Raw genomic sequence first — 143,233 nt, forward strand, 5'->3', positions numbered from 1 at the left:
TAGGGCGGCTATGGTCTGGCCCCCAGGACCCTGCCATTGTGGAAATGTGAGTGGGGACAGTGTCTGAACGGCTTGAGTTGGAACAGAAAACTTTGGATGACCAAAACTATGAGCTTCAAATAGCTGGGCCCTGGGAAACATAGCTTGTTCTTTTAAGGAGGTCAAAGAGAAGCCAAAAAGTGGAAAAAAACCAGAAAACCAATGTTTGGTGGAGAGAATGTCAAATTGGAGGCTATTGTTACTATAGACATCAGCAAAACTGACATACCGTTTTTCCAAGCGCTCATGTATCAGTCTGTTTGACTCTCTGTCTTGTCAAGTTGAGCCGTCTCTGTCCACTGCATGCACCTAGCACCCGGTGGTCATACCCACCACTCATCATTTGTCACTCCATCCTGCCAGAGCCTAATCTCACCAACAGAGGTGACAACTGAGGTACTCGTGGCATGCCACCACACAGCGTTTACCAGCTGAGTGTCTGAGTTATGCTGAGGATGATGATCCTGTGGTATCAGTGGCCTCTGTTTCTCCAGACGCCTTCCTCACCTCTCTGCTTAAGTGGAGTGCCAAATAAAGACCTGACTGTGAAGAGCACTAGCAACATTCTTTCATGAGATACTGACAGTTTTTCAGACTTTATATCATGTATGAATTGAAATAGGCCACAGAAGGGTTGCTCCTACTAATTATGTTCATTATTGATTGATTTTTTGCATATTTTTCTATGCTTTAGTCTAGTTTAAATATCAGACATAATAAAATATGCTCATCACAATTTCCCAAAGCCCAAGGCGGCATCTTTAAATTGGTTGTTTTGTCCAACTAACAGTCAACCCAATGATATTCCATGAAATGGAAAAAAGCAGTATTTTTGCTTAATAAATAACACAAACAATTAATTTATAACACAAATGATTCTTTTGATTAACTAGGTGTTTGATTTTGCAAGGATTCGATTTATTTAATCACTGAGTTTTCTAAAAGCAAAGATTATATTACTTCTAATTCAGTTTTTCCTGGACCAAATGTGAGCAGCGTAGGTCTGGTGGTGACTGTTCTCGTCGCTGTCCTTGCAGCTACTGTGCTTTTAGAAATGCACAGACTTGGGTTGGCAGAGATTTGCAATGTCTGGCTGCAGGACTACCTGCACACTAATATTTCCTTGTTATCCCGAATATGACAATATTGCAAACAATATCAAAGCACGTAAACAGAATATTCCATTTGGATATTCTGAATCAGGCCTTATTACAAATATATAGCATTTTCTGATGAAGACGTGGAATTTGCCTATATTATTTGGGTTTTTGAAGCATTCTTTAGACATGTGTACACCGCATTCAGAATATGCATCACAATTGGGGTTTTTACCTCAGTTTGCGACACATGGCCTCTTGCCTGTTTACAGTTAGCTCTGCGCGTTGTAAACAAACCAACTAACCAACAGTTTGCAAGGCTGAGGTAGAGATGCATGCCCAAATGAAAAGCCCACATTTCTGGTTGGAATGAGAAACACAGCTACTTTTAAGAGTTTTTGAAAGACTTCGATATCAACAGTTGTTTTGGATATGTGCAAATATCGCAGCACCGACCTTTTCAAGAAGGTGGTTGAATGAATGATGACTAGTGGAAAACTTTGAAAAAATTTTTACACAAAGAGGCACAATAGTACAAGCAGCTCCAGCTGTTTCTCCATATTTTGACATGATAAATGGAGTATGCACAGCTGCATGTAAATGGAAATATTAGTGGAATATTCCTTTTCATTAGCCATGTAAACAGCTTTTGTGGGAATATTTTCATAATAAGGGTGACAACTTATTTTTTGCATGTAAGAGAGGAGTCATGTGTGTCAGTGAGCTCACATTCATGGCTGGAAGCTCGCTGAAGTTAAGCTAGTAACCTCACTCTCTCTCTCAAACACACACAAACAATCCCAGGCTTTCATGCAAAGCAAAATTGAGAAGCCGGGACCTCTTTCAAGCTCCTTGGCAGTTGCCCCCTTTATATAAAAGGACACTACTCTCCTCGGTTACACAGCCATCACATCAGCACTATAACTCTATTAGGCACAGCTCCAGGACACACTAAGCAACCCATGGCCTACAATGGCATCATTGTCGGTGGGGATTGCACCCATTGTCGTCCATGCTACAGGATTTATTCCCCTCCTCCCATATTGTGACCTTCACCTCTGACCCCTGCTGCCATCTCACATGCTCTGGGACTGAGAGCTTGTGAGGCTTTATGCCTTCCAGGTCTTAAAATGATCCTTTACAATGACCCAAGCCTGCTAAGTGGCTTCTCTTCACCGCAATACTGTTGGGACGATTCAGGTCAGTGTCAGCAAGGAGAGAACGAAGGGGTGGTGGTGGGGGGATTCGGGTACGAAGTTGTGGTTGGACTGACTGACCCTTAGAAAAGGTCAGTTGGAAGGCATGAGAGGAGAGGAGCTCCCTAAATGGTTCTTTTCTCTCCTTTTTCTCCCCCTGGCCAGGGCAGAGACTCTGTATGGTTATTTATGAGTGTGTGGGAGAGCAAGAGGGGCTGCAGTGAAACCCACCAGCCTCTTTGTTGGGAGGGCTGGGCTGGGCTGGGCTGGGCTGGGCTGGGCTAGGCTGAGGTCCCTGTCATTGGTTTGGTTCTATCATATATACATGCACATGCACGCATATGCAAGTGCTCACACACTATTAAGAACCCCTCCCTGAGCTGCAAGGACAGAGGACTCTGTTGCGAGGCAGATTTGGAAAATGAGGTGTGCTTCACACAATAGCTGTCAGCAGTTTGACAGATGCCTCTCAGGCATCGAAAACCCCCATGAAACTTCCAGAAACTAGAGGCCATTGACATAATTTTAAACTAAAGCTGGCACATATGTTGTTGTTGATATCCACATTGTGACATAAGTCAAGATATCATCTGGGATTTTTGTGTATTTTCCCATGAAGCTCTGCATTGGAGTGAAATGATATGATTATATGAACTCTAAATCTGATTACTCTTGGCGCATACCTTTTATCTGAAATCCTCATTAGTAACAACTTTATATTTGTTTGAGTTAAAACACCAATAATGATACCCGAAATATATTTGTTATTAAGATATAAAGATATAAAGTCAAAAGAATGAAGATATTTTACTTTCTCAATGTTTTGCAGCTCTATTCTGAACGTGCACAACATCATTTCTTACAGTAAATATATGATGTGTGAGATTGTCATGAGTCAAATATTCCTCCTAAGTTTGATATTCCTGAGAATAAATTAGCTGTGTCTTCCCAGAATTGCATAAAGTTACTGTTCACACCGCTGCTGTGCTCGGCCAGTGTAATACACACCACTTTTTTTTCCGGACAAAGTTAAATTAAGCTTGAATTTCTCGCTGAAGTCAAATGGTCATGATGTCATGGTTTGAGGACAGAATGACTCGGTTTGTCTGTTGACTGAGAAGGCCTATTCTTGCATGTTTGGGTGGGAGCGTAGCATATAATTGCAGAGCGGGATAGCATGAGGGGATGGGGGAGGGAGCGAGTTAGCACGCAACATGAGTTTTGGCCCACAGTTGCTGGTGTAGGTGCCAAACTTGTCCAGAGGGCTGCTGTGTATATCTGTGCATGAAGCTAGTTCTGCTCTGCCTAGAGGCTTGCACTGTTCCAAGACACATCTTTCATTTGCACACGCTGAATAGCTTAGGGGAGCCCAAGGCCGTTTGGACTGGGGACGGATCTGACTTTTTGGACTTTTCAGGGGATGTTGGGAGGTTGCCTGGCTGTTTCAGTGTGTGTGTGTGTGCACGTAGGAGGGTCCGGATCTTTTTTGGACATGCAAAGTTCTTCTGAGTGTCTCTTTTCAGCAAGAATCATTGCATTGTTTAGTTGTCAAGTTAGTTGTTAGGGAGCAACCAAACCGCTGTACACGTGTTGCAGCCATTTGAGGATTACACTGATCCAAAAATCTGACAGTAAAAGAAGAGAATGGAAAGCTTTGTCGGCCTTTTCATATCCTCTCAGTGGGAGGTAGAAAGGCAAGACCTCCAGACCTGGGCGAGTGATGGTGGGTGTTAATGGGAGGGGGTGTGAGCTCTCAACTGCCAACCAGATGGACAACCAAGCTCTGTGTATTTAGGGAGATCATATGGGATAACCTTCCAAAGACAGATTGACATTTTGCTGACAAAACAAACCACCCCTGTCCTGCACGCAAGAAGCCCCCCTTCCCTTTTTGCCCATACACACGCGAGCTCTCACATACAGGCATACAAATACTTTAAGTGGTATTTGCTTATATAGGTCTTAAGGAAGTTATTTCAGCGTGTGTTAAGTGATGAGCCATAACAATAAGAGGATAGGACAAAAGAATATAGGATTACACAACTCCTGCACAAATAATAGCAACATAGGTGACCTGTGTAAATGAGACAACCTTGAGCTGCCAGTAGAGCAGGGCAACTCATTTTCTGCGTCATACATTGGGATTTACCTTGATGCCCTAAGCACATAGGTCAGGATAAATGACCTGAGCAATTAGGAATGCCGTCATCTCTTTGACTTCACTTTGTGCCCTGATTGTCTATGGTAATAGTATTAAATTACTTCTGACAAGATCATGTACCAGCTGCAAAGTAAAGGAGGTCATTAAACCTTTTTTTTTTCACTTAAATCAAATGTTATCAGATTCCAGAATGCTACTCTTTCTTCTCCTCTGGTCTAGCCAAAATAGTTTAGGAAAAAAAAAAGTTTCACGAGAACAAAACATTCTCTGACATGAAAGAACAGAATAAATGCAGCTGAAATGATCAAAAGTCACTCTGCTCTGTCCTCTGACATTGCAAATCTACTGTGCAACTATCTTAATACACTGGATGATTTATGGCACATTAACTCCCCTTATACACATACACACTATTAAATTACATTATTAATACAGCTTGTACCAACACTGTGTGTTCCAAAATACTGATTACGTTTGATTACATCTGAAGAGTACGGTTCAGACCTGCTCTATGTGTAAAGTGCCTTGAGATGACTTTGTTGTGATTTGGCATTATACAAATAAAGATTGATTGATTGACTAATTTGTTCTCATAACATTCAATGCAAATTATTATCATCTTTTTCACTACCTGCACTCCCTTTTTACTGCACTGTCAATCTCGGTACAAGAAATTCTGTGCAAGAGTGCAAGCTGAAATGGTCATGGTGACCTGAGAAAATGATGCACCAGGCTGTTTACCTCATCTGATTCTTGTGACTTATTGGTAATTTTTTAAAGCTCCTTCATTTTCTCCTTTTTCCTGCTGAACAAAAGTCAAATTTGCTGTATTGGCATGATCATAGTTAAATACAGTGTTGTCAAAGCAGGTCGTGAAAGTTCTACAGTGTCATAAAAGAAGTCTGAATTTGAGAGAAAAAAAAGACAATAAAGGGTTTATACATTATTGCACTATAGAAACTATACAACACTATAGCCAGTAAAGCTACATTACCAGTATACTTTAATGAAAGTCTCCAACAAATCATTAACAACAGCAAACAAAAAAGTTAAAAGAATATATATGATAGTTTAACAATTGAATGTAATGGTAAATGGATAGCATAAAAGTAAACATAAAATTAAAAAAAGAGGAATCTTGTTTTTATTGGCATCTGGCACAATTTAATGTAGAAAGTAATTAGAGGAAGTCGGTTAAGAAAGTCAAATTTTCTCACACTTCTAAAGCCTACTTTGTGTTTTTATGTCTCACCACAATGGTACGTGGTACATATGTGTGACACCACAGTACTGTTGTGACATCTGTGTGCGTGTCTACAGTACGTCGACTCCATGCTGTGAATACTACGTTTGATTCTTTTCCCCCCCTTTTTCGACTGAAAGATTTATTGAGATTTTGGTTATAGTTATTAAAAGGCTGCTCCGGCAATGTAGTGTAAGTTAAAGGGCCGTCAGAAGAGACACATTCAAAGAAAAGAATGGTGAAGAGGCTGATATAATCACTTTTAGACTCAAGTATTGGTCGAGCTCTAAAAAATGCTGGATCTTTACATTCTGTAATGCAACCAAACACATTGACATCACCGGAGTTCAATTTTAGCCATGTTAGCGGCAAGCCTCAAGAGATGGCAGTGTTGGTCGGTCAGTCACTGCAGTACTTTCCCACAAACTTGAAATATCTCAACAGTTATTGAATAGATAAAGTTTAATCCAGACATTCATGGTCCCTAAAGGATGAATCGTTTTGGTGATCCTTTCCTCTAGCGCCACTATGATGTTGACACTCTTGGTTTTAAGTGGAAAAGTCTTGATAGCTATTGAACGGATTGCCATGAAATTTAGTAGAGCCATTCATGCCATGCTTTGGATCATTTGTTATAACTCTAATTAGTTATTTTGCTAGTATAATTGGTAAAGTTAGTTGAAAGTTAAATAATTAAATTTGAATTGAAAGTTTAAAGTATCATGATCAAATCTTGTAGGATATTCGACGTCTCAAAGGTGTCCTGTTGCCCCACTCCTGTAAAGCCCCTGAAGTCAAGACAAAGATGAGCTTAGTGAATGGTTTCAATCCTATTTGGTCATCTAATGAGGACAAAGCATGCAGCTTGAAGGTCAAAGGACTCTTAAGCTTATGTGATCACCTTTTTTTTGACAGTTTTGGAGTCAGGGAGGGTTAGCTGCTATCAACACTGCAAATGTCAAAAGGTAAACCGGTCACTAACAGGCTGCGTCTGGGCTTTAACTGCAGCAACATAGTAGTGTAATAGGATGTTCTGGGAGACGCAGAGACTGCCAAATAAACAAACAGACTGGCAGGCACGCAGGCGAGGCGAGCACACTGTTGTGACAAAGGAATCCTCAACATCACATGGTCATGAAGATAGTTTATGTCGCATGTCTAACCCCTCTCAGTTTGATTACACTCATCATGCTCAAATTTATGTTGCCCACAAAGATTCTTGCTCATGCTATTTTGGTAAAGGCCGTTGCTTAGGCTTGTCTCTGACGATCCAGCTCTCTCCGGCTCTGTCTTGCACTTTCTCCATCTCTCTCACACGCTCGAACACACGCATACACCTCTCTCCCTTTCTCTTCCTTTCCCTCCCTACCGCTCTAGCCACATTGCCACACTCAGTTTTCCATGGCCTCTCATTCCAGAGTGCTCTGCGAACTAAATAAATGAACGACACAATCCGGAAATAGTGTTCCAGCCGGAGATGGTGGGAAGGAAAATCCCTTGACTAGTTCTGGCAGTAGGGTGGGAGAGAGAGAGGAGGGGGAATAGTATTGCAGCCATTCACACTTCAGAAAAAAAGCTTGTTTCTTTCATAACTTTCTCTCCTAAACTCCAACTTTTGACTTCTCGTGCAATTGAAAAAGTCTTTCAAAACACTCTGTTTTCTTCAGATACTGCACTAACAAACCTGCATTACAAGAAGCCGTGCCCATGACATGGTAGTAAAGGTTAACTTATCTTCAGTGTATCAGTGAGGTCAAAGTTCGGTATTAAAAAGAAGGGCGGATGTCTTTGACGAGGCTGGCGTAGAGAGGTTGGGGACAAGGCGCTGGGTAACATGTTATCAGGATTAGCCCAGTGTTTGGCAGAGAATGTAGGGGCAGTGGGGTGAAGACAGGAGTTGTGCCAGCAGGGTAAAAGCAGGGTCAACCCTATAGCCAGGATGTTATCTTGATACCTCTCCACAGCTGCCAATCACAAGACTGATACCCTGTCGCCAGCTTTAAACAGGGATTGGATGGTGATTCGGTCACTGCAGTCATACACGCTCAGGAAATGTTCTGTCTCGATTGAAAACCTTGTGCAACGGTCTCTTGGTCAGGGTGGTAAAATGTTCCTCTCGCATTTGTCGGAGGATGTGGTTGAGTCTCAACCGAGAAGCCCGGGGCAGCGTTTGTTGAAGCCACAATGTAACATTACCGGTCAGTACAGCTGTATGATCAAGCTGCACTATGATTTTAAAGAAGTAAACGTGCTTTTTTGTAGAGTAAGCAAATAATCTCTTAAAGCCCTGTGACAGATGTTTAATTGTGTTTCACTTGGTGCCTACTTGGTGCCTGTTAAATGGCCAACAAACGCCTTGCTGACTTTTTACAAGGGGAGGATAGCCTGCGTGAGTACGTCTCACTATAACAGACAGTAACATGAGATGGGGAACCACACAACCGCTAAATCAGTAAAATGGGAACCCAGAGTCACTGTAATTTGGGAGAGAGCTGGTTAACCACTCCTCATAATGGATGGTGTTTCTGTTTAGCCTAAGGCGTTGGAGCTGAGGTCATATGCAAACAAGGCAGATCCTGGGCCTCGGCTTTTATACAATGTTTCTCTCCATGTATTTGATCAGGTTGATAAAATTGTAGAGACTTGAATTTCAGGCACTTAACTTACACGTATTAAAGAAAGACCTCATAGTATATATTTTTGAACTGCCTTCACAAGATTCTTTCATTAAAATCTATTTTAATAAAATACTATGTTACCTACTTTAAAGGCCCAAACTCATGTACCTCACTGATAACCTACATTCATCTTTTCTGATCATTTGCATGATCTATGATAATACTAACTGTGTTCTCTAAGGCTTTCCTGTTTGTCAACCAGTTTATATCAGATGTGGCACATATCTGTGTGGGATAGCTGTGTAACTACTGTATATTCAAATTTGTACACAGTTCAAGTAACTGCACCAGTGACTTTAATGAAATTCACAAATTGGGGTTTTATGCAAAGTTGGTGGAGGAGGGGATGCCTGTTAGATAACAGACAGGTTTTCTTAGAAATCTGTAGATAGACATAGATAGATATCTCAAATATAAACCACTCTACTTAAAATCAACTTTCATATCATTGTCAGTTTTATGTAGAAGATTCTTCTTTGGCTGACATAAGAAACATTTAGCAATTGGTGAAGTTCCTCATTAAAACATTGCTTTTATATACCAAGTTATGTTGCTTTAATGAAATATTAATGCAAATTGTTTTCATCTCCCCGCAGACACATTTGGTGAAATGTACCCCTATAAATGCCAGAATTTGAATGAAAATACTCTGTATTTATGTCAAGTTAAATCCCAACACCCTTCTCTAACTAAATATCCAACAGTAACTGAATTTGATATTGGATGTCTCATTTACTGTAACTCCATGACCGTCTCTGTTTTTTGTTTTTTTTTTCATATTAAGATGTCAGTCAATGGCTTAAATCCTTGTCATTTCCTGCTTGCAGCTGCATGTTCACACATGAGCATTGTACACCTGTTGTAGAGCTGTCATTCACTAAGTAATCATTTTAGTAATAATTTTAAGTCACACGCAAGAATTCAGAATATTTTCTATCTAGCCTTTTAAATGTGAGGATTAACTGCTCTTCTCCATTTCATGTCATTGCAGATTGCATATTTTTGTGTTTTGAACTGTTGGTCAAGCAAAACATGCAATGTAAAGATGTCACCTGGGACTCTGGGGAACAGCGATGTGCATTGGTTGCACTAGGACATATGCATTTGTATGTACTGTGGTCATGTCAGCACTATCACAGCCTTGTTTCTACTGTAGCCATATTTTATTTTTTGTCAATGTCCCTTTAAAGGATTACATCATCCTCTTTGCTCCTTTTTTCCCTCACCACATTTCTCTGTGTTCAGCCTTTTCTGCCCAGAGACAATTGGTTAATTCAGCGGTGTATAACACTGCCACCTCCTGATCCACAATACCATCGCCGTCTGCGAGGCCGACACACCTTTCAGCGGCATGTTTAGCTGGTGGTGATATTTGACGTTGTCCGTCACACGCCGCCAACCAGATCACAGCTCACACACAGACACAATGCCTCTCTCTGACTGTATGTTTCATTATCACATGACACTCAGCCAAATTTTCTGCAGTGGAAAGAAAATGTGGAACAGATGCAAGTGTTTCATGATTAGCAGGAACCTAGTCGGAGTAGTTGGAGGATACTGTGACTGTGTGCAGCTGCTGTTTTGTTAGTGTTACTGTGCCATCTAGTGGCAGACATTAAGAAAAGACATTACACATACTGTTGTATTTGTTACTCCATTATCCATCCATGACACTCTGCTCTGCTAGAATTTCCACATCTTTGCTCGACTGCAAAACTTAAGCAGCATATCTATTATATCACTTGGTTATTTTTAAGTAAGTCACAGGGGTGCTGTGGTGTTTCAGTAGTTCTTTGTGTAGCTGGTTCAGCTGACATCCACGAGTCTGCGACTTTAAGAGACGGTCATGGCGCTCCCGCTTACAGATTCCACAAACACTTAATGTCTCTTTGTTATCTGCTCCATAAAAACAGGTCCTCAGGGTGGGAAGATATTTCAATACAGACAGATTTTGTTGAGCAAAATAATGTTCTTTTATAAGGACAACTAAAGAGCTGTTTGTGTACTTTGTTTTTGCTCTCTGTCTTCATTTCTGCACATTTATTTAGTGGTTGTTACTAAATAAATCTCAACTTACCCTAGTATTTCACATGTATCTATTTCACTTGGTGTCTACTCTAGTCTCATCAGGGCCAGTAAAGTAGTTAGACAGTAATAAGGGCCACAATAAGGCAATAAGGCCAACATGTTGATATTCACAAGCAGACTTGGACCTGAGCAGCAGAAGGTGGTTTGTGGTTTTGCAAACAATGTCCAATAACACCGACTTGTATTACACTCCATATTTAATCCACAAAGTCTGTCACAGCATACGAAATCTTAGCATAATAATATCTGTTCAGTTTGTTTTTAGTAAAGCTTTTTATTCTGTGTTGCAGGGCTCATGCTCAGGGATCATATTATAATGTGAAGATACACAGTATTAACTGTGATGAAGACAAGTTGCTGTTTGTGTCAGGATACAACAGTTCTTTAGAGCAGTCTTTACAGTGGCTGTTAAAGACAGCTTTTGTGTGATCAGTGTTTATATGTCACATTGAAATTAGTCTCCATCATTTGGCAAAAAAGGGATTCCCCTTGTGGCCACCTGAAATTACTTGGAAAAGGTCAAAGAACTCTCCTGCAGCTGTGAAATGTCTTTTGTAAATTTGTCCAGCAGAAAGAAAGCAACAACTGATATTAGAAGTCAATTATATTGGTCTGAGAATATTTAGATTTTTTTTTATCTTCAGGTTCTTGGTCAGTGAAAATATCTTCTCAGTTAACTAAATGTCTTCATATTGAATGATAAAATTGAAAGATAGTCTGTTAGTACTCGATACTTCACTTTAGAGTTGATTTAGTTTTTAGCTCAACCACAGCTTCAACAGGGTTTTTTAACTTTCGTGAAAAGCAGTTTCTACAGTAAATATCATTGGATCCTTGCTGTTTTGGGAGCTCTTTGACTTCAACATATTAAACTTCTTTCGACTTATCCTACTGCTGGAAACTATAGCAACGCTCATCAGAAGAAGAGTTTACTGGTTGGTTAGTTGCTCGAGTTTCTGCTGGAATATTTGAACACTGACCTGATATTCTTCTGCTCCTTCTCTTCCTTCTGCTCATCACTGACACCCTGAAACCTTACAGAGACCTCAGTCTCTTCCCTTTGTTTGCAAAACATTAAACATGAATGCAGTTTCATCACCTGTAATTGATTGTCAACTGAGTTGCACAATTTCTCACAGGGCTGGGCATTTCTTTCACTTTTCTGCAAGATATTAATAACATACTGTACCTTCTTGAAAGCCAGTAACTTAACCAACTTCATCTCAGAGTCACCAGTGTAGCTCTGGTAATTCTCACAGATGTGTCATACTCGACAAATTCAATTTCACCAGAGCTACATTTATGGCTACCACTTCTAAATGGATCCTGTTAACTAGTCACACACAATAATACAGAGGAGTGTATTAATATATTTGGCAAGGTTGTCCTTGCTGCTGGCTTTAAGTGGGTCAGTCAGAGTATGAGAGCATTAATACTCAAGCTCACTGATGCTGACTTGCTTTTTGCTGGTTCACCTACACAACTGAAATGATGATACTGATACTATTAATGTATGTTGTCATGGAAATAACTGATAACTTAAACAGTGAAGTATCTTCCCATACCCAATAGTTCACAGAGAGGCTCATAAAGGCTCCTCATAGTTAATATTGAGACACAAGTCGATTGGAAGAGTTGTGGTCGTAGTTCACTATCATGCATTAAGGCTCATTCAACATCCTCTGGTTAAGAAGCTCAGGGGTGGAGACAGTGGCGGCAAGGTTATACCAGCTCAACATGGCTGACAGCACCAACATGACCTACACTGATGCTGTCACCCCGCCGGCCCCCGAGGAGTCATGTTGCCTTGTCACCCAGAGGATGGACAACAACGATCGCACATGGGCAACAAGGACACAAACAGTCTCTGCCACGATGACACCGAACATGCAGAGATTATCTATGAACGTGAACTCCTGTGACATGTTGACGATTTAGTGTGCGTGCATTTGGGGTTAACTTAAGCTTGTTTTGCCTGACTTTGACTCCAGTATCTTCCTATGCTGTGAAGAACTTTGTTGATTTTCTGCAGGTTGCAAAAATATTCTCACCCACTGAAACACAATGACAAATTTTGCGTGTGTGCTAACATTTAAATACTTCTAACATATAAAAGTAGTACATATTTAGCCTTTGACCTGCAACCTGCTCCCAATTAAATAAAATAGTAAGTAATCAGTGCCAAGTTTGAATTCTGTCTATGGCATTGAGTTTCTCCTGAGGAGGAGGAGGAGGAGGAGGAGGAGGAGGAGGAGGAGGAGGAGGAGGAGGAGGAGGAGGAGGAGGAGGAGGAGGAGGAGGAGGAGGAGGAGGAGGAGGAGGAGGAGGAGGAGGAGGAGGAGGAGGAGGAGGAGGAGGAGGAGGAGGAGGAGGAGGAGGAGGAGGAGGAGGAGGAGGAGGAGGAGGAGGAGGAGGAATGATGATTATGTCATGATAACTGATGCTAGAAAAACCTCATGTAAACCTTTAGTAAATTCATACAGTAGGTGGCAGTATAGAGCCACATAGCTGAAAAGACTACAGTGCATCATGTCATGCCATAGGGTTAATGATATTGAATTTAGTCTTTTTAACTATAACACAACTTGTTTTATATGTTGAAGAGACTCTATAGATTTTTTCCTGTAGATACACAAATTATTGCTTTCTCAGATTAATTTAGCTTCACTCACTGTTATATTTTCTCATATATATTTTGATTTGTTCATTCAGTTTCAATTTCTCTCTGTGTATCTAATCTACATTGCCCAGTAGAAATGGTCATTTCTCTGTGTCCCTTAGCTCATAGCTCTCTTTCTCCTTGTGTTTTGCTCTGCTCAGCTCTCCTTTGCTAATCCCCACTTGCCGTGACCTCTGACCCCTGGGTGACATCTTATGTAAGGATCCAGTTAAGGAAAGCACACGGGAGCGGCCCGTGGTCTGTTGCACCAGGTTAGGTAAGCTCATTAACACTTACTCCAGGAAACTTAAGGTAACAACAACAGCTACAAATACACCTCGGTGGTGCGAGTAGTAAACCAAAGGAAGTGATCAACAAACATCAGATAAAGATGCTGGGTTCTGTATTCAGTTTACTAATATATTTAACCTGAAACTGATATTTACTGGACATTAAAATAACCCCATAAAGTCATCTACAGGGTTTGTGTTTCTGCACCCAATTATACTCTAATGTTTCAGCCACTCACTGATATCCCTCAATAGAGAGAGCCGAAACAACAGAAGAGAGAAAACACACCATGTGGATGACTTTGGGCCACATTTGAATCTGTGTGCCTTTTTTTTTTTTTTAATATGCTGCTACATGACCTCCACAGCTGAAACTCTACCCCGAAACACACATACACACACACACACACACACACACACAACACTATCTTCAAACTGCCTCTCCCCATCTGTCCTCTCCCTATCAGTGAGGATGAGTCACTCTGCTCCAATAAACAACCATTAAAGCACCACATCTTTCACTAGAGCGTCTCAGTTTTGTTGCTGAAGTGTAACACTGGCACAATAGTAGCGGGACTATAGTCGTCCCTTTTCTCTCTACCTTCCGGGCTCAAATGTGAGAGAGTTGGATGCCTTGCCTTCCTCCCTCCTCCCAGTGAGCCTGTGTTATGATTATAGCTGACAGTGTGTACTCTGCGGTGGTAGATGCACAGTTGTCCTCTTGTGTTTTTAACAAGAGAAACAATCTTGTAACGCTGCATGCAGTCAGTATACTGTATATACCCTCTTTTATTTCCAGGATGTTCGAGAAAGTCGTTTTTGAAATAAATGTCGTCATAGTTTTTCCACAGAAGTAAATCTATCCTCCTAAAACTGGACAAGTGATCTCATCTCAGCCTCCTCCTGCTCTGAGGTCTAACTGTGGCTTTTGACAGTGTGAACCATGTTTTTCTGATTCATCAGCTAGTTCATCAGCAGTTTTGGACTGAATTTCTCAGTATTTATCCATTACAAACCTTTACAATTCCACTGGGAATTCTTGCTGATCCTCAGCTTCTGTTTCCTGCAGGCTACCCCAAAGCTTGACTGCCAGTTCAACTTTCCATTATTACTTTGTTGACAGTGTATTTCATTTCTCTTAAAAGCATTGCTTAAAATCTGAAGTATTTCCCTAAATAAGATGAGTTTAACATTCTAAAACTGATCACATTTGATTAATTGACAGTTTACATGTTGCTACACTGTGATTCGTCCATGGAAATGATGAAATGACATAACTCAGTAGAAGAGTCCACAGACAAAAACAAATAAAAAAACAAAAACTGCATTCATATATTTGTTCAATATTACTAGTGCAGCATTTTACCACAGACTTGCACTCATAGCACTTTCTTTTTTGACCTACCTGGCTTGTTTTTGTTTTGTTTTTGAATGTCGTATAGTTTTATGATGGGTCGTGATTGATTGTGTGTGATGCTATAGTATGAATACAGTGACAATAAAGGCATCTAATCTTATCTTATACAAATGTCTTCTGTGTGGAATAACCAATGTGGTTTTGACCGTTGACATAAAATGTCCATAATAAGAAGCGGACTGAGAATGTAGGTTTTCATGGCCTTTAAAGTCCAATAACTCAAATAGTTAATCAGATTTCAGTAACTGTCTTGAGGACATTAAATATTGCACAGCCTCATTTTCTCCTGCTGAATAAAAGTTATTTCCTTTTAACAAAACCCAATCTCTTCAATTGGTTGTAACTTGAGCACCATGTCTTATTATTAAACATCAAACCATCCACAAAAAAAAAAAGATAAATCGATTTGGTTGTGAAAATGCAACTGTGCTGAGCCCCAAACCAGCAAGTTTTTGTCTTTTTTGACTCAAAAGGAGACATTTTACTCCTGTTTTTTTCTTTCTCCACTGGTCCCCTTTTTAGTCATAGAATTGCATTAAAAACGTAATGTTTGTACACAAAGCACTGCGTCACCATATATAGCAGTCAACTCATTCCCAAAGAAACCCAAGGCCTTTTTATCCTTTTATCCATCTCACATTCAAGGACAAAATCATATGGTTCAGTAGCTGCCTGAAAATGATGGCATCCTTCTTCCTAGTCTATTTGAGTTTTTTTCAGTCTTTTTAAATAAGGACTGTTAAGTAAGTAAGGACTGACCTCTTACGTTATTCCTGTGTTTGTCCGTATGTCTGTAGGTGTGTGATGTTTGTGGTGCACACTTTATGTTTAAACTGTCCTAGAAAATAAACATTTTAAAAAAGTGACATATCTGTGATTGTACAGACATCTCTATTAACACATTTGGGGATTCTACAATTAATATATATATTTTTTAATTTAAAATGTAGATGCTCTCTATTTAAATGTAAGACCATATTTTGCCAAATAGTGCTAATATTATGTGAGACCTTGTATAATATGTATGCAGTTGACTGTAGGGCAAGCTGAGAGGTGCTAAGGCATCAGGGGACAGGAGCCATGTGACTGTGATTGCAGGGATTGGTTTAGTGCAGATGTGACATCAGCGAGCCTCCCACTCACTCCCTCCTCCCCTCTCTTTCCCAGTCTGTCTCTGCCTCTCTCGCTCTCTCTCTCTCCCTCTCTCTCTCTCTCTCTCTCTGTACCTTTTTTTTCCTTTGCCTTTCCTCAGCATCCCCCCTCTCAGAGATGGCGTGTGTCGGTGCCGCTCGGGCGTCTGGGGCCTAACGCGCAAAGAGAGGACCCCCCCTTCCCCCGATTTGCTGTGCGTTTCTCGGGTGTCTCTCTCTCTCTCTCTCCCCCCGCCTGCGTCCTCCACCACTGCTGCCTCTCAGCTCTACCCCGACCCCACCTCCCTGTGCGGGTGTCTGGGAGTTGGGCCCTTGGGTGGAGGGAATCAACATCGTGCTTCGTTGGGGAGCTGTGCAAAATTAGCTATGCCCTGCCCAGGCATCCTTTGACCGGCTGGATATTTTTTCCATTTCTGTCTGCCTGCACACCAGGGGCAACATAGGATGAAAATCTGGAATCATGATGCAAGGTAAACCATCTGTGTTCTCCTTCTCCTCCTTTATTTCCCCTATTTTCTTCCCCTGCGTCCTACTCTTGCCCTCTTACGTCCTGCTGGGCCATTAGAGCTAGTGAATCTAGTGATGTGCTCCATCGTGCCGTGGGGACTTCTGGGACAACTGAGCCATATGCATGACCAGCGTGATGATGTGTCTGTTGTGTGTGTGTGTGTGTGTGTGTGTGTGTGTGTGTGTGTGTGATGTTGTGTGACAGATTTATAGAAAGGTATATGAGATTAAAGCAATGATGTGTGAGGTGTGGATTTGTAATGGAAGAACTGATATGTCATTTTGCGATTTGCTGATGTCCTGTCGTGTGATGCGTGTTTACACATGTACTTGTGTGCGAGTGTGCGTGTGCTGATTATATTTCTGTCTTCAGGACTGTGTCCTATCAATGTGTGATAGAGGAGGAAGCTGCACTCTCTCATACCTCTGCTACTGTTACTACCAGTGCATCATATTATATCATGCCAACAGGACGAGTTATCCTTAAACCATATAGCAGCTGATGCCTGTGTTAAATAAACTCAAGCTAAGGATACATTGTTGGAATGAGGTAAATGTGGCAGTATATCTAACTGTGTTTGACAGATGCTGTGCCTTTACCATCCATTAATGCCAACGTGGTAATGGAAGTACTATTATTAGCAAAAGGTCTGCAGTCAGCCTGCCATGATATCGTACTTAGTTCATGAGCTGGAGGAAATCCACACTCCACACAGATGTCACATGCTTATCATAGCGTTTGTTAGCCACACGTGCATTACTAATTACACTGAATAGGCTGTCAGGTGTAGTCAGTCACATTCATGTTATTTGGACTTGAATGTGGCTACAATGCATGTGCTGCAATAACATGCTTCTTGTTGATGCAGCATGTACGTTTAGCAACTCTATGATGACAAAATTGCGTGCAGGGAATTATAATCTGTAATGAGGAAATCTCGCTCAGATGAGGATATTAAAAATAAGAAAAACTAAAATGACCCCCGTTTAAACGGAAAGCTGTTCCTGTAAGTCAAATTAAGCAACCAGAGCTTGACATTGACTCAAACGACCACAGCAGTGGTTTTGTATGTTTTGACTTCTAAACTACAAGTCACATATATTTCATAGTAATGCTGACCATTTCCCAGAGCAGTGTGTAAAATGTTGGTCTGATTTACTTCCCTCCAGGCAGCCTCTGCTTGCAGTTCAAGAAAAGCAACTTGCAGAAACCTGAACCTTAGTTGAGATAGGTTATCAATTGCATGTAAAAAATAAGAGGGTGTACAATGCAATATCCAACTATGCTGGACAGCTAGGTCCTTTAGAAGATAGGTTTAGAAGCCCACCATCATAGAAAAGGGTAAAATAACTGTATAAGCCAAAGTTATCAGTTATGAGAGACATCAGTAGGTGGTGATAATGTGTCATTTGTTTGTTTACCAACTGTCAAAGAAGAAATTTAGTCAGCTGATGCTTTTTGGGAGCTACTACAGTAAAGTACATCTGTCATTGCAAACTATCAAATAAATAAATACAGTACCAAAGTCAAAAGATGGAGTTAAAATGGGCGTTGATGCATAGGGGCAAGTGCAAAATGTATCAAACCAGTCCTGGACCCTCAGAACCAGGTGGTAATGACCTTCGTTGTACCGAGCTCATCTTTTATCTTTCAAACCACCTCTCCATTAACCTGACATGTCAGATGGTTTGATGGTTTGAACCATGTGAGAAGTGTCCTTGGAAACAGTTTGTAAAAGGGCAGACACTTTCAAAAAAACACTCGGCAGGTGATTGGATAAACAATTTGTCTATCACCATATTACCTTGGACGGTCTTGCAGCTGGATTCACAAGATCACACGAGAATCCTCACAGGACGCTGATTGGTCCTAGCTAACGATGGTTGAGACAAAGGTGCATTGCTTGAACCCTGACAAGATGGATTCTTGTGTGATCTCGTGATCTCGCAAATCCAGCTGCCTCAAAAGATATCCTCTCTACCACTGACTAAAAAGGCATGATGCTGTCAAGAAAGCGGTGCGAAGAATAAGAAGAGTATAATTTTCACACCTATGCACAACTGACAGATGACAACTTGCATCAATAGCTGACAGATTGTCTGTTGTAGGATGTTTCAAAAACTGTGCAACACAGTCATCCAATACAGTGAGAGAAGGGAGCGTTTCAAAAGCTTTTCTTGCTGGTTCAGTCAGATAATTGTTGGATATAGTGAGGACGAAACCTGAGAGAGTAACAGTAAGAAAATTCAGCTTTATACACTTCAGAAATAGTTTTTTGACAAGGTCCATTTACTACATTTCTTCTGGAGCTTTCAGCCACATCTGGTGCGGATAGTTTTCTGCTGAGAAAGCTCCATCTGCTGATGTAGGTCACCCATTGTGGATGAAAGCTCTGGAAGAAATCTTACATTACTTGCTGGATTTCCTCTGGAAAGCCCTGAAACTAATTCAGCGAGGTCATTTTGATTTTAGAAAGTTGCTGTTTGACGACTGGACTCAGATGTCTAAGATTTGAAACATTTGAACATGGGTCAAAAAGGGGTAACTTATTTTCAGTTTTCAAGTCAAGTTTCAAGTCTCAACATGATTTTCCTACCCAAGTGAAATGGATTGAGATGCAATGGATGCGTAAAGATTAAGATATTACTCTCAAAATATACACAAGTCAATTAAAACAACTGCAATACTAGCAGCTTTACACTTTTCTAAAAGAATGAGAATGTGTATCCAACACCATATGGACCCAGTGGATTAATGGTTAAAGTTAAGTTATGCTATAATTTGAAAAATGTCTAGCAGTCATGGCGTATGGTTTAGAGGAAATATAAGTTACTGTAAAGTAACCAAACTCCACTATATTCAGAGCTAATATCATTCATTACAGTGATCTGTGTGTTTTAATGAGTGTCTTAGGGCTCTCCTAAGGCAAACTTTGTAAATGGGTGACAAAAACAACACTCCTGCTCTGATCCACAGCGTGGTAATGACCAAAAAAATATCCAACTGTGCTGCTTCAGTTTGTATCATAGATCAGCAGGTTGTTACATATCAATGTCTGGATTGATTCTTTACTATTGCTCCTTATCACACAACATACATGCAGGTTAAGAGTGGACAGAAGGCTGTTGTCACTGATGAAGAGTCTTTTCTATTGAGCAACCCAGCTAGCTGCTAATACATCACATGCCCTGACATGTCCTTCAGTATCCAGGAGAGCTTTTTCCCAAGTGAATGGTACTGAGCACCCGACTAGTGTGGTGATTCACCAAATCACTGTATCCATATCTATTTTGATGTTGAGGAGCATTAGATTTTCAAGTAGAGCCTTTTCAATTTTCTCTTTCTCTCAAAACACCACAACATCAGTACAGAACTATATTGAAGAGAAGTCTGTGAGGAAATAAGTGAGCCAACAACAATGCTACATGTCTGTTTAGGGTGTATGTCGCAGTTTAAAATGTGCCCCATGGATTACCAAAAGGAGACGGTAAACAAAGAACACAAACTGAGCTGCCTGTGAATCATACAAAATGTTCATCCACCCAACTGTCCATCACATGTGTCCCTGTTGTTTTTCTGAGCATGTAAGAAGCCAATGTGCTCACTCGTCCTCTAAAACACAGTTATGCAAAGCATTTGTGTTTGACAAACCTGTACAAATCTGTCTTTTATCAGTTATTATCGTACACATTTAATAAAATCAAATTGTGACATATCTTTGACCTGAGAGATAAAGCAGTTTTGTCAGTGGTAATTCACTCATTAGACCTCAGGAACAACAACTCATCTGTTTGAGCCTTGACTTGTCCTTGTCTATGTTGCTTTTAGTGCATGTGTGGAGCAAGACAAGCAAAAGTATCCATTAACTCTTAAGAACTTGTGAAAGGTATTGAGAGAGTATTCAAGTAACCAGTAATCAAAATTCAATGGTAGTCATTTTCTGTTTTTAGAGACTGGTGGCATGCTGGATGGTTGGTCCACACTAACACTGAAACATGTCAGCAGTTGTCGGATGGATTGCTGTGAAATATGATAGAGATATTTACAGTATATAGCCCTCAGGATGAATTGTAGCAACTTTACTGATCCTCTGGCTTGTCATCAAGTCAAAACTTGAACATCCAGACATGTTTTAAGACATATAAAAGTACTCTATTTCTGATTGATCATTTTTGTCTGTGGCTATTCAACAAAAAAATATTGACTCCTTCACCTCATCATAAAAAGACACTTGTGTAAGTTGCATACTGAACCATGATTGTCTTCCAAACTACTTACGATTACACAAATCATGCTCATACGAACACATCTTACATTTATGTGAACACACCTCACCCAAGCAAAGTAACAACTAGCAAAACATATTTTTGAGTGGATGTGGACTTTAAATACCTTGCTTTAGGACATTCCCGTCAGACTCATGTATGTTCATTGTTTAGTTCTAGTTAGCATATGTTAGCATGCTAACACAGCCAACTAACTTAGTCAACATATTAAACATTATACTTGCTGGACATCAGTATGTTAGCTTTACTATTGTGATCATTAATGAGCGTTAGTACAGTCTCACAGAACTGCTAATACTCCTAATAATAGACTCTTGAAATCATCACTCACAAAGTGTTTGGTGTGATTTAGTAAATGTTTTCATAGGGGGACATGTTCTTAGTTTGTATTCATTGCACATCGTTTGTTGATTAATCTTACAAACTGTCAGTGACATCGCCACCCAACTCCAACTAGCAGTACTCAGTTATGCAGACTTTAGACTTTGCACACACTAAATTGTGTCTTTTTGTTGGTTTTCCCAGTCGTCCTGATCCCAGCGCTGCATGGTGCCAACCGTCAGTGCTGCAGGGGTCTTGGCATCCAGTTTGGCTGACAGGCTGCTGTAGTAGATCCCCCCACTTTCCCCCTGAATCTCACTAATGAAGTGAACACATTGATCAAGCTTTGCTCTTGTTTCCATTTTATAAAGTCAGGGAGGGGACACTTAAGGGGATTGTGTTTGCACAGCTTCATTTTATGTGGCAGCTCTCTTCAGTAAGCAGGATGTTTGTGTCCTGAATTGATACCTTCATTTATTTGAACTCACATATTTTCTGTATTTTCTGTATTTTCTGTATTTCACGAGGCCATGTTCATCCTGAAGTTACTGTGCATCAGCCTGATACTCCTCCTCCTCAAAGTGCATTTTGATGACAAGACCGTTAACTTTATATTAGGCTCTACAACTTCAAATGAATTTTTTGTCATGTTGTCCTCTCTCTCTTTATCTTTGTCTGTTTGCTAGGACTGAAAAATCGCACGAGGAAAGCCCTGGGCTTACGAAAGAAAGACAAGGATACAGAAACAACGTGAGTTTGCTCAGATGCACATTGGTGACACAATAAACCTGCTTACCATACAACTGTGAATACAACTGAAAAATGTCAGTTTGTGTGCTTCAAGTAATATAAGTATATGTAGCATATAGTATTGAAAATTGTCTGCACTGAAGGTTCTTTTTTACTTATTTTGTGATCAGATAGTTCTTGATTTAAATCGTAATTTTTATTAAATTTAGAATTGTTTATTCAGACAAAGTTGTACAGCTGCTTCTGTTCAGACATTAAACCACTGAGAATGTCAGCTTTCTCTTTGTTAAATAAAAAAGGTGTTTTGTATTTTTCAAAGTTAGAACAGGTACCAGAACTCTCATATAGTGTCTTTTATTACATTTCCAATGATATCCAGCCCTAGTTTTGAGGACCCAGATTGAATTAAGGAAGTTATACATAGACTAGAACTAAACATATATAGACAAGTGTAGACATACCAGCCTTGTGTGTGTATAATCTTTTCCTTCTCATCACTTCAAACACAGGGGTTCACCTGACAGAGACGGGACTGGAAGTGGTGGAAAGAAAGGAAGTGTACGTACATGTTGGATTGTGTTTCCTCTGTTCTTCCCAGCATTTCTTAAAAAATTCAGCTACAATAATATTGCTCTCACCAAAGTATTTGCTAAGACACAAGAACATGGTGACATTGTCAGGTGACACAAGATATGAGCAAAGAATATTACAGATTGTAAACAATGATGATCTAAACTACTTTATTTAAAGGGAAAACTGAAAGTGAGCAAACCAGAAATGTCTATAATGATCCCTCACTGTACAGAAAACGTGTGCACACAGCTACATAAGGTCAAAGTTGAATGTGAAAGTCAGTCTGTTTGCCTTTGTTAACTCTTCCAAACAAGTTTGTCTAACCAGGAGGTTTGTTTTTTTAAAAACCTGTTTGAATTATTTGTAGCGACAGGTGTGTAAAATGTGATTCTCCTTTTAAGAACATTAATAATTCTTTGTCTTTTCATCATTTGTTTTTATAAATAAAGACTTTATGCTTTCTTTTTGTTGATAGAAAAAGGCCAATGGAGCACCCAATGGTTTCTATGGGGAGATTGACTGGGACAGATATGTAAGTATCCACTGGCTGCTCCCTGCTTTGTTTGTCCTCTTTCTTTTTCTTTCTGACTAAGCAGAGTCACTGCTGCTCTGGTCATGAAAGTGTACTCAGTGTGCTTTGCATATCTTTGCCATGTAGCGCTTGGTTTAAAATGACTGAGTAAACGGTGCGAATAGAGCGATAGCTGAATATTCTGTGAGTCAGCAGGAGCTCCAGCCAGGAAGCCGACCGTCTCAGACAAGACACCTGTGAAATCTGATCCACATTTATATGCAGCGTCCTGCTCACAGCAATACAAAGTTTAGTGGTGCTTCCTTTACAGTGTGTGATGAACTAGAAATGACTTGTCACATTTCTTCTCTCCCATTTCTAGGCCTCTCCTGACGTGGATGAGGAGGGATTCAGTCTCCGGCCCGGTGACGAGGGGGATGATATCCTTTTTTTTTGTGGAGAGCAACAACAGTCTTGGGACTCTTGCCTGCAAAACTATTGACCTGTTTGACTGAGTGGCTCATTGGATGAGTGCTTCTCAGCATTAAATAGGCTAAATCAATAGTCCCTCCCTCTCATGCTACATCACATGTGTGATCACATCCCTGCAGCGGCAAAAAAGAAAAAAAAAGAAAAGAGCAGGAGGGCAGCTGGACAGAGCCACATTACATTTGGGCTGGCTTTCTAGTTGTCACTGAGCCACAGTTCTCATTAACCACTGATGCACAGTTCACTGGTATTTTAGGTTTTTTGTCCCCATAGGTGTCAGCAGTTATTTGTTTGAATTAGATTCATAGAGAGCTGATACTATGGAGACTTCCCTCGAGCAGGAGGATTTAGCTGAGACAGAGCAAGAGTGTCGGTTACAGCAGGTGTAACATTGTTAACTAGGACAGAGCAGACAGCCTGCTCTTCTGCTGCAGTGTTTCTCTACACATATACTGTGCATGCATTTCAGACAAAATGTATTCATTTTTAAAGGATATGTCCAGGCTGTAGCTTTAAATGCTGCAGAAAATTGAACTAGCCTACATGTTTTGCATTACATATTGTACTTACTCTACTTTGTCCTTGACAAAGTGTTCACCGGCCTCCAAAGGGAGGCACTTTTTCTCCTCCAGCGATTCAGAGGACGATGAAGAGACCAAGAAAAAGTTTAAAATCAAGATCAAGCCGCTGGTGGCGGACAGCGGCAAGTGTGTCCCTCCATCTATGGATGAGCTAAAAGCATCAGTGGGAGGCCTGGCACTCTCTCCGTCTTTGGTGAGCGCTGCTGACTCGAGTTCCACTACGTAACAGTGAAGAACAGACACACACACACACACACACACACACACACACACACACACACAGTACTTTTATGTGTTGTAATAGCTGATGAATGATTTCTCACTGTCTTTGTGTTTGTTTCTTTTCTTACTTATCTGCTGTCATCTTGTAGAAGAGAAGTCCGGTAAGCCTTATCATACATTACATCACGGTGTCATCATATACAGAGATTGCATGGCATGAATTCACTCAGTATAAATGCTTGATGAAGCATTCCTTCCTTTGATAGTTCACTTATATATCGCCTTTATGGCTTCCCCCTTTTTCTGCATGCAGTCTATCTCTTCCCTCACTATTTGTGTCCTTTTAAGACCTTGAAAAACCTAATTTCTTTCAGTTTAATTTTCTGTTGAGCTACAGCTTTACTTGAACCTGTCTGGCAAAGCGTTTGTCTTACATAATGCACATAAACATAACACACATACTGTAGCTCCAAACCTATTGATTTGTGGAGCTTACATGCTGAGCAACCTGCTACATTCAGTGCACAGCTCTGTGTGTGTGTGTTGCTCGTACGTGATGCTCGTATTGTCCTCCTAATCTCAGGGGTGTTATGGCTCATGTTGCATTATTAAGGCTTTGCGGTGAAAGTAAAGAGGTGTGGTGTGTGCAGTTTTAGTTGGTGTCCATTTGACTGATTTGTCACTCACTCTCTGACCCAGGTCTGTTCTCTCTTCCTTTTTGCTGGTCTCAGAGACGCAGCCCGGTAAGTTTCTCACACCATCTGCTGGCTCTTTTTAAAGCAGACAACCTGAAACACAGCTTTCTAATTTATGTTGCCTGACCTGTTTTATACTGTGCAGTGCAGAATTTAAAAGGATACACAGCAAGATAAGAATAATCCATCTTTGGTTGGTCATTTAGCCAGTTTCAAATCCTTTTTTTCTTAAAATAAGTGAAAAATAAGACAATGGGGTCACTTTTTTTTTTTCAAATATTTCCCATAGACATGAATGGGTAGTTCACAGTTTGTCAAGTATGTTTTGAAACTATAGTGAGGTGTCCATATGAACATGGAAACAGGTTTTGCTCGCTCATTCCTCCTTTTCATAGTGGCCATTAAAAGATACCATCTAAAAGCATTTACATTTTTAAGTAATGCAGGTGCAAAATTCAAAGTCTTGTGCAAAAATGTATTTAAAAGTTTATCTGAAGATAATGTGAAGCTTCAGCAGACTGGGTTAGTTAAATCGTGTGGATATGCCAAAGTCTTAAGTGAAAAATTGCTTCTTTGATTCCCTGTTGAGCTGCAGTGGGAAGATAGCTATAAAAAGAGAGACTGTGGTACTAAAAAGACAGTAAGTTTGAAAGATATTGACTTGACTAATTTGGATTTGCTGAAGCTTCATATTAGCTTCGGATGAATTTTTAAACACATTTTTGCACAGAAGGAGTACTGTGGGGTTTGTCCCCCATCACTTACACTGAAAGTACGTTATGAAGGGATCTTCTAACGGTCAGTATGATTATTGATTGAATGATTATGGCTAGACAAACCTGTTCATTGTTCATGTGGACACCTGACTGTTGTTTTAAGACAGACTTTAAAAAATGTGAATCTTTCCTTTAAAGTTAAAATAAATATGTTGATTTAAGTGTAATTCTCTCAAGATGAATGAACATGTACTAAAAAGAAGAAGGGACGTCAGCACACTGTCTTCACTTGCTCAATAAAGATACTTCAGTTTATAAAATGTTTCAGTCACACACCGAATACCTGAAGAGAGGGTCTTTGACCAAAACATTGTATATATTAAACTATCTTTATAGGACAAGTGAAGACAGAGAGCGGGCTTTCTAATTTTTTAGAAAAATTTACATTAAAAATCTTAATGTAATGTTGAGTAGATCATATTTAAGATGTATGGAAGGTCTGAGTCAAGTATACACACATTTTTATGCTATCTTATGCTTTGCTTTTACGCTGCTAATCTGTTCCCTCAATTGATCTTTTGTTTGGATTGTTTATTTTTCAGGGAATGATGAAAAGAAACTTGTCCTGTAAGTATTTGAAAATACCTTTTATATTTAACCTTTGTTTGCAATAAGGCTGTTTTTTTTTCTCTTAATTATTTGAAATGTATTTGAATGACAGGTTACAGCTGACGTTTTGTTATGTTTCTCCTAGGTGAGGAGATCGCTCGACCCAGACGCTCCACTCCTATACCAAGTCCTGCCCCCGAGACGCCAAGGTCTGTGATTACTGACCAATAACAAACCAAATCTTCTTCCTCATCAATTTATATGTTGATGTCTGCAGCTGTGCAACTCTGTGATAGCCTCGAATAATGGTGGAGCAGGAACCAAAAAACAACCCTAGCAGGCAGCACATACTTAAAAGAAATCGTTTCATGTCTCCCTTCACAGTGACAGGCTACCGCAGAGCATTCCTCCTTTCTTTGGGCTGCCTTCTGAGACCAAATATGCCAGATATGATGGTGTGTATCTTATCAGCAGACATAACTTCACATGCATTTGATAGACACAGTTTACAGAGATGACATTGATTGTTTCGATGTCATTATCCAATCACAGTGGTCCCTACTGATGTATGGGGAGAATCAAGACCAAGTTCTGAATCAGCTTTGAGTAGAAGTTTCCCAACAGGAGGTGAGCTGACATGAATGAACCTCACTTTATTTTTATTGTAATAGGATTTACTGACATGTTGTAATCTGTGTTGCAGCTCCTCCTCCACTTCCTCCAAAAAACATTCCATCAAGAAGTCAACATAGCTACGCTTCGGACTCCACTGGTAAATGTAGCTTTAATAAATGCATTGTGTTCTGTAGATGTAGATTTCCTGAGATGTGATCTAAGTTCTCACTTTTTTTTGCAGCTTATCTACCCAATGGAAGGGCAGGTCGGAGTTCTGCCCCCATCTACCTGAACGTCTTGTCCCCCGCCTCCTACCGAGGCTCCCCGGCCCCTGACCTGGATGATGTGTTTGGCCCCATGGACAGCCCCCCTACCATTGAGGATGTGGTGTCTCCCAGATGGGTGACTTTCCCTAATGACAGACCTCCACCGCCTGATGAACCCGCTCCACCGCCGCCGCCAGACTCTCCTGCGCCAGACACACCCTCATCCACGCCCTCCACCCCCTGCATCTCACCTGGACCACCACCAGATGAGCCCCCGCCTTCACCACCACCATTTTCTCCCGGGTCTCCTCCTCCTTTCACTCCGCCAGACTCGCCACCTTCCATCGTGCTTGGACCTCCACCTCCGGATGAACCAGCCCCTCCCCTGCCCCCTGACTTCTCCCCCTGTGTTTCGCCTCCACTCTGCCTCGACGATGACGCGATTGATGAGGAGGTGCTGCAGTTTGCAGAGTATGCTTCTTCCCCTGCCCCTATCAGCCCTGTGCCCCCTCTGCCAGCAGAGCGGAGGTCCCCTCGGGCAGGAGTTATTTCTCCCCTAGTGCTCGGGGGAATGGGGGGAAAGAGGACTCCAGAGGGTGCGTACCTGAGAGATGATCTCCCAGACTACGTGGGCTCGCCCAGAGAGCTGACACCCAGCTTTAGGGGCACGCCACCTCCTCTTCCTCCAACCACCTACAGGTCTATTATGTCTTCCCCAGGGCCGTATTCAGGCAGCAGTGAGTACTGTGGTCTCTCTCTAAATGTTTGCAATGTCCACATCACGGTGTCTTGTAAGCATTTTTTCAAACTCTTTGGTTTTGTTTGAAAAAGTGAGAATGATGCTGCCAACAGTACCGCCAGAAAATCATGCATTGTCTTCTATGCAGTCTGTTACATTGGATAGGAAACACTACTTTAATTTTGTGTGTAGTCACTCTTTTACACTATGACTCACCTGATTCACAGACACTGCAATGTGGACAGAAATCAAACAATGCAAACAAAAAAAAAAGTGGAAGGGTTGTACAGTAAAGGTCTGTTATGTCTCATGTCCAGCCAGATTTCAATAGATGCATTTACTGACATCTAGTGGTGTGATTGTAAAATAACAACCTCCTTATTCAAAATCCTTAGCAGTAATTTCTTGGTGTGGTACAAATAAAATATACCTGTTGATGATCAGTCATCATTTTTATTACAGTTTTTATGTTCAGGCAGCTTGTCATTTCTGTGCATGTGGACAAATGTACATTTTATTTAATAGTAAAGAACAAACTGCAGCTGTAGTGAAGATTTGGGTGAATCAGCCCCAGAACACTACAAACATTCTTAACAGTGATAATTGCAGAACCAGACAGACATCCAATCCTATTCTTTTTGCTTACTGATAGATTTAATAGATAGTTCATTGTGAAAGGGAAATATGGGGAAATATGACTTCAAACAGAACACTTCTGTGTGTGTGAGGAGATTTAATTTTGGTCATGAGTAATCCAAGTGAGCTTGTCTGTGCGGTTGCTCACTGAGAATGACATGAGGAGAAATGTTGGAGCTAATGTGATTAAAGTCTCCCTCACTGTGATCTGAAGGCAGTGCTAACCATAGACACTGGTGTGTGCCGCAGGCCCATCGTCTCCGGCTCGTCCCGCAACGCCACAGTCTCGAGGCAGCCCGGTCCCTCCTCCTCCTCCTCCTCGACCGTCCTCGCGACCAAAGCTGCCCCCAGGGAAACCAATCACAGACCTGGTAGATCTCTCTGACTTTTTATTCTGATGTTTCAGTAAAGTATGTGACAATTTATAATCAACTCTTCACAGTTCGTCTCATAACTCATTGCACTCTGTTTTCACTGTAATCAAAGTGTGCATTTGTGTCTCCAGACTCGGCCGTTCAGTCCACCTGTGTCTGGCAGCCCACCACCTTTTGCCCCACTGGCCCGGGCGGAGAGCTCTTCCTCCATCTCCTCCATTACCTCGCAGAGTGCAGCATCCACTCCGACCTTAGGGAGGGATCTCAACTTGTCCAACACAGGTACGCTACCGGCAAGTCTAGTCTCACTCATCTCACTGTGTCCATCTTGTCTCCGTCTTGTTGAGCGCTCACCTCACAGTCCTGTCCATGTCCTTGTCTCCATGATTCTCTCCTCCTCATGTCTCTGCTCACTCAGAGGTTTCACAGCCTCTGGTATGGTTTGACCACGGCAGGTTTTATTTAGCTTTTGAAGGTGAGTCGAGCCTCTGTAGTGCCGACCAGTGCATGGACTAAAAGCACCTGCCCTGTTTTTACCTCTTTTGCTCATCCCATCCCATCCCTACTCACTACAACCTCACCTGCAATCTGAATACTATATTGTCAATTTTGATTTTGTCTGATTGCTTTTGTTTGTTTTAACTCCCTGATCCCCTGCTGAATATTTGAGCAAATAATAGGGAATAGCCTAGGAGAACTTAAATTTTTTTTATTTAAAGGTGCCTTTTATGCATGTATATGTGTGTTTAATTTAGGTTGCTCCAGAGGACCCAGCCCTCTTACCATGGGACCCCAAGACACTCTACCAGTGGCAGCTGCCTTCACAGAAACCATCAATGCCTACTTTAAAGGCGCTGACCCCAGCAAGTAGGGCCACATTTTCTTGCAATAATCAAATGACACACTTTACAATTTTTTTAATTATGTGTATCATAATGTGGGAATAATGTTTACAGACATTTACAGGAAAAATAACATGAACAAAAGTTAAGGGGGTGTCTGGGGAGAGATATATACAGTGAAGCTGTATTATAAAGAGATTCTGGGAGTTTGGGGTTTTTTTACAGCAAGATCTCTGAGTTCTGCTTCTTTTCTCCTTCTGTCTCAGATGTGTTGTCAAGATCACAGGGGAGATGGTGCTGTCCTTCCCTGCTGGTATAACCAGACATTTTTCCAGCCACCCAACTCAACCCATCCTCACCTTCAGCATCAGCAACTACAACCGACTAGAGCAGGTCCTCCCCAATCCACAGCTGCTCTGCTGGTAGGAAGAAATGTCTGTTATAAATGTTGGTGGCTAAAAAATTGGATGAACTGCTGGTCTTTGTTTTGTAATATTAATGCACATAATCTACAGTATGATTAGAGATTGTCTGAATAAAATATGTACCTCTCATCACTTTAGTGATTCAACAACAGACAGTGTAGACACCAAGGAGTTCTGGGTGAACATGCCAAACTTGATGAGCCATCTAAAGAAAGTGGCTGAACAGAAGCCTCAGGCGACATACTATAACGTGGATATGATTAAATATCAGGTATCATCCATCCATCCATCCATTCATCCATTCATCCATCCATCCATCCATCCATCCATCCATCCATCCATCCATCCATCTATACAGCCTTACAGCCTACCAATGAACTAATCTCTGTTTCTGTGTGTCTCAGGTGTCAGCAGAGGGGATCCAGTCCACTCCTCTGAACCTGGCAGTGAGTTGGCGAGGTGACGCCAACAACACAGACCTTCGAATAGACTACAAATACAACACAGAGGCTATGGCTGCCCCCATGCCACTACATAACATCCAATTCCTGGTCCCTGTGAATGGAGGCATGGCCAGAGTCCAGGCTATGATCCCACCTGCCTCCTGGTGAGGATTCCTTACATTCAGACCATCTTACAGAAACATTAAGACCAGTGTGGCACAATTTCCTGCAACATAGATGTTAAAATGCTATAATCTTATGTTGATGCTCCCATCTTTTCCTTCACTTAATGCATATCAGGCAGCTACATGTCCACTGTAATGTGCTATCATTTTGTTATGAAGGAATCCAGAGCAGCAGACGATACAGTGGAAGATTTCCAGCCTGTCTCATAGGTCTGAAAATGGAGGCAAGTGTTCATTCTTATCATGTTCATAATCTTGTTGTCAAATGTATCATCCTTTTGACACTGAAACAGTATGTTACAGTATACACGTTTTCTTTAAGGCCATGTGTGTTTTGTTAGTTACAGTTTTTTTGACAAATAGCATTTAAATCTTAGTACACTAAATAGCATACTGTAGCAGACATTCTCAACAAAGTGTACTGTATCTGTGTCACACAGGAGTAGGGGCTCTCCTGGGCCGGTTCCAGATAACAGAAGGTCCCTGTAAACCCTCCCAGCTGGCAGTCCAGTTCACCAGCGAGGGGAGCACGCTGTCAGGGTGCGAAATCCAGCTGGTAGGGACCGGCTACCGGCTGTCGCTGGTCAAGAAGAGATTTGCTGCAGGTAAGTTTTTTAGTTTGTGAACTCCAGGTGACTTTATTTCACATCATATCACTGTTTGAATTATTCTACTGAAGTAAAACACACACAACCAGACACTCAACTGTTGAAAGGCAGAATGACTCTCTGACTTTGACTTGTTTTGCTTCACAGGGAAATATTTGGCGGATAATTAGTGGACCTGTGTCAACGAGAATCAGTGGCTTTTGACTGTGAAGACTACGGATCCATCCCATGTTTAGTGCATTTTAAACTTGAGATATGACAGAATAACAAAGCATAAAACACACACACTCACACACACACAGATGATATTTGACTTTATAACATCATATTCAGTAGACTGACTCCTGCTGAGTTTATGCAAGTAAATACAAATCATTCGTTTTGTGCACTTGGAACACTTATGGGCTTACATGGAGTAAAATATAGGGAAACCCCGGTTCTTTGTTCTTGTTTCAACATAATTGTGGATTCATACACTGATCCAGCCTTATTCATTTCAGTTTCTTCTGTCTAACTGGTTGTCTTTGCAAATGCACTGTAAAAGATAATGTGAATAGATTATATAATATTGAAACAATCGTAAACAAGGTGGAAAAGAATGGAAAATGTTTAAAAAAAAACAAAAAAACAAAATGTAATATAGGTTTGCTTTGCAGTTTTATTCCAGTAAATTATAGGTTACATGGTAATATCTGATTTACACTGCCATCTCAAATCAGATTTTTATTTTTCAACCATGTGCGACTTTATTGTTGTCTAAGCAGAATGAATTGTTCTGCATAGACAACCTTGGAAATGGCAGAGCCCATTCTATCAGTCTCATGATTAAAGGTGACTGGTCAGTTCACAGTTCAAAATGACCCTCAGCGCCGGACTAACACTCTGAATCTGAAGGTGCTTTTACATGGGATTATGTCTGTGCCTCAATCCTAAACGCATGACGGAACATTTTGAGCAAAGAAACAGAGTTTTGGCGGGAAAATGAGAAATTATGATCAAGAAAAATGTCTTTTGAGCTAACAAAAATCTATTCTGCGCTCAGTTAATGTATTTGCTTGTTTACTATTATCTTCATAATATCCTCTCACCCAGTCTACTCATTTAAGACATTGTAGTTTTTCATTTAAAGGTGCAATGCAGACTTAGAGGCATCTAGCAGAACAGACTTGGCAGAAATGGAATATAATATACATAAGTATGTTTTAATTATAAAAAAATATCACCTGAAAAATAGTTATGTTTTTGTTACCTTAGAATGAGCTTTTTATATCTACATAGGGAACAAGTCCTCTTCCACCGGGGGCACCATTGTTGCAGCAAACAAAATTAGCAACTAGCTGGTTAGCACAGTGAAGCATTTTGCTGCTACAGAGCAGACTATTTCCCTCAGGAGTTAACAAAGACCAGAAACAGAGGTGAAACGAGAGCAAATGTAAGACTTCCATTTGTCAGGTGGATACAGACGTGACTCCAAATGAGTGCTTATGTTAGTAAATAACATAAGTTCACCATATCAATGAAATCAATCCATTTTTGAAAGAACTACATTAATGATAAAATGCCCTGTAATGATAGTTAGCTGCTGCTTACCTTGCAGACGTGAGGTAGACTAAATTACACAGAATAAAGAAAAATAATGTAATAATGTTACAAAACTGTATTAACAAGTTATTTACCATGCATGTGTCTGTGTTGTACCTACTTAGCATTATTCCAGTGCTATACTACCTCATTAGTAACCAATAATTCTACTAGCAATCAGAAATTGCCCTCTTCAATTTTCCAATTGACTGATTTTGTTACACATGCAACTAAATTTATTGAGCAAATTGAATCAATTTCTTTCCAAAATATGTGTATGTTCCTGTGCTCAAAATATTCCATCCTGCAATCTGGACTGAAGCTCATTGATAATGCCGTACTTTTATACATGCAGCCTATACCACTACTTTGATGGCATTTTGCCGTTAACGGGTCGTGTGAACAAAGAGAACATGAACAAATCACAAGCGTTACATTACCACTGTGGACACGTGCAATGCCGAGGTACATCAGATTTCCCACAACAGTGGACTTTAGTGGTATTTTTGGTGGTGTGTGATGGTCGTAAGCTGCTACTTTCAGTTGAACAATTTATTCTGTTGTGACTGAATTTATGCCTGAAAGAGCCTTAAGATGTTTGATGCATACAGAGCCAGATGTTAGTGCCATATGGTGGTGAAAAGGAGCTTTAACTTTAAGGAGGAATATTGAGGGACCAGAGCTGACGATTGTAGGAGTTGCCTTTAATGCTGCTTGGCCAATTCCTTTGACCATGATCTTTGATAGAGGTCTTGAAAACGATTATTGGGGGACATCAAAGAGTGAGAAGAAATGTCTATTAAGAAGACAGCACTATTCATGTCCCTGCTGTTATACTTTCTTCCTTTTCCACTATGTTAAATAAATGTTTTATCATTTTCTAATAGCAATATTTAAGTGTAAAAAGTGTACATAAAAAGCTATGTTTCAAATATTTCTCTGGGCATATGGACGTGTCTGTGATTGTCTCTTGGTTTATTGATGTCAGCACTCATAAGGCATTAGGTTACACGTGACGACACCATTTCATCAATTGTTTTACATGTGGGTTTCTTGTACAGTGCAAAAAAAAAAAGTGTTACTGTTGATGAATAACTCCAAACGGTGCCGCATGAAATCTGCATTTGTCCATCACCAGTCTTTATCAATGCAATACCACCAATTTATCCATTTCAATAAGGTCATGATGCGTGTGTTACCGTATAATCGTGCTATGAGAGGAGACTTTTTGCCTTCACTTAAACCTCCACTCTCTGTTTTGCTATTGTTAAAACCGTCACAGAAACTCATTGTCAATAAATTTGGCATGTATTCATTAATATTCCCACCCCATCAATCTGCTGTAGGTGTTTGACATTCTCCTGTGTTTGACTTGCACACAAAATGAACCTTAAATTTCATCCATAAAATATTTCATGGCTTCATGTCACAACATTTAAGGTTTGATATGTGTTTGAACATCACATTTTCTAGAATGTTTTGACGTGTTGACTCACAGATTGGGTGTAATATTTTATTTAGTTCTTGTTGAGCTTTAGAAAAAAAAAGAAAAAATAACACACATGGGTCTTTGAGTTAATTAAGAATAATACTTCAAACTGTTTCTGTTAACAACGCTTGTGTTTTTCTTTGCCTTATTGTGAACATACACAAGTCCTCAGTATCAGAGGGTTTCTGTAAGTTTATTTTTTCTACAACTTTTTGGCTGTATTTCTTTCACTGTATTAGACACAGAATATGCAAACATTTCATGTAAATTTCCCATCCAAAGATTTTGAAAGTAAATATATGAAAAAAATCAATATAATGTAATACCTGTTTTACTTGGTAATAAAGAAGAGGAAATATGAGAAAATGATCTCTTTCTCATTTGCACATCATTCACTTATCCAAAGGTTTTATTTGTCACATACAGGGTTGTACTGTATCTGTGTCATGTTTAAATAACTATGTTCCTTATTTATACTTCTTACAGTTTAATGTGTGTCCATGTAAATAAGATTATGGAATCGCACATTAACTATTAATGCTTTTTAATTAATCATCATGATTTATTCCTAAATTACACAAAACTCAACTGGGTTGAATATAGCCTTGGAAAAGAAAAGGCATGGGGACACATTATTAGGTTAGTTGATAAAAACAAAAACTTTATTTTTTTTTTAGAGCCATTCTGTCCTCCATGTAAGCTTATAAGATAAGGGATCAAGGTCATTCTTGGAATCAGTTAATTCAACATGGACAGCAATATATATATGACTGAAAGCTCAGGAACAACTACTAAATCGACCTTGTGATGTACTTGTTTTCTCAACTGCTGTTTCCAATGTATGACCTTTGAAACTCAAATGATTAGACTATTTGAAGAAAACAAAATCTTGACACAAGGTCTACTCACTAGCTGTTTTGTAATAATACATAGTGTGATAATAAACTGAAATGAATAGTGATGACATCCGCTGATGAAGACCTTGAGATGCAGCTAAAGGTTTTGGCAAAACCTTGTAAGTGGACTCTGAGGCTCTTTTTTTCAGGTCATGTATAAAAATGTCCCGACAAGCTAATTGCATTGTAGCTATAGAGCAGTTTAGTCATGGATTTATTAGTTTATTTAGGACACACGTCACAGGAACCGACGTCACCCTTCACGTTGGGAACCCCGCCTACTGCCCTGACGACGGTTGTCATGGCAACATCAAACTCTCCAGGACGAGTCAAGTTAGTAGTTTGTTCTGTTCGGTTCAAGAGGTCCTGAAATCGGTAAAAACATGTTAAATTTTACTCACGAATAATCCTGGATGTCCCATTTTGACACGATATGTCCTGTAAACATATTCTCTCATCCAGTTAGCGTTAATCCAAAGAATTATCGATTTACAAACGAGCCAATGCAACGAGGTTAATTTAAAAGCTAAGTGAGCAACCCTAACCCTTTATAGACGGTGTGTTTTTGATACGAGTTATGCTCCAAGCACCATTTGAGCTGAACTACAATATGTTTTGATATTAAATGAGCCACTGACAATATATTTAATGCAGGTTTTTCATCCTGTAAAGACGAGCTAAAGGAAGAGAAGGCTGTCATGTCTGATCAACTTAAAGACAAATCCCAAAGAAGAGAAAAGAAGGCAGGAAAGGCATCTTCAGAGGGAAGCCATGGAGTCAGAGGCAAAGAAACCACTGGCAGGACAAAGGAGTGAGTTGTCCAAACAGCCCAACAATATGAACTGATATCCACCCTTTATCATTGTTGTTATTCTTTTTCAGTCCTTTCATAGTATCTTTATGATTTTGATATTTGGAAGTCAACTCTATAGTAACTACTTATTTGGAGGTCAGACTTCCTTGTTCTGTCAGTGTCTTCATCCTGATCTTGTGTTTCAGCTCTATAAGTACTGTGTCGTGCATAGATGAACTAGCACACCATGACGACAATGCACGGATGGTTGTGTCAATGGAGAACACCTACCAGATGGGTGAGATAAGCATGACATGACCATGACGAACACACTGGCTACACTTTCATAAAACTGATTTTAATTCTTTCAACTCAGATTCAGTTCATCAAAGAATTTGATGATTTGATCTAATTTAATTTGGATTTGATTAATTTCACTACTTCAACCTTACATCAAGGGACTGATTTTAATAACTGCATTTTTAAAACTAAAAAACCCTCACTCTTTCATTAGTGATGGAAACTTGTCAAAGCATCAGATAATTTGATGCAATATTAATGGCAGATTTGAATCTATCCAAGCTTTTCAATCAATGCACATTGCTTTAGTTCAAATCAATGCATAAATGTGTTTTTACACCCCTATTTAATACCAAAGCAGTCATACAAAAAGTCGCCTATCCAGCCATGTTATTGTTTTTTTGTTCTTTACCACAGGACCTTACAAACGCTTCCCTGTTCCTGCTGTCACAGACATACTGAAGGATGTTCTCACCAGTTACCTCCAAGAGGAGAAATATGAAGTAGAGTGGTCTCGACAAATGACAAAAACCATAAGTGAGGTAAATAAAAATTGGACACATTCTGTGAAAACTCATTTGTGTAGCACCTTAGTATAATCTCAGGCTTTCTGCTGTATCAAGGTTCATTGTCTGGATTGCCTCCCTCAGGTGATAAGAGCCCGTGTAAAGGATCTCATGATCCCCCGATATAAGATCGTCACCCTGGTTCACATCGGCCAGCTCACAGGACAGAGCATGCAGATCAGCAGCCGTTGTCTTTGGGATGCATCTAATGACACCTTCGCCTCTTACTCCTTCAAGAACAGCTCTCTGCTTGGTGTGGCAACTGTCTACGCTGTTTACTTTGAGTGAAGCACAGACACTGCCATGGATGTTAAGTACACAGGACTCATTTTTGTCATGCTTTTCTAACTGTTATGAAAATATTGCTGGTGTTGAACTTTTCTGTATCTATGGTGCACATTTTGCCACACATATAACAAGATAAAACAAGAAACTGTTACCAAAATTCATGGTGTTTTTTTTATTTACTAATTTTGCTAGCATGGAAAGTGAAATCAAATCACCCTAAACATGTTCTGATGGTTATATTTGAAACTAATGAATTGCTGTGACCGATTGATGATGAACTCCTTGGGATGTTGTCCTCTAGCAGAGCATGGAGAGGTCACTTCTTCGACAGCCTAGTTGACAACACACCAACATTAACGCCTGATTTTGGTCCCGCCGACGAAGGTCCATCTCTGACACGTCTGTTGTCTTTAGGAGGTTTGGATCCTTGCTGCCTGTGAAAAGATATCAGCCTTTGTTTAACAGGAGCCAAGGCTATTATTTTGCTATTCTTTTAAAATGACATGAAATAACAGCACAAGTGAAGATATACTAACCATCTGGCACAGCCTCCTCGTTTCCCATCAGCCTTCTCCACCTAGATCCTCCACAAGTGTATACCACCGCCCGCACAAATGCCCGACCACATAGCCGCAGTGTGTCTGTATTATCATGTGTCTGAACCTGTGCCACACACCACACACACAGCACCATCGCCAAGAGGAGTAGGGATTTCATGGAGCTGTCAGATATGAAGCCAGATACTGTGCTGAGATACCTTCGACACAAACACACTCTGTTTTTGATTGTCCTTAAAACATCTATCCTTATCAGCCCTTTTATGTAGAGCCTCCAGCAGTGTCACACCCTATCTGACGTCTTCCTCAGGTCAATTCTGAGGAAGCAGCGTGTATTATCTTGCAAAATTGTCATTTAGTTTCAAACAACAGACGTAATTCTGGCCATTTGGGATATGTGTGGGAATCCAGGCCATTAGAAGGATCGCTGATTGTCTACATTTTCGTAAATGTTAAAGAGAAGGAATTGCTCTTTTATGTTTAAACTGCAAAGATTTTATTGCCATGGATTTAGCAAATTGTTGCCTAATGGATGGGTTGAGATATCACTCTCACGACAAACTGAGGTGATGGCTTTCTACATAGCAACATAGTGGAGTGTGTGGATACTATCATGAACATAAATCAATGATTCTGAGAAAAGACATTTACCAGTCCACTTGTTGCCTAATTGAACTGTGTCATGGGATAGAGATGATCTTGAACCTGTCATTACCGGCCCATTTCAAACATATACAAACATGGAACTAGTGGTGCTAAACAACAAAGATCCAAAATATAGTTTCTGTTATATATTTTTTCAAATCAAATGCACGTTGCTATACAAAACTGATGACAGTTAAAATATGTAAAATTTGACTTAGTCAGGTCTTTTAGCTCTGTCACTTAAAGCAATTGATACATTGTAAAATGAGCTTGTTTTCTATAATATCTGGTAACATCGATTACTTATTTCACATAATACAGTCCTTCCTCTCTTACATTCTCGGGATTTACACACAGGATGTTTAACCACCCAGGGTTTTCACAGTTGAGGCATTACAATAAGGGGCCCTTGGGTACTGACACCACTGGCCGGGTCAGTAATCCACCTTTAAAGAATTTAAATGCAGCTGTTTAAAAAAAAACTGTTTATTTATTTTTTATTAAAACCTAAATACACCTTTTTCAATGTGTCATCATTTTGTGTTGTCATAAAAAGTACAGGTGTTATATGAATAACATTAATGGCATTGTCCATGTTCACTCAGTGACATAAGTTACTGGGACATTTTCGTGTAAGTGAGCCATTGTTAATGTTATTCACCTGTGCTTCTCATTTACTGACAAGTCAAAATGTGTTTTGTGAAATAAGTCTAATAATTAATATGAGACAATGAACAGCATCTGTTAGATCCAATGCTGTAAGATATTCATCTGTCAAAAATGTTCAATTGTATTTACATTGTTCATTGCTTAACTGTATCTTATGAGTAAAGTTGAATATTTGTCATTACTATAATATTACAGTGTATTCTACTCATAATAACAGATCTGTGTCTCTACTCTGCGACAGAGTACTAAGGCCACAGTGAGAGAAAATATGTGTATTTTTGAGAATATGAGAATAATGTCTCAGGAGAAAAAAGTGCTAATATCAGTTGTAACCACCGGTAGCATTGTAGTCGACCACTTCCAGTTAATAACCTTCCAACACTTCTTTATTCTTGTAATACTACGACTTTATTCTCCACACAGTATGGCCTTGATATTCTGTCGTAAGATCTGTGTGCATGTTAAAAGTTAATACTTTAGTTATTATACATTATATTCGTTAGAGCACTCAGTGTATTTCGGAGGCATTATTCTCCATCCTGGAGGTGGGCGGGGCTCTACATCCGGGAACTGTCGCTGACCCCTGTCGTGACCCTGCAGGATTGCAAACATGGCGGAGGTAAGAAAGTGAAATAAATATTCGAGAGAAAAAATATTATTTTATCCTGCAAGATAGTAACTCCAGACTAATGTACGCGTAGTTTGTGTATTGAAGCTTTAATACACCACAGCTAGAGTGGGTCGTTTGGGTTGCTAGGTAACAGCTGTTTACTGAGACGAACATGTTCTAGTAAACTTCGGCTTTAGCTAACGTTAGCTGCGCTAGCCGCGACGGTTAGCGGTATTACTTCGCGGTTTTGTTTGGGAACATTTAATTATACATATTTACGATTTGAATCACGTTCATACCGGCAGCGTCAGAGGATGGGATATGTTTTATGTGTTGTTTTCCTCTCTCTATTCTCAGGTAGTTGATAGCAAGTTTAGTTTGGACGCGTTAGCTAAACATATATAAATTGAATTAGCTTGTAACTTGTTATCTAAGTTAGCCAGTTGGGCAAATAAACTTAGTAAGCACTCGTCCTGTGTAGGTAATTATGGTTGAATCTAGGCAGTAAACAGTTCTGTGCTTCATCAGGTTTTTCAGCACCGAGCCGCTACTTAAATTTCCCCGCAGGAAGTGGTGTCAGTCTTTGTTTCTTTTCTTGTTGAACTGCACAGTCAAGCTTTCAGGGCAGTGGGTCAGGCGCGCTTTTTTTGTCAACTTCTGTTTCTCTCCTCAAAGGAAGAGGTTCACTGCAATAGTTGAAGTATATACAACGCAATGCATGTGAAATTGTACAAGTTGTGTGATTTTTGGTCCTAACGCTGTTCTGTAACTTCATTTATGTTTATCTTCTCCGTTTTGCAGTCCTCCCTCGGGAATTCGAGCCCAGGTACATACCATTTTTGACCTTTCTGTTATTTAGGTGCCTTACAAGACTTTAAAAGTTAATAGCACTCAATTTAGTATGAAGCTTAATAAATAAACAAAAATTAAAAAAAAGAAGAAAAAGTTACAATTGGGACATGTCATTACCAAATTGATTGACAGGTATTTTCGTTAATAGTAATATTTTTAAAGTTCAGTTATCAATAATAATGATAATAAGAAAATAAAGTATTATTGTGCAGACGTTATTAATGGAGGTTGCTTACATTAGTCATGTTAACAGGAGTAAAGCGTATTTTTGATTGGGATCAACTTTTAGGAATTAAAAAAGTTATTTAAAAAAGCCAAACTAAGGGTACCATATCTGTAATTTTATACATTCAGGGACGACATACTGATTGGACTATGGCTGCAATAAATCATTATTTTCATTATTGTTTGATGTGCTGATCTTTTTTTTGATTGTTTTGTCTTGAACGAGTCAGAAAATGCCAACGATAACGTCCTAAACCCAAAGATATTCAGTTCACTACCATGTATGACAAAGAAAAGCATTAAGCTAACACATTTTAGCTGAAATCTGTGTTTGTTTTGCTCAAAATTTCCTCAAGGAAATGTTGTATCCAGACTAGTGTTGAAACAATTTGTAGCCTTATTGAATAGTAGATTGACAGAAGATATAGTCAATTGTGATTGCCATCTGACATTTAGTAAACAAAGCTGTCATCAATACAAACAAAGATACTTATGTATACTAAAGAGTAATTCAGCCATATATTTATTTGCAAAGACATCTAAAAAGCTTGTGGTTTACTTGCTTTAGGAGGTTCAGCAGGTTCTGATGACCATGATTTCGACCCATCAGCAGACATGCTTGTCCATGACTTTGACGATGAACGCACCCTGGAGGAAGAAGAAATGTTGGAGGCAGCAGATGAAACCAATGCTAATGAGATTGAAGATCTTGCACGGGTGAGTTTCAGGCTTGTAGCCCTTTTTTTGTTTTGTGGTGTAGCTTTAATTTTACCGCATTGTCACTTCTCTTTCGACAGGAAGGAGAAATGCCCATTCATGAGCTGCTGAGTCTTTATGGTTATGGGGGTGGTTCACCAGCAGATGAGGATGAAGAAGAGGAGGAAGAACCAGAGGAAGAAGATGAGGAAGAGGATGAGGAAGAAGACCTGGACAATGATGAAAGCAGCCGAAGCACTGGCGAGCTGAAAAGAAATGAGGTGTGTTGGTGTTGAGTTCCTTTTGTCTTTAAAAACCAAACAGAATTTAAATATTTTTTTGTGTTGACTGTTGTGTTTCTGCAGTGTTGTGACTTAATGTGTGTGTGTGTGTGTGTGTGTGTATGTTTTCAGGGTGAGGGAATTAAGAGCACATCAGCACAGGGGGATGAAGCCCAGGCACCGTCTGAGGTTCGCACACGTTCAGTCAGGTCCCTTTGCACAGCAGAACTTATTCGTCCCCAGAAACTGAAGTACTTTGAAAGTATGTGCCATCTTATCTTGTTGCATTTTCTTTCTTCTTGTTGCAAGGTAGCTGTGTGTGTATTTCAGAACAAAGTCAATAAATTGATGTCACATTGTGTCTCAGCTAATAACGATGCGGAGGAGGAGTCAGATGAAGATGAGGACTATGTTCCATCTGAAGATTGGAAAAAGGTATGTAGTAGTCTCATTTGTCAGTGTCACACACACACACACACACACACACCCACACCTTTGTACAAAGTAGAGCTATATTTATTTTGCACTTACGAAAACATTTGTCAGAACAAACAAGATGGTTGAAAAGTAACGGACCCAGGACAGAACCCTGTGGCACCCCATGTGGAACTTCAGTTCTTTGTGAGTAGAAGCTTGTAACCGACACCAAGTTACCATCTAATACCAACTCAGTTTTTCCAGCCTCTCAACGAGAATGATCAACAGCATTGAAGGCTGCACTGAGGCCAATTGCAATAATGGAACATTTTTTTCCTGTCACAGTTGACTTCGAGACTTTGATCATAGCAACTTTTGTGCTGTGCTTTCCTCTGAAATCAGACTGGAACAGATCAAATAAGATGCTTTTGTTTAAGTAGTCTGTCAACTGTGTGCTTTTTGTTTTGTTTCAAGATTTTGTGAAGGAACAGCTAATTGGAAATTTTGAGTGGGCACATAATGCAATTTTTTAAAATGTCTGGGAAATAACCAGTCTGCAAGGAACTGTTGAAAATAGAAAGTAGGTCAGCCGACAGGCACTTTCAGACAGTTTTAAAGAAGCTGGCTGGAATGTGTTCAGTGTGATATGAGATACTTTCTGGGCCGTGATGATGACTGTGACACTTGGCATGCAGGACATTTTTACATCTTATTACATATCCTACAATAAGGCTCCAACAGAGTGTGAGGTTCAGTTGGGATGCTGTGACCAGGGAGTCATGCTTTTGTCATCCTCCTTTATCTCTTACATCCAACGAAGACTCTGCCCTCACCTTCTGCTGTAGAGGTGGAATCTTGTGTGTGTTTTAAAGCTGATAATTCTGTATAAAACGTCCAGGACAGTGTAATTTTCCAGTTTTCGGCAGTGAAATAATTCGTTGAAAGACAAGTCTGCTGGTAAATCCACAGTGAGGCCAGAAGCAGTTTGATTGTTCAAAGTATCCCAGGTAGCTGAGATTAATCCATCAGAAACACTGAAAATGTGAAATAGTAAGGGTCAACTAGACTGAAAAAGTAAATGTATAAAAAGTGTTTGTTTGAGTGAAAAAGCTTTATCAAGTGTATACGCTGTCTCTGTCAATTCATATTTTTGATTTGGTTACACTTCAGTCTTAACTGTGTCTTTATTTCTAAAAGGAAATTATGGTGGGATCCATGTATCAGGCAGAAACACCTGTCGGCCTATGTAAATATAAAGATAATGAAAAAGGTAAGCTGGCTCATGAATATTTAGGTTGTTTAACTGTATATCCAGTCTAGATCCAAATAAAATAAAGTAGTGGGCAAAATGTTATAATCTTGTTGCCCTTCTGTAGTTTATGAAAATGACGACCAGCTGTTGTGGAACCCCGAGTGTCTTCCTGAAGGCAAAGTGGTGGAGTTCTTGACAGAAGCATCGAGGCGAACAGGAGAGGAGAAGGGAGTAGATGCAATCCCAGAGGGATCTCATATCAAAGACAATGAACAGGTAAGAACTACATCTGCAGCCAGTATTAAAAGATGAGTCTTGCTGTAATTTTACTTTTTCTCCAATGAAATGACCAACACCAACACTTAATGTGTCCTACAAAAGAAATATCCTTTTGAAGTAGGTTTAGAAAAAAAAGCAATTAATTTGCGATTAATCACAAGTTAAGTCATGACCATCATATGATTAAATATTTCAGTCAATTAACAGCCCCAAAATAAACCTATCAATTAATTGACAAAATCAAGGTCAGGTTAATCAGCAGTGATTGGTTGACATTCATGGGCTCCACAGAATGAATCCTACTGACTTTTCCTCTAGCAACAAGATATAACATTTTTTTGGCTTTTAGTCTCTCCATAACATTCATTATTTCAGTTACTAATAGATCCCCATGAACTTTGTCTCACATATATATGGTTCACATAATCAGTGAAATATCTACCAGGTGGCACAAAATATGACAGAAACATTCAAGTTGCACAGAGAGAATCCTTAATGACTTTAGTGACTCCTGACCTTTCATCTGCCACCACCAGCACATTTACACTTCAGTTTATCCAACGGTTCAGGAGTGTTACACTCTCACAATGACATTACATCATCAGCTTGGCGCTGTGTGACAGACACAGGACAGGGAAGTTTAAAAGTGAGTTTTAGTATTTTCATGGGAATTGTTGATGGTAATAAAGATATAAGACCAGCCTCACCCTTTTAAATAAGAGAGACAAGATCAGTTATAACATGTGTACAGCTTTTCACAAGTCTAATGAAAACGTGTTCTACTTGTATCTCTGCAGGCATTGTATGAACTTGTGAAATGTGACTTTGACACAGAGGAAGCTTTAAGAAGACTTCGGTTTAATGTAAAAGCAGCCAGAGGTAAGCAGAGTCTCCCTTAATGTTCTCCACAGTTTTTTGTAATTTTTTTGTCTTGTATTTCAGGGAACTAAGAACTGTACAAAAATAAATAAAGTATAGAAATCAAAATGTTGATGCATCAAGATGCGCCAGTAAACATTTCATCACATTGTAGCCCTCTGACTCTGAGTCAAATTGTGAGGTGCTTTGAGATTTCCACCTCTACTCTGCTTATTTTCAGCAAAGATCTGAAGTGTTAATGTGTTATGTGAATTATCTTCTCTGCAGAGGAGTTATCTGTCTGGACTGAAGAGGAATGTAGAAATTTTGAACAAGGACTAAAAGCCTATGGGAAAGATTTTCACTTAATACAGGCCAACAAGGTAAGACAAGTGCGTGAAAACTTCATGATTTAATATTTGTGATGAAATATAATATATTCACTGCACTGAAATAATTTGATAAGCATGACATTAATTTGACATTTGTGTTGATGTATTTGTTTTGTGGCTGTTGGATGCAACACAGTTGAAATCGGCTCGATTTGAACCGTGTTGCATTTTGAGACAAATGAAATTTCTTTGTGTTTTGAGCACTGTCTATTTAGACACCTGAGCTATAATTTGATTTGTCTCTTTCTTTGTTTTGTTCTGAATCTGTCTCTTCAGACGATGGTAATAATTGCTATTTCATGTCTGCTGAATTAAATCTTTCAGGTGAGAACTAGGTCTGTAGGAGAATGTGTGGCCTTTTATTACATGTGGAAGAAGTCTGAGCGTTATGATTTCTTTGCACAGCAAACCAGACTTGGGAAAAGGAAATACAACCTTCACCCTGGTGTCACGTAAGTTTAAAAAAAAAAAAACCCCAGTACATTGCTAATATGCATGTTGTAAATTATTAAAATGAAATGATTGAGTTTTGTATGCTTCTAAATTAGTTTCAGTGCAGTGCTCACTAATGTTATGACTCCATGGTTTTTCCCTGTTTCAGATTGTTCTTTTTTATTTTGATAGATGGTGATTCAAATCTCTGAAGTGCCTAAATATGATAATAATGAATACTTAGTGTTAGCTTAATTATATACAGACAAATGCTGCATTCAGTCTTGGGTGTGTTAAGTGCAAACATGAAAATAGCAGTACCACAAAAGTTGTCCATCCAAACTTGATGTAGCTGCAATTTTGTCTTCAATAAAATTAAGTGGGAAAAAACCCCCACAGAAACGCAATTCCACAAAAACAGCTGACAGTTGTTGCACTCTGCTGTATTTCAGAGACTACATGGACCGGTTGCTGGATGAGACGGAGAGCGCAACATCCAGCAGGGCGGCCTCGCCTCCTCCCACCACCTCCAGCAGCAGCGCCAGCCACTCTGAGAGGGAAGACAGCAGCAGTCAGAACGGTGAGCTGATGAATGCAACATTCATACATACATATACACACACAAAGGACAGAGGCGGCTGTGGCTCAGGATGTAGAGCGGGTTTAACTTTCACCTCCTCCTGTCCATATGTTGAAGTGTCCTTGAGACACTGTGTCTAACGGTGGGGCTCAATTGCCATTTGTATGTATATGTGTGTGTGTGTGTGTGTGTGTGTGTGTTTGTTTGTGTGTGGATCAGGCAAAAAAACTGGGAAGTGCTTTGTCTCCTAAGTTAGAAAAGTGCTATGTAAGTGCAGTCCATTTACCATTTATGTGCTGGAGCCAGTTGCCTGGCAACCAGCAGAGAAGTTACTACTCCCAGACAAGAATTAAGCTAACCAGCTGCTGGATGTAGCTTCAAACTAATGGACAGATATCAGAGTGCTATCGATTTTGTTGTGTAACTCAACAAGAAAGTGAATAAGTGTAACTATTTGTTTAAACTATTCTTTGTCTCAGATGTCTCACTCTTCCTCTTCTTCGTCAGGTATTGCAGGCCACAATTCCAGCCACCCAGCAGAAGGCGTTCAGTTACCTCCAGCAAACCAAGTCAAACCTGAGCCAGTTCAGTCCAACGGTCCTTCTCATCCGTCAGTGGAAGCTCCTCCTCCCATTTCAGACAACAACTCCAACGGCTGCAGCCAGCCCAGTGCGCCAAACCACGACCGAAATGGTTCACTGGAGCCGCCCATGGACCACAGAGACACTGCGGTGGCACACGACAGGCCGGCCAAGAGGTGCAGGATGGAGGCAGAGCCGCTGGCTCAGAGTGAGGTGGAACCCTCCAGAACACCGGAGAACTAAAAGCCTCTTGAGCTTGGCGAAGTTGACTAATAGACACTGATTTGGAGTAGAAACAAAAAAGTTGCCCCTTCCCCACTTATGGGCAAGGGGAGCAGAGGAGGAGGAAGATGAGCCCCTCTCAGCCCTCAAGTGTAGTATCTCCTGAGAGAAAGGACTCTATGACTCACTCTCTGATAAGGTCAAAGGTCACTGAAAATCACACCTTGAAGAACACAGCCAACCAAACTGCAGCTGATCCTCCAGGAGGGGCAGTGGTTGCCCCGCAGCCCCCTCCTCCAACCCATCCATGTAGTGACTGCCTGCAAAGCTCATCCCAAAGTATCACAGCTCCATCATGTCCTACTTAACACCTTCTACCATCACCTTTATTCCCTTTTTGGAGACTGACAAATTTTTGCCAAGAATCTGTTTTTTTTTTTCTATTTGTACTCAAAGAAAATAAATTCCCTGTAATATTTTTTTACACAAGAGATATTTATATTTTTTAACAAAAAAAAAGAAAAGTCTATGGTGGGTGTTTGCTGTTCAAGCCATTTGAACATTTGCTGAAACTGGGGACATGTTTTAAACGATTATGTGCTGAAGTTGTCAAAAAGAGGCAAAGTAGGCAAACACAAAATAAGTGAGCCGGTGCTGTCGCCGGTTCGCTTTAGTTGCACTTTGATTGTATGTTTCTCATCGTTATTGATAAGGAGTGGTGATGAAACCCAGCAGAATAACATTTTTCACTCCTTCACCTCTGAACCCGCTCTGGCCTCTGTCACGGCTGTCTGTTTGACTCTGATAAATAAACCAATGGGTTTCTCCCCCTGCAGGTTTGTTTGTGTAAAGCAGCTGACATCAGTGATGTCCTGTATTATAACTCATCACGTAGAAGATCGCTGTATTTTTGGATTTTCATAGTCAGTGCTTTGCTCAACGCTTTGTTTTTACTAGACAGAACGTCCGTGATTTTTAATGTAAAGTTTGTATAGATTTCTTACCTTGAGCAGTTGGTACATTTTTTTTTATAACCGTCTGTTCATCTCTGTTCTTTCTGGTCTTCCTTGTAGGCTGTGCTTTTTGTTGAGAAACTTATTTTCGCCTATGTTGCTCTGACATGTATGTTATAAAAAGTAGCCATTCCTTTTTTTCCTCCCTCAGTTTGGCAGCACTTCCCATTCCTAACATGACCCTGCTCTTTCTGAAATGTTTGCTGCAGAGAAGCATCTTTTGTACATCATAATTTAATGTGCAGCTTGCCTTTGGTTAAAAAACTGCTTATTTAAAGCTCTTAGTTTCAGCCAACATGTACTGTCTTTTCTCTAAGTGGCTTCAGAGCAGTGGATTTCCAGCAGGTAAACGGGCCAGGTTGACATGAGCGTATGACCTGAAGACCTTTAACCATTTTGGTACAGTAGCTGTTCAGCTTAAGTGTTTTTCTTTGTATTCCAGTTTTGAATTTACATTCACAAATTAAGATAAGTTTGTCTCAAAAGACGATCCATTTAGTCTTTTTTTTTTTTTTCCTTTATTGATAATGTCTGTTTTTTTTTCTCTGTAAATTACATGAATAAAAATGAAGTGTATTCCAAAACTGGCTATGAATGGAATAACATTGGCTATATTTAATAAATGTATTAATGAATATAAGTTGTTGTATTTTGAGTTTCCAGACTGCATGGACATGAATACAGCAAAAAACAACACTTTACAAAGCAATACATTTAATAGATTTCTCTGTTCTAAAATACTCAGTCAGTGAAATAAATTATAAATTAATTATTAAAAAATTAAGGCACTTGATTACAGATATAAAAATTGACAATTGAGTCACCAGAAAACAACATTCAGTGATTGTACTGAAAACTGATGATAAAATAGAAAAATGGAATAAATGTAAAACATTAACAGGATGGCTTAAACCCATCCAACCACATACACTGCATGTGTGTCCATATATAAACAATATAAAATACATTCTGGATGTAGGTCTTCAGTGTTACAGTGGGTCTCTGGTTTACGCCTTTTCTGTAAGATGAAGATGTCACAAGCTTAAAGCAAGTTGTTTCATGAAAACATTACAGATTATTCTACACATTAAACAATGTTTGATTGTTATTACTTTATAATGTTCTTACTTGTTTGTTCCTGTGTGAAGGTGATATATGAGTACACCAGGCTGCCAGCAATGCTGCGGGAAACAAATGTTGACAAAATCTAATCCCAAACTGGAAATAGAGAGAGGGTTGATACCACTCGCATATCTGTGTCTGTAAGCTTAGCATGTGGAGAAGGAGCTAACACCTCTAAAACTCATAATTAACATGTTATATCTTGATTATTTAATCCAAGTGTAAAAACAACATTTGGTGGCATTATCTGGGGTTGTGTTCTACTTCTTGGCAGAAGCAGTTTCAGCTGGTTTAAAGGAAAATAATCAGAGCCAAGTAACAGTCCTGGACATAACGTAAAACCACAACATGTTGTTTTTACACTTGGATTAAATGGTTTTTGTGCGAATTAAAGAAAATGGAACATGTTCATTATCAAGCAAGATGCATTTTATTACCTCCAGACGGAGCTAAACTAGCTGATTCCTCCTGTGTCCAGTAACTGTTCTAACTTTCGGCATAAAAAAAGCAAAAACATATTTCTTACAGTGTCTGTCTTACCTTATGTTTAGACCTATAAAGTTGGTCCAGGTGAATATGTAGTCTCCACCAAACACCATTCCAATGTAGGTCACGAGAATATTCTGCAGGAATCACAGACGAGGTCACCACACACATTTGCACTCGTGAAACAGCAAATAAATGGCAGAAGCAACTTTACATGACGTACCTTGATGCAGCCCACAATGGTGGTGGTGAGTGCTGAGTTGTACTGTGTGCACAGCATGATGGAGTACATCAGAATGAAGCTGTGCAAGAGTTTGAAGAAGAATTAGGCGAGAGCAGCAGATATTATCTATTAACAAATGATGGGAAGAATATGTTAGTTTACCCCATGACACAGGAGAGGACAAACTGCACGACAAACAGCTGATCAGACCATCCATCATACTCCAAACCCTGCAACACAATGGAGAGTCTAAACAACTAACTCCAATTATCGAACACTAAACTATAAATACATTTGTCTCCCTTACCATTTGCAAGTCTCCTGTGTAGTAAGCATACGCCACAGTAGGTAAAGTCATGATCAAAGCATTGTAGTAGAGAAGTCCATATTTACCCAGATCCTGTGAGGACAGCAGCATACTTTCAGACATAAGGTGCAAAAGAAGGATCACACTGAGGTCGTGATTAGCGGCTCTACTCACCTTAGAGTCCAGTTTCTGCTTCATATAGACCCCACTGGCTGCTGTTAGGACATTGTTCAGCATTATGAATATGTATCCTACAAGATCGAACGCTAAATCAGCACTGCAAAACACAGATCATGCAAAAGAGTGAAATACAAGCTTGCACGCACTGCCAGGGAAATGGGTATGTATGTGCTTTTATGTATGATTTCATCTCACCTGGCAGCAATGAAAGCACCAAAGATCATAGTAAACACTGTGATCTTAACTGACGTAGAGAAAGTCTTTCTGCAGAGAAGCAAATTGATGTCAGTTATCAACATGAATCATTTTCAGTTGTGAACACATTCACATTAAATTGCTGCAGAGGAATTGAAAAGCTACACTTACTTCAGTAAGATTCCCTCAAACACCATGGTAAGTAAAATACTGAACCTCCTCAGGACTGTGAACATGGGTAAACTAGATGAGGAGAAAACACTGTTATATTTTGCTGCTTCATATTAAGGAAATTATGTTTTATATCATATAACGATATGCCAGTTAATAGATAACAAGCTCTAACTTGAGTCGTTGTGTCCCAAACAGTCCTGTTATCTGATTCCCAACATAGAGGAGAGGCAGCGGGAACATCTGGAAACATAAGATACCCAGCACGTTGAAGCCAGAGTGTAGTTGTGATCTTTAATATGACACTACCCCTCCGATTATTATCATCTATTTTAGTCAGAGTCTAATTCATAATCTATCTTGTGGCTCACCTTCCGTGGTATACTCAGATCCAGATCCGGAAACGAGATAACACCCAACATCTTTCCAGTCCTCAGAACTACAATGGTAGCCAGCATCTGCAAAGTTATTGAAGCAGAGAGACACAGTACGTCACGGCCTGTCTGAGTCAACAGGAGGTTATTGATGAATAAGCTTCAGAATCTTTAGAAACACTTACTTGGCCAATTCCAACACATGTTGATGACGGAAATCTGCAATACATGTAGACAATGTAATGAATGAGGAAAAATAGTGACAAAGCAAAGATTGAACTGACACATCATTAAAGCAGTAGAATACAAATGGCCTAAAATAAATCTCTACTGTGTCATCATGCGAGACAGCTGCCTCTCTGCTGCAGGTCAACCTCTGGTTCACTGCTCATCCAGGGCAGCGGCTGCCGTCAAGGACAACAGTGTCCTCTGTGATATTACTGGTGAATATCATCACATGAGGAGGAGTACTACGGTATATACTGTACATAGATATTTTCATAGTGGGCAAATCCTGTACTCTACTGCATAACATTTAAACTTACTAACATTACAAATTATAATATTAAAGAGTTTATAGGGAACATACAAAATATAATGCAGTTACACATTAATATGCAACACTATATAAATAGTGACCCCGCCCCAGGACATTAAAATGCTGCTTACACATTAATACTTCAGTAATAATCCAATTTCATGGTCATTTTCATTTCTGACTGCAATTTGTCTCATGTATGACAAATTAAGTTTTACTTTTGAAATCTCTTACAGTTTAGATTTTGGTGAGAATATGCACTTTTGTCATTATGCATTTTATTTTTGCAACTTTTATGAATTAAATAAATATAAATACTTTTTTCGCCATTGTCCAGACAGTTTGACAGTCGAGCAAAAACACATGGCTGAAAAGCTAAATAAAAAAATGTGACATGTTGTGCTTTTTAAGTCAGGTTTGGTGTTCTTGGGGGCCAAAATGAAACTGTTGTTGAAGTGTATGTGTATGTGTATGTTCTCCCTTCATTTAAACGACCACCACGTCCTTCACAGAGCAGCCTTATTAAGTCCTGTTTGCACTTTGCACTTTTACCTGTAGCTGGTGAGGACGCTTTTGTTGACGACGACGATGAGAAATGAACTAACTCCGTAAAAAGCCGCAGCCAGCAGCTTCAGAACCACGGTGGAGCTTTCAGCAGATGTGGCCCCTTCAGGTGACAACTTTCTGTCGCTGACACCGCGTCGACGTTTGTGGAGCTCTGCCATCATTTAGGAAAACACTGACGTAAAGACGGAAGACGCGAACACATCCTGCGCATGCGTACAATAGTTTGTCTCAGCGGGTTAATGTTTGTCTAAGAAAACGGAAGTTACATTTCGAGGAATAACCGTGTTAGCTGGTACTTAATTAAGGATTTTTAGCCAACTGACTGAAAAAACGAATAAAGCGCTCATTTCATAAACTGTGACTGAACCCAGCTACTTTAAATGAGAAATAAAATAAATAATTAATACCTTTGAGTTCGGTGTTCATCTCTGACGTAAGAGGTTACGCTAACCGTTACATCTTTGATAAAAAAAAGTGCTCCTGTCTCCATGGTAACCCTATATTTGTGAAACTCCACGGATTTGTACGCGTTTCAAGACATTTCAACCCAAACTATTAACTTTTCCAGTGATTTTTGTACTTGAATCTAACCAAAACCTTACAACAACCCTGTCACACCACAGGTTTTAACAGTAATGTGTAACAGTTTAACTATAATTTATAACTGCAAATCTAGGGTTACCTTCCGGACAACCATACCTAGGGTTACAATCTCACCATATTACTGACGAAATGTAAGTGTAAGACTTCAATATGTACACTTACACTCAATATACATGAATCTCTGAATTAATTAAACGATGCCAGTCGATTTAAGTCTCAAATTTGCTACTTTATTAGGTACAGTATTTGGCTACAACTAATAGCTACCAAGTTACATCATCAGCCCTGCAGTAAATCTTACATTCGTTAAGTTTATGTTGTGTTTTTCTTGAAACTGGAAGTGTTGACTCCAGGCTGTGGTGTTTTTGTTACTGTCTAATATTTATTTAAAGGAGGGGTAGACAGTAGTAATAACATTTTTTTTAGTATCAAAAAGCACAACTTAGTTTTAGCTAATTGTACCCAATAAAGTGGCAACTGAGTCCCACTTAAGTCTACAGAGTAGCACTGAAATACACCACAACCTCCCTAACATTTCAATTAATGACGAGTCCACAGCACATTTGTTTACACCTTTAAAATCACAGTATTGATTTTAAAACAACCCAACAGCCATTGGCAGAGTACATGTAACACCTCTAAAGCAAATTTATTAGAACAGGGATGTTTGCAGAGAACATTTTACCGTCATGTGGCTCAAACAGTCCTACAAGAAAACTGCTCCAGCCGTCTGTATCAGTGCATCGCCAGCAAGTCTTTGCAGAGCACAGCATGTAAAGCTTTAAATTCACTCCGTCATGTATACGGTACGACCCCACCCACCCACCCCGAACCAATGTGAAATATACCCGCTTCATTAAAATAAAATGCTCACTGGAAATGCTGACACAGGTGGCTGAAAGCACCAATAGTTTACATTACATTCTGTAGCTCATGATTGTTCCACAATGACAGCAGACATTTCTTTCAGACAAATTATGCATTGGTGCTGCTGCACTGACAAAATAAAATAAAATAAAATAAAATGAAAAAACCCAGCAATTATGGTTTACAGAAGGGAAAGGGAATGGATGGGAGGGTCTTCAGAGGATTGGTGCTGATAAAACCAAGTGCTTTGAGATCTGAAAGACATTACAGATACTCTAAGAGCAAGATATGTCAACGGCCTATCATTCTCACCTAGATTTCAACAATCACTTCTCAAAAGACAGTATCAACTACTTCAGACGAGAAATGCAGTCTACCGTCTGAGACTGGTGAGGAATACTTAAATTCTAAGTAACTAGCTGTCAAAAAAAAACAAAATACATTCAACCCACACACTTCGCTGCACTCATACTCTCACGAACACGCATACTTAACAAAAAATACAATATTTGCTTAGTGGTCCTGAAGTTACAAGTAGTATAGTCTGTATGACCTATGAGGACCAGCCTAAAGATATACATTGGGCCCTGGGACACCCTGAAAACACAGGAAGCACATCTGGATCAGGGGGATACAAAGCATTACTAACCACTGGTCCACCAAAAAAAAGGCAAGCTATCAAAAAAGGAAAAAAAAAAAAAAGAGGCATTTTACTTTCACTGCACGACAAGCAGAAAAATACCAAGCTTTTAGTAGGAAGTCCCTTCGCCTGGTTACCCATCCTGACTTTGTGCCTCACAAAAGGGATGGGTAGTCAGGATAAGAGTAATTACACTTTAAATGCATGTTAAGCCATACTTCAGATAACTATTACAAGTTTCCTATGTAGTGTAGTGCTACCACATCAGTGTGTATTACTGGGAGGGGGGGGGGCACTCCAGTAGAAAGTCTTTTCTAATATGACCTCATAATACTGAGCTAAAGTCATGAGGAAAGAGCACAAAAGCTTCAGGGGAAGAGATACACACACTTCAACCTAATCGCAGAAATGCATAAATTCTAGCAGCACAAAAAACAAAAAACAAAAACAATGAAGTATGCATAATCTCTGAAAAAAAGAAGAAAGTATGAAAACATCCCTGCTTTCATGTTCCTAAATACAAAAACTTCAGTGTAACAAGAGGTCCTTTTTTCGCCTTTTTTTTTGTCTTTTGTTCTCCTTTAAAACAGGTAAAATTTTAGTCCTCTGGTGGTGTGAGTGGTATGGGATGACAGTCTTTTTTTGTCATTAAAATCTTTTTTTTTTTTTTCTCTGTTTTCTTATATACTTGAAGATGTGGTAAGCATGCAAGCCTCGTAGAGGGGGGGGCCCGGAAGGGCTGATGGGTGGGCTGGTGGTGGAAAAGGAGCCCTTAGGCCAGAGCTGGGAAGGCCTCAGGATCATCCACATTGGGGACTGACACTCCACTAGCCTGGTGGGAGAAACACAGGAGAAGGAGGACACGGTTAAGAGTGCCTAAAGAGGAAGAATGCGATTGTTTTTAGTAAATCCGCCACACGTTAAACACCATTGTCACTTTTGGGGACATTGCATTTCCGGGAGACTTACTCTAGCCTTAACCAATACCCTATTCAGGACATTTTGTCTCAATTTCAACAAGCCATTCCCAATACTGGTCTACGTTCTGAAATGTGTCCTCCATAGTAGCCTATGACCACACACACACACACACACACACACACACACACACACACACACACACACACACACACACACACACACACACACACACACACACACACACACACACACACACACACACACACACACACACACACACACACACACACACCATTGGTACTGGTGCGCCTATTTATACATTTTAATTCAATTAAAATGAAAAATCCTAAGAAATAGCCATTCCTATTTTCTAACATTTCACAGATAAAACTTCTCAGCAGCATCACTACAGAGAGCCTCCTGTCTGACATAAGGCCACAGTGTGTGTGTTTTGGATAGCGGAGCATGTGGTCATTAGTCTGTTGAAACAGCGTCTGTGTTCAGCAGCACGTTTTCTAAGTCAGTGCTTTTAGGCTTAGGCCTTGTTCACAGTCAGTGAACTCAATCTTTTGTGAGCACACTAAAACCTTTGTTGCTGGCAGTGACAACAGCTTTTATTGTTACCTTTTCGGAACGTCCTCCCCCGCGTGCTGTCCTGCTGCCTCCCCCGCCGCGGCCTCCCCTGCCTCCGCGAGCGCCCCCACGCCCACGGCCGGGACGGCCCAGGTCTCCGAAGTTGATCTCCAGCTGAGATGTTATGTCGTTGGCTGGTTTGCGGAAATGGTGGTCACTGGACTCGTCAGCAGGGCCCTGCTGAGAGGAGCCGATGATGATGATGATGATGATGATGTATGCTATAGATTGACTGCTCTCTGTGTTTCTTTTTTAAAGACTAATGAAATCATTTTTCATTTCCTCCAGAACCACTCACATTCAACATACATTTTATTCTCTGTATTTTCAATACAGACTTTTAAAAGTGAATATTTTCATGGAGTGTGTGAACTGCAGGTACCTTGTACAAAGCTTGTGGTTCTACTTCTGCCTCTGGGGCGTCAATCAAAGCACCGACAGGCCTCTGAAACGCACGGATGAGAAGGTCACATTAGCTGCAGAGAAAGACAAAGTGGCCTCCAAAACAACCTACATGCAAGCGTGTGTGCCCAGCACCGAGTGCACATGATGACTTTCTATTAGGCTACATTAAATAAAATGAGAAACAAACAGAGGAAAGTCAGTTTCTAAAATGGTTTTAAAAAAATAGCAATAGCACAATAACCTAAAGTCTATATCAGTGAAGCAAAAAATGTCAAACGGTTAATGGTTCAATGTTCTCAGATGTGAGAATTTGCCACTTTTCTTGGTCTTACACATTATACTAGGACACAGAAAAACAGGCCCAGGTGATGTACATTACAGTACATTTAATGTTTCTGGGTTTTACACTGATTCATCAATAATGAAAATAATTGTTAGAACACACATTGTATCAGTCCATATGTTTGTATATGTTTCCTGACTACATGCTTCCTGTTTTCTTGTTTTTTTTTCACTTTGTGCTAGAAAATTCAAACTCGCATCTAACCTCTAAAATCATTAATATGCTTCAAATCTTAAAAAAGCAACACAGTGAAAGTGTGGGGTTGATTATATTTGTCTGGTTAAAATGTTTTTTGAAACTGTTGTGAATACATGACAGTGACGTGTATGTGATGGAACTGAGCATGAGGCTGCACAGAGCCGCCGTAGTTAAACATGTCTGTTCAGAGGGTCAGCAGAACCAGACAACAATCGGTCCTCCCATACTTACATCTTCACTCTTGGACTTGTGCAGCACGTATCCTTTCTTCCACTGGCTGTCGGTTCCTTCGTTGGGCTTACGGATGTTGAACTCCACCTTGGTGCGTTCCTTGTCCTGCATGGCCTTCCACTCGTCCAGGGTCATCTCTTTGGGGCCTTCGGTTTTCACTTCTTCCACCTCGTTCTCCCTGGAAAACCAGCATATGACAATGTAGGAACTTAAACCTGAAAACCGACAATCCTCTTAGCTCTATACATGCCCTCTAATCTGGAAGTCAAACAGTTCAGTTGACAATGTTTATCCCGTTTGTGCTAAAGCTTTGTGACCAGGGATGACATTTTTAAACATTCCTATAACAGTTCGGCCACTTTAACAATTGATTATCAGTTAATCATTATGAAATACGTTGGTTGTTTTCCCTGTTAGAAAACCTTTTTAACCACTGACGCCAAATCTACATTAGGAGTTAAAAGAAAGATCAAGTTATTTGAATGATAAACTAAAGTCATCATCTAGTCATCACAGAAAACACTTGCACAACTTCCAGCTTCATTAGAGGTCTTTAATTACATCAGACGACATGTGTTGGACATGTCTAACAATTAATTAACAATTGATGGAAAGCCTTCAATAGTAAATAACCTGTAACATTATCAATTCAATGTAAAACATGTTAATCCAATCTCCCCACAGCAGACCAGTCAGTCATATTAAATACTCTATTTCAGGAGCTTAATGCAACAGACGCCAACACTGTCTCTCTAACTGTATCAGCCCATTTACTGTCACTGCTAAATGCATGTACACTCGGAGCAGAGGAGTGTTATACAATATAGTACACAGTTCATCACTTTTGTATTGATTGTCTTGGAAGTGTGTTGCTTTCTGCTGTCTGGACACTGACATTAACCTAGCAGCTGCTTCTGGTAAAAAAATGCTCGTTTAGCGTTAGCATGTGCCTCAGATAGCTACTCTGCGAATTTCCAAAACTTTATGCTTCAGATTTCATCAACGACAACAAAGTGAGCAGATCTTATTATACCTCCATGGAGCAGATGGAGGCATGCTACCACTTTTTCCTCTTTGGATGGCAGAGAGGCACATTCTGTTTAACAACTGGTGTGGCCCTTGAGGGTGGTCACCAATCACACTTTATTTATTAAAAGAGTAAGAAGCTCCACGTAATGGTACAATAGTATACTAGATACTAGAGAAACTCTACAGAACATTTTCTGACGCTGCACATCCCTCGTCTTTTGCATTATTAGTTCATATGTTTCTAATCGGTTAAATTATTAACAGCAATTTAACCGACAATCCATGAATCATTGACATCCTCATTTGTGATGGAAATACTAAAGCAGCGTTTATGAGCTAGAGCAACTTGTTACTATCTGGATGTTTTTCCACTTGTGTGTGTGTGTGAGGATATGTCGGCCTCTGAGAAGTCCTGCATCAGTGACTGCAGAGTCAATAAACATGAGTGTGAAAGACGAGAAGTGGCCTCTGGTGTCTGTATACAGACTGAATCAAGGTGGAAGAGAGCCTCAAGTGTCTTACACAAATATTTGCCAGTGTTTGTAGATTATAACCACAAGAAGACATCACGGTGAGCGGGTAATTATATATAGCTGCTAACAACTGTTTACTGGAACTCTTAAAAAAAGGTGAAATCTCTTTATGGCCCATCCAAACATCACCTGAAACCTGAATTTGTGATGGGAAATGAATACTCACTTGTTCTCAGAACCGGCAGGTGCGTTTTCCTCTCCCTCCGGGGTCGTCTCAGGAGCTGGAGTCTGTTCAGCCTCACTGGAAACACACATACACACACATAAAAGCCATGTCAACCCATTTCTGACTTTTTGTGAACTGTGTACTTTTGATATAAAGCTGTCATTAATCTGGCGATTTAACATAGAAAAACCCAGGAAGATAAGATAACCAGATCTGTATTTTTCTCTCGCTGCATCAGTGTATCATCATTAAAAGTGGCCCACTTGTTTAATACAAAAAGAGAGAGTCCCTGTATACACACACACACATACATACACACCCAGAGCAAGAAAAGTGTGTAGGCGTATCAGATGTGCGTTATTATCTCGCAGACAGTATGGCTCAGATAAACATGCCGTGTGTCTGTTCTTGAACACTCACCTCACTTCATCCTTCACGTTGCCCCAGTTGTGTGATCCGCTACCGCTGCGCTTCTCCTCACTTTTCTGATTGCTGGAACAAACAAAGAATAACACACATACACTGATGAATGAAGTCTGAAAATAGTTACTGCCTACCATGAAGAGGAATTCTCTACCACCAATAACCCTTGACATAAAGTCTGTAGTCAAAAATAGATTAGAGCACATAATGTTGGAGAAGAAAAGAAAAGAAAAAAAAAAACAGGAATCTGCTGATCCTAATCTGAGAATTGAGAAACATTTTTTCTTGTGATGTTATTTGGGCTAAATGTGTTTCTGGGAATATGTGCTGCTATTCAATGCGGCGTAAAAAAGAAAAGTGAAATAAAGCTTTTGTAAGTGAAACAAAGGAAGAGAGGAAATAAATAAGCAGAACTATTTCCACCAGTGTTTAAGAACTACGCCAAACACATTTGTTGTTTACAGTGTCACCTGATCCTGGAAACTTGGAGCAATTACATACCGCCGCAAAGTATTTTTCAATACTAAATAACAAAAGACTGAATAAGTAAGAAGTCATTTTCTATTTATGGATTCACTGGTCTGTCAGGGTCCAAGTTCAGGACTGACTCACGATTTGTCATTGCCACTGTGTCTGTCAAAGTCACGTTTCCCACGGGAGTCAAAGCCTTCTCCTCGGCCCATACCCCGACCTCTTCCACCACGCACACCCCTGCCGCCACCACGCCCTCTTGGGGGCCGGTCTCCGGAAGGCCTGGTGGACACAAACACATGAACTCATTACAAAATAATAAAAATAATAATTAAAAAAGCATAACCACTGATCAGCTCTAATCATCTATCCAAGCCCACGTGACAAGTGTATATGCTCTTAATATCAGAGGTTATAAACATAAATGTCAAAAAGAGCTTCAAAATCTACAAATTTACACATGGCTGGAAAATGATGTTGAGGTTAAGTGGGTTACGATTACATCTATAGCTGCAAACACTTCATCTCCACACACACACACACACACACACACACACACACACACACAAATCGTGTGATTGCACCAGACTGCCTTAGGCTTGTTGATCATGTTGAATATGCTCTCCATCACTCATCACAGCCACTCACTTCTCTACAGAGAACTCTCCACCTCCCTCAGGCTTGTCCTCAGCGGGCTTCTCAAAGCGGCGCTCTCGAGGAGGTCTCCGGTCCGGCCTCTTTTCTCCGGGTCGCCCCTCACCCTGCCCACCCTGATGCTGGGAACCAGGCTGACCCTGCTGGTCTGGCCGTCGGCCCACCCTCCTGATGCCTGTCAATGAAAACAGCACGTTCATAAATGGGTCAGCTCTGTTTAATGTTTAAACCGCTTGCTTTTTTTTTTTTTTATGTGTCACACTTCACCTTTTTTTTTTAACAACATGCACATGCAGTAAACATGTCAGCTGTGAGGTGTTTATTTGTGCTGCTGAAGGAATGTGTCACCTCTCCTGTCTGCAGCTCTGACAGCACAAAGCTCTTTCACTTACTGCAATTATTAACACTGCTGGCTAACGCGGCCTCTCTTTCATTAACTCAGCCTTGTTGTTATTACATTCGTTTAGGATGAGTTAACTTGGGAAATAAATGACACCTTTCTCCCACAGGAGACTCCATAAATACAAACAATGAGCCGTCTGTCTAGTTTTACCAGTCCGCAGGTGAATATGTTGCGCATTTGCAGCTGCTGGCGGAGCTGCGCAGCCAGTGCACGAAGCATCAGCCTGCAGCCACTAACAACACTGATGCTGCTGCTGCTGCTGCTGCTGCTGGGAACCATTTCTGCGACACAAGCTCACCAGTTTGCATTAGAGCTGAAAGTCGCAGTTATCCTCTAACGGGGGGCAGCTTTTCTTCATTAACCTCAGCCTGAGAGGAATGCTGTGTCTGTCCTCTAATAATAATAACAGCAGGACAGGGTCCATGTTGACCTCAGACCCAGCAGCAGCTAGCAGGAGCTGTGCACATGACAGTTGACAGAAAAACACACAAAAAAAAAAAAAAAGAAACATGCAGGGCACATGAAGGAGAGAGAGGAGGATGCAAATGTTTACCTTCTTTCTTCAGGGGGACCGGAGCCTGGCTCTCCTCCTTCTTGTCGAGCAGCGGGTTCTTCCTGTCCTTCTGTGACTCCTTCTTCGGCTGCTTGGCTGCTTGAGCCGCGGTCTTGGTGGCCCCGGCGGCGGCGGCCCCCTCCTTCTTCTTGTTTTCTGCAGCTTTCAGGATCTCAAACGGGTCAGACTCATCGTCTAATAACTGGTCGAACCGGTTGGTTACGACACAGCCGAAGCCTTCTTGCAGGTGTCCGGGCATGATGGCGCCCCTTCAGCGGGATTCACCTCCGATTCTACGAGGCTTGATGCGAACAATTCGCGGGATGCTGCCACAAGATGGCTGGGAGAGCTGCCCCTTCTCTTCCGGTGCGAGCACCATCCGGGACACCGTGCAGCGCGCACCAATCTGAACACGCGCCCGCCTGCAATGTTTTTATTTACATTATGTAAGGATGTGCTCTCATGTCCTCTTACAATAATCCGGGTTTTCATATCTGAGAGGACGTCACATGCAAAGGGAAGCTATCAATGGGCTATTAATATGACTCCTATTAGAAAAACTGCTTCTTCTCCATCATGCTGCATCAAAACCCACCACTGAAGAACAATAACATGAAACAGGTGCATGCATGTCATTATATAAACACCCCATGTTGTGTTGATAGGAGTGCTTGACAAAATGATAAAAAAAAAAGAATCAATATAATTTATGAGGTAGATACAATTACTGTTCCAAAACACTCACTGTCACTCTGTAAATGCAGCTGCTGATGCAAAGATTAACTGGGATTTGTCAGTTTATAAAAAGCAGCAAATGGTGTGGTTTATGGCCAGCGGGGGCATGCTGACTAACAGCTGGTGGAAACATATCTGACAAGTCGGCCCTCTGCAGAGTCAGCTCCTCAGCACACTGAGAGCTGTCACACAGACACTTCTTTATGGAAGCTGAGTCTTGTCTTTGATTTAAGAACAAGTGATCCATGTATCATTTTCAGCTCAGTGCTTTTAGTGGAGATCACTACAATACAATGCAATCACATAGTAAAGTGTAATACAAGCGTCTATTACAGCGAGCCAAGCTTGGACATTTGCCCGAGAGTTTGATTACTCGGCTTTATATTTGTGCATTTTCTCTTAACAATAATTTAGATGCTTTGATATCTGTTGAGTCCTGTTATGTTTCTCATAAAACATACAATATATTTTTTAAACATATGTCATCCTGCAAATCCTACAAAAGACCTTTAACAGGAAGAAAAAAATGGAGAAACCTCAGGACAGATCCCTCTACCAGGATGGACAGATGTACAGTGCCATATGTACAGTAGACGTGTATGATATGAAAGGTGGTGTTAAGTTCATGTAGTGGAAAAGAGCTATATAAAAAAAAAAACTCCTTTATACCATTGAAATCTGGAAAGAGGAAAAACTACATACACACAAGAGGCAAAACTTAAGTCATTACACCCAGTGCAGCAGTGAGGCTCATTGACAACAACAGAGGTCTACAGCACAGATGAATAAGAATAATATAAGGCTTTGAATATCACACAAAATATTGTATCAAAAAGATGGACTTTGGCACTAAAAGACATTCACTTAATTTGATTAATTTGGCCTGGAGCTTTATTAGCTTCAAACTAACTTTTAAATACATTTTTGCACAAAATGATGATTGTGGATCACACTGAAAGCACATTAAGAAGGGATCTCTTAAAGGGAAACTTTGGACACTATTTTCCCATTGTTTTGTGTCTAAGTGGATGATGAGGACAACACTTTTTGTCTTTTGCTTGAAAACATCCGCTTGAGCTGGTCTGTAATTATGTCTAACCAAGTCTCACTCAAGGAGAAGTCTCATTCTGAACTCTTGCAACAGTTGAGTTGTTGAAAGCATCTCATATTTAGCCATGGCAGGGTTTGAGAGAGGAATGCCGACTGCAGTGCTCTCACTCAGTGCTGGACAAATTTCAAAAATTGTGGTGCTCATTAGTCACATAGACAGAAAAAAAGGGAAATTAGGGTCCAGCTTGAAAGATGCCAAAATCTTCCTTTAACACTGAGAATACAGAGATACACCTCAAAGACAGGTGGCAAAAAGGCAAATAACTTGCAAATTAGTCTGGCAGCTGTTGCATGTCTGTCAAATTTGGCAAGCAAAAGCCCTTGCTGTGCTGCAGCAGTGTTTCATAGGAGGATATGAGTAAGATAAAGCTTGTGAATAAACAGATTGTGAAAGAAGGAAGTAATATTTTGAACATCACTGATCTAAAGCTAAAGTTATTACAGCCTTCCTCAGATGCTTCATGTATTTGAACTGGCAGGATAACTGTGCATCATAATGTATGATTTGTGGTGAAAGGAGCCTCAGATGACAGCTGGAGGTCAGTGGGTGGCTGCAGGACACCAGACCATAAACAAACAGCTACTTAAAGGTTGTAAGATAAGAAGCCTGCTGCAGAAGAAACATGATATATTGCTATCAGGTGAAGACAAGGCTGACAGCGGTATTTAGATTACAGCAAGAAGCCAGCAACAGAAGAGACTGCTGCTGTTACTTAGCTCACATGCATTCGATGATCCCAACCTTATGGCTTGTAAAAATGTCAAAAATGAAGTTGTGATTCAATAATAATCATAATTCTATTTATTATTACTGTCATCCATCAGATGTATCTTTTACAATTTTTTTGATAACAATTGTATTTTCATTTTTAATTCCATGTCTCCCAGAAATATGTGAGAGTGATTCAATGTTTACCTTTTATTTATTCCACATATATAACTGAAATATGATATTTGTGATTTTCTTACTTCAATCCAAAATTCAATATTTGTACATATAGCCACATTGCATGAATATGTAGTGTGTTTTTCTACCCACAGGGGGCACTAAATAAAAAATATAACATCATATTTCTACAGTTTTGTTGTCTATAATGAAATAAGACTTGGTACAAAGGTTGTCCATAAGAATATACATGACATATGGAAGCATGGGACCAGTATCCCCACCTTGTGGCCATTAATAAAACACCACCATACTACTTAAAAACGTAAATGTAATATTCCATAGTAAATTCAGCAAAGTTGTACAAATAGGAATGCCCAAAAAGTCTGTGTTGATAAAACTTCAACATTTAAAAAAATGCTGCTGGAGATCATCTTCATCCAGTAAAACAACAGATGAGCTCCTTTTTGCCTTGATTGGTGGCATGTCTGCTATGATAATGATTTGGTGTCATGTGACCACAACATCAAAACAACAAAATAAGCTACAATTTAACAATCTGCATGTGATGTGAGTAGTTAGAAAAGAGCGGCTTTTTCCTGAAAGACCACTCACACCTGCACAGGTGTTTTCAATTATTCAGGCTAATTAGACCTTTTGAAGTTTGAAAGTTGACTGAGTTATGCTGAGTTTATAATATAATATTACATTTTTGACTTGAGGTGTAGGTGGTATGTTTAGAGCTCATTGTTCCCTTTTCATAAAAAAGGTAAATAATATGTTTTCTGTACATCAGTGTCATGTTAGGAACAAATAAACTGCAACACTTCAACTTATATATTCAAATCATTGGCACAGCAGAAATTTGACTTGTCATGGTAGGAAAAGGAGAAGTGTAATGACGGCTTTCTAGTCAAGCTTCACAATAAGTCATGATAATGTGACAGTGGTAAAGCATGCACAATACAGGACCCTGAAACCAAGGACACTAAATGGAATTCAGTCACTATTAATTGTATTATTTATCTGTGCTTTCCCTACTGTCAGAAATGTCCTCCATGAAAAAAAAGGCCCATTGGTCATTGAAAGCAGGAGCCCACTTGAGAGCACTTGACTAAAAGTTTGTAGAGACTTCAACACAAAGAGTAAAGGCAATGTATAAGTTATTTTGAAGTTATTTGAATGTTGCAGCTTATGCGTGAAGGTTGATATTCAGCATGTCTTACAGCTGTTAAAAAGATCATTTGATAATAGTGTCTCATCAATAAATGACTAAGATTCACAAATATAAGAATCATATAAAAAGATCAATAGCAGCACAATTATAATCAATTTACATATAAATACATCTTTGAAATTAGACATGAAAAGTATAAGAACAAACCTAGTCCCTTTTCTATTATCACAACATTTTTTTCAGCTAGTGTTTCTCTATAAATGGATGCTGATTTGAATATGATTGTGGTAACCAAGTAGCTTTGGGACCAGACTTGGCTGTGCTCCTGCAGCTAACAAGATGACTGATGACATGAAACAGATCAAAGCTGAGGTAGAAGTATGGTTGTGCAAACCCATATTTCAACAGCATTACTTGCAAGCATGAAATAACAAAGAGCACTGTTGATGTTTCTTATCACAAAGTGCACATTGTCCATTTCCAAATAGTAAACTCTCTACTCTACCATTCAGTTACTGTCCATGAGTTTCCTTATCAGCATTTCTTTCAGTCAGTTTCCTTCTGACCCCTTTCTCAAGTTCAAGAAGTTTGTCATAAAGCACCTCTGACATGCCATCGTCAACGTCCATCTGAAACAGGAATAAAAAAACAGAAAATAATCTTTAGTAACAGGTCACACATATTTCTCTATTTGTTCCTGCTTGGCACATTACATTTTGCTGTGATGTACTCTAGTTACTCACCTGTCGAGGCTGAGTATAGTTTGTCCCAAGTCCTGATGTTAAACTGTGATACTTTGCCCTCGGATCCAGAGATTCTGGCTTTTGAAGGAACAGCCAGTGCTGTGAGAGGCCAGAGCAGGAATTCATGTTTAGAACTCATTCACTGTAGAAATAGAAATCCTTAAATACTGTTTTCTTTTAATATCAGCATAGTTTGATGACATACCAAAGCCTCTGCTCCATTGTGTGGTGTGAGTGTGAATGTGTTGGTAAAGATTCGAATCTGTTCAACACAAGACAAAAAAACAACACACGAGACTGTTAGTAGCTCCAGGCAAATGAAACGAGGGATATGTGCATTTCACATAGATTAGACACAAAGAAAGTAAAATGAACTCACCAGAAACATGATGGGCATGAGGAGAGTCCAGAAAAAGGAGGGGAGGATACCGTAGGTCAAATTGGTCATCACCAGCCCGGGGCATACAACAGAGGAGAAAAGCCCCTGACAAAATAGAAGAGGAAGATATATTCAAAAGTTAGTAACTGAACTCATTGGGTGTGCAACTTATAGGATGTTGATATGTTAATGTTGTGTTTACAGTTTGTTTTTCGTTGCCCCAGAGGAAAATGTAGAACATATTAAAGAGTATGATATATCATATTTGCCATATTTCCATTCCCCGTTAACTGGTTTAGACTAACTCTTTATAGGACAATCTGTGCAATTAGAGGTGGATAGGTCAAGAGTTCAGACTGTTTCCTGTTTTTTTTAATCTAAATGTCCATGACCATGTGAGATTGTTGATCTAAAGATCTGGAGCTGGAATCTTTCAGTGTGGCTGGACATCAATTTGATGTTTGCAGTGACAGTCGTTACTGTACTAATACAAACCTGGCTGTTCTTGTGTCTGTTGAGCGCCAGGCTGAGCATGTCTGAAGCGTACTTGGAGGAGCTGTAAGGCTCTGTGCCATGTGTGTGCTGGATGTCCTCCATGCTAAAGGCAGAGCGGCGGGCGTTACTCGAGGAGGTCCACACTATTCTTGACGTGTGACTTGGCTGACACAGAAGAGGCTCCAACTCCTTAATCTAGACCACAGAGACAAAATCATCAGGCCCACAGACAGAGTAAACTACATCAGGTGACGTAGAGGAGTGCTACTTGAGCAATTAAATACAACATCACAGCTGTGAGTATTTCATCTACTCTGTGTCATGTAGATGCCCATCCAATAAAAGAAAAGACATCATACATCTTAATAGCGTCCTTATTATATTCTTCAGACAATGCACTGATACAAGTGTTTTACAATAATTAATGGATTAAAGTGTGAGTTTTGAATCTATTTGATAAAGCACCTTGATTTTACAGTTAAATTATTCACTTCTTTAATCAAATAAGATATCATTTTTGGGTTATTAACAGTTAATCAACTGAATTTCCATCAATTTCCATCTATTGCTTATAACAATAAATATATGCAATATATTATCATATATACTGTGTCAGCCACCGCCAATTGCTCCATTTCTGAAAAATCTGTCTATATTCAATATGCACAAACTATACACATCTGCATACCATACAATATACAATATGTTGCTACAACATATAAGGACTATATTATGTCAGATTATGGCCTTTGTTAACATCCTTTAGATTTAAATTCATGTAGGTGAGCAGTCTGGTGTACCAGTAGAAAATGACCAAAGAGGTTGGTGGCAAAAACCTCCTGCAGGCCATCTGAGTTGAGGCGGTCCTGTTGAGTTAAGAGACCCTCTGCTGTTGCAAACATGTTGATGACATTCCTGCAGAGAAGGTAAAACAAGGTAAAGCATTACATAACATGGATAATCATTAACAAGTTGCACTGATACACCACCACAGCTTTATGGCAATATGAAATATATCAAATCAAAACAAATGAAGTGATGAGCAGAGTTTTACCTGGAAAACAGGCCTTTGAATAAGGCTTTCATATCCACTTGTGGATTAGGCATAATTCCCGCATTAAGATACAGAAAGTCAATTCTGCTGTACCTGTACAAAAACAACATATATATTCATAGTTGACATTTTAGGTGCTGAAACCACAGAGTGAAGAAAACAAGGAGCATTAAAAGCTGTATATCTTACCTGGACTGGACTTCCTGTGCAGCGGTGAGCACTGACTGCACAGAGCCCACATCAAGGTGCACTACGTCCACACGGGCATCAGGGTGAGAGGTCAGGAGGGTGGAGCGGGCAGCATGGGCCCGCTGCATGTTTCTGCAGGCCAGACAAAGCCGGAGCTGGCTGTCCACAGTAAGCAGCCTGTCACACAAAGCCAGGCCAATGCCGCTGCAGACAGAGACAGATGACCATCATACATTTGTCAGACCAAATCAATGATCATAAAACAGATTGAGTAAATCCACTGCTAATCACAGAGGTGTTAGAGTATGTTATGTTTAAAAACGTTTGCTCTTGTAAATTATATATATTTTGATCCATAAAGCTCAGATAAGTGTGTGGACACAGCATGGTGCACATGGGTATGTCCTGTTATCAAATACTTTTGAAAGTGCTATTTATGGGTTTCCTTTGAGCCCTAAGCTACATTTACTTGTCAGTAAGTTTTTTTCCTATAATATTCAGGAAACATACAACTGCTGTGCAAAAACTAACCTTCTGACTTTGATAAGATTACTTTCATTCACGTCTTTCTTGAAAAATAATCCCACAGCACAGAGGATTCCCTGAACCAATAACTATTTGTTTCAAAGTGGAAAGTAGCAGCACACTAGCACACAGGAACATTTACACATTTAACGCTATGCTCCTTCACTTTCTCAATATTTAATTTGGAGGATCACTCTCATGTCTGTGAGGTACACTAAGGAGCTGGAGCCTGGAAGTGATTAGCATAGCTTAGCATAAAAACTGAAATGAATGGGGAAAAGCTGGTCTGGCTCTCTCCAAAGTAAAAAAAAAAACTCCTTCCATCACCTCTAAAGCTAACCGATGAACACATTTATTTACTTCATATACATAAACATAATTTTTAGGTAGGTACGTTTTCTTAATGTGGATATGCCAGATGTTTGTATATGTATGAAACTCTTTCTGTAAGCTGTGCACATATCCTCCTGCCCAATATGTAACATGCCATCACCTGATAGACAGTGAATGATTTGGACACACACAGCACACAAATAGGTGCATAAGATATATACTGTAAATATAAGTATTAATCTTTAAGTAGTGCTAAATGTGTTCATATATTTTATTTTGTGCTGTCCAAATATTTGGGCAAACTGTATTTAGATGCTTTGGCAACATTGTTCTTGAAACTTTCATGCCAGTAAAGTCAATTGAATTAGACTGAATTGAGTTCAAAGAAGTACACTGTGCTGAAATAAATGTTACTTTATATACTTTGTAGGCTATGTCTGACGCAAATACAAAAACACTGCAGTGAATTAAAAAAATAAATCAATCACGATCAGTTTATCACAGATTTATAAGCAGGAGGTAGCTAACTCTCCTGCTCTCCTTCTGTACATTTCAGTGTTTATAACCGAGCTGGAGGCGCTTCTTCGTACTGTGTAACAAAGTGAATGTCTAACTATCTTTATTTATTCATCTTACCTGTTGGCGCCGGTCACAATGATAACTCTCTCCATGTCGGACTGTTCACAGCAGCTCTCTGTGAGAAGAAAGTGTTTTTAGAGAGCCGACTGACCGGCGACAGACAGCCCTATGGTCCGATCCCGGTAGAGACACAGCAGCCTATACACAACCAGGTACGTGGTGTGATTGGATGTCAGCAAACAGCCGGCCAATCAGCTTCAACTACGGAGACGAAAGAGGCCCAAAAGAGTACAGCGCTTGAAAATGTCGCTGCGATCATTTCCAGTTTGCGTCTACAAAGCAACAAAGTCCAGTGAAAAACGACAAACAATAGTGCTTATTCATTTTTATTTATTTACAAGACTCTTTGGTTTAACCGCTATTAAATACTTTGCTACTCTTCAACAATATACAGTTCATTCATTTCTGCAAAAGGACATAAACATGTTTATAAAACATGTCAGTGAGCTGCTGCAGAATAAAAAAAAACACATTCTCATCCAGAAAAACAGTTATTATCATGTCACAAGAAATGCTGAACAAACTTAAAATAAAGTCACACAACTGTATTGACATTCTCTAATAAATGTGCAATAGAATTAGGTATATGTATGGAAAAGACATTTTAAAAAATATTCACAATTGCGTTTTAAAACCTAGACTTACCATGGAGTAGCCTACTCTATAAATAGACATAGCATTGGAAATAAAAAAGACATTAATAAATACTCAGAGATGTGAGAATAGTGCCCATTTGCATATCTACAAAGTAAGGCCATGTTCAATTGCAGGCCTTCTCATCATATCTTATTATTTACAGCACCATTTTGGTAAGCAAGCATAAAACAAATGGAAAACCATTGATTGGTTGAATCAGAGTAAATCCTGACTGAAAGGAGCAAAGGTGACAGTGCAAGACAGAGTGAAATAATGCGTCCCATCTACTACGCCATGCTCTCCATCAGCCGGCTATGTATTTCCTGGAAGCTCGGCCTCTGCTTGGCGTTTCTCCTCCAGCAGCTCAGCATCAGATCGTTGTACACTCTGTCAGGACAACAGGGAGGCTTTGGCAGGTAGACCTGGGAATATGAGGTAAAATTATCCAATGGGTTAGTGCTAAAAATAAGCAGATTCGTGAAACATTTCCTGTAAATCAAGCTTTGTGATATGCAGACATAGAGAAGATATAGTATGTATCATCACTATAAAGAGACCATACCTATTAGGATTGGCTAAACCTGCTGGATGCTCACCTGCTTGCCCTGGTCCCTGAAGAACTCGCCTGTGTTTTCAATGACCTGCTCGTCAGATAGCTGAGAGTACGGCTGCTTCTTACACAGAGTCAGAATCTCCCACAGAGTAACACCAAACGCCCACACATCACTGGCCATGGTGAATTTACCCTGGAAATCAGATAAGAGACGTGTCAGGTGGAGCTGTGAGGTTGACTATATTAATTTACCAAAAGTAGTTTGCCTGAATAGACCTTTTTCACAGGAGACATTTTGACATGTCACCGCAGGGAAGGCACAGGTGTAAATTATAAAATGAATGAAGGATGAAATCCATTTAGCTGCTTCAGTTTCAGGGTGCTGGTAATGTTGCATAGTGACTCATTGTCACACAGTCTCTTGACTTACTGGAGCAGTAAATAGCTCTTAAAAGCCGTATTGGGAACCTTTAGCCTTTTACTAAGTTTTCTCTGGTCACAGGGCACCAATTTCAAAACTAATTGCACATTTCTACTACATGGGTTACCTAGTTTTAAGAAATCATCACATTCACAGTGGAGTTTCCCTTGAATTAGAACAGTTAATGTTTTAATTAATGTGTTTATTTTAATTGAACAACATAAAGATACAGACAGTCAGCAGTTAAACAGGAGAGGTGCATTCTTGTGCAATTCGAAATGTCATGGTGCAAAATATGAAAATGTAAAAAACTATATGAAATAAATCAAAATAATAAATAAAGTAATAATCAACCCGTATGGCATACAACAAAATACAGATAATATCAAAAAATATAAGTAACAACCTAATTAGTTAATTGGGGGACACAGGAAATAATTGTACATAAAACCACAATGTATGTACACTTTTTAAGTATCCATCAACCAGAAAAAAACAAGCGACTAAGAGAATCTTGCCTTATGTATGTTGAATTTCACCAATTACAAGTATAAGATTCATTATGTAACACAGATTTGTTATTATATTCAAATTTAATAACTCTGTCTCAAGCCATAATTGTTACAGAGTGCCCAGTTAATGATGTTAATGGGAGCACCTGTGCTTTTCATGTCAAAATGATGCTGTGAAAAAAAGTCTATCAAGGAGTGTCTGGACACTTCCCCTTAAACCTGGAAGGGGGTCTAATGAGATCAAATAAGTACAGACACCTGTGGTCGTGCACCATGGGATTTAATGCCTGATTATCATGCTCCTCCTGACTCATTAACCTTAATTGATTAAAGTCTAATGTAACAACAGTACACAGCCAGTTCCTCTACATCAGCCAGACTAATGTGTTACTAACAGACAACATAAACCTTCTTTACATTACTCACCAGTAGGATGCTTTCCCATGACATCCAGCGAATGGGAAGGACGGCTCGGCCCTGGATCCGGTAGTAGTCCCCGCGGTACAGGTTGCGACTCATGCCAAAATCTGCAATCTTTATGGTGTAGTTCTTACCCACCAAGCAGTTACGGGTGGCCAGATCACGATGGACAAAGTTGAGAGAGGACAAGTACTTCATACCTGATGCAATCTGCACGGCCATGCCAATCAATTTACTGTAGCTAAAGAACAAAAGAAACAGAATATATATTATGTGTTAATATGTATTGTATGCATCATACCCCTCATATCATTGCAATTAAGCTGAACCTACCTGACCATACTTTTATCCTGTTTCTCCTCTTGTCCTGTCTTGTCTTCATCGGCAGCCTCCTTTAGCCTGAGATTGCAGAGGAACTGGTTGAGGTCTCCGTTTTCCATGTACTCAGTGATCATACACAGAGGGTCTGTGTCCACACACACCGCCAGCAGACGGACGATGTTGGGGTCCCGCAGACGAGACATGATTCGGATCTCCTTCAGGAAGTCATTCCTTCAGCAGAGCGGAGATAAACAACTTTAATTCACTGAATAATCAGAACCATGCAGCTGGAGACAGATGTGTAGATACTCTGCGTGTTTGATGGCAAATAATGAGGAATATATAGCCTTTTTGAGAGAGAGAGTCATATACACAATAAGAGAGTGTAATATGTTTTAAAAGTGACAAACAAAAGGAAGTTACCAGTAGCTTTTACCTTGCATTCTTGTTGGCATCTTCTCGCAGTGTTTTAACAGCAACCAGCAGTGGTGACTCATTGTTTCCCTCTATAGACAAATCCTCATCCAAAAAGTCCTGCATGCCCTCTGCTTCACACAAGTGCACCTGTTTGAAAAAGCACTTAGTCAGTCCATCATCCACTTGGCACCACTTAAACCCATCTGTTTAGCTGTGTTTAATACCGCTGAGTGTTGCCTATTTGCCAGCATTTACTGTATAGTTGCTGCATTCCACACTTCAGCATACAACAACATCTACAGTATCATTCAATCATTAAAAATTGGAACTAAGAAAAGTTACATTAATGAAATGTTGAAATGCAGAGAACAGTCAAATGAATCTGATAATCATTTCCAAGAATACTTCTAAAATCTCAGGGCAGTGTTAACAAACATCAGAACTGTAAAACTGAGTGTACTTCTCCAAACTGGCCCTCTCCCAGTTTCTCCTTGAAGGTGAGCTTGTTTCTGGGGAATTCTCTCATGGATGAATCGGTGCCGGCAAAGAGATTCATGTTGACAGCCGTGATGGAGTAGGTGCTGCTGTCAGAGGACTCCTGCAGGCTGATGATGTCTGCCTCTGCATAGTGGGGGGCACTGTCTGAGCCACCAGCCGCAAGTGCTCTGCAGGAGGTGCTAGGTCCTGATGTGGAAGACACACACAAATGCTCACATGCAGCAGCAGCGGCCATAGTAGACCTCTATGCTCTTCACTGCTTTATTATGCTTTCTGTCGTCTTACCAAGCTGTTCTGTGGACTGAGCAAACTCGGGCAGTTTCCGGATGAGGCGTGAAGGCTCCTGGTAGTCGGAGCAAAGGGGGAAGATTCTCTCATAGGTGGAGTTGGTGGTGGAGCTGCTTTCGGTGGACAGAGAAGAGTGGAGGAAGGAGAAGGCCTGGGTCTGGACTGCAAGGCGAGCTGTGAGTTCATCATCTAGCAAGCGCCGGGATGCCTAAGAAGGTGAGTGTGTGGTAGTCAAGATCTGCTGTTAATTATTGAATTAGATATCAATTTTCTTTGAGAAGAACATGGTTGAATTAGCACCATTATTGAGTCTGAACCACTTGTAACCAAAACTCTTCAAGTTTAATTTAAAGAGACCCAACATTCCCACATGAGCAAGCACTTGGTGACAGTGGCAAAGAAAAACTCCCTTTTAACGGGAAGAAACCTCAGGCAGAACCAGGCTCAAAGTGGGAGGCCATCTGCCTCCACCAGCTGGGGTTGGGGGTGAGAGAGAGAAGCACATTGACAGATACAAAATAAAGACATCAAATAATTGTACATGTTTATAAGACATCAAACACAAATGGGAAATCTCTTGGCACCTTCTCAAGCATCTTCTGCCAAACTTGACGCCACAGGATGATCACTATGATAGCTGATAGAATGGCAATGATAGCCACCAAGCAGCCAATCAGGATCCTGGTATTGCTGTCATCCAGTTTGTGAGTAGGATCATCACCTAATTAAGATGAGATAAGAATTGGGAGTTGGGAATTAAGATGTGTTTGATTTAATACATCACTGCTCAATTTATTATCACACCCCAAATTAATTACATTCTTATTGTGTAATGTCCCTAATGGATCATTGGTAGAACAGTAAGAAAAGCCTGACTTTTTAATGATGAGTAATATTGAACTGTATCAGCAGGGGGCACTGTTTAATCAGACAACATGTGAAGCTAAGCCACCTTTTTGAACTGTGATATTACCTGCATTTTTCAACTGAGATAAATCATCACACATATTGTAGATGTAAGATTTATTACACCAATTCAAGACAAATTAAGGCAAATGATAAATTAACGATTCTCTAAATATAAAGTTATATTTATAATTGACTGCAGATTATACTAACCCCACATTTTATTCAAGTGGCCATACACTCTTACCAGTCCTATTCTGCAGTGCCTGATATCTTTGAAATTACATTCAATATTTGAATAAACACTCAAATGTAAGGTGCTCAGCTGCTGACCTGGTAGTATGTTTGTTGGGTGTCCATGTTTACGAGGAGTCAGGGATGTATTGTACACTGCTGAACCTATGAGTGATAGAAAGAAAGGAGGAAAGACAAAGATAAAGGATCTACTATACAGTCAGGTCAGACAGGAGGCACTAGCTTTTTCTGGAAAATAAAATGGGAAAAATATGGTTTCAGAACGATGCAACAAATGGAAGATGGAACCCACACAGGATCCCATTTTACCTGACTGGAAGGCCACTTCACTGAAAAGCATCCAAAGGTCACTGAAGTGGAAACGGCACTTGATGGCGCTGGCTGTGCGGTCCCCAAGGGGTACAGTGACAAAACGGGCACTTTGGCTCACACGGTCGACAGTAGGCCTGAAGGACACCGGGTCTGACTCCCAGTCTGATTCTGACCGGAAGTAACAGGTGGCCTGTCTGAACATCCTCACACCTCGACTAAACATGTTGTTACAGTGAACCTGCCAGGGTGGATGTGGGATATGTAAATACATGCACGCATGATTAAAGAGCTAAGAAGAAACCTTACAAATAGTGAGAGCAGTCAGAAGCTGGTCTAGTAAATACTAATTTGTCTTGCTGCTGTAGCTGAAAAACATTGTCTTGTATCTTTGGCCTGTCTACTGACAAACTGATTATACAGAGAAAGCAATTTTCACAGTACAAGGAGACTTTGCATCACTTAAAAATGTTTATGCTCTAGTATAATTTGCAGCATCTCTAGATGAAGGATGCTTGCACAGCATGGCACAGTTCAGTGTAGTGTTGCCTCAGCAATTTTAACATTCCACGTTATCACCATTAAGCTGTTCCCTCCTTGCGCTGACCTCTTACCTTCATGGAAGTGAAGTTTCTGACGTGGTCAAACTCAAAGGTCATCTCCACGTAACCTTTGGGGATACTTTTGTTGCTCCAGCCCACAAAGTCATATCCTGGCCACATGCCGTAGATGTGGCTGTGGAGGAAATCATCCAGACCCCAAGTGCCATCTGTCAGCTGGCCAAGTCCCTTTGTGAGTTTTGTAAAGGAATGGACTGAAGAACTGAAAATAGAAAACAAAAGTGTGTCAAGTAAACTCAGGATTGCTGGCATTTGTAAAGTTATGACTGATATTTTAGCTCAAGGAAAAAGTGCACCCACTATACTGGAAACAAGCAGGTTCTTTCTATAAGTAGCAGTAAAATCGAGACCTTTCAACTGATGCTCCATCATACACAGAATCATTGAAGTAGACATCCAGGCCTCTGTAGATCATTTGGTGCCCATCTGGGATACTGTAAGACACCAGGCCATCTAAAAGGACCAGGTCAAAGGTCAAACATTATAGTTGATATGACAAATAACACATTTTTCAGCATGTCAAGTCATAAACAATGACCATGATAGAAAAATCAAATACACACATTTTGGTAATTATTATTTTTAAAAATTGCTTGATGTTGGTAGTTTGACTGAAGGAGGACATTTGTTATGGAAACGCATGACTAACCCAGCCATTCACAGCCGTAGAGCTCCACTCTCATACACACAAACATGGAGTGGTCCGTCACTGGCATAAAGCGGATGAAACGAGCTATGATAGGAGGCTCCAGGTCCTTCAGCACCACATCATACGCATTCCTGTTCCCCTCAATGACCTTTCAGAAGAGAGGCACATGACGAAATGTAGATTTTCTTGAATGAAATGTGTCACGATATAAAAATCTAATTACAACTACATACTGTACATATAAATTATGTTCAAATGGTGTTCCAGCACATTGCACATTGCATTATAAAAAAGAAAAAGAAAAAATGCAGCAAATCAATGCAGCAGAGGCTGAGAAATGTTCACGTTTTTGTCTCTTGTTTCAAGCTTAAAAATGCTGGATCTTATGCAACACATCTGCATAAACTATCAACACTGAACAAAGAATTACTGCTGTGAATCAAGGTGGTTTTGTCACAAAAATTGATTTGGGTATTTCTGTATACAAACTGGTACTTTATATATCATGTCAGTGCTAGTGTTTCTCTATTTAAAATCATTGCCTATGAACTATGCTGCTGTCTGTTGCAAATAAGACGTTGTCTTTTCCATCTCAACACTTTTGACTTTGTTAAACTGATTGTGACAAATTCATGTCATGATGACTAATTGAAGTTAAAGTGGTATATCTGGCACCATCATACCTGTGTCACCATTAATTAAAGAAACAAAATGAGTTAATGATATGCTTAGGGTGCCCTTGTCTAATTGAAATACACAGATTCAATGTGGCTCCCCAGCTGTCATGGTGGTGTTTACTCTGCACATCTGGTCATGATGATGTTAAGGCCTGAACAGAATCACACATGCTCACCTGTCTTCCCTTCCTGTCATGCCAGCCCACCCAGTTGCTGCCGTCGCGGCTGTACTTGATCCTATATCTCTGGGCAAACTCATTACCCATGCCGTCGGCATGGCGACCTTGGGTGCCCACCAGTGTGATGAAGTGCAGTGACCGCAGGTCCACTTGGAGATATTCTTTGAGACCATCAGGCTCTGACATGATGTCAGGACACCAGGCACCATCCCCGTCTCCGTTGTCAAAGTCAAGTCTGAGAAGGTAGAAAAAGAATACGAGATGACACATACAAGAGAAGGGCAAAGAGTTCAGGAAGATGGAAAGGAAATCTTCAAGCAAGAATAGGAATATTTTTGAGAGACAAAAATGAGGTGGAATGAGATAGAGAAGACAAGAATTTCAAAGGTAGAGGAGTTAACTTATCCACTATGCATGATCTTTTCTATGTTAATAAATTCATATTTGCATGGTAGCATCTTCAACTACTCTGTCCTCCCCCTAGAAATTTTGTAAAACAGTATTGTAATTATTCAACATGTAGCCAGTTCCTGGAAACGTTAACATATTCTGTTTGCACCACTCTGTCTCAGGAATATTTGTGTTGGAAACATCCTCCGTGCTGTCAAGAAGTAACAAGGTCAAAGAATATTTGCTGATTAATAAACTAGACCCTGGATGTTCTCTAAGGACATAGTATGGTTTAGACTAGAGCATGTTCTCCAAAGTAATGAATTGAAATGAAGGAAAAGAAAATTAATAATCAGACATGCCTTCCAAATTTTGCAGCAGTTGACTCAGACCACTGACTGGAAGCAGAGATGTCTTCATCCTGAATCTGCCCACCGGTCATACCGAGAGGATAGCGACACATTTCTGCAAACACATGAAACATCACTGATACACATGCTTCTCACTTTATGAATATGCCTTTTTATGTGTTTGTACATGTAAGTGTGAGACCTGTCACATGCTGTATGAGTTTTTTAAAATCCTTTTTATGTATTTGCAGGATGAGAGGAGGTAAGTGTTAAGTGGTCAGGGTGTGTCCCTTCCCCCCAGTCCCCTTCCTGCAGCCCTGCAAGGCCTCTAAAGCCAAACAGAGGCATCACTGTGTAGGTGCCAGTCTAAGCAAAATGAGACACGAAAAGACCCCTAAACTGCCTGCTCTCCGGTTTTCATTCCTTTTCATAATTTCTACAGCAGCCACGTGAGAGAAACTTGAATTTTAAGGGACTGGCATCTGCTGGGCATTAACTGTTGTTCGGGTGCACAAAAAAAGTTTGACAACAACAGAAGCTAGATTATAGTGTTAATATGATTCAGTGGCCATACGGCAGCCCTCTGCATCTACCAGAGTGTCACTGTTTATTCGTGCCATCTCTACCTGGCAATTAAGGGACATCTGTGTTTTATTCACCTTCCCACTGAAAAGCCTGACATGTACTTGAGAGAGCAGCAGAACAAATAAGCCTTTTACTGTAAAAATATTCAAAGTGGGAAAGTCAAATGACTGACTGTGTGTGTGTATGTGTGTGTGTGTGTGTGTGTGTGTGTGTGTGTGTGTATGCGCGTGTCACCTACAACTACGCCTACAAATTTTCAACCTTTTTTTTTTCCCTGAATGCCCCCCGCTTGTGAAAGGTCTGCCTGTTCAGAGGATATTTGCTGTCTGACCATTAGGTAAACCACATAGACACACACGCACGTACACACACATGCACTCACCACACACACACATTACATTCTTGCATTTTAAGCCCACCCACCTAAAATTGCTTTTCCTTCTCCATCTTGTCAACATACCTATCCCTCTGGAATATGAAAATGTTATTTTAAGTGAACATATGACATACCCACATGGGCTGGCTCATACATTTATGCTTTAATCACATACTCTAAACTAAACTGAACTCATTCTATCATTCATTTTGCACGTGCAGCCAGCAGGGTGGACTGGCGGTTTGAAAATGTTTGAGGTTTAACTCCCTCAAAAAGCAACATATCCTACTATAGTGTTCAAGAAATAAAGAAATCCTTCCTACTCTGAGAAACAGTGTCAGCTAAAAAGCAGAAATGTAACCTACCTGGGTTGACTTGAGATCTTACAGTAGCAGCCAGAAGCATAAAGACAAGATGGTGTGTGATCTGTTGAACCTCCATGACCTTTGTTGCTTCTCAAGCAGCTGCACACCTATATGTTTCCAGAAGGTTGGGTATCAGTGTGTGATGTTAGTTGTTAGGTTTGCTGTAATAAGCAAAAAAAAAAAATCCAAACTAAGACTTTTTTTTAAAGTTTCCATAATCCATGTCAACAACAATTATGGGTAAATGTCAGATGAGTATGAATTAAAGTGATAGTAGGATGTAACAAATTGTTATACAGAGTTAAACATCTCCCAAACCCTGGCGTTAAACGCACACAGAGTCCTCCTTGTGTATAGACAAATCTGTTTCCAGTCCTGCTCTCTCCTGCCTCAGTACTTGCAGTATGAGCTCTCATTTTATATTCCTCATAAAAGCCAGTGAGACCTCAACACATGCTGGTATACACTCGATCTTTAACATTATCCATGTGGTGCATTCACCAAAACTGTGGGGGATAAAGTCATTCTGTGGCAGTGTGACGTGTTGAATGTAGTTGTATTAATAGTGCTCTGTTTGAAATCCACATCATATGAAATAAAAGATCATTATTATACACTGAATTTATATTTATGAACTCTGTAATTCATCTTTCACTACAATATCCACTTCTGAGAGAGAGCTGACGTGATGATCACTGACCCTTCTGGTATTAATTACTACTTTAATGTAAATTCACTGGTACCTGATTAAATGATACAAAAAAGAAATGCACCCTTCTTGTATAGTAGATACGTCTGCTTCTTGTGCGTAGGCTTATTTTTAACCAGTATCATGTGTTTCCTCGCATGAGCTATAAAGAGGCAAGCTGAAACAGACGTTAAAAGTCAACGTGGACATTGGGGTTAATAGTCTCATATGAGAAAAATATGAATTAGACTTACTTTGGCAAGTTTTTCTTTCCTTATTATGAAACCATCTGTCTCAGTGAATATTCCTCATCTAGTTTGAGCTGATGAATTCAGCATTGCAAGTCGCTGACCTCTTCCTCGGAGGAACTTTCTGGGAATGGAAAAGAGAGAGAGGGAGAGAGAGAGCAGAGAGAGAGAGAGAGAGAGAGAGAGAGAGAGGGAGAGGGAGAGGGAGAGGAAACGAAGGCTGATGAAACAGTCTTTCTGGCTGGAGTAAAGAAACAGAAAATAACACGCTTTGGGATTTTGAGGGGAGGCCAAAATCCCAGAATTCCACCTGATCCACAAATGGTTTCAATTATGGCCCACGGAGGCAGCTGAGAGTAGCAGTATCTGGCAGCTTCCACTAAGAGCTACTGACAAAAACAGAGCAGAGTTCATTTTCCTGCAGAGGAGAACCTGCTAATTACTGGACGAGACGTGATGCTTTACAGAAGAAGGAACTATCACAGGATGCAAACAAAATGAGTCAGAGCAGAGATTCAAAGTAAAATGGACACTGTAGTCATAGCAGAAGGAGGCAGAAGCTTGTTTTGATTGTCATAAATCAATATATGATTCAGAATGGTTTAGAAGCATGGACAACCCACAAAATGTACTGCAGTTTATGCTCAGGAGTCTTCTGACTTCTGACAACTCTTCTAACTTCTTTTAGGAAATGTAGATTTGAGAAAAATACACACAATGTACACACAATGCACAATGCACAATGCAGACACACACACACACACACACACACACACACACACACACACACACACACACACACACACACACACTCGTTCTGTTTTTTATTCACAGTCGTTTCAAAAATGCTGCTGCAGCAACACACAGTCCATGAAAAGCTTCCTTAAAGATGTTATCTGAGAAACCAAAGTCTGTTCAAATTTTCCAGCTGAAAGATACTGAAAAGAGAGAAAGAAAAATAAGGGGACTTCCTGAGAATTGTGTCATGTTAATACTTCTACTGAACTATGTATTTAAATCCAAACATTTTTTTTCAGCCACATTACCGTTATTCATTTCTTCAGTTGCAACGCTTAAAAGGGTTTTCAAAACCACTGTAATAACCAATTACAGAGCCATTTGGAAAGTATGCTCACTGGGTTTCTTGCCGAGAGTTGAGAGAATTAATCCCACTCGCAGATAAAATGGCACTACAGCTGGGTTGCTTACAGTTTCCTAGCATAAAGACTGGAAAGAGAGGACACAGCTAGCCTGGCTCTGTCTAAAAGTAAAAAAATATGCCCACCAGCGCCTGTGAGGAATGTTAGTGAGATTTAGAGATGCTCTTAGGTGAATTTTGGTACACTGGGCCAGAGTAGGCTAGTTTTCCCCCTTTGAATCTAATCTAATCTGTGCTGAACTAAGACAACCGGCCTGCTGGCTGTAGCTTCATTCAGCATACAGTCATGAGTGTTGTGAATCTTCACATTAACTCCTGGCAAGAAAGATAATGAGCATCTTCTCCGAATGTCAAACTATTTCTTTAATGAGTGATTTTCTAAGAAATGATCATGATGTGCGACTGTCTCTGTTAAAATGGATCACGATAGGGTTGCAGAATATCAACTGTTGCTCAGAAAGAGATTGAAAGATTCATGAATCATCATAAATGCTGCAGGTTCTCATGGATACGACATGACGTACAGACACACAGAGACAGCAAGTGGTGGCTCAGTGGCTCACAGGCCTTTCCACATCAGCTGGAGCACATGAATCATCACACAAGTGGTAAATTTAACTGGAATAATGAGTAATTAAAATGGATGTAATGGATGTATACAGTGCCGTGCTAGTGGCTTACAGTGAGGCTAATGTTGACGTCAGCATGTTAATATGCTCACAATAAAAAAACACACACCATGTCAGAGGGATGGGAAAGATGACCATGTTAAGGCCTTTATGACTTGGAGGTTGACGTGAACACTATTTACAAGTGGAAAACTAGTCATCATGGTAATTCTAATATGCCATTAATGCTAATTAAAAGCTGTTAATGTTTGTCACGTGTTAATTTGTAAGCATGCTATACTAAAAACAAAGTAAAGCCAAAGCTGATGGTAAAGTCATTAGTTTTGTACAGTAAGTAGCTATTCGGTCATAAACCAAATTATTGGACAAAAACAGAAGATACCCATCAAATTTAATAGTAATCCATCCAATAACTGTCAAGAAATTTCACTCAAAACCACAAAATGTCCATTTTATGGTGGCAGCGTTGGAAAAGTCAATGAATCAACAATATCAGTAGGATTCTTCCTTTGGGAACCATGAATATCTGTACAAAATGTTTTGCTTATTCATCTTGTAGATGTTTAGATATTTCTCTTATAGTCATTTTATTGTTGCTGTATATCCCCATTGCCAGTCTGCTCATTATTTGCTTTATTTGACATTGTTATCACTTTGATTGTTATCATATTGTATATACATTTTCAGCCCATATGAATCTGAACTCAGGGCATTGTTATTCAAAACTAATAATCAATTACATTAAACTGTGGTGCTAAAACAAATGTCAGATGATCTCCGCAGTCATTAGACCAAATGAAGGGATAACCATAACACAGCATGTACATTGAAACAATGTTTTCTCAGTGAATTTTACCTGATTACAATTAAAAATACTAAGATTCATGAGAAGGTCAGCAGAGTGACACTATTATAGTCATGCAGAGTAAAAACCAGCTCCTGGAAGCCGCCCACTATCTGTGTCAGCAGCTGCACTAGCAGAGCTGCAGGGTGTTGTGGCTGGAGGTAGGTGGGTGGGTAACTGCTGCTATTCTTCATATTTTCAAGCTTATCTGCAACATTACATCAAGCTGCTGCTGTCTGCACACACAGTAAGCTTTAATGGGTGGTGACCCTGTGCAACGACCACAGCTGCTGTATCTGTAATGATAATAGAGTGCCTCACAAAAGACCTTCTGTGTGCTCACATCCCATTTTCTCAACCAGTTATAAATACTAACAAGGAAAATGCTTTGAAAAGGTCAGCCCAGGGACTGGTGCTGCTTCATTCATCATTTCGATATATTTCAGTTTGAATCACCCATGGACACATTTAAGCAAATAGTAAATGCACTGGATATACCATGACACCAGACAGCATTTGAGAAAGAGCATTTTATTCCACGGGGAGATACATCGATGTAAGTGCACTTCATTGTTAGCACACTTCATGTGAAGAGACATAACCTTGACAGATAAATATTGATAGACGGATACAGCAGACAGATTGGGAGTGTAAGAGAACGAGAGAGAGGTGACGAGATTCAGGAAACAGAGGGGAGGAAGGTGAGGGAGGGAGAAGAGGAGGGAGAGAGGAAGGCCAGGAAGAGATTAATTGATTTTGGAAAGAGCTCAAAGACACGTCCTCGATTCAGTGATTCAAAGAGTTGGCTGGCAGTCAGCACGGTGGAGCTGGTGCGACAGCTGGGCAGAAAATAATATGAAGACGTGCAAAAGTCTCCTACGCCTCCATCTTCCCTTGACTTGGTACTTCAGGACTTTCTTAACAGTTCCTCATAAGGGTGGAGCAACAGTGACACAGCAGTTTATCGCTGCCGCAGTACGGCATTAATAAATAATACTTACATTATGTGGTGGCTACATTTTTAAGCAGCAGAGACAAGCTAGTAGCAGCACCTGCACACAGTGTGATTTTCCCCTCTGAGACACAGCGTTGCTTGACTAATCAGAGAATGTACTTCATAATAAATAACAGTATGTAACAATATGAATCAAATCATGCCAAGTATTTTATGCATTGCATCAAAGTGGATCAAACTATATACAATGTATTGAAAAGGGACAAAATCTATAAGAAGTACATGCTCATTGTGTGTAATTACAGATTAAGTGTCAAAGCAAGCACAGCAAGGTTTTACTTTTTACACTCCAACAAATGTGGCAGCGTATCCAGACACACCTGGCTAAGGAGTCTTTTTTCGTCACGTTAGAAAACAACAAATATGACAACGTCCATGCCCGATGTGTCACGAATCCATTAACACAGACACAACTACAGCGTAACAAGCCCAACGAGTTGGTGCCAAGGCAGGGGACCAAATGTATCTAAGGTACATCGATAATTAACATACACATGTACGTTATTTAACACACACCAGACACAGAGAGACAGAGCCTGAAACACCACAGTGTTTAAACTTTCTGGCAGTCTGCAACAGTCCCAGTGCATTGTGAAAATGCACACTTTTTTCAGTCTACATCGCAAAAGGGGAGCTGCAAAAAAGCTGTGAAATAAAAATGGTGATGCTGAAGGTATGTTTCCCTAATTACAGTAGTGTATGTGGTGTGGATATCATGAAACTTTATCCACAAAAAATGTTGGAGTGGTAACTGTTATTTATATAAATGTATATGATAAAGACATGACTAGTTTAATAAAAACAAGCTTGAACATCTTTATAGTTATTCAGGACTCTGTAGGCTATTATTATTACCTATTATAATATTATTTAGTATGCACATTTATCTTTGAATGTGCATGTGTTGATCATATGAGGTCTAGCTTCAAGCTTGTTTTTATGAACATTTATCATTCATGTTTTATGATATAATTCTGTAAGTCACCACAGATGAGACAGAAAGTGAAAAATCTGAACTTAAAACAAAAAATCAGTCAAAACTTTCCTCAGAACTGTGGCAAGCAAGCACCCTTTCCTGCTGGATTCATTCCCAGCCACCCTAATTTTTACCTGCAGACGATGCAGTTTATTGATGTCACAAGGCATGATTTCTGGGCTTTGTTTGAGGTGATTCTGAATTTCACCTTTTTCTTATTGGGATGATGTGTAAGTGTAAAGTTGGCTACTGCAGATTTAAGAGCACCACTACACAGCCATTTCATCTCCTAAGCAGTCCGGCAGACCTTCTGTATTCAACACGTTCATGAGTCGAGCGGCACCCTCGATCCCCGTTCCCTCCCCGTGCCCCCAGCTGTCCCGGTCGTCGCTTTCATCTGTGTTTGATTCGTACTCTGATCCAATCCCTGATTCCCTGAACCGGAGCAGCTCCAAGGCTCCAAGGACCTGCTCTCCCAATAGCGAGCTATCATCCGTCACTCCGTCGCTGGGAGTCTCCCCTGTTTCCTGGCCTTGCTCCTGGTTGTCCGGTGTCCGGAACGAGAAGCGGAAGCACTCGAGCCGAACTCCACTACCGCTGATCCCCAGAGGGCTGGCATCAGTACCCATGGTACCTGGAGAGCAGGGCCCAGGGAGGGCGGAGACCCAGGCACTGTCACTAATCTGCTGCTGAGAGTGAGACACCAAAGGGCCCGTAGAGGAAGAAGGAGTAAGGGGTTCATGGGGCGTGCTGGGGGGCTTGGCACGGAAAGTGATTTCCAGAAGACTGTCCTGGGAGCCCACTAAGGACAAATGAAAAAAGAGATTAGAAGAAACAAAAAAGGCAAAACACAGAGAAAAAGTGATCGCACATTAACATGGAAGCAAAACATTACAAGAGAGGTCTGAGCAAAGCAGATAAGATTGTAGACTGGGATGAAGTCTGTGCTGACAAGATTTGATCATTCATAGCTATACAGTAGCATATCCCGACTGGCTACAATGCAGAGAGGCAAGAAGAGAGAGCAGCACTGAATCCACAGAGAGGGGTGCCAGGGGTATAATTAATTGTCTGCTAAAAGTGGATGAGAAAAGGAGCCATAAAGATAGGAAGGAAAGGGGAGAGGCAAAAACGTGACAAGAGAACAGGATGATTTTTGGATGGCATACAATGAGAGGAGGAAATGTAATGAAAATAAAGGAATAAAAAAGAAATACTGTATATTAAAAATAAATCTGAGCAGTAAGATAAAAGTGGATTTTCACTCACTAGATGTTAACTGGCCGGCAGCTTTGAGCTCCAGTTCTTGGATCTGTTTGACCAGCAGTGAAATGTGTTGTAGCAGGTCTGTGTTCTGCTGCAGCAGCCTCTGGACTCTGGTCTGGGCTTCGGTTCGAGCACACACCTCTACCGACAGCTGCCCCTGCAGCACGTGTACCTGAACACACCAACACGCACACTGTTAAAAAAACTAAAACAGACAATATTGCACACATGTGATACAAAGAGAGACAAGAGCAAGTCTGAGTAAAATCAAATGAGACAAAGCCAAATAAGCTTTCATTGTTATTTTCAAAGATTTTCTTGCACTAATGTTGTTTTATCCAAATTAGAAATATGTATTACTCTGTGGTTAAGAGGCAATCTGCTAATGAAGTTCCACAGTTAATCCTAACTTTAGTAGGTTTTTTTGGTCTAAAGATTCCCTCTTTGGTTCATTAATTACTTTGAGGTAATGTTTTACTTTCATCGGAAACCACATTAGAAGAGACAGCCTGAAACACATTAGCCTTGTGTATCAACTTTTTCCACTGAGAATCAGCCCAAGTGATTCAAAAAAGACTAAAGCTTGAAAAAGTTTGCTTCATATCTTCAAGGGTCTTCAAATGCATATTTAATCTGATGTGAGTCTGTATAAATTTAGAGGTATCAAAGAGATACAAATGTAATAATAAAAAATCCTTGCAACACCTTATTTAACACATCACTAAATGAAAAGGAAAATCATCATTCTCCACATAAGATGAGAAAGTGTGCCTCCTGAGGTTTTTTTTTACCAACTAGCCAGGTTTTCATTTTATCAATGTGGTCTCTGTTTACAGAAATGTTTGTGTCATGCAAGATGAAATTTTTACAATGATTTTAATTCAAGAATTTGAATGTACATTGTAATTTCACTGAGGGCAAATTTATAATCGTGCCTTTGTTTGTCAGGAAGTCATCAACAACCATGCTCTTAAAATTCAGTTCATCCCCAACAACAAAAGAGAAGTGTATGTCCTGGAAGCCATTCCTCTTAAAGCAGAAAAAAACACTATCCATTGTCTTCAGTACCTGTGCAGAAGCTGCCAACGCCTGCTGTTCCTGCTGCTGTAGCTGTTTCTGAAGGAGATGGACCTGGTGATCAGCAGAGCAGGGAGCCTCTGCTGCTGACAGACCCGATACAGAGGCTCCAAGGATGGGGGAGCTCAGCAGAAGAGAGGGGTCATCGGATTCCTACAGCAGAGATGATACTAAATTTGGTACTACTACTTTTAATATCAAGTCAGAGTCTGTGATGGTTTCATTAAATGTCCAATTGAAAGCAGTGATTTTACCTTTAACAAGCTCATGAAAGATGTTGTTCTGAACCGTGAGTGTTTGGAAGGACTTTCAGGAAAACCCTCAGCAACACAGAAGATTGATTGATACCGGATCCCACAAATGTGGTTTGTTAGGAATGAACAGAAGAAGGCCTTGGTAGTTAGATTGATCATAGCCTCCATGAACAAACCAACACAGCAGCACCACCCACAGACATACAAGTCTCTTTAAAAGAAATATGAGGAAAGCTGCTGCAGCCCTGAAGTCGATTGCTACATAATTCCCGGACAGTGTAGTGGAAAACTTAGTTACGGGCATTTGGCAGCAAAGATGCAGCCATTATCTTGCATACTACCACTTAAAATAAAGTAAACAAAAGGAAAGAGGAAGAGGGATATGGCTGTGGATGAGCTGTGCTGTAGATATAAGTGAAAGTATTGTAATTGGTGGTGTAGTATAACCAACAAACTTAAATACTGGAGTAATAGTGGGAAAAGCTTATGTGTAGACACACACCTGAAGAAGTTGTTAAAAAAGCAGACAGTCAGCCTTGTCAGTCTGAGCTCCTCAGGGAGAGGACAGCAAAGAGGATCTGTCTGTTTTCATCTTGAAAGAAATCCATGAGTGGATACTTAAACTACTAGATAACACTATTAAGTGATTTTAAAGGCGTTGTGATGAAATGTTAAACTCTATGTATTTTGTGTACCCTCTCTGCATGAATTCACACTGTTAACTTCACACTTCGGTTAGTGACTTTCATCTTTTCCCAAAAATGTGTGTGCAGGTGGACTGAGTAAGGTTGAGTTAGTTTTCATAGTTGATGAATCATGAGCACAGAGAGTGAAAGATCAATGCTTTATCTACCATGTCAAGGTGTTTAAACAATACAGAATCTGGCTGCATTCTGCTCTATTGAGGCTGATGTTGATGGAGAATGTTGTACTGTGGCTTGATTCTGTGATAGATTTAGGTGAATAGGTGAAACCCTGAGACAAGTGTATTATTGAAAGAACTTAATCTTTGAATGTGTGGGCCTGACAACAAGACAGAAAATATACTGAGCCTTAGAGCCATTTTCTTGTGTTATTTTACAAGCTGAAGATGGAAATATCTTGAAGTTACTTCACTTCAGTCAGACACCTACAATACTTTTAACAGTGTTGTAAAATGTTAATGAAGTTAAACCTTTTTTTGGCCATTCTGGGCAGTGAAAACAAACTGTTAACACAATATTTACATACCACCCCCTTTTACATTGATATGGTAAACATGCTAGCAAACGGTTTCCTTATGTAGCAACACTAGTATTCATTTGGAGTCATGTTTCTGCCCCCCTGATGAATGTACACTCAGTCCAATATTTACACTCCTTTTAGTTCTGTTTTGGTCACCACCAACTCCTGAGGGACATATATGGTTTTTAGCTGTTAAATGCACCACTATGTTCACCAGCTAGTAGCTAACTTTGTCTGTCTGCTGTGAGGTGCATGGACAGGTAGTGTGTAACCCCCTTTTAGAGAACAGCTATCAGCTGTTGATGCTAAAGAGGAGTTAATGCTAATGCTAATGAGTGAGAGTGAATGAAACCAAAACAATGGGCTGAAATATGCTATAATGCTCCGTAGAGCTGAGAGGAACTGCAGTGTCCAATGAAAATCAATTACAGGTTCATCATTATGAGCGGTCACTTTCATATTACACATCATTTGATCCATTAATGTTAATTTTATATTAGTTTTGGACCTCGAGTAGCACTACGGAGTAGTTTTTCATTAGTGGGTCCCTGTTTTTTTGTCTCATGGAGGCATGAGGATGACACAGTCGTGCCAATGGTTTCACACCGGTGTCAGTGATCTACAGGTGTGTGTAATGTACCAAGACATGCAGTGATGTAAACACAAAGGCAGGGAAGTAGAAGAGTAATAGCAAGTAAACATACAGGATTTTAAATACTTACTCAGCTTTGCAATTTTTATGAGAAAGAAAATGCATTCAACACTTCTGTTAAGTCTCAAGGATACACATAATTGGTTTTGGAGAGTAACAAACGAACTCCACAGAGCATCTTTAAAATTTACATTTCAAACTGGTCTTTTGTCATTTAAAGGTGTGTGCACTTTGACTGGTCCATAACATTATTAATGAGTCATTCACGTGCACTTACTGGTTATAGCAAAGACATTTCACCTGTGTTACAAAAGAGAGAGCAGCATCACTCAATCTAATTGTGAAGAGGGCTTCCTGATGGGCATTTGATGAGCAGCATCTATAAATAGATCTATAGATTAACAGGACCGGCTGCTGTTGGATGGTTGGACCATACAGGAATTATGACTCACACAATTATGTTAGAGTGCTGCGGTGGGAAGAGGGACCATGAAGGACACTGCCTATATGTCTAATCTGAGACAGGAGATCAATGTGGTGGACTCTCTTGACATTAATACTAGACTGTGAAGGACACTTGACCTTCAAATTACACACAGAAGAGGGCAAAACTGCACATGAGATCTGAACATATGAAACATTGTGGCAGAATTAAATCATGAAAATGTAAAGATAATTTCCTTGTTCTCAGATGACCATATAATTACATCTATTATATATATATCTATCAATCAATTCAAACCAATATAACCCTCATCAGCACAACACTAGTCTTTTCTCTTAAGTAATAAACCAAAATTTCCACAGAGACTGAGATGGAAAATGAGCTGACACATATCAGAGAGTAAGATAGCTGCTTGTCTGACATTACAGGATTAGTGAACCAGCGTGAGAGAATCATGCTGGGTTTTCATTAATAAATCATATGATCTCATCAATATTGAATAACCTCATGGAGCATTTCCTTAAAAACAACCCTTAAAGATGGGTTTGCTCCTTATACGTCCCTCAGTTGTGTTTTCTCATCTTCACACTGCTCCTCTTGAAACCAAACTTTCATCATGCCCCTCTGTGAGCTGTGAGCCTCCCAGAGCGATTTATTTACAGGACATTTTTATAAATGAAAAATCTCCCCAAAAATATTGGAAAAATATACCGTGCCAAACTACATCTTGTATATGCTCAGATGTTTATTGAACATGCAACTGTAAATGCAATGGGGTTTTGGGAAATAGCAAGAAATATACTTTATAAAAACCAAACAATTGAACCACTAGGAAAATGATCTGCAGATGAACTGATAATGACAATAGCTGGTAGTTGCAGAGTGATGCCATTAAGTGTTCATGTGCTTTAGTGTTTCTAAAGGAGTGAGAAAATAGTGGGACTGAAATGTCAAGGACAACTTACTGTCTCTACCTTTCCATCATTATCGAGGGCCTCGTCCTTTTTACTCTTCTCCAGGTCTGATGAAGAGACACACTCAATGCTCTCTTCTGTTGTGGCTTCAAGGTCGGTCTCCTCTGACAATGCAAATCTCTTCTTAGCTGTGGAGGGACCAGATACATACACTGTAGGAGAGGGATTTTTTTTTTAATGGTGTGGTTTTACTTTGAGCTTTATAGTGTGCAACACATCTAGAGGCAGTGACAGCAGCGGGTAAAGAGCTGGCAGAAGCCCACACAAGGTCTTTGATCAGTGGCCTGCACAGCTCACCAAAACCAATCTGCGGCATGGCAAGCTGCTACAAAACACTATGGCGGAGGATAATGACATCTATTCTCTGGGAGGTGTGTTTGTTTTCCGCAGATGCTCAGGTGTTTTCATTTGTGTGAGAGAGAAAGCAAGAGGGAGAGAAGAGGAGAAGGCCTGAGGAGTTTGTGTGTCTTGTTGTGTGATAAGAAAAAAGAAAAAAGGTGATGACAAGGAGAACTGGGAGGGGACTGGATTTGTGGATGTAATTTTGTGTGTATGTGTGTAGATGTAATTCACCTGGCACTGCCTCCGTGTCATCCGCCTTCCCCTCCTCGTCCTCCTGGTCAGTGCTTTTCTGCTGCAGGGTCAGCTGATGACACACATCGAATGCCTGACCTACCGTCCGCACAATCCTCATGGCTTGAGACTGGGAGGGAAGACAGAGATAAAAAGAGCAAGAGTGTGTGTATGTGTGTCAGTGTGTGTGTGTGTGTGTGTTTGTGTGTGTGTTGGGGTTTTGAGAGCAGGGGCGGGGAAAAGAAGCAGCAAGAGCACAAGGGAGGATGCAAAAAATGAAGGGACGCAGCAGGGGAGAAAACGAGGTGCCAGAGGACTTGAGCAGGAAGAAAGTAGGCAGGTAACGAGAAAGCGGATGAAAAATAGACACAAGGAATGCAGGGAGAAAATAGGGAATGTTGGGGCAGAGGGGGAGGTGAAAAATGAACACAGGAAGGATGGAAGGAGCAAACAGCAGAAGAGATAGAGATCAAATTAAAGTTATGAACGCCGAGCTTCAGCTGCTTGTCCTTGTCTATCTGCTCTGCATACATTGTGCTGTCATGGTGATGGATTGGTCCATTTCGGAGGAAAGTAGCTTTGATGGCATGCAGAGAGAGTGAAGATAAGTTTGTTGTTATTGCACAAGGCTCACTATGTGTGTCTGCAATGTCAGGTCATCCATCAGAGATTAATTTGAAAAAATCACAAAAATTTGCCAATAGATTCCAAAGATATAGGATTCTGTTGCATATGGTCAGATGATTTACAATTCAAAATCATCTGTATACTATAATACAATTTACAATGCAGCGTGTTCACTCGGGAGTAATGTTTTCAATTTGGCTTTAATCATGTTTATACTGAAGGATTTAAGATATGAGGTATTACAGGTCTGATACACAACACAGGTGATGAAAAATGAGAAACTGACTTATGTACATGATGTGAAAAAGACCCCCCCCCCTCCATAAAACAAAACAAAAAACTTTAGTGAGAATAAAGGGATAGTTTAACATTCCTGGAATCTACTCATTTAATTCCTTGCCAAGAATAAGCTAAGAAGATTAATATCACTCCTCTGTCTCCATCTGTCTAGTAATTATAAGGCTACAGCTGGCAGAGAGTTAGCTTAGCTTTAACCATCAACAGGAGAAACAGGGTAAACATCTAGTGTGGCTATGTCTAAAAGTAAAAAATGAGCCTATCTTGTTTGATTAGTCTGGACAAAGTGTTAAACCTGTTATTTCAGCTGTTTCCCTACATTTCCAGATTTTATGCGAACCTTAGACAAGGTACAAACATGACAGTGGTACTGAGTAGGACATGTTACTAGATCCGCATCGCACATTGCGTTCCTGGACCAACATTTGCTTTTAACCAATCACAGCCCTCTGACATCATCAGTGTACTGCTCCTGTGCTTCATAACTGATTATTTGTTTAAGTAATTTTTAAACTTTAATTCCAAAAATGACCTTACTTTCACTTTGTAAGGAGTTGCTGCTTTTTTGTCTTACATGCAAATACATTTATGTTGTGCTGACTAGAAACACAAACCATTTGAAGTGGCTCTGGGGAATTGTGATGGACATTTTTCATTATTTTATAGACCAGCACCAAGATATATTGATAAAATGATTTTAATTTTATTATTTTATTAGAAAAGAAAATAATTGTTGGTGATATTGTTCTATTGTCTTTAAAGGCTTTTCATTTTTATTCTGTAAAAATATAAATAGGAAACAGATTAAATATTGATTTTAATGTGGGTATTAGTTTGTCTGTCTGAACTCTGTGGAGAGAAATATCAATGTGGCTTGTGAGACACCAGCACTACCCTGATCTCCTGATCAATTTCAGGGTTTCTATTTCATAAAGCCCTTATATGCAGTCCAGTGGCGGCATCCTAAATCCAATAGAATTAAACTTGATCCACCATGTCCTTCCTTGATCTGACTAGAGGTGACGTTTTGTGGTTTCTAACAACTGAACAGTGGAAAAAGCATCATCAAATTTAATTTATTGTTGTCTGCCTCTGGAGGATCATCCTGCCTCAAGGCATTCAGTCAATATGTCAAGACAACTCAAGCTTGAAAGTAGTTCAACCAGTTCAGTGCAAAACAGAAACAAGAAATAACACAGTAGTTTTAATTTTGGTTTAAAATCATCAAGGAAAACATCCAACCCTCCCAAGGCTTAACACAAAACTCTAGAGAAGTACTGAGCTGACATGTAAGCCCTGCTGGGCCGCAGCATGCAGTGATGAAAATGAATCAAATCTCCTCTTATCATCAGGTCCATCTCCTCCTACTCAGCTACATGCTTGGTCTGCAACACCCAGATAAAGCTCTGTGTCCCTGGGGAGGCACCGCTGGCCGTGTCCCTGACAATGAGGTGGGTGTTCATTCGGCAGCGGTGAAAATGTCTTTAACTGAAGAGTGAAAAACCCCCTCTTCTTTTCTCTTCCCACCAGAATGATTAGTATTCAGCTTCAGCTAAGCCACTGTGTGTCTGGTATCCATGGTGAAGTGATGGGAGTCAACCTCGCTGCTGCTCTGTCTTTGTCATTGAGGAAAAAATTGGCTCTGCTTGATATGCAGATATGTGCAAAAAAACACGCCTTTTACCACAGCACATTTTAATTGGCCATGTATGTGAGACAATGTGCATAATATCATCATTAAAATGATGTACAGAGCTTTCAGCTGAAATGACGGACTTGCTGCAGTTCATATTTGTTTGCAGTCCACTTCAAGAATAATGGTAGATATATTATTTTTTATTATTGTCAACAAACTTAATGAAAGACCAAAACCAACAATATGTTACGTCTGTATGCAACAGTATTTTGTCTCTCAGTGTTTTCCCCCATGTCTGTCCTCTAGCTCTAAAGATCAACGTTAAAAAAGGAAAAGTTTGGCATTTTTGGAAAATATGCTTTTGAATTCTTCTTCTATTTAAGCGAGACTTAAATAGAAACATTGATCAATACTGCTCTCACTTCTTAATGTTAAATATAAAGCTGCCACCAGCAGTTAAGTTTGCATAGCACAGCTGGAGCTAGGAGGACAAAATCAGCCTACCAACACCTCTGAAACTCACTAATTAGCACATATGTCTGTACCATGTGTGTATCAGTGTGTTTATTCGTGAATAAGTAGAGCTGGTAAGTGAACTGTGTTGTCTTTGAACATAGCCTGACTAGGTGTTTCTCCCTGTTCTTCGCCTTAATGCTAAGCTAACCAACTACTGACTGTAACAGACACGAGAGTGGTGTCAATCTATTCTTCTACTCTCTGACAGAAAGCTAAAACAACTTATTGACCAATATGTTGGTTCCTTTAAAAAAAATGTCAATAGCATACAGTACTTTCATTTTACAACAATACTACTAGGACTAATTTCAACTGTGAATGTGGTTCTCTAGTGAGTGTTTACAGCAGTAGCCTATACCATCTTAGATTTTGGATGTTGTGATATTGTGTTATGGCATTAATGTTGTCTTTTCCTGGTTTTAAAGGCAGGATTACAGTAAAGTGATTTAAGTTTCTTAACTCAACAGACTGTACTAACTGTTCTATCATTTCCCTTTACTCATTTAGTCATTATATCCACATTACTGTTGATTATGTATCAAAAATATCATTGTGTAAATATTTTGTGAAAGCACCAACATCATCCGTCGTCACGGTCTCCATTTCCACTGCTACGCTGATGATGTCCAGCTTTACATCTCCACCAAATCCATCACCACCATAACACACTCCAGTCTCACCAACTCCCTCACTGAAATAAAATCATGGATGCAAGCCAACTTCCTCAAACTGAACTACTGTATGACAAATCAGACATCGTTATCATCGGTCCCAAATCCCTCATCAATACCACCCATAACTTCCACCTCACCACTGACACCTCTACTTTGTCCCCCTCCTCACACATCTGCAACATTGGAATTATCCTTGACAGTAACCTCTCCTTCAAAGACCACGTCAACCATATCACAAGGACTGCCTTCTTCCACCTCAAAAACATCGTTCATCTCCGTCCATCACTCTCCTTCTCTGCCGCTGAAACCCTCATCCACTCCTTCATCACATCCAGACACGAATACTACAACAGTATTCTTTATGGCTCACCATCCAAAATCATCAATAAACTCCAGTACATACAGAACTCTGCTGCCCGCCTCCTCACCCACACCCGTTCCCGTGACCACATCACCCCCGTCCTTTGTAATCTCCACTGGCTCCCTGTACCACAATGCATCCACTTCAAAGTCCTTCTCCTCACCCACAAAACTCTCCATATCCAGGCCCCCTCCTACCTCACTGCCCTACTCCACCGCCACAAACCTTCCCGCAACCTCTGCTCTGCTGACGCCAACCTCCTGTCCACCCCCCCCCGTACTAAGCACCGGACCTGGGGTGACAGAGCCTTTTCCATTGCCGCCCTCTCCCGACCCTGTACTGACCTGCCAACATTCAAATCACTACTCAAAATCCACCTCTTTAGAATTACTTTGAATGTATGATTAATGCCTGCGTCAAGCGTTTTATTGTTTTATTTCATTTTCTGTGTTCTTTATTGTTTTTATATTTATTTTAATTCATTGTTCACTGTTTTTTTACGCATGCTTCTGTAAAGCGTCTTTGAGTACCAGAAAAGCGCTATACAAATAAAATGTATTATTATTATTATTTGATTTGATTTTTTATTTTTATTTTTTTACAACGAAAGACTTATCCTTTCATCATTTTCAGTTTTTCAAGGAATTTAACTTACCTTCCTCTTAGACTTGAAGACATTGCAGCGGAAAATGTTGCTCTGTCCATCTCGTGCTATATAGCTGAAGATCTTTAAGTCTTGAGCATCATGTGAGACATAGAAGATCCTGTTGAGGCAAAACATTACATAGGATCACATGGATTATTTTCTGGTTTGCTGTCTTGTTCAGTTGGTTACAAGCACCCTGGTAATTGCTTTGGTTAACTTGTTTTTGATTTAATATCATCAAGAGGGCTTACCTATAGATGGGATCCTGCGTCACCAAGATTGTATTCTCATCCCACGTCCACCCTTTTCTCTGTCACAATGTTAAAAACACAAGAATTGAAAGAAATGTGTTTTTTACAAGATAGCAGAAACAGTTGACGGTATGTAATCAAATAAAATGGTATTTAAAGGACTGACCTTCTTCTTTTTGCGTAAAATCACTTTGACAAAATCAGTGGATACAACAATGTTGACCTTCTTTTTCTTTATTTTCTTCAGCTTGAATTCATACTGTAGAGGAAGAGTGGTTGAAATTAACAGGCTTGGCAAAAAATGATTAAAAAGTGGCATTGCCTGTATTAAATATCACATGATCCCACTGTCAGAAAGCTCTTTACATGAAATAAAACAAAATAGTAAATATAAATATAAATAATAAATGAATCAGAAAGGATCATGCCAATGGAAAAATATGAGTGACTATCTTCTTCTCAGGGGAAATCTGAGATTGAGTAAACACTGAGATACTGTCAGTTTCTGTTTCTGGGAGCTGTTTAAGCTTTCAAAGGCTGACTTCCCACAGGGAGGTAGGCATGTTTGGGACACTTTCATCCCTCTCTATGATTAATACTCAAGCCTGTACCCTCTGCCTTCACTTCAGGCTCAGACTCCAAATACCAGGGCTTGGAGATCTAAGAACAACCAGGATTTATGTGGAATAACACCCCTCGCTTTGAAAACATCAGATGATTAATTGATCACATGAATTTCTGTGAAATCACCAACCCCTTCTTCAGCGAACGAACCGCCACCATGCTCTTTTCTGATGACAGTCTTGGATATTCTTTGTCATCTTTACTTTCGTTTATGTAAAAATAACAACCCTACGCTGTCTCTTTTTTCAGCTGGATTGGACCTGTCCTCCCACTCGTTTCTTTTATTCTAAAATGTCAATCTCAGAATAAAAGAAATCTCACAGATTGTTATTACAGACATGACAAATGATATATGGTGACTTCAGGCCTAATGAATCTGGAGCACTTTTTATTAGCCTGTGACCTGTGCAGAAGAAAAGCCCCTCATAGGATGGTTCAATGAGCTCTTCTTGTCATACGCTCTTATCCAGATCATCCATCTTATAGTTGTGTGGGAGTTTTTCTCCACATGCAGCCAGGAACATAGATGCTCAGGTGAAGGACACAATTCCCGTAGTGTGTGCATGAGTCTCATCTAGGCTAATGCTATCCATGTAGTCCCTACGTAAACTGGGACAAGAGTGCCATCCATCTCCACACACACACGCACTGCTGTCAGAGGGCAATGAAGTGGAACAAAAGAAGTGTTCACGCCACATTTTCATGCACATCCACCTGAAACCAACTCAGGCTTACACTGCCCACAAGCAAACAAATACTCTACAGGTTAGGTCAACTCACCAGTCTTATCTCTACAGCCACTCCGAATACTTTAGGTTCTTTTAAGGGCATGCAAGCTTTTGAATATTCAGTGTGTGTGAGTGTCTGCCCAGAAGCAGAGACTCCTAATTACTGTGCCATTACAGAGCTCACTAACAGCCACGCTTCTTTACTGACTGGCTTTTATGTTATCCATTTTAATCTCGCCCACGCTTAATATAAAGCTGTTTATTGTATTTTTATTAACATACCTATTTGTCTCTTAATGCGTTTTCTTTTTTCCATGTTTTTCATCTTTTATCCAATTATTTTGCTTTGTAACCTAGCAGAAAAGCACTTTGCAATCTCTGCTTTTGGATACATAATACAGATGTTCAATTTAAAGTTTGTCTTTTTAAGGGCATGAAAAATTGACACACTTTGCCAATAAAGGCTTAAACTTTTGTGTGGCTATTTTTTTTGTTCTATTTAACCAGCAGTACAGAAGAAAATCCCTTTCATAAGAAAAAGATTTGTAGAGACAGATCATTGAGATTCTTACACAATACACCAATGAGGACATTCAAACGGACAGCATCATTAAACTCTTGGCCAGAGCAGGACAAATAGCCATTATATTGCACTGTACAAGGGATCAGGATTAAGTCCCTCTTGGGTGTCACTGGGGATGCAGCCGACCTCCGTGTGACACAACAACTTGGTTGTCAGATTAGATCCAACAGCTGACAAGCAGCTAAATCCTCTCCTCTCTGTGCCTCTGTAACACTGCAGTGATATGCCATGACAAGGCATTGCAGTGGCCTTGTCTGGTCTGAAAGGAGACTCAAGAGATGGTTGGTTTTTCCCAACGGTATCGCATATAAACCTGAATGCTGTATCTCTCTTCAGCCGTAAAATCTTAGCTGTCCCATGAATCCTGCTGTTTTAAAAGGCTCCTGACAGCCCACTGAATCTGCCGACTGTGTGGTTTTACACAGGCTGGCGATTTAAGAGTAAAGGAGGATGATGAGGTGATGTGTCTCAGCACTGTGCACAAGGTAAAACACAAAACACAAGAGACAGGAAAGATTAATGTGAATGCACTCCATCAATTGCTGGGTCATGACTGCAGGTGAAGTTTATCTGCATGGTTCAGGGAAGTTACATATTCACATGTCTTACTCTGATTCTCCTCATTGCAGCGACTATCTCCATCCGGCTGCCAGGGCGACCCACCTCCAAACTGCCAATGTACTGCAAAATGTAAGAGAAAGATTGAAAGATTTGCAAGTTGACTTGCCACTGATTACTTGATGAGTGCTGTCTTGGCAGATTGTGTATTTCACTTGTACTGGTTTTGACAACCTCCACATAATTTTGGAATGTTGACTTTGCAGATACGCTTAAAACCAAAGATTCAAACTTTCACTGATAATTAGAAAACTGTGAGAATTGTTGTAGCTTATGGCAGGGTTGTAAAAAAAAACTGTATAAAAGAACTGTGAGTTGTCAGTTAAAGCAACATGTCACCAAGCAAAGAGGGTCAGACATCAATTCAATCACAAACAATTGAAAGTAATGCAAAGCAAATAAATGATGAGGTATACAAATGTTAATAAACACCACCAACAACATTGCAAAAAATATTGATTGTAGTAGCTGATACATGAATATACTCCTTTTATCAATATGTGACACAGATGATCCTCATGTCTATAATTCCTCCTGCCTTCTAGAAAGTATCTGTTGCAGAGAGGGTCCTTACCTTTGCCTCGAAGCAGACCCCATGCTGAAACACCTCGTCATTGTGCATGGGGATCCTCAAATCATGCGCGTCATCTACTAAATTATACTTGGTTACTCCTGGCATCGCTTAAATGATAAGCTGACTTGTACCCGACACTTGTTTTACGACAGCGCTAGAGACCTGCAGATATGCGCATCTCCTCCGGGCGCTGCAGCCTCCGCACTCTCCTCACTCTCTGGAGGTCATCTGGGTTGAGCCACGCCGGTCGCGACGGATTGATTGGTTGATGGATTCAGTTAAGGTGCTGATCGGTGATCGATGTGTGCGCTCTCCAGTCTAAGGAGGCACGACGGAGTAGCAGTGAGCACCACCGCCGCCGCCGGGGTCCAGATGACGCACGGATGTCAACACATGATGCTTTTTCCCTCTCGAAGCACCGCGGCATCAATGTAGGCACTAATTGATCAGAGTGAGTGATCAATATTCAGAAGCAGCAGGCATTAAACTGGTTGTAAGATCTAACAAATGAAGACAGGCTCTCCGTGTATCAGCAGCTACACCTTGTGTTTAGTTGTATGACATCTAGTGGCATCACAAGGAACAAACAAATCCCCAAATCACAGTCTCCCAGTAGATTCCAGGAGCTCCCAGGGGTCCGTGAAGGGCTCTTGGTTTCCTCCAAGGATAATGTAGCTTATGATATCAGAGAAATTATGCACAAACACAGTAGAAGTATGATATATAAACAGAAAGAGGCTATACATATCTCTTTGACAAAAAATATGAATTAAATGAACAGCAATGGTGCTGCAATTAACTTACACAATGACATGCTTTTAACCCTGGTGAAACTCCTGTACATAAAGGTGACGAGATGTTAGTGGGCTTTTCTCACACTGACAGTTTTGACATTTACTCTTCTGCTCTGCTCTTCATAGTAAGTTGGCCAGATGATCAAGAAGCAGAACTGGAAGAATACAGCAACTTATTTCTGATCAAAATTAAAACAACCTTCAGGTAATCAGATTTTGTGGTGGTAGCGGTGGTAAAAAAAACAAACAAAACCCCAAACTGTGTTTTTTTAAAACTTGTTCTGCAGTTTTGGGAGTAGTAGATAGCAACTCTCAAAGCAATTTTTTCACTGGCTTCTATCAGAAGAAATTTAAGAAGGTAATTTCTGTATTAGGATTCTTCATTCTGATGAGAGAGACTAATGTTTTAATTAATGTTTGTCTTGCAGAGTTGATTTTATACCTGCAGTAACCAATTTTCTGGCCACTTGGGGACAGCAGAAACAAGCTGTGAACACAACACTGACATGTCACAAGCTTTTGAGTTTATACAAATGAATACTTATTGGTGTGTAGCCTGTTACAGAAAATTGTGGGAAAATAGAGAATAGAGAGAAGAAGTTAGTGAACTATGATGGCTATATATATACTTTACTAGGGTAGCGGGTTACCATATATTTAGGACCTTATTGTCACCTTCAGGTGATAGATAACAGCTTAGCACCCCAAAACAGCAGTGGTATTATAACAGTACATTTTTCTCATTGTTATGCATTTTCACTTACTTTTCCAACAGGCAACATTTGCATTCAAGTCAAATATTAACTCTTCTTTTTCCCTCCACCTCAAAATTAGCAATTATTTGATGTTGAGCAGGTGTGCAGTGGGTTCATCAGAACTTTTTAGCTGAAAATGGATGAGAGTGATGACAGTGCACCAAAATAAGGTACAAGCTGGAAAACCACAACAATAGAGCCAGAGAAGCTAAAATGCTTCGTAGAGGTGAGGGTAACTGCAGACTTGAGGGATATTTCTTGGTTGGTTCATCACTATAACAAAACCCTTTCATATTCATTCATTCTTGTAGGGATTTGATCCATTATTAATATGAAGATATTGATTTTAGCTGATTTAAATTGAAGTGTGTAGGATTTATGGCCATCTAGTGGTGAAGTTGCAGATTGCAAACAAATGAATATGACTCCCCTCTCATTTTTAGAGTGTAGGAGAACCCACAGTGGCTGTGAAACTTGAAAAAACTGCAAAAGACCTTCTCTAAACACTAAGTGTTTGGTTTGTCTGTTCTGGGTTACCATAGAAACATGGCTATGCTGCATCACAGCCTCCATTGGAAGAGGACTCATTCCCTCTGTAGATATAAAGGGCTCATTCTAAGGTAATGGAGACATTGCAATTATTATTTTCAAATGATTGTACACTAATTAAAACATATTAAATTCTACACATCTCCTTCTCCTTAAAGATCAACAAGGTCTGACCTGGCAGTATTCTCGAAGTACATCACCAGTGTACTCTTGGCATGTAAATTTCATTTTTGCCCTCTTGTTTAAGTACAGGAAAACAGAGGATTGCCATGCTTGCTTTGGTAGCCCACCTGTCCAGAATATTCCACCCACAGACTGTAGAAAATCTGAAGTGAAATCTGCAACTCACCTGTCACTACAGCAACACATTTGATATATTTTCTGCTCCATCTAGAATCACATTTTCTGTCCAGTAGGTGGCAACAGAGCTCTTTGCATTTTACAGGATACAGACCAAACAGGGGATGCAAAGTCAAAATCCACTTCATATATTAAACAGGCTCCTTTCATTATCCATGTTCCACTTTACCTTTACCGCTGCACCTTGTCTTTTGTTGACCTGTGTCAAGAAGCACTCAGCGTGATTGTTGTAGTCTCTATCACAGTGGAAGGCACAGAGGAACTCCATTAAGGTCAGAAAGAACAGAGTGCTCTGTCACCTCTCAAAATCACTTTATATTTTTGGGATACAACAAGTGCCTAGCCACAGTTTTCTAGGGACAAAGTGTACCCTGAGATCACACTTCAACAGAACAGAAATACTGCTAGGTCCTTGTGGAGTAGATTGATGTCTTGCTCAGGGCATCCAGTTCCTGCCGCACGTATTGTGTTCGAAGGAGATTTTCTTCTACATTATATGAGCAGGAATGGATGCATGTGCGTCAAATGCTGAAGTCATTTTAAAATTCAGCATCGGGTAAATAACTCATCTGGTATTTAGTTGGGTGTTCAGGTGCGCAATATGGTCAAGTGTGGCACCTTTTCATCTGTCTCTCAGCTTCCCACTCGCCACGTGGTCATCAAGTTTGGTGCAGACACACACACACACACACACACACACACACACACACACACACACACACACACAAAATATGCTTTTATTCACATTGCCCACATTTCATTAGTTTTTAAAAAATAAATTAAAATTGAAATTGTGGCTGAATTGCATTTTGTTTCTTTTTACTCACTATTAACATCTGTTCAATTAATCGCTTTAGTTGAAATCACATTTGTTGCCTACTTGTATGTCAAAATAAGTGTCTCTGATTTTTAAAGAAAAAAACAGTAAACCGTTGTGCTCTGTACGGCACAGGCTTATAGGTAAATGCTATCAAAATTTGGAACAAATTGAAATTTTACCTGAAGACTTGCTAGCTAAAATGTCAGGGGGACATGAATATTCATACCAGAGGTTTTCAGAGCATATACGAACCAATTGCTTTTAGCAGTGGAGCTCCACTTAGTGGTGACTGAGTGCACTGTACATTACTGCCTTGTTAAAAGCATTACATTACTTAATAGTATTAATAGACTGAAAAAAGCCAGAGAAACAATCATATTGTGAATAGTTGACCGCTGAGCTGTTAACCTTGAGCCATGAGCAGTGTTCATGTAAAGTGTAAAGCATTAAGTAATTTAAAAGATAAAATATTTACCAGCAACAGATTGAACATGTTCAACACTGAACTGTATATAGTCAGTATCAGCAGTGAATGCTGTAAAGGTATGAACAATGATACGATTACCTAGCTCAGTGAACAAACCACTGTACATAGCCAGTGACTAAGAATCTTTGAACTCAGCAGAATTGTTTATTATTACCTGTAGCAACTTCTGTGCAATCCATCCAATATTGGCTAAAATATTTCACTCAAAACCACAAATGTAAACATTATGGTGGCACTAGAGAAAAAGTTAAGGGATCACCAGCCATATCCTCTGGGCACTGTGAATTATGGGCTGGGCAATAAATCGATGTTATATCGATATTGTGATATTTTATAGATATCATCTTAGAGTTTGAATATCAAGAAGATGTGGGTTAACACATCCATCTATGACATACTAAATCTTAAATTACCTAGGGATGGGGGAAGGGTGGGTGGGGTGGGGGTGTTCATTTAAGTTCATTGAATGTTATAAAAGGAAAAAGAAGAATGCTATGTGTATGTACTTATGTACTTTATGACTGTCTGGCATTTGATAAATAAAAGTTACAACAAAATATCATAGATATCATAATATCGTTATATGCAATAAGTATTGTCTTTTCCTGCTTTTAAAGACATTATTTCTAGTAAAAATGTAATTTTATGAGCTTAACAGATTGTTCTATTATCTGCTTTTTATCCACTTGGTCATTATATCCACATTATTGATGATTATTTAACAAAAATTTCATTGCGTAAATATTTTAATAATAGTCATCCATCATAACGATATCGAGGTATTTGGTCAAAAATATTGTGATATTTGATTCTACCCATATTGCTCAACCCTACTGTTCTACTGTTGTATCTCTTAATTTTATGGCAATCCATACAATAGTTGAGAAACAATCCTATCCTATAACCTGTCGACCAACAGACTGACATAGCCTTCAAATCCACGTCATGTGTCCATGCGCTCCAGACTGATCTGTTACCATATTAACAGTTGTGTGACAAACATTTATGTGACAACTATTCTGGCAATATTTATTATCAAGAAGCACAAAGTCATTCGTTGTCTATCTCTAGTTTATTCAGTCGTCTGCAGACGGACTCCTTGCTGTGTCAAGCGTAAGATGGCACAGTGAGCCCGGAGCAGAGGAAATAGTGTAATTTGTCTGTGCTTCCAATAATATGTTTTATAATGTGACACTGCAAAGATCTACATAAAACACTTGGTTAAAATCAGGGAAACATGTTTTGGGTTCAAATAAGTGCTTCTTTAAGGTTAAGGGACCACTGCTTTTTCATTTGTCCCTTGTTATTTGGGAGCACTAAAAATAATAAAAAATAATAAACAGCACATGCTTTGCTGAATCAATATAACTTAGCTTATTGTCAATAAAATACAGTTTTTTTTCTTTGCACTGCATCACAAAACCCAGTATTAATTCTGTTTGTATTAGCTGACATGATGGCAAATAGGAATCAGGTGTTGTGTTGATATTCATGAACTGGCAGGCAACCAATCTCAGATTGACATGAGATCAGCTGCTTTGAGGCATTCGTTGCTCTTCATAAGTCAATAAACACACTGCCAGCTGTGTTTGTCAGAGCGGCTGAGTACGAAGCTGACCTTACCCAAAATCCATTACCTTGTCACTGTTGAAGCCACACAGTTATTACCACACACACTTCTCATTATTTCTCACTTAGTCATGTGGATGTGGAAGATGTACGTCACACTATTTTCTGTGTCTTGAAGGGGCTTGAAGGACTGCTACATGAATCACTTAACATCATATTCGCCAGTCGAATATACAAAAAAGCTACAATAAACAGTGTGTGCTTGGAATAAAGAAACTGCTCGTAAAGCCAGGGTTCCAACAAACTGCTTATTCATCTTCCAACTTTTGGCTCGTCACAGCTCTTTCTTCAGATTGAACTTGGACCTCAGACATTTCCCCAAAGAGTGTAAACCTACTTGTGCCTGCTGGATGGGAGAGAAATCAGCTTTTGTAAAGAAAAGAGATCCTGCCTCTTTCTGTCTGGGGAGTCTGGTAACATGGAGTGGACAGAAGGTGACATGTTTTCCTTCCTATCCTGACAACTGTCACCTCAGTCTGCTGATCATGACAACTTTAGTAGTGAGCAGTGACAAATATAGCCGAAGTATTGAGAATGTTTGAATAAGTGTGCAAAGAATGTGACACTGTGCACAGAATTAAACTGAAAAATATGAAAAGAATAATCTGACATTTTGGGAAACATCCTTATTCTTGTTAAGAGCCAGCTGATGAGACTGATATGCCTTCTATTTTCCATTAAACTTTAAGCTACAGCCAGGAGAAAGTTTACTTAGCTTAGCGTAAAGACAGCTTTGTCCAAAGGTACAACTAAAATAAAGCTCACTGGTGCCTTTGTTGTTTAACTTATACAATAACCAAGAAATGTTAGTTTTCTGACAGGGTTCAGGGTGGATGGGACAAGACATTATTAAACAAACGACAAATATATTTCCGTGAAATGTCAAACTATTCCTTTACATGTTGGCCTTGTTTGGCATTGTTTGTGCATGTTCTACTTTGTGACTGTCCTCAACTTTTCAAGACCTTGTGTTCCCACTTAAATAATCTGCTTAAGTGGGAAAGCGGCTCAACTTTGATCCTGTTTGCTTTACTCAATTGGTGTCTAACTGTGTCAACATGATGATGAATTATATGACTTTAAATCGTTTAAGGGGTTTGTGATTTTCACAGTGTTGTCTCAGGTCAAAACCCAGCAGATGAATGCAATAAACTAACCATGGGTAAGTAAAGCATTAATAAACAGAACAGAGACAAACACATGGTGGGAAGTGGTCTTTTGCAATAAACTGTCATGTTAATGTTATATTTACTCATCTACAACTATAGATTTTTGAAGTTAATTACTCCCTGTCAGAATAGTTGTGGGAAAAGGGGGTCAGTCCAAAACTTCCTGCTAATGTGTCTTGAACTGCGTTGTCAGCAGAGAGGAAGATAACTGGCTCATTTCCCTGAGAAGGAGGAGCTCTACTTACCATGAGTTCATTTCTGGAAACTCCAGCTGAATATCCTCAAATAAAGTGGAGGGTTAGTGGAGAGATGGATCATCTGATGGGGTAGGGAAGACTAGCTCTAAGACACAGACGCTTTAATGCACATTTTGGACAATTTTATGCGTTCAGTTTTTAAAAAGGTGTTATTTACAATTAAAACTGCTTGTGTCTTAATCTGCTTTTATGTCTATGGTTGTTACATGAATCAGACTTTTTGTCTACGTGCTTAAACCTAAACTGGGTGTAAGAGAGGGAAACACCCCGTACAGGCCTAAACACACACCACACACGTTAATACCTTTGGGCAACTTAGGATTTCCACTTCATGTGATTTGCATGTCTTTATTCTGAATAAGGGATCCATAAATCCCAGAGGAAAACAACACATGAACATGATCTAAACTCTACAGAGAAAAAACTAAAACTTTCACTCTCTACATATTTTCTTTCACTGGAAATTATCACTAATCATAGACATATGTTTCTGTACTTCACTGAGGTGAGTCATCATTATTTTCTGTATATGGCTTGACTCCCCACTGTCATGAATACAGACCAGATGCTGAATAAAAGGACCAGTGAGGTATATTCTCACATCTCACATCAAACAAGAGTTTTAATATCACCTATAATCAGACTGTTAAGTGTTTATTGTACCTGATAGGAGGCTATTTTCAACCAGTGGATACAAGGGTTTTATTTGTGGTAGAGGCCAATTTTTTCATTTTGCAAACCAAATTAAATGAAAATGAGGTCTTATAATGTAATTGAGTGTTATGGGACTGCTCAGCTGCTCTAGGTTTGTTCCCTTGGTAACCTGGTAACCATGACAGCAGTCCTTGTTTCTACAATGCTCTCCCGAGTTCAAGCACCGTTGGCAATGCTATTAATCACTACTCACACTGCAAATATGTTTTAAAATGAGTATGCTGACTCATTTCTACCAGTGGAGTTGGTGCCCAGATGAGACAGATCCTCTGTTTAACAGAACACCACCTCTTTTGTTCCAAATAATGTTTCCACCTTCTTGACATTTAAAGCTGTTCACTTAAACTGATCCATGCATTAAAAACACTCCACCTGACTCGGCCTCTCCCCGCAGTCAGCTCATCCAGGTGTTGGACACACAGAAAAAACAATGTAGTAGAATTAAACTCAATCTACTTGTTGTGGCTAATCATGTAAACAGATTATGGTTATTTCTGAATAAACAGCATGTAATAACAATTTTAAACCTGCAAATGAAGGACTTGTGATTTTTACCTACGTTTGCAAACAAACATAAAGTCATTACAGTAAATTGTAGATCTGTAGTCCGGAATAGAAATGTATTTGGCAACAAAGGATTGAAACACTTAAGTTTAAAGTCTATTGTTTATTTTATCTTTTTGCTGTCAAAATGTGATGCAATCTAATTTTAAAGCAATCTTTTTTGTTCTGTGGTTAAAATAATTATTAAGATCATTCTTTGTATAATGAGTTGGATTGAGGCTTCATTTCAAGATAAGCAACATTTTCATGGTTTCAACAAAGGCTTTTTTCTTATTGTAGTTATGGGAAGGAAACATTTAGATTTCATGTATTGTAAAGAAATGCATACAAGTACATTTCTCTACTGATAAACTGAGGTTGGTATTAAAGAAACTGTCCATAAAAATCTTCTTTCCCTGATTATTTTGTTCTTGTTCTCGTTGTAAATCTGCGGTGGCTGATCGGTTTTAGAGTTTGTTTTTTCTAAAGTTGAACTCCAAGCAAACGGAATCCAGATATGTTATTCTAACCTTTACATACTGATTCTTTTTGTCTTTGGTAAAGTTTTTGATTTACTTTACTTTAAGTCAAAGGCAGAAAGCACTGACGAGAAGTTGGTTTGTGAAGTGGACACATTATTCATTATTTCTTTCAGTAATACTGTAGTAGTTTTCCAATATAAACATACAGACAACAAATGTATACATTTTAGTCAATGTTACTCAAAAGTAAAAAAATAATTCATTAAGATATCAAGATAATGAAAATCTGTTAAAATGTTGAGAACTGCATTTGTTTCACATATCTGATAAACAATCAATGAAATAGCTCTAACAAAGTCTCATCATGTAGTCCTATTGTAATTAGGCCTAAAGCTGTAAAAAAGTAAGACAATGTAGGTAATGAATTGAAGCTTAAGTTATTCAAAGTTGAATTTTTCTCTCATGTGGTGGTATTTTTTCTTTGATTCACCCAGCTGTTTGCAGTTATACACAACATCACACAAAAATGCATAGCTTGGCGTCACAAAAGACTCATTTCCTTCTTTGTTAGAGTGTAGCACCCTACAGCCAGGCTTTCAGTGGAAAGGAGAAATTGTTCTTTTAATCTTCGACACTTTTTGAATTGATCTTATTTTTGGTTTATTTGTTGCCACAGTGAACCAGTTTGCCTCCGGACTTCACTCCATGACAACACAATGTCAAGATACACAAAAACAAAAAGTCTAAATAAGTTGTGTCCACCCACACGCAGCCACACCTAACCAGGTCTCTACATGCTTCTTTCATTTCACAGAAGAACTCGAATATTTGGATTCTTAAATTAGATATGAATCATGAACATGTGCCAAAACAGAAGCCACATCCATGTTTGTACTTCACAATTAGTAACACTGCTGAGAGACATATGTAGGTCAACATCAATCAAACAATATTTGACAATTTCATCAAGTTCAAGTCCATCTGTTCTCTGAGGTAAACAGTTTGCTGAGCCAAAAAAAAAAACAAGTCAGTGTTTCTTCACTTAATCTCATTTGCTGTTCGTCCAGGTTTAGAACATTACAACTGTGTGTGTGTGTGTGTGTGTGTGTGTGTGTGTGTGTGTGTGTTTGTGTGACACAGAGAGTAAGAGGAACAAAGAGGAGAGAAATAGCCTCTGTCATTTTCCCCAAGTGTGAGAGCGGTGTTAATGACTTCACCCTCGCCTCTTCAGAGGCTGAGTGTTTGAACAGGAGTCTGCTGTTCCAGTATGAGAGCGTAGGAGGAGAGCGGTGAAGAGGAAGTGATGATGGACGGCAGAGAGAATGGAGAGAAGGCAGGGGCTGATTTAGGCCTACAGCGGGGACGGGAGGCGGCTGTGACTCACAGGCTATGAGTGGTTGCTTAGGTAGTAAACAAACCTTTAGGATAACATTTGATTTGCATTTGTCAGCTTAGTTTAGCATGAAGCAGAGGGACACTGCTCGCCATGACTCTGTCCAAAGGCGACAGAATACCAGCTTCCTCTAAAGCTCACCATTTGACCAGGCTAGCTGTTTCCCCCTGCTTTCAGTCTTTATGCTAAGCTAACTGTCTCCACACTATATCTTTATATTTAATGGAAAAACTCTACAAAAAAGCAAATCATGACGTTTCCCAAAATGTCTATCTGTGTTTTTGTATTTATTGTAATTAATATGTCTGCCAACTCATACTTGGCCAGGTACAATGGATGAAAAATAGCATTCGTGCCTAATGTTTATTAATATGCACTGTCCCTGAGAAATAGACCAATAAAAATAGAATTAAAATGTAAAACAAAAGTGTTTTAGCATTGTACTTGTAGTGGGTCATGTTATCTTTTGTGACCTGTCTGATGTGTGTGTGTGTTTTAAATGTGGATAGAAACTAGTTAAAAAAACAGTAGTGTATCTATCTGCATTCAGGACTGTCTGTGTTCCTGTAAATGTAAAGACTGACCAAAATGACCTGACCCTTGATCTCTCTCTACAAAAAGAAAACACATGCACACACTCGCTCCAAATATTCCATTCACTGTAACTCCAGAGTAAAGGAGTCATCACCTCACCTACGTGTGAAGTGGAACCACTGAGACGGCAGATTAGTTGGAAACTATAAGAGTGCACATGGGCACGTCTTCTTCTTTTGCCTCCTACATTTTTTATGACTTCAGTAACAACTTCCATTTAGCCTACAACAGCATTTTCCATGGAATAACACAATGAGTAATCTTTTGTCTCCGTAAATTGGTTATCCTTTATTCATTGCTTTCACATTTTACATACAATCCTTCAGATAAAAAACATACAAAATACAAATTCCTTATCATCTGGTTAACAGCAGACATTGACAAAATAAAAATGTACTCTAAATAAATAGAAAATAAATAAATATTAATGCTGGGGAGATGAGCCCTCCCAGTGGTAGTTTTGTTGTGTGAAAGCCACTCGTTTCTTTTATAATTTATGCCACATGCGGCTGCTGTTCAAGCAGCTCTTGTATGTACAGTACAGGTGTCTCTTTCAGAGTCAGACTGGAACTCAGTCTATGTCAGTGTCTTCTCACAGCTTCACATGTCCTTCATCTTCCAGCTCGGACCCCGATCTGTGGTACCTCCGGTCTTCAAAATAACTCCACAGCCCTTCACGAAACTCCTTCACTTGAGGTATGTGTTCCGTCTGTAGCCTTTCCATTCTCTGCTGTGCGTCAGTAAGCTTATTCATGTCCCTTTGAGGAGTGATTACATCTCATTGTGTAATGAAGTCATTTAGCCTGTCTTGGACTTTCTGCTAAGCTCCAAGTATGTGGAGGACTTCAGGAAACGAGGGTAGCAGTCCTTCTCCATCAGGTTGTAGATTTTGGCCTGGGCCAGTTTGAAACAGGACTGGCTGGGCTGCTCCATATTCTCCTTGGTGATCGCTTTAGTCAGATGGTCAAGATTTACCTGTAGGGGAACAGAAGAGGTAAACAGATGAATATCAATCTTTTTATAGAACCTCATATTCATTCATCAACACATAACTAATGTGTCCACTTTTGGTTATGTGACAATCACCTCTCGTGGTGCATCTGAGCCAATGAACTCATCGAAGATTTTCTTAGCCTTGGTGGTCAGTTTTGAAGATTTAGTCGCCTTGAAGTCCTCACATGCCAAGTAGAAAGCGATGTTCTCCTCACTAAACTCTGAGACGAGGAAGGCTCTGAATAAGCACAGTCCATCTGGGAACAGAAAAGAGGAGAGAGTGGCAGTTAACATCTGGTAGTCATCAGCATCTGGAAAGATCGAAACATTTGCATCAAGTGTGATCTGGATACTACTTACTTTGGCTGGACAGAAGTTTCTCGAATGACTCCTTCCATTTCAGAGGCTCATCAACATTCAACCTACAATAGAAAAATATAATTAATAACAATTCTAAAAATCAACTTTATGTGTTGTGAACTCACATACTGTATGCTAAAAAAGAAACATTTGTTTGACTTACCTCAGCTTCTCACTTTTCTTTAACTGCCCAGTGATGGTGTGATCTGACTTCTGCAGTAAACTTCCAAACAAAGCTTTCAGCTCCTTTGCCCTGAGACAATAAAGAAAGAAAATGTCACAAAAACAATCAAGTTACACATAAAAACGGAGAGAAATACAATCTACTTCTACTTCTTCTAAAAGTGCACAGCATAAATGTCAGCTCACCTCTCCAGGCAGGTGATAGGCAGCGAGTCGAGTCCTCTGCACATGATGAGATATTATCCTGCTTGCTGGTGGATATTTCCAAAGATTTTGACAGTAGCTTGTAAGGTATGTAGTGTAGTACTCAGCTTCCCTGTCTTGTTACAAGTGAGTAAGCTCTGAGCTGGTCTGCTGTTTGTGTGGGAGAGTGGCTTTTTATAGGGTAGTCCGCTCTGTGACATCACGCCTCTCAGCCAATGAAACAAGATATGTGGGAGGATGAGGAGACTCCTGATTTTCCTCCGAACTACTTCCTCATGAGACAAAAAAAAAAAAGAGACAATGTGTGATTCGTACTGGGACTGTATTACTTCACAGCTTTTAAACATCTCTGTGGTCACTGGGTGAAAGTGTGTGTGAATGTGTGTGTGAATGTGTGTGTGTGTGTGTGTGTGTGTGTGTGTGTGTGTGTGTGTGTGTGTGTGTGTGTGTGAATGTGTGTGCGTTTATGTGTGTTTCACTACTTGAGAAGGGGACCAGACGTTTTCACAAGGACAAAAATCCCCCAAAACTGAGGATATTTTTCCATTTTTCATGTCATTCACTAAATCCAAGTTTAGTCTCATGACTTATGTTATCAGAATTGAACAGGCTGTTTGTCAGGGGTTTCCAAAATGACCCATATTACCTGATTTGGACAGTAAGCAAGCCTTTTATTTAAGTAAAAGTTGTAATAACACAATGCAAACATATTCTGTTATTGTATTATCTTATCAGCAAAGTACAAAATGCGGTTTATGTATCAAAGGTAAAAGTACTTGTTTTTGAGAATTGCCTCTTTCAGGGTGATATATCAGTATATTGTATTGATGGATAACTATTATTGATGTATTAAGAAGTAACAAATCATTTATTCCATGCATTGTATTCCAAAAGCTGATCATACTGAATGTGTTGTGTATGGATATCTTAAAATATATAAAATATAAAATATAATGTTTCCCCCTGAAATGCAGTGGAGTACTTGTATAAAATAGCAGGATATGAAATACTAAATGTTACAGAACATTAAACAATGTAGGCTGTAGAAAACCAATTTTATCAGTCAGCCTTTTTCTAAGTGTTCTTCTCTGGATAATCATATTTCCATACTACTGAGGATGTTGCTGAAGTTTTATGACAGTAGTGGGTTTTGTTACCTTATTTTTCAGTGAATTCTGATCAAAGTGAACTCACACATTCCTGATCAAGTAGATTTGCTGAGTTTGAAAATCTCAAAAAATAATTACAGAGGCAATTTATTTGTTGAACTTCTTGCTTATTTATTCATGAATAGAGTCTGTTATACACAAGAGCTTTTATTGCAAAGCATACATAAAAAGAATAGAAGAGTACATCACTATATAAAGATGAAAATACTATAAAGCAAACACAGAATTAAGAATGGAAAAACAAAGGAAAGCACAGCAGGAGATGATTAAATAGTAATACAAACAGTAAAATGACACACAAGAGAGTATAAAATGTTTATTTTTATGCTCTTTTGTATTTTGAATTATGGTTTAATAATTTCCTGCAGTGCTTATGATGTTTTTTTCATGCAGTAATGCTTGCATACCAGTGTTTAATGTCAAGCTGGGTGTCAAGCAGGGACGTCTACTTGGACTTTCCTAACCCTAACCCTCCTGGCAATTGACTGAATCATGAGGGGAACAATTGAAGGCAAAATAAATTGGGATTCGATAAAGTGGACAATGTGGGAGCAGCTGAATTAACTTGACTTTATGGACAACATAACTCTCCTTTCACACATGTAGATACATATGCAAAGAACACAGATTCACTCCAAAACCAATATCCCTACCCTCAAGCACAGCACTGCTGTAGAAGAGGTACAGTAGAAGTATTCACACACATACACAGTGTTGTGGACACCAACAGAGGGAGATATGCTGACCCAAAAAGATAAGGCTGGGGTGGAGTTTAACATGCTCAGGAAGATTTGGAGCTCAAAACACATTTCATTCAACACCAAAATACGCATTTTTAACTCCAATGTGAAGCAGTAATGTCGGCCTGTTGAAAAGAATAAGCCAGGATTCCATTGCCTTACAAATTTGAAGTAGAAAGCGAAGTTGGATTGGACACACCCTCAGAAAACCTGCCATAAATATCACCTGAGAAGCCTGAAAGTTGAACGAAGAGCGAACAGCTGGAGAAGAGGTGTCCTGGCAGAAATGTCCAGGATTGGCATCAACTGGGGAGATCTGGAAAGAACAACAAAGAGTAAATAAGTAAATAATAAAATGTTCATTAGCTGTCCCCAAACAGTTCACCCAACACAACTGAACTGTTTTATAGCCAAACAATTATTCAGTGTGTCCAAAAGTTGATTAACTTCTTTATTTTCCTCTTTACTATAATCCTATCAATTCTCAATGGAGGAATGATTTTTGCAAGAGTCAAAGAAGGTCCGAAATAATAATAGTAACACTAATGTGTGAGTTTTTATGCATGTGTCATAAGGAATAGACTACACAATCACTGTCTGGTCGATTATTTCTGTCTGTCTTTACAGGACCGAGAAAATAACCATGCCTATAAATATACTCAGTGTCGAGAAAACTATTGTTCGTTGAATCCAAAAAGTCTTTATTTAGACTATCCAGACAGCCCGCTAACACTCATATCTGCTAATGGGTTATTTCTCAGTGAGTTCACCGGAAAATGGACGGGAAGGGAGAATTAAATAAGCCTGGGTGAAAAGGAAAAGAGCTCATTGGAAGCGTCTGAGCTAGCTTCCTCTACTGGAGGCCCGAACAATACTTTCCCTCTAAGTGGCTGCTTTGTCTAACACACGGCTCTGGTAGTCGACACCAGGTCACTCCAGCCTAAATATAATGAGTTCTTCTCCTGCTTCTTCAAATGAATCAGTCTTAGAGACTTAACAGGAAGAGAGGAACTGTCTACAAGGACATTCTAAAGAAAATGGGGTATCCAACAGTATGATGTGGTTTCTGTCAAGTCATTTATTCTTTTTTGTGCTATAGTAATTTTTACATTTCTCCTTGATCTATATAATGTATATTGATTGAAGGCAATGTAAGGCAAAAATACAACCTAACTAACACTGTTAGTGTAAAGGGAAAAACAACCATATTTACAGTAAAACAACAAAGACACTATAATTAAATATGATTGTAGAGGAGAACATAATATGATTTTAAGCATGGATACAATTAGACAGGAGACTGGAGTTACAACAATAGCACTCTTAACACTCTGAAGTTCTAATTTTGGCCCCACAAAATGAAAACGTGCAAAATGAAGAACTTTATCAGATATCAGATCAACACAATATTGTATACATTGTTTAACACTGTATAAGTTCCTCACTGATTGTTGATCACTGTTGCACTACAAAATAAAATGGTAATTATCAGGTGTCAACATAAACACAAATAGTAATGAGAAGAAATATGCAATTCATGTAGAAATCAGTATTTCAAATGATGTAGAGGAAGAATGGATTTTACGTCATTTATTGAATAAGCTGTATTTTGAGAATTGTTGATGTTGTAACACAGTAGCTGAGGTAATTGCTTGAACTGCAGCGAAAATGGCCACTGACTAATCTACACCCCTTACATTTGGTCATGGACACGGCTTACTGGAAAGAATAAATGGAGAGATAGTCTTGACACATAGAGAACTGAACTTGTCATGGGACTTTGTGTTGGTTGGTTAAGAAGTGCTGCACTGCTAAGATTTGATGAAATTCAATTCAATTTCACCCAGTTGAAAACTGGATAATGAGTTTTAGCTTTGGACAGTAATTTTATTTTAAAGGATGAATTTTCATTAACGTTTTGGTTTTTGATCTCTCTGAACTTATTTCATAAACGTTGTTTTGTCTTTGTAGTAAAAACAGATTTTACATAACTCAAGAAAAAAGAAAAAAAAAAGAAAAAAAAATATTTTTATACATGCCCAAATGAGTGGATCTGCCCCTGTGAACTGAAGACAACCTTCAGCCACCATGTGTTTTGTCTGATGCACAATATCACGAGTCTCAGTACAACAAGTAGGGTGAAGTTTACAAGCAGAGCCAACAGTCTATTTTCACTCTTGGATCAGTGTTTTTCAGAACATCGTGGCTCAAACATGTTCCAGTCCCAAGACACTGAGGAGAATTAAGGGCATAGGTTTGATTTGAACTTTAGTACAGACATTTTATGCATTTACATGATATTTTATACACAGCTGTTTATGTGTTCTCTCTCTCTCTCTCTCTCTCTCTCACACACACACACACACATTATAACCAGTATATGTCATACTTCTGAATGAAAAATAAATGTCTTATTTGTCTGTGTTTGTAATTGCTGCTTTAATGTTTACATCTCATTTAGTTGAACATGTTTTTGGCTGACATACTTTCTTGTAAAAACACTTGTGACGCCTGATTATTGCAGGCAAAATTAGCACAACTCGTTACAGCTTTTATATACAGACCAAGGTTCTGCTCGTGAATGATTTTCCTTTAGTGATACAGGTAATGATATAACTGATGTTATATCACATGAAATGATGTTATCTAAGAGCAGAATAGGACCCTGTCATTATCTTTGTGCCACTACTCCCACATTATTGTGTCCAATGACACAGATAAACACAGATGTGTCATTGATTTGCTTGCAATCTAGGTTAGTCAAGTACAATGCACGCACGCACACACACACGCATGCACACACAGACACACAGACACATATGTATATATATATATGTCAGTGAGATAATACCGTTCACATTATAACCATGTAGTCCAAAAACTGGGTCAATTGAACAACATTAAGCTGACATTTAATTGTCTGGCCCTTAAAATGTAGCACCACCTCCCCATTCATCTTTGACATTCAGCAGTGTTGGCCTAGAAATGTCGATTCTTAAAAAAAAGAAGAAGAAAGAAATCACTAATACACGGGGTATGTTTTAGGGCTTCATGACAAAGCTCCAAGTATATTTTAGTCAGGTCGAGATGAGACAAATAGTCTCTCAGTTGGACGTACTTTAGTTTAGAGGCAAAAAACTGACAGGCCACAGTGCTTGCATAATGTTTTCAATTTACATTTCAGTAAATCAGATAAATATATTTTCATCATGCAAAATGAATCATAACTTCGGACTTCTTTCTGCAAGCCCAAAGAGTCGATCGCCCGACCCAGCGGTAAGAAGCTTCATTATGCTTTTCAGCCCATTGTTTTGGTTTTTCTAGCCCGCAACTTCAGCTCACATCAGCGTTATTTGCAGATGAAGCAGCTGGCAACTGGTATCTGCAAAAATGTCATAAAGTTAACTAGATGTTGAACGTAGTAGAGCATCTAGCCGCTAAAGAGCTTAATATTTTCCTCAGGAGTTGTTGGAGACCAAACCAGAGCTAAAAGGAGAGTGAATATCGGACTTACAGCAGGTTAATAATACTATAGCACGTCAAGAGATCTGTTTTGTACTTATGTTACTGAACTGTATATGCTGCAAAAACAGAGAATTAAAGAGTTTTGCCTTTGCAGAGATGCAGAACAGATCTCCTCTCAAGCGTTCTTTTTGAGACTCCAGTACAAAGATAATAACATTTTAAGTAAAGACATGTTCCCTTTACTGAACTTTGTGCAGGAAAACATCAGCTGGGAGGTCTCGGAGTTTCCACGAAGCAAATTTAGTATCACCATTAAGGAGTTTGAAATACTGGTTCTGCTTGACCCAGCCTAATACATTGATTCATCCATTTTCAGAACTTGGTCCTCGTTTACAAAACCCTGATTAAATCAAAATTACTGTTTACTGTTTTGATTTTGCTTTTCTTGGCTGGCCTAAGTTGATTAATGTCACATGTTTCTGTTTCACGATTTCACAATTAAGTCTGTGTTGTAATAGTCATCATCTGGAGACATTGGGGACTCACACAGCTTCCGGTCACTCTGCGGCAATGATGATGTTATCAGAAGTCAAGACTGGTTTCTGGAAGGGTTTTTGGAATGTGGGAAGTACAGAGTAGCATGGAAATCCCAGAACACCAGTCCATTTCCCAGCTGATGTGACCCCAACCTCTACCTGGAAGACAGCCAAAAGCTAGACTGTTTCCTGCACTGGCTCACTAACTTCCTCCGCCCTCCCTGCCTCCACTCAGTCTCATGCTTGGATTTTATGTTTAGCATTGAGGCAGCATAATTCAAAGTCAAAACAGAAAACCAATTTATTGGCCCACCTTTAGATTTGGACAGCATCTTTTTGCACAGTATTCAGGTTGCAGATATATTTCGAGTGGCACCATCTGGTAGTGGACAGAGAATCCACAATCTGCATATTCAATCAGGTATCTATCTGGCAGAGCAGGTGGAGGCTTACCTAATGCATCCCAACTAGGAAGCCCAGCCAATGCCAATTGGTGGGCCATATGATACTATCTATGTATTATCAAATGTCAGCTGGCCATTGAACATCTGGAGACGCAGCAGCAAACATGACAAATCAATGTTAACTAGCTTCAGCTTCAGTGGAATATCAATGAAAGAGGAGATTCAGCATACACCCATCTGCCTCAGTAACTTTCTGTACCTGCCAGCTGCTGATGTTGAATGTATTTTTAATTGTGACACACCGGCTTTTATAAATGCATGCACAAGTTGTTTTTCACCCATCTGCTATCAAGCTGTCAAAGTTTGCTCTTGTGGGAGAAATCATAGCATGTTGACAGATTCATACTAAGAGTCAACTAGCCTAGCTCTGCATCTTCATCCATGCTCACACGCAGGAGCTTTTATCACCTCTCATTTTTTCTTGGAATAGTACGAACAAGAAATAAGTGGTTTCATTTTTCCAAAGAATACTCTGCAGGAGAGTAATAAGTTTGCACTCGCTAGCACTGACACAAATATGCCCGCAGCAAGGCTAGCAATGCACCAGCAGGACGTTGGTAGACACACGTCTAATTGGGTACATTGCCAGAAAACCATCCAGCAGTCAAGAGAAAGCTGTTTTATAGGAAATGATCAGCGGCACTGTATACCACTAATGTGCCTACTGTTATTCTGAAATATGGCTGCTTGTGAGACAATAGGGTGAGTGGGAACAGAGGGTTAATGAGGTGCCAGTAAACAAGAAAGAAATGTCACATCACTGTGATGAGGGCACCAAAGTCTTTTCCATATTTATTGAATCATTTATTAAATTCAGTCGCACAAACCAACACATTTGGCATCATATCAACGTGTTCTTTTCAAGGAACAAAGGTCAGAAACGAATAAGAAAAATAAACATTGAAAAAAGGAGTAAGTAATGAAATAAGTGAAAAAGTAAGCCTATTGCTACGGAACAAGATAAATATAATGCATTGAGATGTGCTGCTTTAAAAGAGGACAGATGGAATACATGCAAATTATATAAGATTATGAAAAAAAAAAGATATCAATAACACCATCACCGTGTCAGTTTCAAGCACATACTGTGTGTTTTTTTCTCTTTCCATTACAACAAAGTAAGTAAATGTCCATCCGCTTTTAAGCACTGGGGGATTTTGGGGGAAAGGTGAAGCATATTCTGGGATAAGCTTGTTGAAGGTATCTAGGCAAGCACATCTGTTGAGAGCTCTGCGTGCTTGGTAACATTCAAGTAGGGAAATCTTGGACGAACTCTTCTCAGAAATGAACTGTGCATGTTGTCCATTAGAACAACAGTTAAGCGTCTATAGCCCGGCTACAGCTGTGTGAGGCTATATTGAAGCACATCAGACCTTTGTGCCACATGCTCTTGTCAGCATACTAACATGCTCATAATGACAATGCTAACACGCTTATCTAAGGGGCAAACACATACAGCCTATTTCAACACATTATATAATCTTAGGAATCAGGATTATCTCTATGTCTTCCCCTCTGTGTTCAAAGGGGTTCAATATTTCCTCAGATATATCTAGCTTATTTTGCAATCTGTATGTATTTACTTCCCATGCCATAAATGATGCCATCTCTTTAATCCATTATTGATGGTTTATTTCTACTTTATCCCAATTAATAGCTGTGAGCCTCTTTACTTGTGAAGCACACATATTAATACTCATACAGTAGCTTCATTTTATATTCAGTTCCTCATTGGATTTAGACTCGCCAAGCACTTTAATAAGAACACCCATGCAATTCAAATCTGTCAGAATGGTGATAGTTCTACTTTATGTTTATTTGAAGTCATAGTAGACCTCCTACTATGGTGGTGTATTTGAGTGCATTATATTGAAATGTGTTCCCAATATTATGCCCCTCTAATTTATATTATTGGGGTGGGCAAAATATTAGGAATTTATATATAATTTTTGGCAGAACTGTTTTGCATTGGATTGCATTAGATTGCATATGCTCCTAATAAAGTGCTTGGTAAGTGTAAATTCACAGTAAATAATCTAGGTAGTAAAGATGGTGTATTTACATACACCTTTATACAGTGCATTTAATCTTCCTTTACACTCCCTGCATTAATGCAGGTTTCATGCAGTACTTCATGGGGATCTCTGTGTTTCCTTACATATTTTTGTCCAATAATCTAGTGGTAAATCCTCATTAATGTCTTTCCTCCTTGGTTGTAGGATCGTCTCAGACAAATTAAAGTTTTCATGGTGTTAGAGAAAAAGTCATCACCAATGTTCCTGAGGGTAACATAAATGTCTGTATTAAATTTAATGGCAAACCATCTCATGGTGGTGAGAATGGGCAAGTCAGGGAGTAGGATCCATTGTCTGGGAGCCATTAATGTCCATGCAATAGTTGTTGAGTAATTTCAGTCTGGATTAAAGTCCGACAAAGAATTTGAGTTTATGGTTTTTACAGAGAAAGGAGGACCTGTACTGTTTATTTAATCTACCTTGTGGCCATGTTCTTTCCTTTTCATCATATCAGGTTATAATTTCAAACACCACTACAGTCAATGTGCTGCAGTGCAGGGGTTGAAGAATACAGAAGTTTGGTGGGCAAACAATGAATTTTCTGGTCTATGTGCATAAATAATGCACACTCGCTGATATACTGGTAGTTATATTGAAAAACATTAATAAATTGCAATAGGTCTGCATGTATTGATTTATTTTGAATTCTGTGTAATTAGAGCACTTATGCTGATAATCCTGACAGGATCCATTATTTACCTCCCTGTCTCCATTTGAGGTGCCCGCTGTGTTCTGCATGTGATCCCTGCATGTATTGCACAGTCAGTAGCTCACTTCTCATGGAAATTGAACAGAGGCAAGATTGGCTGTTTGGCAGATTGTGTATGTTGGAGCATTTCAGTCAGACTGCATCTACAGAGGTCTGCTTCTGGCCTGCAGGGAGTCCAGAAGAAGTTCAGAGAGAATTGATGTGAAGGATGATTACTTTTTCAGCTCCATCACAAAGCTGAGCTGTTAGCATTGCTGGTAGCACAGACAGGAGCTCAAAGGGTGCAACAACAAAGTGGTATCTAATTAGCATTATGGCTAACCTGAAGTAAGAAAAAGGATGGGAATGTTTTTCAATGATGGTTGATACAATTGAGATGTGTTATGCATGCCTTCACAAGCTACTCTTAAAATAGGCTATACAGATTAGAAGAGATGCACATAGAAAATGACAGAAATAAAAGTGACACATCAAACTGAATGTGATTGGACCCTAATGGCTGGAGAGTGTCCAAGAAATTCAAGCTGCACACTGACAGCAAAAGGAATAAAATTGGACCTTTAGATGCAGAAAAAAGTTAAAGTCATTACATTTCTGCATGTCTGCTTGGCTGAATTTTGGGTTTCCATCAGACTTCAGTGGCTCTGTTGAGTATAATCAGTTGTGTCAAAGCTACAGTACAAGCAAAGCAATAAAGGAAGCATGTACATAAGATTTAGGTATAGTGGTATTAACAAATAGCATTTTTTATATTCACCACTGTCTTGTAATGTTCATAGAATACTAAATTCATCAATTTGCATACATTAAATCTGTTAAGACAAAAAAAAGCTTAAAATGAAGATTTGTCCTTACTGCCTTTCACTTTACACATCTCCTGACAGTGTAATACATTGTGTGTGCTTGTTCTCAATGTTATTCTATAATTTTCTTTAATTTAGGCTGAAGTTTCTGTCATAGTCACAATGGTCTTATAAATCTTATTGTATTGATAGTTACTTGTCTTACATCTCAGTGGCTGGTAAGAATTAGCTGTACAGTTTATCATTCCTCCTCATTTTGTCTGACAGCTGAGAGCACAGTGGTGCTCCATGTACACCGACCACAATATATATTCTCAGTGATGCTATGTTTTCATCCTCTGCCACTTCTCCCTCAGAGCCAATGTAGATGACATTACATCATATGATGTACTGTATAATGTAATGCAGCTAATGCACAGTGGGAATCAAATAAGCGATAAGCAATTCAATTCACAGTGAGGATAGCCAACCATCTAACATGGAGAGTAGAGACATTTATTTCATTCAAAAACCACAAACTATTCCACTGGAGCATCAAGTAGGCACCTATTTATAGTTTGTATAGACAGAGGGAAGTAATGTAATCTCCAGTCCAACAAGAACTAAAAAGTATTGGTAAAACTCTGATAATAGTAAAATATAAACAAGTTGAAATATAAAACAAAGGTGGCGATCTTGGTCTTGAATCAAACATGATCTTGAATCAATAAAATATAAAGAAATGTAATAATTTGTCTTTTCATCTAGCGCAAATACCAGGCAAAAATGAAATAATAAATAATGTGTCAAGTAGTTTACTTTTAAACTATACGAGTGTATAGTTTAATTATATCATTGTCTTGTATTTGTCCATGTGTATTACAAGTCCTTTTATAGAAACTCATGAAGTAAAATAGCTTGTATATTTCACACTTCCAGTAACATCTTCCTCTAATGTGCTACCATAGAATGAACAAAAGCAGAATGTATTATTTACTTTTCAATGACAAGTAGTTAAAAAGAATATCTCCAAATAAAATCTTATTCATTGCAAAGAAGTGATGCTAATAGTCTGTTAGTGTGTAATGCCTGGCATCAATACAGTTTGGAAGGAGAGGAAGTGCTCACAAGCGAGGGCTGATTTCCGTGACAGGGATTGCCAGTAAATCTATCCCAAGATAAGACTTGACTCTCAAAGGATATTTTCACAGAATCTTGTGTTTAGTCCAAGACTAGTCTTAATCTCTGTCTGAGAAACTGAACCCAACAGTTAAAGCCTCTCCCTATACACATTTTCAGATGTTCCGTGGTGGAGCTGTGAGTGTCTAAAGCTATAAAACCAGTGACAAAGCAGTGATGATATTACTGTGTAACCTTTCTGGCCTCTCCACTCAATCCTTCTGTTAGATCTCCACTCTGATCAGCGGACTTTATTCGTCTTCATAGAGACAATGTGCAGCAGGGCGCAGGAGCAAAGGACGCTGTGTCAGGGGCTTGTGAGACATTTACAAAGATTGATAAAGGTCACGGATCACTTAATCCTCCTTTAATTATCATACATTCACAATTAACATAGTCTGATGCAAGTAATTAAAATGATACTCATTCTCCTCCATCTTGTTGGATAGAGTCTGAAGTACTCCCACTGGTGTTGGAAGGTTTAACCTCATGTAATCCTGTCATGCCTGTGCTCGCAAAAAACCTTTCCAAATCTTTAAAACAAGACAAAGTGTTGTACATTAAGAGCAGAGGCGGTAGAAAATTAAGATTACTAAGTGAGCATAATGACAGTTTCACAGCATGCCATCTTTGATTGGAGCTTTAGTAAGCCTCAGCGCATACTGTATAACAATGAGTTTAAATGCTTGAAAACCTGCTCAAGGCCGTTGAATGCCAGCATGACACGTCCTCCCACATAGCAACCGGTGCTCTTACTGTAAGAGACTCAGCACTGCCGACTGTCTGAAGCCGTTTCCTGGTGACTCATTACCAAAGGTAGAGAGATCAACGTTCGGTGGATTTAAAAAAACAACAAACAAACAAAACAAAAAAGCATGAGTGATCAAACACACTGAAATAATGTACAAAAAAGACCAATTACAGAAAACAAAAAAAGATCAACAGAACAACGAGAGAATGCCAGCTGCATTAAAAATAACATTAGAAACACATACTTTGCCCATCAATTTAACACTAAAATATGTAAAAAATGTAGAACTTGATTTGACCTTGAATTTCCCATAACACTAATGAAGGGATTTATTCAGTTTTATACATTCTGGCTTTTATGATAGTTATAAATTTCTTATTAAATGTATTAAAGCTTTTAGAGTCTGACAGTGCTGCTGTTTGGGTGCTGTCCATCTTTTCTTTGAAAGTGAATTAGACAGTAACGATCAACAAACTTCCCATCTTGCCTCATTCCCAGCTTGGTGGATTCCCTCGAGTCATGTGTAGGAATATTTGTAATCCTCATGGGAGGGATACCATGTATCACTGAGTGAGACACAACATTTGTCACATGAGCGACAATATTGTTTTTTCTAGAAGATTAAGCATTGCGGAAATCATATCCAGCTTTTATCAGCAGTCAGCCCCAACCTCCGGTTTCCCCGGGATGGAAATTCTTAGTGAAATGCCCCCTGGAAAAAGTGTTAGTGTATTTTCATCTATAAAAAATAACTTCTTAAGACTAATAATAGTAACTCAAATAATATATGGAAAATGAACCAAAAGTCAAACCTGACAAATCAACATTAATCACAAAGTGAAAATACACTGTCCTTCACCCACTGGTTGTGATGAGGGAGGTTTGCCCCTTTTACTTAAATGTCATACAGGTTCATCACACCTCTGTCCTCAGCATGTGACATATCAAAATATAAAAAGGGATTAAAAATTGGTTGTCCTTTCACTATCTTTTGGTCTAAAGCATCAAAGACAGGGTTAACTGACTTTCAATTCAATAATACCCTTCCAGATGAATTCGAAGTTTGTAAAGTCAAGCAGTTTCTGTGCCAGTATCACTTTGTTTTCCTTGAGTTTCTTATTCCAATGTTTTGTTCATTCACTGCAAGAAAGTAGTGAGAGGGGAGTATTGGATGTCACATACCATGTCATCTCTCATGCTGGCGTGGTCCCTGGGTGACATTACTGCAGCAGTGATGACAAAGGACCAAGTCATGAAAATCCATCTGTGGTCTCACTGCTCACTCTCGTGTTCACCCTGGAGACCACTGACAAACCAGCATGTGACTTAAAATGTCTCACACAGGAACACTGTTTCCTCATTTTGGAGGTTTTCATCACTCCGTCCAGGCCTGTATTTATCAAACTTCTAAAAATAACACTTATGCTCTAGAGTCAATTAAAGAGTGACAAAGTTCTCTGAAATAAAGTAATAAGACAAATTTATCCTGTGAATTACTCCTAATTATAGCAGTAACATTAACAATTATCTTGTATATGTATAATTTACAAATATATGAATATGGATGAAATAATAGGTCATTGTCAAGTGGTCAAGTGCAGCCAGTAGAGATGAATGAAAAGTCATTAAAAGAAAGAAAAGACAAGTATCAAATGTTCATTAAATACACATTTGCTTTTAAATGAGTATTGTATTGTTTAACAACCTTATTAAAGCTATTCCATTAAAAAAAAATTACTTTCAAGGTTTCAGTGTTTTTTCTCTTGTGTTTGTATATTGTATCTGTTCTTTTTTTGGGATGGCTGATCAGGGAGGGGAACTGGCATAGTAACACAGGATGTGATGGTTGTTTTCCAATTGACTGGTTTTTGCTTTGAATGTTTATTTTTGTTTGATGTGACTAATTTGATAGGCTGAACACAGGGGTGGAAAGTTGAAATATTTATATTTAACATTAAGATTATCGATAAAATATAAATAGCACTTGATAAGTATTCGCTTCTTCCTACTCCTTTTTAGAAATTTTTCACGAGCAAGGAACACACCACCAACAAGTTACATTTTAACAGATTTATTGACAAAATTTGAATGAATTGTGTATTCTTGATGCGGTGTGGGGAGGCCAGATAAAGGATCCTCCGCAGCGCCCGGGCAGCGACGAACCCCCAAAAACTTCCAATTATTGGAGATCTTAGATTGTTGAGGTCTGAGTGGATATAGCGGTGACCCATGATTTGGATGAAGTGCTCAGGTACGAAGTAGATCGAACGAGGGGAAAAGTGATGTTGTGTATTCCAAGCTGTCCAGTAGGAGGAGAGTGTAGAAGGTGATAAGCTGTTAATGATGTAATTTTGGGATTCTGCGATCAGGGATATTAATGATGGATTTACAGATTGAAAGTCAGTGCAGAATATGGAGGAACTGGAGTCGGCAGCGGTTCGGCGTGTGGAGCCGAGTTTCTGAACTTCTGGAACATAAAACGAGAGAGAGAGTCAGCAATGGTATTATAGTGACCAGGGACGTGGGCGGCATGGAGGATATATTGGTTAGTGACGGAGTGCCACGTGAGGCGGCACATGAATGGCATGATTGAAGGGGAGTTGGAGCGACCTTTGTTAATGATTTCGACGACTGTAAGATTATCAGAGTGTATGAGAATGGAGTTACTAGACCATTCGTGTCCCCATAGAACTGCAGCGGCTACTATGGGGTAGATTTCAAAGAGGGCGGAGGAAGTGACCTGGCAATTGTTCATGAGCTCTGGGGGCCATTCTGATGTGAACCATCTACCATTGTAGAAACCCCCAAGACCGGCAGATGGAGCGGCATCGGTGCAGAGCTGGATGTCGAGGGAGTTGGTCAAAAAAAGAAGGATACATATACGGTTGAGCTTTTCAATGGGGTGGGGAGAGACGCCTGGAACAAGTTTGTATCAAGGGTGATGCCCAAGAACTCTAGTGATGAAGATGGGCCCTCTGTTTTTTTCCGCCGACAGTGGAACACCAAGGTCGGTAAACATGGAGGTCAGAGTGACAATGCCAGATGCGGGGGGAGAAGAAGGGGGGGTAATGAGAAGGAAATCATCTAAGAGATTAACGTGATGCAGTGGTTATTAGATAATATCTAGCATAGGGTTTCTGACAAAGTGTCGACCAGCTTGGGACTACTTTTGCAGCCGAAAGTGAGTCGTACTGTGAAGTAATATGCATCTCGCCACTGGACGCCGAAAAAACACCAGAAATCAGGGTGCATAGGGAGAACTTTGAATGCACTGGTGATGTCAGCTTTTGAAAGCCATGATCCTTTGCCTGCAAGTTTGATGAGTGCGATGCCATGGTTTATGGTAGCGTAGTAAAGGGAGTAGTCTTTGCCGAGAGGGCTAATGCGAAAAGTAGGGAAAAGAGGGGTGAGGAAAGGGGCCGATCATGAAGCCTTGCTCGATCTCTTTGGAGAGCAGGCGATCAACGGAGCTGGGGTCGTTAATGGCTGACTGCAGATTCCTACATTCAAATGAAAAGGATGGTTCCACTGAAATGCCGGGGTGGAAGCCTTCCTTGACACTGGTAACAAGGAATTCGACAAATGCTGGATCCTGCGGGGTCCTGGTATCCTGGTGCCAGGTTCCTTCCCCCCAACTGATTGTAATATGTGCTTGTGGTGGTTGATAGCTGCAGTATCATGCATGCCGGGAAAGGACTGAAGAGTCTGGTGAAGTTCAGGGTGCAAAGAGGAAGAGTCAGGCTTGTTGGTGCCTGGCAAGCTATTATGTTCCTGGTGAAGGATAGTAGCACTCTTCCTTCTTTGATATGCCGTCTGGGTATTGGAGGCTTGAAATTGAGAATAAATTATCTAGGTGGGGTTCTGATGTCACGACGTACGTGGTGAGAGGTGGAGGAGTCATCGGATGAACTGTAGTTTTGTAAGTTGAGGAGAGATGATCCAGGCGGGATGGTGACTATGGAGGACACGGAGCTTGCAGGAGCGGAGATGGTGAGGTCTCACGTACCGAGACTACTGGGGATATGGCGGCTCCTTCGGATGGTTGAAGACCTTAACGTTGGGTGAGCGGTGTTTCTCCAAAGACCTCGTCATCGGAGGGAGAAAGGGAGATGAAATCCATGGCTGTGGTACAGGTGAGTCACTGTTATGGAATACGTAGCTTCTTGTAATTCAAAACGATTTTGCTGTTCTTATTCGACTCGGAAAAACTCGAATGCGAGAGTGAACAAGGGGGAAGAGGGTTAGGTCTGTTTATATAGGAGCTGGAAGGGGTGTAATTGGTGTGTGTTCCTGCTCCTGAAACTGTGCTTATCAAGCTTCGATTATTTATGTTGTTCATTGAAAGTTTGATGTATATGTTAAAATTAATGGTTATTCTTGTTTTGTTTGTATTTTTTTTAAATGTTCATTTTAATGTTTTATAAATCTAATGATGTTAATGTAAATGTATTTTAAAGTCTTTCTTTCAATATTTTGTGACAGATCTTGTGTTTCGGTTCTTTGTTACCATTTTGAAAAGTGCCATAAAGTTTTTCAAATGACATAATTGTATTAATTTACTACTGTACCACTACAACTACTACTAATTATTATTATTATCATGGTGATTAATGGGATAAGAGGGAATCCAAAACATATTTGTAGACAACGCTTCCTTTTAAGAAGAAACCATTTTATCATATATAGCAGCACACAAATCTTTTTTGTACTGTATATGAAAACCATCCCCTTCACGTCTCAGCTGTGATGTCTTCACAGAAACATGTTGTCTCTGTCCTCTTTCTGTACCCTCTCCCTCTGATCAAACCAACACATCCAGTCTACTTTCACATCCCTGCTTCTGAGACATGTTATAGACGGTTTCCTCTGAGGCTTACGCAATGAACCACTGAATCTTTTAAACACTTGAATTGTGGGTGGAAGCAACAAAAATAAACACATTTACTATTTTGAGTAAATGAACTGCAAATGATTTGAGATTTTAAGTAAAAGTGAAATCCTACATTTGACTTTTGGTGGTATAAAATGCAGCTCCAGAACATGTGTGTATTTCAGTATTCAGCCAGCAGATGACAGCAGAGTCACATCTCTGCTGTGTCGCGTGTAATCACATCTTGACAATCCTGCAGCACCTCTCATTAACGCACTGCTCCTCACTTATCATTTACATAACAACAATATGTTGGCTGCATTCAGTTTCTCCAGGTTCAGGAAAGAAATGAAAAGGACTGCTGAAAAAAAACAAAACAGTTGTAGCTCTAATTTTCTGTTGAGCCTGATATCTGTGATTGATATGTGAGGACTTAATAGGCAAACAGCATTCAGACCTAACAAAGGACCGCTTTGAACTATAGTTACTGAAGAGACATTGGGCACCAAGCACAAACGAAGCATTAAATACAGGCCTTAGACATATTTAGCACGCTTTGTGTCATATAATAGGATTGCATGACTATGTATGCCTGCAAGCTACTGAATGTGTCTTAAGCACTGTGAATGGAAGTTTTGCATTATTTTAATACACAAACCGGTTCCTTTAGATATGAGAGATGAATAGAAACAGGCAAGAGAATGCTGTTTTTGTTTCCCTGATCAATTTTCTTACCCTGCGGAAACCCCTGGATACATTGTATTGCGTTTGTCTTGCATCTCTCCCCCAAAGGGCCACATTATCTTGCATATTTCCATAGCAGACAAAAGTGAAAATGTTTATAATGCTTTCATGTGTTATCCACTGGGTACAGATGTGCATGCATAAGCATATTTAGCATGTATGCCTGTGTTAAGCTTTAAATAAATCCAGTCATTTCAGCGGCGTCTCTGCCGTCTCCTTTTTCTCTGAATGCGCTCGAACAAAAAGCCAAGGTGGATACTGCAGAACACTACAGTCCCATGTGTAATTTTCTTGTATGAATATATTGTGGTAAGGTAAGTTTAATACATCTTTACTAAAAGGCTGCGTTCTTCTAGATCTATTTTGTCTACTGGGATCAGTGGGTGTGATTGAAGCCTAATGGGAATGGATGATGGCTATAAGAGCACCTGTCTGAAGATGATAGCTTAAATCAGTATTCTCTCTTGCAATGAGAAGTGGAAATAGGGGCTGCAGTTAAGGCAATAGTGATGTCTATCCCCTGGTCTGTGAAATGGCTCAATCTCCCCGGCCGATCCACTGTTTGATTGTTATAAATCTTTTGGAATCACATTATCTTGGCAAACCCATTACCGATGATTGTGAGCCTAAGGCAGTGAGAAATATAAAGAAAGAGGGGTATATTTTCCAAACTTCTGAGGTAATAAGGTGCATTTACAGTTTTTCCTGTAAAAAAATCAATATGGCTTTGCAAGTCCTTTATAAACCCTTTATAGTTGTCTTAGTTCACACCGCAAGCAATTTTGTCAATGACAATGCTAGCAGCTCTGCTACAGTAACATGCTCACAATGCTAATGCTAACATGCTGATGATTAGCAGGTATATTCCATACAGTCTATGGTATATTCACAATGTTACTGTCTTAATTTAGCAAGTTAGCATAGCCCAGGCTGATGGGAATATCATTAGTTTTGCAGGTATTTGGTCATATAATAAAGACAATTTGAAAATTTGACCTAGTAATGGTGTTTGATGAAAAGTTATTCCACTTTAGCCTTAGGGAAACTTCAATGTGTGAACCAAATGTCATGACAATTTGTCCACTAGTTGCAGAGACGTTTCACTAAAATCCAGATGAATGTAAAAAAAGTGGAACCAGCCAGAACCAAAGCGTTAGACAGACTGACTGATTGATCCTCACTGACATTAGGGCTAAAAATGTCATTCACAGCGATAAACAGCAACAAATGCTTACCCTTTGAACAAATGTAAAGTATGCTACTTCCTTGTTTTATGAATGACGTTGTCCTCAAGTTGAAACATTTCTGTTTAAACACAGAAAACGCAGCCCTGCAAAACCCATCCAATAAAAGTTAAAGAAACTGGAGCAGGACAACAATTTGTCCTAATTGTTGCCCCTGGTCACTCTGGACAAAACTCAGGTTCAGTTCTTGAGTTCTTTAAAAGTTTTTTAGGCCTTTGGGAAAGTTCCCGTAGAGGAAAATACAGTATTAAGAATTAAATACTAGAAACAAAGCTGTATAAATAATATTTATTATTATTTTCTGCACAGATATGACATATTCTCTTCTCTTCTCTTCTCTTCTCTTCTCTTCTCTTCTCTTCTCTTCTCTTCTCTTCTCTTCTCTTCTCTTCTCTATAGTAGCACTTTTCATACTGTACATAAACGGCAGGAGTCGGGTAGCAGTCTGCAGAAAGTGATTGCTTGACCTCCAAATTTACAGTCAGCCCGCAGTGCTTCGCGTGTATCTATTAAATGTTAACAATTTTAAACTACCATTTACGGCAGAAATCCAAATAATTTTCTGGATATGTTAAAAGAGAATAACAGTTACATGGGGAGGAAAGAAAGGGTAAAAATACATCTTCAGTAAATACAGCTTTGAACATATTCATCAGAGCACTTAAAGTAAAAGGGTAATTTCATAAATGGAGACGAAATCCATTAAAGTGATTTGTCTACCTTCCAAAGAGATTTTGATAGTCTTTTCAGTAAGAGGGAGCTATTTGGAGTACTATGCTCATATAGCATCATTAGTTATAACAAAGAAGTCTTTTTCAACAGACAACACTGAGAACATCACTAATCGTATCATATTTACATTGCAATAATGAATGAATGTATGCTCAAAGTGTGGCACTAATATTTAAGATCACAATATTTTTATGAAAGACATAGCCTCAGTTTATTAAGAAATCCAACACGACTAAAAAAACGGATATATTTCTTTGCTCACGTGAAAGCAAGAAGCAGTAATGTGGGAGAAGGAACAATATTCACAGCCATGCTATTGTTCTGGGAGCTCTGTATGTTGTCAGCATACATAATGGACCATTTTAATTAGACACATTGAATATTTTAAGAAACATGGAAACAGCTTTCAATATTAAAATATCCCCACTGTCCCTGGCTGTCAGTCAGGAGCACTGACAGGAATTTCAGGCCACAGTGGAACATGTGACACAAGAGCCCTCATAGCCTACGTGATTTTTGTCTTCATGATGTATTTAAAATGTTTCTGAGCTCTACAAAGACAGAGGGCTGTTAAATTATTTGTCCCCTTCTACCCATCTTGCAGGAACCCTGCCTGGAGTTTTTAGAGTTTGATCATTATAAAATATTTTATCATTGTTGAGGGTCATTAACCATCTGCCATAGCGGTAATAAAACTTACATATAGTTCACCCCCTTAAGTAATTCACCAAGACTTCAGTTGCCAAATTAGCATATGGTCCTCTTGGAGGCCCAACCCAAATGTGAGCCAGTTAATTGCAGCGCAGCTTAAAATGTCAGTTTCAGACTCTGAAGTGAGATGAAAACTCTGGAGAGCTTTAACAACCACATCGGTGATATAAATGCATGTTCCCTCGTCTCACTGGGGCATCTGAGCCTGCTAAGGACAGACTGCTGAGGACGAACAAGGGCAGCAGGAAGGAAGCAACGCTTAAAGCTAATCGTAATCCTCCACACTGCACGTTAGCTCTCACTTTACCCAAGAGAGCTCGTATGGCTTATCAAGACAGAAATGAAGACTTAGCCTGTGCTGATCATGTTTAATTAAGAATCACTTGTGAATGCCTTCTATGTGTAACATCTCACTTATAGAGGATAACATGCCTTAAGAGACTGGGGTCATTTATGAAATAACCCCTATGGCCATGACACATAGATAGCTTCCTGATATGGTATGTAAAGGTGATATGCAGGTTAATCATATCAATCATCAATTGTCAGTCATTGCCTTAAAGTATTATGCATTAGTGAACATTTATTTCAATTTCCTACCATCCCAGTTCCTATCTGTGAGTATAATTAACGAAAAAAGGCAGAAAAGTTCACTATTTGCTGAATGTTGGTTATTTCTTACACACCAAAAAAACATGTTATCTGTTGCTTATGCACAGCAGTGCTTTTGATTTCATATGTTTCACATTAACGTATTGAATGTGTAATTTCAAAGATGTTGCTTGTAGTGTTGTTTTCAGGTGAAGTAGGCAGCTGTTTTCTGAGGAAAAAGCTTTAAAAACCCAATGTACCTGCACCAGTACCTATCCAGCAAACACACACAGTTACAGTTGCTTCTGGCTAGAGAACATAGTGGAGTATTTAGTGGCTAAGAATATTCCCCTTGGTAAAGACCAAAACAGTGAATGTTATTCTAAGTTATTCTTTCATCTGAATATTCTCTTACACATACAAATGATATGCTTCTATTATTTGTAATATACTAATGATTGTATTAATAAAACAGTCATATTTACAAGAGTGAATATTGGACTTAAATTCACGAGATGGAGAGAAATACCACTGAAAATGAATAAAATGATAATGTTGCTCCTTAACTGATGTGTAAACAAGCAGCTGTCACAGTGCTACATATCAGTTTAAAAGGTGATGATATGACAGTGCTGCACTAACAACTTATCCTCATTCACTGCCCAGTGGGTGATGTCACACCACCCTACATCCATACAGCCAATGATTGCATCGAGCAAGGTGATCAGGTATTTCAATAACAACCAATTAGCATAGCATTAAAACACATAAGTGGAAAGAAAAATTCAGTCAGAGAAAGATGAATGAATGGATGGATGTTTTTTTCTATACCTGAAAAGGAAATATTATAAAGAACAAATTGTAAGTGAAAACACAAGTAATAAACAAAGGATTATCTCTCTCTAGGTTGTGTTTTTGTTCAGCTCTCAGTCATGGTTTGAAGGAAAAAGACTGAGAGACTGAAAGGCAGGAATTTATGTCTCTTCTCTGGAGTGTCTCAGAGCTCTACTGGAAGGCTGTGCAGTGCAGGCAGATGGGTGTGGTAGAGAGTTGTGACTCAACATGTATGCAAAAACAGACAAATTATCGTGCTTTTGTGTATTCAATGAAAAACTAATATCTATTTGTTTGTTGTTGGGGTTTTGGAGACATGAAATTATTTTGGGTAAGGCTTCGGTCTTGGTTTTGTCAGGTGTAATGTAACAATAGTCTTTTTTAATTTTTTTATTATGCGCCTGTATGGTACAAAAACATAAAAATTGCTACAGCTTTTAGTTTGATTTGCTGTCTCGATTTCCATTTTGAAGTGAATCGAAAGAGCAATTTAGTCACCAGTAAGACCATGGTTGAACAGGTGCAAATGCATCCAAGTATATTGCATAATTTGAATCAGATAGTGTCTGACAAGGAGTAGACACATTCAAAATAAAGGATAAAAGCAAAATACAGACTAACCAATGGAAGATGTTTCCTTTTAACAGTTTCTCAACATTCTCACAGTCTATCACTTCACAAAACACATTATTCCCCTGACTTTTTACCCATCTAATTCAATACTTGAAGTGGGATACTCTGGCCATAGAATTTGAGATATCATTCATAAATCACTCCATCAACTTCTAAGGGATTTATGAGGATGATGTCTCTGGTCAATATGTCTTTGATGCTTTCCAGGCTGTGAAATACACCTGGCAGATGTTGGTGTTTCAAGAGCTGGCACTGTCTTCTTTCCCCCTCTTTTCTCTTCTCTGGCTCTGGCCCACCCATTAGATGCTGCTGTGGTCCTGCTTTTACTGGACCCAGATGTAACATTTTCTCAAACTTCCAACTCTTATCCATCACCTGTGGACACTGCTCAGAAGATTCGCCAGCCAACCATAGAAAAACGGAGCCAAAGAGTCCTTCCAATGGTCAAGTCCTCCTTCTCCTCTCTCTGCAGTTTGCTGAAGGAAACAATGATCAGGAGCAGTTCTGGACATCTCATTCATCAGGGACAACAGGGAACCCTTCTGCTAAGAAGGATCCACTGGTGCATACTATGGATGCTTGAGTGCTCTGTTTTGTCCTGACAGAGCCCATCCCTTTGCTTTCTTGGCTGCTTTTCTGCCTCTTAACACTGATCGTCGGTGATTCCATAATTATCAATGTGCATTTCTTTAAAGCAATCTCAGAGCCACTCCCTCTGACATTCTACAAAAGCTTGAAAGTTTACTGTCATCACTCCTGTCCTCCATTAAGTAGTATTTAGTCCGTGTGGAAAGTCTGTTTTTATCTCAGGTCCCATTCCCACAGTAGGCTGGGGTACTGGTTGTTTTAACAGACTTAAGGGCCATCCACAATGAGAGCAATAACGATACCTATAGCTATAAAAACAACGATGTGAGTGTCCACACTTATGAACAATAATGTCCTGTAAACAGTGATGTCAAGCATGCGTTGTGCGCTCCAGCTGTGTCTGCAGCTAATTATTGATGAGCTATTACTGCTGTCTGTTGTATGGAGAAATAAAAAAGAAAACCAGGAGGGTTCAGAGGTGGATACTGCTTCATTTTGTTGATCAGAAGTATTTCAGACACTTGCTGTGTTGCTGTGATGTTTCAGTATTTACAGACCAAACTGACCCGCAGCATGTGTTGAAGCACGGTGTGTAAAATTGCACTGCTGTGGCAGTGACACACAGTATCAGCATAGAGAACAAAGTTCAGGCATCTTTGTAACAATAAGGACCTCATCCACTTGAAATAGAACAATATGTAAAACTGTACATTTATAGCTATCATTATAGTTATCGTTCTCAGCATGGATGGCCCTTTAGTCTACACAACTGGCTTCAGTCCACTTGTAGGGCTTACAATGTGGGTTTTACTGAAAACACTGCCCCTCCCCCTTCTTCTCCAGTTTCATCTCAGTCAACTGTTTGAAGTGCTAAGCTCTGTACTATCTTTCCCTAGCATTAACACCTTCACTGGTTCATCTCCCTATTCCGACTGCTGTTACAGATGGGATCCCCCGACAGTGAGACGTTCCACGTTCCGTTCGGATCAGACTCTTGATACCTGCGCCACTTGGCTAGGGCCTCTGCTGTCGCTTAGCAGTGGGTCTGTAAATCTCAGAATGGACCTGATAAATGCTTGCTCCATTGCAAATAACTCCTTCATGCCGAATGATTTCTTCATCTCTAAAGGCTTGGATTTCCTGTTTTGGCCCCAGACTTGCTAGAGGAGCACGGCATATGGTGCCCTAATTGACCTGTGCTCGTGGGATTGTACTTTCAGCACTCGGAGGACCTTAGGCTGGGGTGGAGGGCTTACTGTCGTTTTCAGGAACTGCTTTCCAAATTGGACAGTGAGCACTGGGTCTTTCTCCTTGTTTGAACTGCAGACAACCAAAGTTGGTCATTCAAATCAGTTTTATTGTACTTCTCTCATGTCTGATTTTTCATCCTCTACCATCAGGTTTGACACAGTTATTATTGTTGGTGATTTTAATATTCTCATAGATGACGTTTCTTGATCACACATCTAGTCCCACACACATTAGGGTTAAGGTTAGGGTTAAACTTGTCTTTTTGTTTTGTTCAACCTGTCTTTTAATTTACATGATCTGCCCAGAAAACATGTAAATTGCTCTTGCATCTTAAAATCACCTTTCAGTTGAGAGGTTTTCTGCAGCTTTTGACCCATGCAAGCACAGTGTTTTCTCACACTGACATTGCTTATCTGGTCCACTCCTTTCATACACATTGCACTGCTGTTTTGGATAAAGTGGCTCCTAGTAAAATGAGACCTGTTCCCTCCGTCAAGTCATCCCCCTTGTGAAATTACACTATTGGTTGTTTCCAGGGTAGAGTGACTGTGGAAATCAGCCAGGTTCCAGTGCAGTGTCTCCATTTCAAAGACCTTCTTTACTGAATCTGACAACGTGCTTAAGGATGTAAGGGCTTCTTACTTTGCTAACCTAATTTCCTCCAGTAAACACAACCCTAAAGTCTTGTATGACACCATCAACACACTTGTGAATCCTACAATTCCTGATGTGTTTGTCTCTTCAAATAAGGATTGCAGTGACTTTATCTCTTTCTATGTGGATAAGATTAGAGGGTCAGGGTTAGCATCATCCCTTCTTCTACTCCATTTTCTGCTTATTCAACTTGGCCATCAATTTTGGACAGCTTTACTTATTTCCCTGCTAGACCTGATTGATCTGGTAGGCAGTATGAAACCTTCCTATATTTTATCAACTCCCATGTTTCCTATACTTGTACGTACTGTATTGGTGTATTGGTCAATTCCTGGACCCATACACTCAATAATATATATATCTCCATGCAATATAAATACCTCCCTGCAATCAGGATGTGTCCTAGTTTATTTTAAACATGCAGTTGTCAAGCCTTTTCTGAAAAGAAAACAACAAAACAACTAACCTTGATCCATCCCTTTCCAAAAACTACTGTATCTAAGCATCTTTTTATTTCAATAGTCTCAGAGAAAGTTGTTGCCAAACAGCTCACTGCTATCTTGACTGCTCACGACATTTCAGATAAATTCCAATCTGGTTGCCGTCAGAAGCATTCCACTGAAACAGCTCTTCTCAGAGTCTCCAATGACATAATGATGTCTTCTGATGTCAGTGAATGCTCTGTTTTGGGGCTGCTGGATCTTAGTGCAGCTTTTGATACTGCATATCACAGCATCCTGACTGAAAAGCTTAGGCAGTAGGTGGGTGTCTCTGGGAGCGCCCTGCACTGGTTCTCCTCCTTTCTCTCGGAGTTTTTCTGTGTTGCTTGGTCCCTAGATATTAGAAAATGCTGCTCATTCCTTAGGTTTACCTCAGGGTTCTGTCTTGGGTTCTATATTATTTGTATATGCTTCTACTAAAGTTTAGAATTAATTTTAAGTTTGTTTAAACATATAGAGGCCTCCATGGTCAAGCACCTGTATAGCACCAATAGGTCACTTAGGTCTTCTGACCAGGGCTTACTGGCTGTCCCTTGCACTCGACTGCAAACCAAAGGTGATGGGACGTTTTTTTGGTGTGTGGTTTAGTCAAATTTAAAGGGGTTAAAATGTGAAAATAAACATATGAATATCATGTACACATTTTTTTTTTGGGGGGACCCAGCATACAATGTCTGCTTTTAATCCATTTTGAGACAATATATTAGAGGTTTATGGTAAAAATGTCTAAGTGGTGTAATCATAAAAACTTTGTACCAAATAATTAAACTTGCTTAAAAATGCTAAATTCTCAATAAAACCCCATATCAACTACTTTGGCATGATCTTACATTATAACTTTTTTTTATATTAAATAAAGGTAATGGAATACAGTTTTTCTAAATAATAAATTTAATCTGGGGAATCATGTAGGCCGAAATCAGTAACCATTTTTTAAAATGAACTAATTATTTGTTTAAGTGCACTTAAATACACTGTAGGTGGATAAATTATCATTATCATTATCATTCTTTTGTGGTTATACCATTTGACATTTTCAGGAGCACCTGAAACCTTTACCTTTGGTAAAAAAGGGTTTCAAATGAGATAAAACCAACAAAAAATACAAAATGTATATTTTAACAAACCTGATGCTGTTTTTAAAATAATGTTTTTGATATTTTTGGATCGCTCTTCTTGCCAGCCCTAATTTGTCACTGACCCTGATGCCTTTGAAGTGGTGGCTCCAACACTGTGGAACGCTCTTCCTATAAACATACCATCTGCAGTCTCTGTTGACACCTTTAAAAAGCAGTTTAAGATTAATTTATTAAATCTGGCCTTTGTCTCGCCTTTTACTGCCCTGGTGTTTGTAGTTTATTAATAATAATTTTGGTGTTTTCAAGGTCTGTTGTTGCTTATGCTTTATTGTTTCTTTCTTTTTACTGTTTTTATGGACTTATTTATGAACAATTTTACTCTTGTGATTCACTTTGTGACCTTGCTCTGTGAAAGGTACTATATTAGATCAACTTTACTTACCTACTCTTCTCTCCTTTTTCTGTTCTGTTTTGTTCTCTACTCTTCTCTCTTTCCTTACCAGGAGATGAGTGGGCCACATGAGGAGGATGACCAGTGACAGATAGAGAAGAGACAAGGTTATCAACTCTGTCAGACAGTCAATCAGGATGACTAACCGTGTAATGTCAGGTTAGACCATCAGGTAGACTCTCATTCCTGAGCCTTGTTCCCTGTAATTTGTTTTTCGCTATCTGTCGTATTGTCACATTTGCAACATCATGCACAGCAAACAGAGAAAGAGGTAAATACTTCATACTTTTCTGTCCATTATTTTCAGATGTGCTACATTAAATACTCTATATTAAATGCGCTAACAAAATATATTAGCTGCAAACCAGGCATTCAACTAATTTTAATGGTTGCTGGAAGTCAGATTTATTTATACAGTAGAGCCCTTCATCACAAAAGCCTGTCTGAAAGAAATCTGCAGAGACAGGGCAACCTAGATCTGAGGAAGATTCAGTCAGAAAATATAATGATGGAATTCAGTGGAAAAACAAAATAAAACACAAGAAAACGAAACCAATGCACAAAGAAAAATGGCAATGCGTGCAGCCATCTACCCTTGTCCAATTTAGCCGGCAAGAGGCAAGAGGAAAACATAAGTTTGACAAAGCCTGTTTCCTGTATCCTGCAGGTGTGAAATAAACCAAAAATGGGAGCATTCAAAGATGTGACCTTCAGTTTATTAGAGTGTGTGAGTGTGGAAATGTGTTTTGCAAAGCATTAATTTATCTGCTAAATCCCTGAATGTTGAGAATGAGATTTGCTACAAGGAAATCAGTTAGTGCAGGGTGGCAAACTACAACAACCCCTGTGAAATTCCACAGATTTGTCTCAATTTCCCCATCAAAGTCCTTTGAGCCTCATTGTGATCCTATTAGTGGACGTCTCTGGGTGAAGATGACTTCACTGAGCCATGGAGAGGGATCTGACAGCTGAGTGGGGGTTTGAATAGCGATGTGAGGGTGAGGACAGGAAGGTGGAAAGAAGGTAGCAGAGGAGAGGAGTTTGCAAAAGACACCTGAATTGAGAGTAATGAATCCAGAGAGGAGCACAGACATCTCTTTCATCTTCAGGCAGACTTGAACCGCTCTTTCATCATCATCATCTGAAAAATGTGCATGCTCATACTGTAGCTCAGATGCATTCACCTGAAGGGAGGAAAGACACATTTCACTTTCAAAGAATATACTCTCCCACTTTCCTTCTTGTTATATTGCTTTTCAGGTCCTGCAGACACAAACACACCCCCACTGTGAGGAACATGGGCAGGTGACAATTATTTACCCTGAAATTAGCCTCCTTATTGTGCCTGATGAATGTGTGTGGAAATGAAGAGTGAGAGCTCAGATTGGCAGGCTTACAATGCAGCATAACAAGGGCATGGGAGTGTTTGAAGAGTCGCTCATCAGGGTGACAGAAAGAAATGTGAGGAGTTACACTCTCTTATGAGAGCTGAATATATTTAAAGGGAAATGAGGTTTAATTGTATTTGAACAGTTGCATTTTCATTAGCCATGCTATCATTGTGGCTATGGCAATCTGACAGTACTGTGGGTCCACAATTTTTAACTATCTCAATAGCTATTGAATGACTTGACATTCATGGTCACCAGAGGATGAAAGTCACTGACTTTGGTAGTCTCCTGGGCAAATGTATTTGTTAGTGTCAACTCACATCTTCCCATTGACTTTATATAACTGTACCACATATTAACACACACAATATTTGCCTCATGTTCTTTCTGAACACACATTAAGATGATGCTTACAGCTAGAAGAAACTGGCCTTACAGAGCTGTTAGCGTGGCAGTAGACAGCTGTGGACCCTTGAAGTGCTTTCAGACAGAGCGTCCGTCACAGCCTTCATTGTTTTCAGTGTAAAATCTGCCGTTGAGGTTGGCAGCAGTGGCAAGGAGAGGGAGGTAGGCTGGCCTTCATTCTTGGCTATTTACCAGAAACAAACTTCTTCAACTTTCAACAGCAGTTTCATGTGTGACCATGGCAACCACAGAAAGTACAGTCAAGGTCAACGTTTGATTTTATAAAATTGTGATGGTAGTTAAAACTTGCTATGTTAATTATGTCATATTGCTAACCATTTTGTGTTGTTTAGCTATGTATTAAGTTTATAGTAGGTTTATAGCAGCATCCTTTGGTTTATGGTACAGGGAGTAGGATCTGAGGTAATCACAGGAGTCAATTCAAAATACAGAACACTGATGTTGATGGTGCTCTCTCAAAGCACCTTTCTTGTTTTTGTATCTTTTAATTTAGTTAAAAAACAAGATGTTAAAAGAGAATAAAAGTCAATGCTGTCATCTCCCTTCCTCAGGTGATCTGAACCTTATTTGTCACTGTGTTAGTGCGTGTGAGTCAGTATGTGCTGCTGAACTAAAGCTCAGTGGCCTTACTTGGTCTACAAGCAAAAGACGTGCTGGGCAATCTGACTGGATTTACTGTGACCCAGTTAAGCTGAATCCTTGGCTGCTGCTGCTGCTGCACAGACAACCTGGCTTTGCTTTACTAAACTCCCTCTTAATTGAAGAGACAGCTTAGCAAGGGGAGTCACACCAACTTTCAAAGGGCATTTAGGTAGGTAGTTCATTTTCACTTGAGGTGAGCTTAGTCACCGTCTTAGTCATCAGTAACGTGACTTCACCCTGCTTCCCTCTGCTTCCCTCTGCTCCAAGAACACTGAGTCTCTGAGTGGAATTACTACAACAGTTTTTACTGTGATGGCAGAAATACAAATGTAGTATAAGTGTAAGACAGTCTAAATCTAGATCTACTTATGTATTCTGCTGGTGAATAGCATTTGGAGAGATGAATGACTTGTGATTTTGAGACATAATTACTACATCCAGTGGAGGATTTTTCTGAGCTGTCCTTGGATATGCCTTTTTCCTCAATAATTGGCCACAAGATTCCCGGCTGTGAGATTGCTGTTTGTCCAGTTATGGCAGCTTCTGCTTTCAGGCAGTCCCCACAGGCTGAAAGTGCTGATTCCAAGTGCTTTTATAAGAGAACTTATTCCCTCTTAATCGCAAAATGGTCTCCAGATGCCTTTTTTTTGTGCGAGTCAGCCCCAGTTTGATTAATGTGATCGGGAAGTGCTGAAAGTGCTGCCAAGCTCAGAGGTGTGACCCAACACTGATGAATAAATGAACAGAACTAATTGTTTGTTTATGATCTGAAATATTAATAACACTGAATATATGAGGCCATCAGTTGAAATCACCATTTGGGACAAATATGCACAGTGGCTGATGTAGCTCTGTATAACTGTTAACAGTCACAACATTGACCGCCCTGGTGTTGGGACACAACTCCTTTCATAAATGTTGAAGCTACGCTATTTGGAATTTGGTTTGATGTAATTATATTATTCCCTTAAGAAAGAAAAACTGTGACTATTTATAATTAAAGTAGCTTATATAATGTTTTTGGGAAGTTTTGGGGGGTAAACATTTGAAGGGGAAACTGCTAGAGATGGCAGCGAAGATAGTGGCTTCTGTTAATGAGATGATGAAATATTCTCCAACAGCTTACTGCATATTGCACATGTGCTTCACATTACTGCATGTCATTCACACAGAAAAACAAAGGGCAACGCTATAGCAATTATGGCTACATGGCCATAGGGATGTTGCATGCAAGTGAAAGTGGCCTTGACAATTATCATTAAGTATGATCGCACTTCAAAGGTGCTCAAGTTCCAGGCCGACAAGTATTCCCGAGCCACTGATTAATGGACTATTATACAGTATGTTCTGTTCTCGAGTCACTTATAGGAAGCATCAGGGTTTCCAGAGGCAGCAAGATCATGAGTGCAGAGACTGTACAGTACTTGTGTATGAACTCCACAAATCCAAACCAAGTGGTTTTGTTCAAATGTTGCAGTTTGGAGCTCTGTTGGGCCTCATCTCTGCGAGTTTAAAAAGGATGACGCTGAATCAGGAGACTAAATCCCACCTCCCTGGTGGTGCAAACCCCAGGCAAAGTTTTGTTTACACTGTGCTTTATCAGTGATCTGGGAAGCATTGTAAATCCTTTACATCCCCTCTTTCATCTCCATATAGCACCTTGATCCTCACTGCGTCATTAGTGCTGCGGCAATAATGAGAAAGTGGGGTGAAGAATTGCAACCTTCTGGTTACATTGCTTTGTGTGTGTGTGTAAGTGAGTATGTGTGTGAACACAACAACATTATAGAAAGACTTTATGTAAATCCAAAAGCCTCTGTTGTTGTTAATCTTGGTGAAGAAGCGATCCTCACCATTTTATTGTGTAGCACACAGCTCTCAAAATGAAATAAGATGATGATTTTGATTGTGGCTGATAGTGAGGTAGCCAGGTCTGGATTATTGTGAAACATATAATCAGAAATATCATGTAGTTATTGTTTGGGTAACAAAACATCCATATATTGGTTTGCGGTTGTATAATGTGAATACTTGGCTTTTAAAAATATTTCATATTAATCAGTGTCTGTGTCTTTTACTGCTGACATGATTACCTCACTGGCCACAATCTCTAAAACCTCAAATAATGTTTTATTTTCTTGCCTTTGTTTTTATTTAGGTATTTCTAGTTCAGATGTTTGGCCTTATTTAAACTCTCACAGCATGTTAGTATTTCCCATAATAAATATGTTGTCACCCTTCCTTACTGACAGAATTTCATCATTCCATCAGTCTCGCTTATGTTGTGTTATTTTTAGTGTGAAAAGATGATGCTGATTGAGAGGATTTTCCACCCTGTCAAAAGTCAAATCCCAGAGAAGTTATTTTTGGACACACATTATGTGACTTCAGATTTTGAGTGCATACACATAGTGTATGCACTCAAAATCCTTCAATCAAACACTAAAACAAAGCTGATCTTG

General features: G+C 39.6%; 9 protein-coding genes across 13 annotated transcripts; 3 read left to right on the forward strand and 6 right to left on the reverse strand.

Annotated features, from left to right (window-relative positions):
- The first annotated feature begins 12,239 nt into the window (after positions 1-12,239).
- LOC128369595 (SH3-containing GRB2-like protein 3-interacting protein 1) lies at positions 12,240-31,690 on the forward strand. Its single transcript, XM_053330672.1, has 25 exons — positions 12,240-12,420; positions 21,339-21,371; positions 21,821-21,884; positions 22,394-22,442; positions 22,933-22,989; positions 23,351-23,408; positions 24,056-24,231; positions 24,410-24,421; positions 24,992-25,003; positions 26,274-26,298; positions 26,426-26,489; positions 26,665-26,735; positions 26,833-26,907; positions 26,984-27,052; positions 27,137-27,898; positions 28,786-28,907; positions 29,042-29,192; positions 29,329-29,385; positions 29,666-29,777; positions 30,019-30,174; positions 30,316-30,448; positions 30,582-30,784; positions 30,965-31,029; positions 31,246-31,410; positions 31,561-31,690. The coding sequence occupies exons 1-25, from the start codon at positions 12,240-12,242 to the stop codon at positions 31,581-31,583; spliced, it is 2,895 nt and encodes a 964-aa protein (XP_053186647.1). The 3' UTR covers positions 31,584-31,690.
- A 4,387-nt stretch (positions 31,691-36,077) lies between these two features.
- Positions 36,078-37,326, forward strand: dynlt5 (dynein light chain Tctex-type family member 5). The gene is made up of 4 exons (XM_053329683.1): positions 36,078-36,190; positions 36,379-36,470; positions 36,890-37,014; positions 37,123-37,326. The coding sequence occupies exons 1-4, from the start codon at positions 36,078-36,080 to the stop codon at positions 37,324-37,326; spliced, it is 534 nt and encodes a 177-aa protein (XP_053185658.1).
- A 2,469-nt stretch (positions 37,327-39,795) lies between these two features.
- mier1b (mesoderm induction early response 1b, transcriptional regulator) lies at positions 39,796-48,205 on the forward strand. 2 transcript variants are annotated; one of them, XM_053329620.1, is made up of 13 exons: positions 39,796-39,816; positions 40,609-40,633; positions 41,453-41,601; positions 41,682-41,861; positions 41,994-42,123; positions 42,229-42,296; positions 43,476-43,548; positions 43,655-43,806; positions 44,607-44,688; positions 44,956-45,059; positions 45,384-45,511; positions 45,944-46,071; positions 46,579-48,205. In XM_053329620.1, exons 1-13 carry the CDS (start codon positions 39,808-39,810, stop codon positions 46,893-46,895), a joined length of 1,545 nt encoding a protein of 514 aa, XP_053185595.1. In that variant the 5' UTR covers positions 39,796-39,807; the 3' UTR covers positions 46,896-48,205. The 2 variants fall into 2 exon arrangements, with proteins under 2 accessions (XP_053185595.1, XP_053185594.1); XM_053329619.1 differs by lacking the exon at positions 39,796-39,816 and having other exon boundaries at positions 40,436-40,633; positions 44,956-45,050.
- A 201-nt stretch (positions 48,206-48,406) lies between these two features.
- LOC128368777 (UDP-N-acetylglucosamine/UDP-glucose/GDP-mannose transporter-like) lies at positions 48,407-52,253 on the reverse strand. Its single transcript, XM_053329657.1, has 13 exons — positions 52,036-52,253; positions 51,131-51,164; positions 50,943-51,029; positions 50,747-50,814; positions 50,572-50,643; positions 50,401-50,469; positions 50,200-50,302; positions 50,026-50,118; positions 49,881-49,948; positions 49,719-49,797; positions 49,550-49,632; positions 49,016-49,068; positions 48,407-48,905 (listed from the first exon to the last, which is right to left on the reverse strand). Exons 1-13 carry the CDS (start codon positions 52,209-52,211, stop codon positions 48,895-48,897), a joined length of 996 nt encoding a protein of 331 aa, XP_053185632.1. The 5' UTR covers positions 52,212-52,253; the 3' UTR covers positions 48,407-48,894.
- Positions 52,254-53,268: 1,015 nt separating this feature from the next.
- On the reverse strand, positions 53,269-61,502 carry serbp1b (SERPINE1 mRNA binding protein 1b). 4 transcript variants are annotated; one of them, XM_053329643.1, is made up of 9 exons: positions 61,124-61,502; positions 60,162-60,342; positions 59,655-59,795; positions 59,040-59,111; positions 58,618-58,694; positions 56,892-57,076; positions 56,097-56,159; positions 55,706-55,891; positions 53,269-54,992 (listed from the first exon to the last, which is right to left on the reverse strand). In XM_053329643.1, exons 1-9 carry the CDS (start codon positions 61,380-61,382, stop codon positions 54,933-54,935), a joined length of 1,224 nt encoding a protein of 407 aa, XP_053185618.1. In that variant the 5' UTR covers positions 61,383-61,502; the 3' UTR covers positions 53,269-54,932. The 4 variants fall into 4 exon arrangements, with proteins under 4 accessions (XP_053185618.1, XP_053185617.1, XP_053185620.1 ...); XM_053329642.1 differs by having other exon boundaries at positions 55,706-55,894; XM_053329645.1 differs by having other exon boundaries at positions 56,892-57,069; positions 58,620-58,694; positions 61,124-61,501.
- A 2,782-nt stretch (positions 61,503-64,284) lies between these two features.
- Positions 64,285-69,495, reverse strand: LOC128368776 (3-keto-steroid reductase/17-beta-hydroxysteroid dehydrogenase 7-like). The gene is made up of 9 exons (XM_053329656.1): positions 69,386-69,495; positions 67,892-68,095; positions 67,703-67,795; positions 67,449-67,563; positions 66,649-66,843; positions 66,154-66,258; positions 65,980-66,036; positions 65,775-65,873; positions 64,285-65,660 (listed from the first exon to the last, which is right to left on the reverse strand). Exons 1-9 carry the CDS (start codon positions 69,418-69,420, stop codon positions 65,544-65,546), a joined length of 1,020 nt encoding a protein of 339 aa, XP_053185631.1. The 5' UTR covers positions 69,421-69,495; the 3' UTR covers positions 64,285-65,543.
- Positions 69,496-70,311: 816 nt separating this feature from the next.
- LOC128368735 (discoidin domain-containing receptor 2-like) lies at positions 70,312-79,216 on the reverse strand. The gene is made up of 16 exons (XM_053329599.1): positions 79,116-79,216; positions 77,802-77,904; positions 77,047-77,284; positions 76,194-76,341; positions 75,895-75,997; positions 75,539-75,746; positions 74,925-75,165; positions 74,694-74,759; positions 74,039-74,175; positions 73,424-73,662; positions 73,129-73,345; positions 72,688-72,815; positions 72,264-72,482; positions 71,937-72,171; positions 70,621-70,770; positions 70,312-70,446 (listed from the first exon to the last, which is right to left on the reverse strand). The coding sequence occupies exons 1-16, from the start codon at positions 79,189-79,191 to the stop codon at positions 70,312-70,314; spliced, it is 2,643 nt and encodes an 880-aa protein (XP_053185574.1). The 5' UTR covers positions 79,192-79,216.
- A 5,727-nt stretch (positions 79,217-84,943) lies between these two features.
- Positions 84,944-99,379, reverse strand: LOC128368760 (carboxyl-terminal PDZ ligand of neuronal nitric oxide synthase protein-like). The gene is made up of 10 exons (XM_053329635.1): positions 99,275-99,379; positions 98,692-98,763; positions 96,314-96,406; positions 96,148-96,206; positions 95,906-96,014; positions 91,140-91,269; positions 90,567-90,694; positions 87,009-87,170; positions 85,944-86,112; positions 84,944-85,476 (listed from the first exon to the last, which is right to left on the reverse strand). The coding sequence occupies exons 1-10, from the start codon at positions 99,377-99,379 to the stop codon at positions 84,944-84,946; spliced, it is 1,560 nt and encodes a 519-aa protein (XP_053185610.1).
- Positions 99,380-110,341: 10,962 nt separating this feature from the next.
- rgs5b (regulator of G protein signaling 5b) lies at positions 110,342-111,726 on the reverse strand. Its single transcript, XM_053329681.1, has 5 exons — positions 111,543-111,726; positions 111,337-111,426; positions 111,174-111,235; positions 110,907-111,070; positions 110,342-110,795 (listed from the first exon to the last, which is right to left on the reverse strand). Exons 1-5 carry the CDS (start codon positions 111,584-111,586, stop codon positions 110,619-110,621), a joined length of 537 nt encoding a protein of 178 aa, XP_053185656.1. The 5' UTR covers positions 111,587-111,726; the 3' UTR covers positions 110,342-110,618.
- Between the last annotated feature and the right edge of the window lie 31,507 nt (positions 111,727-143,233).

Source organism: Scomber japonicus, chromosome 12, assembly GCF_027409825.1.
Source record: "Scomber japonicus isolate fScoJap1 chromosome 12, fScoJap1.pri, whole genome shotgun sequence".
NCBI lineage: Eukaryota > Metazoa > Chordata > Actinopteri > Scombriformes > Scombridae > Scomber > Scomber japonicus.

Excerpts from the sequence above, each read along its gene's own strand:
- LOC128369595 (XM_053330672.1), top strand. The coding sequence starts at position 12,240 with ATGGCTGACAGCACCAACATGACCTACACTGATGCTGTCACCCCGCCG. Across the intron at positions 21,885-22,393 it reads GACAAGGATACAGAAACAAC|GGGTTCACCTGACAGAGACG; the intron begins GTGAGTTTGCTC and ends CTTCAAACACAG. Across the intron at positions 23,409-24,055 it reads GCCCGGTGACGAGGGGGATG|CGGCCTCCAAAGGGAGGCAC; the intron begins ATATCCTTTTTT and ends CAAAGTGTTCAC.
- dynlt5 (XM_053329683.1), top strand. The coding sequence starts at position 36,078 with ATGTCTGATCAACTTAAAGACAAATCCCAAAGAAGAGAAAAGAAGGCA. Across the intron at positions 36,191-36,378 it reads ACCACTGGCAGGACAAAGGA|CTCTATAAGTACTGTGTCGT; the intron begins GTGAGTTGTCCA and ends CTTGTGTTTCAG. Across the intron at positions 37,015-37,122 it reads TGACAAAAACCATAAGTGAG|GTGATAAGAGCCCGTGTAAA; the intron begins GTAAATAAAAAT and ends TGCCTCCCTCAG.
- mier1b (XM_053329619.1), top strand. The coding sequence starts at position 40,585 with ATGTTTATCTTCTCCGTTTTGCAGTCCTCCCTCGGGAATTCGAGCCCA. Across the intron at positions 42,297-43,475 it reads CATCTGAAGATTGGAAAAAG|GAAATTATGGTGGGATCCAT; the intron begins GTATGTAGTAGT and ends TATTTCTAAAAG. Across the intron at positions 44,689-44,955 it reads TAATGTAAAAGCAGCCAGAG|AGGAGTTATCTGTCTGGACT; the intron begins GTAAGCAGAGTC and ends TCTTCTCTGCAG.
- LOC128368777 (XM_053329657.1), bottom strand. The coding sequence starts at position 52,211 with ATGATGGCAGAGCTCCACAAACGTCGACGCGGTGTCAGCGACAGAAAG. Across the intron at positions 50,470-50,571 it reads TTTGAGGGAATCTTACTGAA|AAAGACTTTCTCTACGTCAG; the intron begins GTAAGTGTAGCT and ends GCTTCTCTGCAG. Across the intron at positions 49,633-49,718 it reads CCATTGTGGGCTGCATCAAG|AATATTCTCGTGACCTACAT; the intron begins GTACGTCATGTA and ends TGATTCCTGCAG.
- serbp1b (XM_053329642.1), bottom strand. The coding sequence starts at position 61,382 with ATGCCCGGACACCTGCAAGAAGGCTTCGGCTGTGTCGTAACCAACCGG. Across the intron at positions 60,343-61,123 it reads GGTCCCCCTGAAGAAAGAAG|GCATCAGGAGGGTGGGCCGA; the intron begins GTAAACATTTGC and ends TTTCATTGACAG. Across the intron at positions 55,895-56,096 it reads AACCACAAGCTTTGTACAAG|CAGGGCCCTGCTGACGAGTC; the intron begins GTACCTGCAGTT and ends GGCTCCTCTCAG.
- LOC128368776 (XM_053329656.1), bottom strand. The coding sequence starts at position 69,420 with ATGGAGAGAGTTATCATTGTGACCGGCGCCAACAG. Across the intron at positions 67,796-67,891 it reads GCACAGGAAGTCCAGTCCAG|GTACAGCAGAATTGACTTTC; the intron begins GTAAGATATACA and ends GTTTTTGTACAG. Across the intron at positions 65,661-65,774 it reads ACTATACTCAGCCTCGACAG|ATGGACGTTGACGATGGCAT; the intron begins GTGAGTAACTAG and ends TTCCTGTTTCAG.
- LOC128368735 (XM_053329599.1), bottom strand. The coding sequence starts at position 79,191 with ATGGAGGTTCAACAGATCACACACCATCTTGTCTTTATGCTTCTGGCT. Across the intron at positions 76,342-77,046 it reads ATGACAGGAAGGGAAGACAG|GTCATTGAGGGGAACAGGAA; the intron begins GTGAGCATGTGT and ends CTCTTCTGAAAG. Across the intron at positions 74,176-74,693 it reads CCCAACAAACATACTACCAG|GTGATGATCCTACTCACAAA; the intron begins GTCAGCAGCTGA and ends CATCTTAATTAG.
- LOC128368760 (XM_053329635.1), bottom strand. The coding sequence starts at position 99,379 with ATGCCAGGAGTAACCAAGTATAATTTAGTAGATGACGCGCATGATTTG. Across the intron at positions 90,695-91,139 it reads TGACACGGAGGCAGTGCCAG|CTAAGAAGAGATTTGCATTG; the intron begins GTGAATTACATC and ends GTCCCTCCACAG. Across the intron at positions 86,113-87,008 it reads CGTTGGCAGCTTCTGCACAG|GTACACGTGCTGCAGGGGCA; the intron begins GTACTGAAGACA and ends TGGTGTGTTCAG.
- rgs5b (XM_053329681.1), bottom strand. The coding sequence starts at position 111,586 with ATGTGCAGAGGACTCGACTCGCTGCCTATCACCTGCCTGGAGAG. Across the intron at positions 111,427-111,542 it reads CCTATCACCTGCCTGGAGAG|GGCAAAGGAGCTGAAAGCTT; the intron begins GTGAGCTGACAT and ends TTATTGTCTCAG. Across the intron at positions 110,796-110,906 it reads GCTCAGATGCACCACGAGAG|GTAAATCTTGACCATCTGAC; the intron begins GTGATTGTCACA and ends GTTCCCCTACAG.